The sequence below is a fragment of the Geotrypetes seraphini genome, chromosome 8 (assembly GCF_902459505.1).
Source record: "Geotrypetes seraphini chromosome 8, aGeoSer1.1, whole genome shotgun sequence".
Classification (NCBI taxonomy): Eukaryota; Metazoa; Chordata; class Amphibia; order Gymnophiona; family Dermophiidae; genus Geotrypetes; species Geotrypetes seraphini.
Genome location: NC_047091.1, coordinates 80,907,997 through 81,019,602, shown reverse-complemented (window position 1 = coordinate 81,019,602; position 111,606 = coordinate 80,907,997). Strand labels below are relative to the sequence as shown.

The 111,606-nt window shown below is 44.7% G+C and overlaps 2 protein-coding genes across 5 annotated transcripts; both read right to left on the bottom strand.

Moving 5' to 3' along the window:
• Nucleotides 1-16,155: 16,155 nt before the first annotated feature.
• LOC117364737 (calmodulin-like) lies at nucleotides 16,156-56,044 on the bottom strand. Of its 3 annotated transcripts, none has more exons than XM_033954278.1 (8): nucleotides 55,823-56,044; nucleotides 46,561-46,641; nucleotides 41,847-41,877; nucleotides 33,257-33,400; nucleotides 28,392-28,498; nucleotides 25,304-25,439; nucleotides 21,617-21,659; nucleotides 16,156-16,519 (listed from the first exon to the last, which is right to left on the bottom strand). In XM_033954278.1, exons 2-7 carry the CDS (start codon nucleotides 46,582-46,584, stop codon nucleotides 21,631-21,633), a joined length of 471 nt encoding a protein of 156 aa, XP_033810169.1. In that variant the 5' UTR covers nucleotides 46,585-46,641; nucleotides 55,823-56,044; the 3' UTR covers nucleotides 16,156-16,519; nucleotides 21,617-21,630. The 3 variants fall into 3 exon arrangements, with proteins under 3 accessions (XP_033810169.1, XP_033810170.1, XP_033810168.1); XM_033954279.1 differs by lacking the exon at nucleotides 16,156-16,519 and adding an exon at nucleotides 44,694-44,813 and having other exon boundaries at nucleotides 19,921-21,659; nucleotides 55,823-56,028; XM_033954277.1 differs by lacking the exon at nucleotides 16,156-16,519 and having other exon boundaries at nucleotides 19,921-21,659; nucleotides 55,823-56,025.
• Nucleotides 56,045-67,217: 11,173 nt separating this feature from the next.
• On the bottom strand, nucleotides 67,218-79,083 carry SLC3A2 (solute carrier family 3 member 2). 2 transcript variants are annotated; one of them, XM_033956466.1, is made up of 10 exons: nucleotides 78,929-79,083; nucleotides 77,904-78,358; nucleotides 76,304-76,477; nucleotides 70,803-70,903; nucleotides 70,605-70,673; nucleotides 69,277-69,341; nucleotides 68,997-69,183; nucleotides 68,752-68,895; nucleotides 68,371-68,472; nucleotides 67,218-68,057 (listed from the first exon to the last, which is right to left on the bottom strand). In XM_033956466.1, exons 2-10 carry the CDS (start codon nucleotides 78,313-78,315, stop codon nucleotides 67,713-67,715), a joined length of 1,599 nt encoding a protein of 532 aa, XP_033812357.1. In that variant the 5' UTR covers nucleotides 78,316-78,358; nucleotides 78,929-79,083; the 3' UTR covers nucleotides 67,218-67,712. The 2 variants fall into 2 exon arrangements, with proteins under 2 accessions (XP_033812357.1, XP_033812358.1); XM_033956467.1 differs by having other exon boundaries at nucleotides 78,939-79,019.
• Nucleotides 79,084-111,606: the final 32,523 nt, after the last annotated feature.

Below are 111,606 nucleotides of genomic sequence, written 5' to 3'. Positions count from 1 at the left end.
ACCTGCTGCCACTCAGTTTCAGTCTATGTCCTCTTGTCCTCGTCACATCAGAATATTTCAGTAATGCTTCTTTTTGGTCTATTTTATTAAATCCTTTTAATATTTTAAAAGTCTCTATCAAATCCCCTCTTAGTCTTCTCTTCTCAAGGGTAAACAGCCCCAGCTTCCTGAGTCGATCTTTGTAGGTCAAATTTTCCATTCCTTTGATAAGTTTCGTGGCTCGCCTCTGCACTTTTTCCAGCAGAGTTATATCTTTTTTAAGGTATGGAGACCAGTGTTGGACACATGAGTAAGGCTCTTCAAATTGATCTTCAATCTAAGTCTAAGTATACTCCTGAATATTTGGCTGAGATGGAATTGCCCCATCCGCCAAAGGACACCATGAGACTTCCCATGAACCCTGTTTTGAAACAAACTTTCCTGAGAAATCTTGAGACTCCTTATTCCATTCCGGTTATACCCTCAAAAATGGAATCTCGTTACTGTATGGTTCTTTGTAAAGGGTTTGAGAAGCCGCAATTGTCTCACCAATCGGTGGTAGAATCATCTCTCAAAAAATCTAATCCCATCAAAATCTATGCTGCAGTCCCTCCAGGTAGAGAAGGACGGACAATGGATAAATTTGGATGCCGTCTGTATCAAAATTCCATGATGGCAAACAGGATTTTGAATTACAACTTCATGTTCACATCTTATCTGAAGTACTGCATAAAGATCATGCCCTACTTCTTCTCCGATTTACCTGAGCAGCGGTTGCCTGAGTTTCAACAGCTCCACCAGACTTTATCACAAATACGTCTCTTTATGCTTCAAACGACTTATGATGCATTTGAAATGTCATCTCGAGTCACTGCTTTTTCTGTGGCAATGCGATGTCTGGCTTGGCTACGCATTGTGTACATGGATCCTAAACTTCAAGATCTTCTAGCCAGTATACCATGTCAAGGTAATGAGCTGTTCAACGACTCCATTGAGGCTGCCACCAAGCGTCTGTCAGAGCATGAGCGGTCCTTTGCCTCTTTGATTCGACCTAAACCTAAGCCTCCAGCTTCTAAGCCTTATAGGCCACCTCCATGTCGTTATCCACAGAAATTGACTCCGGCTTTCTCCAGGCCTCCACCCAGGAAACAGCCACAGCAGCAGCATCAACAAAAACCCCAGACTCCTGCTGTAGCTAAGCCTGCACAGTCTTTTTGACAATCTAAATCTGAGCATAACATCCATCTTTATCCATCAATCTTCTGTCCTCCCCATAGGAGGTCGTCTCCATCACTTTTACCAACAGTGGAAGCAGAATACATCAGACCTCTGGGTTCTCACCATCATCAGAGAAGGTTACTCGCTCCAATTTCTTCCAATTCCACAGATCTCCCTCCAAAAGAGTTTCCTTCCAACATGTCGCAACTTCCCCTTCTTCTTCAGGAGGCTCAGGCTCTTCTTCGCCTCTGTGCTGTCAAGGAGGTTTCCTTGACCTAACGGGACACGGGGTTTTATTCCCATTATTTTCTGGTCCTAAAGAAGACGGGTGATTTGCGACCTATCCTGGACCTCAGAGCTCTCAACAAATTTCTTGTCAAAGAGAAGTTTCGGATGCTCTCTCTTCCAACCCTGTATCCCCTAATGGATCAAAGAGATTGGTTATGCTCCCTAGATCTCAAAGAGGTTTACATTCATATTCCAATTCATCCAGCCTCTCGCAGATTCCTAAGATTTTGGGTGAGGAATTTTCATCTTCAGTACCGAGTCCTCCCTTTCAGCCTCACATCATCTCCCAGAGTCTTCACAAAATGCCTGGTGGTGGTGGCTGCAGCCCTCCTGATGCAGGGTCTTCAAGTCTTTCCATATCTGGATGACTGGCTCATCAAAGCCTCATTGCAGGTTATTGTAGCGACCCAACGGACTATAGCGTTTCTCCAAAGTCTTGGGTTCAAAATCAATTTTCCAAAATCCCAGTTACGTCCCTCTCAAACTCTACAGTTTATTGGAGCCATCCTGGACACTGTTCAACTCAGAGCATTCCTGCCTCAACCACATCAAGATGCTCTTATTCACCTTTGTCAACGAGTGTCTTCCCTCACGTAAATCTCAGCAAGACACAAGATGGTTCTTCTCGGTCATATGGCCTCTGTTCACTTGACTCCTTTTGCCAGACTTCACCTCCAAATTCCTCAGTGGACCCTGGCATCCCAGTGGCAGCAAGCTTCCAACCCACTCTCAACACATTACAGTGACTCCTTCATTGAGACAGTCTCTCCACTGGTGGATGCTCTCTTCCAATCTTTCCAGAGGTTTGCTATTTCACACACCCCCTCATCAGAAGATTTTCACGACAGATTCCTCGACATACGCTTGGGGGTGCACCTAGATGTTCTCCATACTCAAGGTCATTGGTCCAGCGTTGATGTCACATCAATCTGTTGGAACTCAGAATGATCTTCTATGCTTTCAAAGCTTTTCAGCATCTTCTCCACAACATGGTAGTCCTCATTCGAATGGGCAATCAGGTCGCTATGTATTATGTGAACAAGCAAGGAGGAACAGGATCTCTCCCTCTTTGCCAAGAAGCTCTAAAGCTTTGGAATTGTGCAATCCTTCACAACACCTTCCTGAGAGCTGTCTACATCCAAGGGCAGCAAAACTGTCTGGTGGACAAATAGAGTCATCTTCTACAACCTCATGAATGGACACTCAATTCCTCGCCTCTATATCACATTTTTGCTCAATGGGGAACTCCTCAGATAGACCTCTTTGCATCTCCCCACAACAACAAACTGCCTCAGTTCTGCTCCAGGATATACTCTCCTCACCGCCTTGAGGAAGATGCTTTTCTTCTGGAATGGGTGAATCAGTTTCTCTATGCATTCCCTCCTTTCCCTCTGATTCTCAAGACTTGTCAAACTCAAGAAGGAGCTTGCCACCATGATTCTGATAGCTCCTTGGTGGCCCAGACAACCATGGTACTCCCTTCTACTTCAACTCAGCAGCAGGAAGCCTCTACTTCTACCAGTATTTCCCTCTCTGCTTACACAGAATCAAGAGTCTCTACTTCATCCCAACCTGCAGTTTTTACACCTAACAGCTTGGTACCTCTCAACCTAACTGCCACTATACAGTTTTCTCATCTGTACAGGACATTCTAGAGGCTTCCAGGAAGCCATCCACTAGGCCTGATTACATCCAGAAATGGACTAGATTCTCTGTTGGTGTACTATTCATCACAAGGAGCCGCAATCTACCTCCTTATCTTCGGTTTTGGATTACCTGCTGCACTTATCTCAATCTGGCCTCAAATCCACATCCATTAGAGTCCACCTCAGTGCAATTGCTGCTTTCCATCAGCCTATCAAAGGGAAACCCCTCTCTGCTCATCCTGTGGTTTCCAAATTTATGAAAGGACTTTTCAATGTCAAACCATCTCTCAAGCCGCTCCAGTGGTTTGGGATCTCAATGTTGTTCTTGCTCAATTGATGAAGCTTCCTTTTGAACCAATAGATTTGGCTCATCTTAAATATCTCACTTGGAAAGTGGTTTTTCTCATTGTGCTCACCTATGCTAGACGTGTCAGTGAGCTATAAGCTCTAGTGGCAGATCCACCTTTCATAGTATTCAATCATACTCATCCTAAATTTTTACCTAAAGTGGTTTTAGAATTTCATCTCAAACAATCCGTTGTTCTTCCAGTGTTTTTTGCAAAGCCTCATTCTAATCCTGGAGAAACAGCTCTTCATACTCTGGACTGTAAACGTGCTTTGGCTTTCTACTTGCAATGCACTCAACTTTTTATCTCTTTCGATCCAAATAAATTGGGGCATCTTGTTTCCAAGCAAACCATCTCCTACTGGATGGCTGCTTGCATCTCTTTCTGCTATGCTCAGGCTGGTCTCCCTCTGCAGGGTAGAGTCACGGGCTATAAAGTTAGAGCTATGGCGACGTCTGTAGCTTTCCTCAGATCAATTCCTATTGAGGAAATCTGCAAGGCTGCCACTTGGTCCTCGGTTCATACATTCACCTTTCATTATTGTCTGGATACTTTCTCCAGACGGGATGGCCATTGTGGCCAGGCAGTTTTACAACATTTATTCTCCTAATTTGCCAACACTCCCACCATCCCATTCTGGTTAGCTTGGAGGTCACCCACATGTTGATAATATGCTGCCTGCTTGTCCTGGGATAAAGCACAATTATTTACCATAACAGTTGTTATCCAGGGACAGCAGGCAGATATTTTCACAACCCACCCACCTCCCCTAGTTGGCTTTTTAGCTAGCTATCTGAACTGAGGTACCTCAGAGGAGACGCACGACCTACGTTCGGTGGGAAGGCACTCACGCATGAAAGTTCTTCAAGCAAGTCTGCTTGCGAGGCTGTCCACTACGGGGCTCCATGGATGACGTCACCCACATGTTGAGAATATCTATCTGCTGTCCCTGGATAACAACTGTTACGGTAAGTAACGGTGCTTTCTTTCTTCTTTCTCCCTCCCCCCCCCCATGTGCAGCATCTTTCCTCCCCTCCCATCTCCTGAGCAGCCACTTTCCTGCTCTCCCACTCGACAGCACTCCATCAATCCTCCTACTGTGAAACCTAACATACCTCCGAGGCCTCCTAAAGCAGTGGCAGTTCTCTGAACGGGCTACTTCGCAACCTGCCCCACTAGGGCTTCCCTCTGCCATGTCACCAATCAGTGATGCAGCAGAAGGAAGGCCCCGGCAGGGAAGGTTGCAAAGCAGCCCATTCAGAGAGCTGCTACTGCTGCTGTTTTAGGAGGCCTTGAAGGTATGTCAGGTCTCACCAGGGTGGGGGCTGCTGAATCGGTGAGTCTAATTTTCTCAGACAATGAATCGATTTGAATCCATTCACCGACATGAATCGGCGAATCAGGCAGCACTAGTGTGCGCTGTATGAAAGAGGGTGCACTATTTCAAAAAGAAGGCACACTCTTTTCCTGCTAAGACACACATATGTATAGTATATTAATGTGTGCATGCACACTACTTTATACTTAGGTGGTGGTTCCAGTGTTGGAAAAAAGTGTGTCCTCTTTCCACATAGTGTGCCTTATTTCCAAAGAGCACTATATTGTCAATTTACTTATGGCAGCACCTTTAGATATATGAAGAAAAAAAATACTATGCAATCTTATATCATTCACACTTGATATTATATCTAAATTCTTGAGAGCTGGATCTTCAGAAGTGCATCCAATTGGTTCATTTACTACATTTGGAATTACAGCACTTGATAAAGTAACAAGAATTCAAGATGGGGGGACAGGGCGAAAACAGGGGACAGTCTTGATACAGCCGGTTGGCGAAACATGTTGAATAGAGTCCCCAGCTGACAGTGAAATCAGCAGATAAAGTTTTTGATTTTTAATGATAAAATGTGAAAATGAAAAAGCATGAGCAAAGTTTTGAATAATGTTGAAAGTTTAAAATGATAGTTGAACTCAGTGGATCAATGATGAATTTAATGCTGTAATTCAAAGTGTGGGATGCATTTCTGAAGATCCAGATCTCATAGGAATTTAGGTATAATATCAAGTGTGAATGATTTAAGGTTGCACAGTATTTTTTTCTTCCTATTTCTAAAGATTGCATACTATTAATGGTAAACGACAAAACATTTAATATCATAGGTTTTTTTCTGCTCATTTATTTTTGGTAATAGCATGTACTGACATCTAATCTCTAGAAATCAATGGGAAAAATCAGAAGTGGATCAGCTTGGTCAACGTAGGGTGAGTTGACAATCATATCCTCCCACCCCACACAATCCAATCCTTCCAGTGGCCCTCGAGCCACTGTCTCCAGTAGTCATTAAATTTAATTTAATCTAGTCAGTAAAACTACCATTATAATTATTTCATAGCAACAGATATATCTGCGTGAGAGTAATATCTGGTCTCTGTTCAGGATGGGACAGCTCTCAAAAAACCCCTGAACCTCCAGTTCTTTAACACATACTCCACATTACCCAGCAATGGAGGTAGGATACATAGTAACATAGTAACATAGTAGATGACGGCAGATAAAGACCCGAATGGTCCATCCAGTCTGCCCAACCTGATTCAATTTAAATTTTTTTATTTTATTTTATTTTTTTTTTCTTCTTAGCTATTTCTGGGCGAGAATCCAAAGCTTTACCCGGTACTGTGCTTGAGTTCCAACTGCCAAAATCTCTGTTAAGACTTACTCCAGCCCATCTACACCCTCCCAGCCATTGAAGCCCTCCCCAGCCCATCCTCCACCAAACGGCCATATACAGACACAGACCGTGCAAGTCTGCCCAGTAACTGGCCTAGTTCAATATTTAATATTATTTTCTGATTCTAAATCTTCTGTGTTCATCCCACGCTTCTTTGAACTCAGTCACAGTTTTACTCTCCACCACCTCTCTCGGGAGCGCATTCCAGGCATCCACCACCCTCTCCGTAAAGTAGAATTTCCTAACATTGCCCCTGAATCTACCACCCCTCAACCTCAAATTATGTCCTCTGGTTTTACCATTTTCCTTTCTCTGGAAAAGATTTTGTTCTACGTTAATACCCTTTAAGTATTTGAACGTCTGAATCATATCTCCCCTGTCTCTCCTTTCCTCTAGGGTATACATATTCAGGTCTTCCAGTCTCTCCTCATACGTCTTCTGGCGCAAGCCTCCTATCATTTTCGTCGCCCTCCTCTGGACCGCCTCAAGTCTTCTTATGTCTTTCGCCAGATACGGTCTCCAAAACTGAACACAATACTCCAAGTGGGGCCTCACCAATGACCTGTACAGGGGCATCAACACCTTCTTCCTTCTACTGACTACGCCTCTCTTTATACAGCCCAGAATCCTTCTGGCAGCAGCCACTGCCTTATCACACTGTTTTTTCGCCTTTAGATCTTCGGACACTATCACCCCAAGGTCCCTCTCTCCGTCCGTGCATATCAGCTGCTCTCCTCCCAGCATATACGGTTCCTTCCTATTATTAATCCCCAAATGCATTACTCTGCATTTCTTTGCATTGAATTTTAGTTGCCAGGCATTAGACCATTCCTCTAACTTTTGCAGATCCTTTTTCATATTTTCCACTCCCTCTTCGGTGTCTACTCTTTTACAAATCTTGGTATCATCTGCAAAAAGGCACACTTTTCCTTCTAGCCCTTCAGCAATGTCACTTACATACATATTGAACAGGATTGGCCCCAGCACCGAACCCTGAGGGACTCCACTAGTCACCTTTCCATCCTTCGAGCGACTTCCATTAACCACCACCCTCTGGCGTCTGTCCGATAGCCAGTTTCTGACCCAGTTCACCACTTTGGGTCCTAACTTCAGCCCTTCAAGTTTGTTCAACAGCCTCCTATGAGGAACTGTATCAAAGGCTTTGCTGAAATCCAAGTAAATTACATCTAGCATATGTCCTTGATCCAGCTCTCTGGTCACCCAATCAAAAAATTCAATCAGGTTCGTTTGGCACGATTTACCTTTTGTAAAGCCATGTTGCCTCGGATCCTGTAACCCATTAGATTCAAGGAAATACACTATCCTTTCTTTCAGCAACACTTCCATTATTTTTCCAACAACTGAAGTGAAGCTCACCGGCCTGTAGTTTCCTGCTTCATCCCTGTGACCACTTTTATGAATAGGGACCACATCCGCTCTCCTCCAATCCCCAGGAATCACTCCCGTCTCCAGAGATTTGTTGAACAAGTCTTTAATAGGACTCGCCAGAACCTCTCTGAGTTCCCTTAGTATCCTGGGATGGATCCCGTCTGGTCCCATCGCTTTGTCCACCTTCAGTTTTTCAAGTTGCTCATAAACACCCTCCTCCGTGAACGGCGCAGAATCTACTCCATTTTCTCGTGTAACTTTGCCGGACAATCTCGGTCCTTCTCCAGGATTTTCTTCTGTGAACACAGAACAGAAGTATTTGTTTAGCACATTTGCTTTCTCCTCATCACTCTCCACATATTTGTTCCCAGCATCTTTTAGCCTAGCAATTCCATTTTTTATCTTCCTCCTTTCACTAATATATCTGAAAAAATTTTTATCTCCCTTTTTTACATTTTTAGCCATTTGTTCTTCCGCCTGTGCCTTCGCTAAACGTATCTCTCTCTTGGCTTCTTTCAGTTTCACCCTGTAGTCCTTTCTGCTCTCCTCTTCTTGGGTTTTTTTATATTTCATGAACGCCAACTCTTTCGCCTTTATTTTCTCAGCCACTAGGTTGGAGAACCATATCGGCTTCCTTTTTCTCTTGTTTTTATTGATTTTCTTCACATAAAGGTCCGTAGCCATTTTTATCGCTCCTTTCAGCTTAGACCACTGTCTTTCCACTTCTCTTATGTCCTCCCATCCTAACAGCTCTTTCTTCAGGTACTTTCCCATTGCATTAAAGTCCGTACGTTTGAAATCTAGGACTTTAAGTATCGTGCGGCCGCTCTCCACTTTAGCCGTTATATCAAACCAAACCGTTTGATGATCGCTACTACCCAGGTGAGCACCCACTCGAACATTAGAGATACTCTCTCCATTTGTGAGGACCAGATCCAATATCGCTTTTTCCCTTGTGGGTTCCGTCACCATTTGTCTGAGCAGAGCCTCTTGAAAGGCATCCACAATCTCCCTACTTCTTTCCGATTCCGCAGTCGGAACATTCCAGTCCGCATCCGGCAGGTTGAAATCTCCCAACAGCAGAACCTCCTCTTTCCTTCCAAACTTTTGGATATCCACAATCAGATCCTTATCAATTTGCTGCGTTTACAACTTATCATAGAAAAAATATATAAATATTCATATTCAAATTGTGGTTTTCGGGACAACAGCATATTCAAGTTTCACTGTCAGATAAATTCCACTGCAAAAAACAACCCCCCAAACAACAACAACAACAAAAAACCACCAACAACAACAAAGAATCGGAATCAACATTATTTTTTCATTGCTCCTTTTTCCCTTGGTGTGAATGTTAGAATATTATCTGATCATATAAAACAAGACTAAATGATGTATGAGGCAGTTCCTATTTAGACTTATGTCTGGTGCTAGTCACCTATGAGTTATTGCCTGAGCCCACAATCCCTCATAAGAACATAAGAATTGCCACTGCTGAGTCAGACCAGTGGTCCATCATGCCCAGCAGTTCGCTCACGCGCCGGCCCTCTGGTCCAAGACCAGCACCCTAACTGAGACTAGCCCCACCAGTGCACGTTCCTGTTCAGCAGAAACTTTTCTAACTTTGTCTTGAATCCTTGGAGGGTGTTTTCCCCTATAACAGCCTCTGGAAGAGCGTTCCAGCTTTCTACCACTCTCTGGGTGAAGAAGAACTTCCTTACGTTTGTACGGAATCTATCCCCTTTCAACTTTAGAGAGTGCCCTCTTGTTCTCCCTACCTTGGAGAGGGTGAACAACCTGTCCTTATCTACTAAGTCTATCCCCTTCAGTACCTTGAATGTTTCGATCATGTCTCCTCTCAGTCTCCTCTGTTTGAGGGAGAAGAGGTCCAGTTTCTCTAATCTTATGAGGTATGGCAGCTCCTCCAGCCCCTTAACCATCTTAGTCGCTCTTCTCTGGACTCTTTAGAGTAGTACCGTGTCCTTCTTCATGTACGGAGACCAGTGCTGGACGCAGTACTCCAGGTGAGGGCGTACCATGGCCCGGTACAGCGGCATGATAACCTTCTCTGATCTGTTCGTGATCCCCTTCTCTATCATTCCTAGCATTCTGTTTGCACTTTTTGCTGCCGCTGCACATTGTGTGGACGGCTTCATCGACTTGTCGATCAGAACTCCCAAGTCCCTTTCCTGGGAGGTCTCTCCAAGTACCGCCCTGGACATCCTGTATTTGTGCATGAGATTTTTGTTACCGACATGCATCACTTTACACTTATCTACGTTGAACTTCATTTGCCATGTCGATACCCATTCCTCGAGCTTGATTTTGTCACGTTGCAGATCTTCGCAATCCCCCTGCGTCTTTACTACTCTGAATAACTTTGTATCATTCGCAAATTTAATCACCTCGCTTGTCATACCTATGTCCAGATCATTTATAAAGATGTTAAAGAGCACCGAGCCCTGCGGCACCCCACTGGTGACGCTCTTCCAGTCCGAGTATTGTCCATTTACCTTGTGTTCAATTTGAAGGGCTCATACTGATGTCCATTATTTAAAGCATTTCTTATTTCAAACATTCCCCCCAAGAGAATAAGAATGTTAGCCAATTCCTATTTGGATTATGAGCTGTATCTCTCACCATAACCCCCTTATAATTTAAGGTGAGCCTCAAAACCACTAAACCCTCCTGTGTACCACCCCAATAGCACTTATGTCTTGCAGGTGGCAGTATAGTAGGTTTTGGGTGGGCTCACACGTTCCACCACAAATGTAGTGGTTAGAGTGGCTTATGGACTTGGGTACTCTTCTCTATAATTCTCTAGCCTTCCCACCAGGCTACTTAAGACAGTGTGCAGCTCTACTAGGCTTCCCCATACCAGATGCTTCCGTTGTAGAGATAGGTATGTACCTTTTTGTTCTCATTTTTATGTGGTGGAAGGGGGTCAGTGAGCATTGGGGGAGTGTGGGGGCATCTTTCCTTGATATCTACAGTGGTCATCTGGTCAATTTGGGCATCTTTGTGGCACTTAGACCCTTCTAAAACAGGTCTAGTTACAAACAAATAAGTTCCATCCACGATGTCTTGAAAAATGTTTGATTATTGCTGCAAGACGTCCATATCTAACCCACCCTTGGGAATGCCCAAAGCATGCCTCCACCATGCACATCTTGTGCTCTGGACACACAGAGGCTGGAACACCTCGCTAGACATACAGAAAGGAGAAATTAGGTTCTTACCTGCTAATTTACTTTCTTTTAGCCTCTCCAGACCAGCATAGGGTTAATCTTAGAAGCGGGTATATACTCATCATGAACAGCAGGTGGAGACCGAGACATAACTTTGGAACTGTACATATCATGTGACCCCTCCCTAATTACCTCAGTCTGCCAAATAGCCAAGCAGAACTAAGAGCTATATACAGAAAACAAACAGGACTCCGAACAGGAGTATCAACAAATAAAAACAGGAACGCTGTTGGAAAATGCAAAGGAACAAATGCTAATAGCAAAGGTCCCTACAGCTTGCCAGCTATGCCAGCCAAGCCACAGCCGCTGTTCTTAATCTCCCTGGCCCTAGAAAAATACTAGAAACCAACCGAAAAATGAAAATCTGCATGCAAGAACACAACAATAGACAGGGTGGGGTCCTATGCTGGTCTGGAAAGGCTAAAAGAAAGTAAATTAGCAGGTAAGAACCTAATTTCTCCTTCTTTAGCAACTCTCCAGACCAATATAGGGTTAATCTTTTCAAGTGGGACATACCAAAGCAGTCCCCATCATGGGTGGGACCCCCGAAGGGCCGACACTAGAACACGGTCACCGAACACCGCGCGCCTGAACGTCCATACGGTAGTGTCTGACAAAAGAATGTAGAGAAGACCAGACCGCTGCCTTACAAATATCCACAGGAGGCACCAGCGAAGACTCAGCCCAAGAAGCTGCCTGACCCGAGAAGAATGAGCCTTGAGAAATTCCGGAACAGTCTTTTTCTGAAGAAGATAAACGGAAGCAATAGTCTCCTTGATCCAGTGTGCAATGGTAGCCTTGGAAGCGCCATCCCCCCTATGAGGACCCGCTAGAAGGACAAAAAGATGATCTGATTTCCTGATCTCCTGGGTCCTCTGCAAGTAGGCACAAAGGACCCGACCAAATTCCAATATGCACAACTGTTTCTGCTCAGAAGAACCTGCCCGACTACCCAGGACCAGGAGGACCACTGACTGATTGACATGAAAAGGAGAAACATCCTTTGGCCTGAACACTACCCGCTCCCTAGAAAACTCGAGGAAGAAGACCGACAAGAGAGAGCCTGCAGTTCCGAAACACGTCTAGCAGAAGTAATAGCCACCAAGAAGACTGCCTTAAGAGTAAGGACCTTCAACATGCAGGCACCAAAAGGCTCAAATTGGGGGTGCACGAGCCCAAACAGGACTAGATTCAAATCCCAACAGGGAACAGACGGTCGCACGGGAGGCTTGAGCAACTTGGCCACCCGCAAGAAGTGAACGACATCAGGAATGGCAGTCAGACACTGACCCCGTAATAATCCACGAAAGGCTGAAAGGGCCACAAGCTGAACCCGGAGAGAAGACCAAGCCAGGCCCCTGTCCAGGTTATCCTGCAAGAACTAGGCAGGGAAGCATAAAAAGCAACCACTCCTCACACCATACCACTCCTCAAATATACGCCAAACTCGCACATAAGCCCGAGAAGTGGGACCCCAAGAGAGTGGAGATCACTTTGTCTGAATACCCCTTCTTACCTAGGCGAGTCCTTTCAAGAGCCAAGCTATAAGACAAAAGGGACTTGGATCGAACATGGGAATGGGGCACAGTCAAAAGATCGTGCGAAAGAGGAAGAGGATCCGACACCAGATGCCTCACCAGATCCGCAAGGTCACCTGGGCCACCAGAACCACAAGGTCCGGATGTCAAACTATGCGAAGAAAAACTCTGCCCACTAATGGCCATGGAGGGAACACATACAACAGCTCCTCCGTTGGTCATGGTTGAACCAGAGCATCCAGACCCTCGGCCTGACCGTCTCTGCATGACTGAAGAAGGGGGGAGTTTTGGCATTGACTCCTGTGGCCATCATATCCATTAGCAGCTGACCCCAAGACTGCACTATCAACTGAAAGGCCATGTGGCTTAGACACCACTCTCCTGGATCTAACATGTGACGACTGAGGAAATTCGCTTGAACATTCTCCACTCCAGCTATGTGAGAGGCCGAGATGTCCTGAAGATGCGACTCTGCCCAGAGCATGAGCAGAGCCGCCTCCTGCACCACCTGAGTGCTCTTGGTGCCTCCCTGATGATTGATATAGGCCACCACCGTGGCATTGTCTGACAGAACTCAGACCAATTTGCCCATCAAGAAGGAGTGGAAGGATAACAGTGCCAGATGGATGGCTCTGGTCTCCAGAACATTGATCAACCAGGTCGCCTCCTCCGTGGACCAGGTGCCCTAAGCTGAGTGACCTAGACACTGAGCTCCCCAACTGAGAAGCACCGTCTACTGTGGCTGATCCAGACTTGTCCCTTGAACAAGATGGGAAGTCTGGAGCCACCAATGAAGACTGGAGCAAGCCAAGCCCCTCAGAGGAACAGGGTGATCTAGACTGAGGGTATGGGGTGACTACCTCTGAAGCAGGGCATACTAAAGATCATGCATGTGGGCCCGAGCCCACATCACCACGCTGAGGGAAGCCGCCATTTACCCCAAGACTTGGAGGAAATCCTGTGCCTGAGGACACCGAGACACCATAAGCAGGTGAATTTGAGAGTGATTTGCTTACCCGGGCCTCTGGGAGGAAGACCTTCCCAAGGAGGTGTTGGAACACCACCCCAAAATACTCCAGATGCTGTGAGGGGGCCAACTGGCTCTTGGCAAGGTTGACAACCCATCCCAGTGACTGCAGGAACTTCACCACCCAAGCCATGACCCAGTTGCTCTCCTGGAAGGATTTTGCGTGAATCAACCAGTCGTCCAGGTAAAGATGCATCAGAATGCCCTCTGTCTGCAAGGCCACTGCGACAACCACCATAACCTTTGTGAACATCCGGGGAGCTGTGGCCAGACCAAAAGGGAGCGCACAGAACTGAAAGAGCTGGCACAAGATCGCAAAATGAAGGAAGCGCTGATGGTAGGACCAGATTGGAACATACAAGTAAATACTCCCCTGGGAGAACCGCCATAATCACATATTGCAGTGTCTCCAAGTGAGAAGACAGAACTCTGAGAGCCCTGTAGACTCCTTTCAAATCTAAGATGGGCTGAAAGGATCCCTCTTTCTTGGGCACCACAAAGTAAATCGAGTACCTGCCAGTGCAACATGCCTGAGGGGGAACCGAAACAACAGCTTAGAGATCTAGCAATCTTTTAAGGATCTGGCGAAAAACCTGCTTCTTCCAACACTGCCTGACAAGGAGAAGCTAGAAAATGATCTGGCAGGGAATGGGTAAACTGCAGAGCAGAACCGTCCCAAGGCACCTCCAGCCGAGCACCCACTGGAACCAGAGGGGGCGCGGGCACAGAGTCAATGGGCAGGACAGACAGCAGGGGAACGGGACTGCATTCGCTGAAAGATCCCGGGCAAAATCAAAGGTCAGGTAGTGAGCAGTCCCATGCTCAGGGCGGTATCTGTGGAAATCTCGCAGACTCCCCCAAGCAGTGCCACCTCGAACAGCCTGGCAAGCATTGTCTTCAGGCAGGCAGGGCACTTTAGAGTCCGTCAGAGTTTGAACTAACTAGTCCAAAACTTCTGGAAAACAACAAGGACCCCCAAAAAAGAAAATTTAGAGAGTTTAGTGATGGACACCACATCCATCAACCAAGCCCAAAGCCAGCTATGGATTTGGCAGACATCCGCAAGAAGTCATAGAGGGCGTCTAAGAGGAAAGAGGCAGCCATCTGAATCTTCGCCACCTCCTGACCATCAGACTCACTGTCAAGGACCCGATCGGCACACAGAAACATGGCCCAAGCCACCAGTCCCGCACAAATAGCTGCCTGGACCCCCAAGGAAGACACATCAAAATTCTGTTTAAGAAAGGTCTCCAACTTACGCTCCTCAGAGTCTGTTAAGACAGAACTGCCCTCGAAGGGCACAGTATGCCGCGTAGCAATAGCTGAGACTACCACGTCCATTACTGGTGACTTTAAGGTAGTCCTGTCCCTCACTAGGACGGGATACAAACAAGCCAAGGAGCGCGCAAACCGAAAAGACGCCTCTGGTGAAGTCCACTGCACCAGGATAATATCTAGAAAAAAAACCGGATGTATTGAACAAGAGTGGGAAGCAGAGGAAATCCCCCAAAGAAGAGGGTCTTCCACACTCAGTGTCGCAGATGGCGCCTCCTCAAAGCGCAATACCGAGGAGATCTGCTGAATCAGATCTGAGAGCTTGTCTCTCTGAAAAAGGTGCACCTCAAACGCCTCCTCGCTGGTAGATGGAAAAAAAACAAATCCCCGGTACCAGTGGCCGTCCCCTCAAAAGGATCCTGGAGATGTCCCCAAGGGTCCAGGTCCTCATACATTAGTTAAAACTCTCCTTAGACAACAAGTCCTTGTTCAAAGTGGTACGCGGGCGCCTGGATGAGGGAGGAGGAGGGGGAACGCAAAAAGAATTAAGGGGTCAAAACATCAGGGAGAGCAGAGGGAACAAACCCCCGAGACCCCTGGACACAAGTAGGATCCCTGCCGCCAGAAAATATGCTTTACACAAAGCAAAAAGAAAATGAGGGGGGGAAAACCTCCTGGCTGCCCCTTGGGACTCCCTGCCCCAGCAGGGGACCTTGCTGTAACCTGTCCCTGTTATGTCAAAACAGGGAGAAGGCACCTGAGGCTAAATACAAGATGGAGGAGCTATCTGAGGAAAAATGGCAAAAAACGCGCCAAAAATAGCCCCTCCAGGGCATGTAGCGGCTGAGAAGACTGAACTGTCCCAGCCACTAAAGCAGGCAAAAGCCAGCATCAACTGAGAGAAAAAACAGCTGACAGGAAATCCCCAGCAACACCGGCGGCGGCTGAGGAAATCCCTCCGTAGGTGGCAGGTAAAAACCGGGCTTCCCTGCAACGCTGTGCCAGCTCGCGAGGCACTAGCAGCGGGGAGCCCTGGACACCGGCAACTGCTGTCGATGAGACTCTTCAAGTTTATTTTCAAGTTTATTTAGATTTTTATATACCGCCCATCAAAGTTATCTAAGCGGTTTTTACAATCAGGTACTCAAGCATTTTCCCTATCTGTCCCGGTGGGCTCACAATCTATCTAAATCACAATCTATCTAAATCACAATCTCTTCCACTACATCGGCCTGAACAGCTGTTTTCAGGCCGGCCGCAAGTGCCTTGCGTCTAGACCAAATTGTGCACCTCTCGTTCTGAGAAGTGCTCAATTGCTCCATACGCGACCTAGCTGAAATAAAAGTTCCGTTTAGTTGAAAAATACATTAATTTATAGCATATTTTTTTTCCAATTCTTTATTCATTTTTAATATACTTACAATAAGTGTAACAAAATTTATAGCATTTTAAACACAGATACAACACTTAATATTCCATTAAAACTCTACATCAGAATTTATCCCCCCTCCCTCTACTTAATTACATTCTTTCAATTCAAGAAAAACCTATCATAAACCTTATTCCTATATACTTTATATAATGTTCAAATTTAAAAAAAAACCTTCCTCCCTCCCCCCATCTTGGCTGTGCATTTTTTAAGGGGAAAATAAATATTCAATCATTACAATATTTTGTTAATGGCTCCCAAATCACCTGAAATTTCCTAAAAATCCCCTTCTGTACAGCTATTGTCCTTTCCATTGTATAAATGTGACATAATGAGTTCCACCAAAAACTGTAATTAAGTCTCTTCCAGTTTTTCCAGTTACTTGTGATCTGTTGTATGGCAGCCCCTGTCAAAATAAGTAGAAGCCTATTAATCCAAGCTTATATTTGGCTCTTAGCCCTCATTGACATGCCAAACAACACAGTATCATAGGACAATGCCACTGGATTTTCCAGCATACAATTTATTTGACCCCCATATTGATTTCCAAAAAGCAAGAATCAATGGACAATAGAATAATAAATGATCTGATTATTTATTTATTCATTTTCAAGATTACATTAAGTGTTAAAATATATTCAATCACATAAATAATGAATACATCACTTAGAAATAATCATTGGCACATCTCACATATTCTTATACCCACCCCAATCCCCTCCCTCCCCTTCATATATTTAATTATCATAAAAACATGTGATAATAAAATACCCCCCTCCCTACACTTTAAATTAACAATTAATATAAGGGAATCAGTTTTTAAATTATTCTTTACAATATTTCATTAATGGTTTCCACACATCCTGAAACTTTTTAAGATAACCCCGCTGTACTGCAATAAACCTTTCCATTTTATATATATGGCATAAAGAGTTCCACCAGAAATTGTAGTTTAATCTCTTCCAATCTTTCCAGTTAAATGTGATTTGTTGAATGGCAACTCCAGTCATTATTAGTAATAATTTGTTGTTATTTGGCGAAATTTGACTTTTGGTTCTCATTTCCATACCAAATATTACAGTATCATAAGTCAATGCCACTGGGTTTTCTAATAAATTATTAATTTGGTCCCAAATTGATTTCCAAAAATTCATAATGTATGGGCAATGAAACAATAAATGATCTAAAGTTCCTACTTCTAAATGACAATGCCAGCATCTATTAGACAAAGAACTATCTAGTTTTTGTAATCTAACAGGGGTCCATAACGTTCTATGCAACAGAAAAAACCAAGTTTGTTTCATAGATGCTGAAACCGTACATTTCATCCTCCAAGACCAAATTCGTGGCCATTGAGATGCAGTAATTTCATGCTTAATCTCAATGCTCCAAATATCTCTTAAACCAGTTTTTAATTTCTTCTTAGTAAATCCATTTAATAATTTATACCACTGGGAGGCCTGGTGACCCAGGAAGTCTGTCTGAAAACAAAGGAATTCCATACTATAATGATTATTAAGATTTTTCCAGTCAGGGAACCCCGCCTGAATGGCATGCTTCAGTTGCATCCATCTAAAATTTTCTGATTTATTCAGTCCAAATTTATGTTGCAACTGTGAAAATTCAAGCATAGTACCATTAGAAATGATATCATCTAATATACGTATTCCTGCTATCATCCAATGCTTCCAGAGTAGTCTTTCTCCTCCAATTTGAATCCTGGAGTTTACCCATATAGATTGATTTGTAGATTTGTAAATTGGAATAGTTGTTAAATTGCTTATATATCTTAGAGTTTTCCATGTATCTGCTAGTATTTTATTATCTTTACTATAACTAGGCATTTTGATACTGAGAACATGTGACAATCGAATTGGAGACATGAGTTGCCATTCTATATATAACCAATCTGGGAGTTTTTCCATGAGTTCTGGGAGGATCCAATACATACCATGACGCAAAATATAGGCTTGATGGTACCTATAAAAGTTTGGAAAATTTACCCCTCCCTCTGAAATTGATCTTTGTAAAGATACCAAAGCTATTCTAGGAGTTTTCCCCAGCCAAATAAATTTTAATAGAATGCTATTTAACTTTTTATAAAAGGACCCTTGAAAAAATACAGTTAGCATGCCCAACTGATAACAAACTACAGGCAAAATCATCATCTTAATAGTTTGAACTCTCCCCCACCATGAAAGGTGTAAAGGATTCCATTGCTCACACATTTCCGTGACCTTTTGCAATAATAATTTTTCATTTATTTTTATTGTTTCTTCCAATGTGTTTTTAATAAAAATGCCTAAATATTTTATTCCATCTTCCTTCCAGAGAAAAGGAAATGAATCGAATAAGCCTTTTGTACAATGTACATTGAGTGGAAGAACTTCTGATTTGGACCAATTTATCTTATATCCTGAATATTTCCCAAAATTCTCAATTAACTTAAGTAAGCAAGGAATGGTTGTCTCAGGATTTCTCAAATAGAGCAATATATCATCTGCATAAGCTGAAATCTTATATTCTCGATCTTTATGCGGAATACCTTCTATCTCCTCTGTCTGTTGAATAGTTAATAATAAGGGTTCCAATACAATATCAAAAAGCAGAGGAGATAAAGGACAGCCTTGTCTAACTCCCCTTTGCAATTTGAAAACTTCTGAAAAATTATTATTAATATATAATTTAGCAACAGGAGAACTATATAAAGTTTGAACCATTTGAACGAATCCTGATCCAATTCCAAACCATTCCATCACTTGATACATAAAGGTCCTTTCAACACGATCAAAAGCTTTCTCTGCATCAAGAGATACAGAGAAAACTGGATCTTTTAAGGTTTTGGACAAAGTCAACATATGTAATGCCATTCTAGTGTTGTTAGAAGAATGTCTTTGAGCAATGAATCCTGTTTGGTGTATTCCAATAATAAAAGGGAGAGCTTTAGCTAAACGAATAGCCAAAATCTTAGCCAATATTTTTCCATCAATATTAATTAAAGATCTAATGTCCCAGCTTCGAGATGACAGTGCCAACATCTATTAGATTTAGAGCCATCTAACTTCTGTAAACGTACTGGGGTCCAAAGAGTTTTTGCTAAAATTTCTTGCACATAAACACTGGCTTTTACAAAGCTGCTATAAAGATTTCTACCATGGGCTAGCAAATTAAATGCTCCGATGCTCATAAATTTCCTATGCGTGTCAGAGCATTTACCTCGCTGGACCGCAGTAGAAACCTCTAACACTGTTTAGCAAAAGGAGCCCAAAATTTTTGTGAGGCTTATATTTAGGTCAGAACAGCATTCTTGCCACCTGAAGCTAACCGCCTCCTTATAGAATTATCCAAGGAGGTAATTTTATGAAGGATTTTTAACCTTTAAAACCCAGTTTTATGTAAAGTGCTAACTATATTTTGTATCAATTCCTCGCAATTAGAGTATATCTTGGAATCTCTATGCGCCACTAGACACCAGGGATTTAGATGCCGGTCCCAGATGCTGTGTAGTGGCACCTTTTTTTTGCAATTACTTTTAATTGGTTTTAAATTATGCAGTCAATTACTGCATCAATTAGCACCAATTAAAACAACAATTTAGTTAGGCAGCAGTAGGAAGCATACTGCTGCCTAACTTTCGGTGTCCTGACGAGAATTCAGGCCTAAATTCTTTTTAACCTTTCAGTGTTTATATTACATGGTATACTCTCTATTTGCCACCACCATTGCTCTGTCATGCAAACACTGAAGGTTTCAGAGCTGCAAGATACCCTTAAAGGGGTGAATCACAATGAACTACTTTCATTCTCAGTCTCTATCCCACAAGTTCTGGGCTGATCAGTTAGGACTTCAGGAAAGAAAATGATCAAGTAGGAAACACATTTTCCTTCCTCTAGCACTCATACACAAGGTTCAGTTTCTTTAACTATAAAATAAACACAGAAGCAAAACAGCTGTACAAAATAGGTAGTTTTACCACCAGAAACAGAATTACAAAGCATAACAAGACTTTACAATCATTTAGTGTGTTTTTTGTGAAGGAAGGGAAAAATGAGTTCAGTGCTCTAGACCAGTGTTCTTCAACCTTTTTGCGCCTATGGACCGGCGGAAATGGAGGAATTATTTTGTGGACCAGCGGTTGAGGAGCGCTGATGTGGACTCGGGTGCCACTACTGGACTGCCAAGGGAGACCGTGTGTGTGTGTGTGTGTGACTTTTCCTATTAGGGAGGCTACAAATGTGTTTTTTTTAAAAGCAGTTTTCCAGGCACGCCATGGGTGGCATGGAGTTCAGCAGATTTTGAGAGGAATCTGGGTGCTGATTGATCACAAAACGATTGAATATTGTTTTGGTCAGATGTCGATCGTTTTGGGATTGTTAGAGGGGTGCAGGTTTTCCACTTTTTTAAAGACCTTTTTACATTGGTCTTTCATTGCTGGAGTAGTGGTCCTGGGACTCACTGAGGGCTTGGCGGACCTCAGTAAGAACCATCAAGGATGTTTTTTGAGAGATGGAAGAGCAGAGAGAGGTAGGGCCCCTGTCCTTCTCACCTCGAGTGCTAGGTGCAATGTATAACTTTGGGAGAGCATAGTCCTGTCTGTCTGCTTGGCTGTTGATCAGTGCTGCCGCTAGACCAGTCCGTTCACTGGTCCGGGGAATCTATGATCTCCAGCCCGCCCAGTAAGGGCCCTGCCTTCCTGAGAGGTGCAGTTGGGTGGCGGGGACCTGCTTCTCCTCTTCAGCCTACCTGGGGGCTCGGGAGGTCGTGTCTCACGATCTCAATCTTGTTGATTCGGTTCCATGCTGCATGTTGCAGCAGCGGGACCTACATTACTTTTGTCCAAGTCTGGGAGTGGGGGGGGGACCTTCCACTCTTTCCGGGGAGGACCGAAAGGAGAGCGCAGGCCAGGGCAGCGATGGCTTTCTGTGCATTCACAGCGGCTGCCTTTGGGCAGCGCGGTCGGCAAACTCACACGCCTCCAGCTCTCTAGTTGCCTTTGACCCAGAGTTGCCCATCAGCCACCGTGCTGGGTTCGCGCAAGCTCCCCTTTGGTGGCCCCGGTGCTGCCTGGAGGTTTTGGCAGACAGATGCATTGGTGTTTTTGCCTGGGTGGTCCACGAGGCGTTTGCAGTGAGCCACCTTTTTTCCTCGATGCTTGTGGGGGACGATGGTCCTTCGCGGACCGGTGGGAGATTTTGGCAGACCGGCACCGGTCTGTGGACCAGCGGTTGAAGAACACTGCTCTAGACTCATCATGGGACTGGGCTAGTGAGGTGTGGGATCTGATTTTGTTTTTTTTTAACTACTTGATAATACAGTGTAGTAATAAGACAGCAAGACAGGTCTATCCATTGTTAACATATTTTGGAGAGTCCTAAGGAAATCACAACCACATGTAGCTGCTCTGAAGTTACACCCAAGAGTCATGGTGAGTGTCCAAATGAGAAGCAGGGGGAGGATGAAAGAGAGACAGTCCACCCAGCTCTGTATAAAGAGAGATTGGCACCTGTGCTCCACCTTCTATTTGGCAGTCATCATCTGTACAAATTCTGTAAGAGAGAGAAATCTTCAAAAGTAAACCAGCCATTTTAAGAGAGAGATCACAATTCTCTGCACTGTCTGTTGGTGAGATAGGGGGCTTAACTAGGCATTTCTAGGATTAGAATTTTGATTATACTACTACTACTACTACTACTTATCACTTATATAGCGCTGAAAGGCGTACGCAGCGCTGTACGTTTTGACAGTTATAGAAGGTTTCTGCTCAGATGAGCTTACAATCTAACTTGGACAGACAGACATGACATATAGGGTTGGGGATGCAGAACCCAAGGTGAGAGGAGTTAGGAGTCGAAAGCATTCTCAAAGAAGTGGGCATTTCACTGGGCCTTGAACACTGCCAGAGACGGAGCCCGCTGTAGGGATTCAGGCAGCTTGTTCCAAGCATACGGCACAGCAAGGCAGAAGGGACAGAGTCTGGAGTTGGCAGTTGAAGAGGACATAGATAGGAGGGACTTACCAGCTGAGCGGAGCTCACGGAGGGGGGATCATAGGGGGAGATATGTGAAGAGAGATAGTGAGGGGCAGCTGAGTGAGTAAATTTGTAGGTCAGTAAGAGGCGTTTGAATTGTATTCGGAAACGAATGGGAAGCCAATGAAGTGACTTTAGGAGAGGGGTAACGTGAGTTATTTTTTAAAGGGTTCATTATTGGTCATATGACATTATGGCATGTCAAACAATAGCATTACTACTGTATATAAAATACAGAGCAAAACAAAAACTACAAATGCACAATATGACCATTGTATTGTTTATTATTAAGTATTTATGTGTTGATTTATGTATTGTTGAAGTGTAATGCTGCTTATATTTTGCTTTGCTGTAAATGCTTAGATTTATTGTATCTCATTGGGTGGAGTTTTGAAGTATCAGAAAGATGATATACAAATTCCAGATTAGATTAAACAGAGCAAGACTATCACTATCTTGGGTCTCCATTCCTCAACACACTGCTGCTGTCTAATTTGGGACTACCTCTTGCGCATTGAGGGCCCGATTCTCTAAAGGATGACGATCTCAGCGGCCACCTAAGAAGCAGCTGCTGATCGCGTGTCAATCACACATCGGTGTCCTTTAGTTTTTATTTATTTATTTATTCAATTTTTTTGCCCGTCCTCCCAAAGGATCCCAGAACGGGTTACAGAGTACATCCATAATAATCGAGACAGGACAGAGATGACATAATTTACATAAATTACAATATAGACATGACAATAATTTACAATATAGACATAACAATAAAACATATGCACTAAGTAGCATCTGGTGAGATTAGGTGGCGTAGGTGCGTTGACTGAGTGGTATTTCTGGGTGAATGACTTTAAGGCGCTGGGTTTGTAAAGAGGAAGTGAATTGCGTATGTTTTTTTTCTAATGGACACCTTAAAATGTAGGCCAACATTTTACACGCTTACATTTAAGGCATCTTTATTGCTCCTACAGAGACGCTTAGGGACACTTATCGACGCCTAAGGCCACTTCAAGTGGAAACCACACCTGCGCCGGCCATGGGCATAGTTAAGCGTGCTTAGAGGGCTCCTTAGGCATAAGTCAGATGCTTATATTGTAGGCATGAATTTAAAAAAAAAAGGTGTGTCCTTATTGGCTGCTGAGATGGCAGCAGGACATCTACCACCATCTACAATCGGGAAGCCATTTGGAGAATCAGCCCCTGAGTCTTTTTCCCTTCCTGCCAGACCCATTCTCCCTGTTCTGAATCCTTTCCTCTATCCCTCAGTCAGACTATTCCCCCGAATCGTAAGCATTGCCATATTGGGACAGACCAAAGGTCCATCAAGTCCATCAATAGTGACCAATCCAGATCAGAAGTATCTGGAATGATCTCAAATTCAGTTTCATGCAGCTTATCCCAGAAATAAGCAGTGGATTTAACCAAATCTGTCTTAATACATTTTTTGAATTTTTCTTTTAGGAACTTGGTCAGACCTTTAAGGTTTGATGTTAACTTCTTTTATCACATTCTCTGGTAACATTGAAGAAATATTTTCTCTGATTTGTTCTAAATGTACTACTTAGTAGCTTCATTACAGAACTAATCATTGTTTTTATGGGAAACTGTAAACAAGCAATTTGCGCCTACTCATTTCACTCCAATCATGATTTTGTAGATCTCCATCATATCTTCTAATCTAATCTTTCCTCTTATATACCGCATCATCCCCATTTATGATGACACTTGACACAGTTTACAATAAGATATAGATTAGCCTTTGAACAGATAAGTTTAATTATTTACGAAATATTGAATAAGAATTACATTTTCTTAACTGAAATGGTAAGCCGTTCGAAAGGGCGGTCAATATAAAAGAGGAAGAACATGCAACCTGCCCCATAGATTGGACTCCTTTAACAGAAGGAAATATTAACAAGAATAATGAAGCAGATCTATGGCATCTTAGTCCTGATAAATGAAATATCAAAGGTACAATCTGATGATCTAATTGACCATACACAAGCACACTTAAAGTTCACCCTAGATTCTACCAGTAGCCAATATAATGTTTTTAGCAAAGGAGTGGAGTGACATGCTCAAATTTATTTTTATTAAATATCACTCTAATAGGTGCATTTTGTAACAACTGTAATCTTTTAAAATCTTTAAAATTGGCCACCGTGAGAACGGGCTACTGGGCTTGATGGACCATTGGTCTGACCCAGTAAGGCTAGTCTTATGTTCTTATGTTCTAACTCCATGGTAAACTGAGTTCAATAATCCAGTTGAGCTAATATAATCGAGCGAACAAGAGCAGCGAAATGACTTTGATAAAATAGTGAACATACAGAGTTTAGTCTCCATAAGCTTTTTCTTCTCCAACCTGAAAAGCCCTAACCTCTTTAGCCTTCCTTCAAAGGGAAGTCATTCTATCCTCTTTATCACTGTGGTTACCATTCTCCTAAACCTGCTTTCTATTTTTTAGAGATGCACTGACCAAAATTGCGCATAATGTTCAACATGTGTTCACATTAGTGGCAATATAAAGGCATTATTATAATATTCTCCATTCCTTTCCTAATAATTCCTATCCTATTTACTTTCTTTGCTGCTGCTGCACACTGAGTAGAGGATCTCAACATCTCTCTTTTGTGACTTAGACTCCCCATGCTCACATATATTGCTGCCCTCTATCCCAGGCAGTGGCGCAGTAAAGGAGGGCGGGGGGTCCACCCCGGGTGCTGTCTTGGTGGGGGTGCCGGCACCAATCCTCCTCTCTGCCCTCCCTACTCCTTCCCCACCCCCCACTACCACGCACGCACCCCTTCCCTTCCCTCGTACCTCTTTAACATTCATGGCGCAAGCAGCAACCCCATCCTGCTGCTCGCGCCAGCGTTGGCTCATTCTCTGCCGTCATTCCTGGATCCGCACCTAGGAAGTGATGTCAGAGGAAGAGTCGACGTTGGCGCGAGCAGCAGGTTGGGATTGCTGCTCACTCCAGGAATGCTCCAGAGGTACAGGGAAAAGGAAGGGACACACACACGTGGCAGGAGGAGGTAGGGGTGGAGAAAGGAGCAGGGGAGGGGTGCCACCGCCCTGGGCGCCTCTCACCCTTGCTATGCCACTGATCCCAGGTCTCCTTCCTGTGACCTAAGTCCTTCCCATTCCAAAGATCCTAACCTTCATAGTTGAGCTGTCCATTATGGTCCACATCTGCCTCATGGATCATCTCATCCACCTCCTCATCTGTCAGCTTCTCGCCAAGGTTGGTCATGATATGACGCAGTTCAGCTGCACTGATGAAACCATTATTATCCTGAGAAAGAAGTATACAGGGAATTATTGGCCTTCAGTACATATAAAGGAGATAAAAGGAAATGGGTTTAGCTTGTGCCTCTCTCAACTGTTCAAAGCAAGTTACAATGATGTAAAAAAAGCCCCCTCCCCCTTTCTGATTTTCTCTACTATTGCATATCTGCCACACTGAATGGTTTCTGATCTTTAAACAAAATCTAATACAGTAAATGCCAATTATCCAGACTAACTTTGACAGAGAGCAGTTCAGATAATTGAAAATCCGGATGTCTGGATATTTTTGAAAAGAGCACATACTTTGAGCATTACATGCTGAGCGTTATTTTTTGTTTCAATAATAAATGGGAAAAAATACCAAACTAGTTGTGATGTTGTAACATTTTTTTTTTTTTTTAACAAACACAACACTTATATCCTCCAGTTCAAAGGCTGAAGCTAAAGCTCAAGGCTTAACTATTGTATACTTAAAGCATACAGTTGAAGTACATATGTAGGGGAATTTGCCTCAGAAGCTACCGGGCAGTCATTGCTCCAGAGCTAGGAAGGAGAACCCAAATTCCTCATTGGTTAACCTTCAATATTCTATCATAGGCAACCCCACTGTGCCACCTATAATGGTAAGGTGATTAAATATTAATCTAACAAAGTGCAAGTCACACTTATCTGTTGCTTCATGGCAGACAGGCTTGATAATGTGGTACAGGCACTAGTGAAAACTTCCTCTCCAAACAGCCGACGAAGGCCTACGTTTCATGATTGCAAAATCATTTCTTCAGGGCTCTGCAGTTTACTCATATGTGAGACTCTCAGCATTAGTAAACTGCAGAGCCCTGAAGAAATGATTTTGCAGTCATGAAATGTAGGCCTTTGTCGGTTGTTTGGAGAGGAAGTTTTCACTAGTACCTGTACCACATTATCAAGCCTGTCTGCCATGAAGCAACAGATAAGTGTGGCTTACACTTTGTTAGATTAATATTTAATCACCTTACCGTTATAGTTGGCACATGGGGCTGCCTATGATGTGAATACAAATAAAATGAAGTAGAAAAAGACCAATTTGACATTCGTAGCTGATCAATGATGACTGCAGTGCATTGTTCCAAATGGTGCATGAATAGCCATATTGGAGGCACACCTGAAGATTCAGCATTGTTGATAAAACTGATATGATTGTATATTGAACTTAAGTAAGAAGATATATTGAGAGGTGCACTTTTTAAATATTTTGTGTAAATTTATATTAACCCTTTATTTGGCATTGTTGCTCAGAAGGAACATGTTTCTTCTATGGCTCTTATGGGAGATCTGCATCTCCACATGCTTGTTATTTGGCATTGTTGCATCCCGTTCAGCATCAAGTTACGTAAAGCAGCTGTTTCATCATCTGCCAATTAAAGAGTTAAGTGGTACCAGAGAATAGAGCTGATTTTGAGACTTTACAACTTTAAGCATGAGCACTTTAGCTAACTCAATGGCTGGTGTAAATGGCCATGCTTAACTATATAGGCAGTTAAGACATGTAAATGTTAGTATACTATAACCCACACATGTAACTGCCTGTCATGCCCCGTCCCAGGGCCACACCCCCTTGAAGTTGTGCACATAAGTTAAAAACACTGACTAAGGGCAGTTAACATGTATAATTGCTAATTGGTGTGTCAGCACCAATTAAGGCCAAATATGATCTATTATTGCTTGCTAACACCAAATATTGAATAAAGGGCTAGATTCACAAAGCAAACCGATTGTGTACCGATCGGTTTGCGACCCCTTAACGAGCAAATTTCCCTCTGGCCTGATTCACTTACCTCTCCTGCGATCCGCTTAGAATCCGTGCATGCAAATGAGGAGAAACGCATGAAAGTAGGCAGGGACATATTTCACAACACAATCAATCCGATCCAACTGGGCTGACTGATCAACTGAAGAAGCGACTGCTGAGGACCAGTCGAAAACATCTTTCCGACTGGAAGCCCTGTTCTCTGCCCTGCTCGCCACGAATGCTGCCCTGCTCTGCCCCGCATCTTCTCTCCTGCTGCTCGTCCCGCATGCCACCCTGCTCTGTCCCGATCTTCCCTCCGAATGCCGCCCTGCTCTGCCTTGGTCTTCCCCGAATCTCTCTTGCCGCATTGCTGTTCTCCTGCCCTTCCCTGCCCTACAAGCCTGTGGTTTTAACCCGCGGGTTTAAAGCGGGTTAAAACCACGGGCTCGCAGGGCTAACAACTAGAAAGTTTAAAGGTAAAAAAAAAAAAGGTTCACGTCTCGGACGGGCATGCGCAGACCATCTACAGATGGTCTGCGCATGCGCATGGATCGCACAACAGCGATCCATGCCTGCAGATGGGGGCGTTCCTCCGATCGCTCCCATCTGTATATTAAGTTATTCAGAATTCATCAGACCTGCCCAGAACGGGCCCAATCGGGCAGCTTAGTGAATCTGGCCCAAAGTCAGTTGTAACATAATTTAATAATGAGCCAATAACTCTGACAAGCAAATTTGCATGCTATTTGGTAATCTGGGCTCAAAACCACTTTCCCTGAGTATGCGTCCAGAACAAATACTCCCTGAAAACACACATGATTGCACACATTTCCTAAGTACATATCCATCATAAATGTTCCCTGAGTACATAGGAGCCACCACTGTGCTTGAGCATCCCTATAATGAGCAAACTCCTTGACTGTATCTAGGGAGGAATAGTTTCCGCTGGGTTTAGCGCCTCCAATCATTTTGAGAGAATGGGATGGCTCCTATCCCTGAGCGCACACACATACACCTATGCATATAGCTACTTTAGCTACAAATACACACAGATGCACACTTTCATATGTATGACTGAGGGTATATTTCGACATTGTTGCTCCATGTTCACATGTACCCTCAGTCATACATATACACAAGTTGGCAGGCAGAAAATCTACTAGTACCCTCCAGTCCCCACCACCACCTCACTTTGTCAAACACTCGGAAGGCTTCACGGATCTCCTGCTCGCTGTCTGTGTCCTTCATCTTACTTGCCATTAGGGTAAGGAACTCAGGGAAGCAGATGGTGTCTTTGCCTGCAGCACAAGGGAGATAAGAGTATTAAAGCTAGGTTAAAAATGTCCCCCTTCTCCTCCCCCAGGCAGAAATCAAAAACAGCACAAGGGCTTTGCCTCTGTTGCAAATGAGTGGGCTAGTAGGCAACACATAGGTGCTTCGTAGAAGTAAAATAATCAAATATTTTTAATGCAAACCTTTAAGTAAATTTACAAAGAGAAGTTGCCAGAGTATTTCGTATTGCTCTTTCTATAGATGGAGTTAGGCATATTTGGATATTTATGTATGTTTTCTCCCTAACCATGTTACATCCCTGGAAACAACTACATCTAGAGCAGCGGTCTCAAACTCAAACCCTTTGCAGGGCCACATTTTGGATTTGTAGGTACTTGAAGGGCCGCAGAAAAAAAAATAGTTAATGTCTTATTAAAGAAATGACAACGTTGCATGAGGTAAAACTCTTTATAGTTTATAAATCTTTCCTCAATTGCTTATGATAATTTCAACTATACACAGCTGAAAGCAATGCAACATGCAGAAAGTGAAGTTTAGATAGTTTTTCACTTTCTGCATGTTGCACTGCTTTCAACTGTGTATAGATTAAATTATCAGAAGCAATTAAGGAAAGATTTATAAACTATAAAGAGTTTTACCTCATGCAAAATTGTGATTTAGATTCTAAAGTATCAACTGAAAGAGACAAGATTTTGATGTAGTCCTCTAGGCTTTTTTGTAGAGGGGAAGAATAAATACCTGGCTTGTGCCTAGAAAACTTGTGCGTCCGCAACCACCTTCAGCTCTCACCTTCTCCAGCGCCGGATACAACCGCCATCTTACATCAAGCAGTCACCTCCAGGAGAGGTGCCGAATTTCGCGAGAGTTCACAAGATTACATATACACTGTGACAGGGAAGCTCCTGTCCCAGCCAAAAGAACCACGAAACCCAGCATGCACTCTGCCCTGGTCCCCGGAAAACCCGGCATGGAGCTGGGACAGCCGGCACCGCCCGGAAGGGTAGAGAAAAGACAGGAAATAGCTCAGCCTAAGGATCAGAGGGTGAGGGCACTAGAACCTAATTATTCCCCCTATTACTCCTTTCCTCCCTCTCTGAAACCAAAAACCAAGCCAGGAGGGGGTGGGGTTAGTCCCCAGGGTGTGCCGGGGAAAAAGCCTCAAATACAAACTAGAGGGAGACAGCAGGGAGGCTCAGCTGTGGCTAATCCCAATCAACCTTCAGCCAGGAAGGATTGCAGCTACGATGGCGTGTCTGAACCCCAGCCTAGAACCTTGTCCCAGAGGCAGCCCAGCAGGAGGGAAATTGGAAATCCTGGGAGTATCTCGCTGGGCCGGACAAACCCTGGGAGGGTGATCCAAGAGATGTGCAAGGAAGAAGTCAAGTTAGCCAGGAGCTATCCCACAGGCAAGGAGGGAGCTGGGAGGAACAACCTGAGGTTACCGGGTGGAGAGACAGCCGGTGCTACGGGGCTAATGACTGGGAAATGAACAGTCTTACTGGAGAGAGTGAACCTGGGGAGGATATGGATGTAGGAGAGAGTGGGATATAGTAGGGCTTGCTGACTCTCCCAGAAATCCAGACCAGGTTAATTAAAACCCTGAACACAAGCAGGCCTTGAAGCAGGGCCGAGGCAGTCCTGTCCAATTCTGAGAAGTCACTATAAGAAACTTTAAGTTGCCTTACCTCCAGAGGACTTGTAAAAGGAAGGTAATTGATTTTGTTTTTCTCTGGGGACGACTTCCAGTGACTGAAGCATATGACAGGGAGCGGGGCATTCCCAAACCTTTTTGTTTTCCTCTTTTTGGTTTTGTGTGAGCTTGCTTTGTTTATTGGACCTGGAAGCTCCAGGCAGGACAAGGACTTGAGCATATATTTGGCTCTGGAGAGTGTGCAAAAGTAAGTACATGTTCTCAGTTGTTGTTTTTTTCTTTTGAAAACTTTAATAAAGCTGAATCCAGTTTCTAGACAATCCGTCTTCCAGGTCTGTCATTTCTCCAGCCACATAAAAGGCGCTACAATAAATCTGCCTGTGGTCCGAGCTTGGTCTCCCACCTACTCGGGGACAGGCCCAGCCACAACACGCACAAGCTGTACTGCCTCCAAAAGTTACCTTACGTTCTCGAACGTTGCCCACCTCACTGCTGTAACCTCACACAAGCACTTTCCTGCGTCTGTACGCGATTGTCCTCTTCACCTCACAATCGTGTACAGACGCAGGAAAGCGCTTGCGTGAGGTTACAGCAGTGAGGCGGGCAACATTCCAGAACACAGGTAACATACCGAGGGCCTCAAAATAGTACCTGGCGGGCCGCATGTGGCCCCTGGGGCTGCGAATTTGAGATCACTGATCTAGAGTGAAACTAAAAGGCTAGATTTAGCCACTCTGTGTGGTCAGTTTCAAATAAGATATCTAGCTTCCTAGCTCCGGGACTGATGCAGAAAGCTATCGTGGGCAGCAGTGCCCGATACAAAAGTAAAAAAAAAGTTTTGCGCTGAAGCAAAACCTTGCATTAGGCTCCAGTGCACCATCCATCTAAACAGATATTAAAGATGCGATTATTTACTCTGCCTCAATGCAGAGAATTTTGAAGGAAGCACAGCAAACACAATGAGAAAAAATGACTGCCATATCTGAAGTGGTGTAAAATAGTTAGCTCATCTTCTGCATTAGGGCAGGGAAGCTAACAAGCACCCCTTTCCCCAACCTCTGAGTTGTAACCCCTCCCTCCCACTGATCCGACTCCACACCAATGTCCCTAAATTTAAGAAAAAATCCCTGGTGGCAGGTCCTGTTCCCTCTCTCTCCCAACCTGACACCACTGCCCCTAAATTTTTTTTTAAAATCCAACCCCCCCCCCCAACTTTCTGCTGGCATATGGAGGAGCATAGGGACACAGAAGGGGGAAAATAGGGACCCAGAGATGGGAGATACTCAAAATGGCAAGAGGTTTGGGTACTCAGAGAAAAGAAGTGCCAACTGGACAAGGAGACTCTGGCAAGACAGTTTAGAGAAGAAAGAGGAAAGCAGAAACTAGAGACTGGGACAGATACAATAGGAAACATATACTGGTAATGACCAAAAAACAAAGGTAACAAAGAAAATATTTTATTTTCCATTTATTGATTAGAATATGTTTTTAGAAAGTGCATCTGCCAGAACTGTTTTTTTTTGCAGAAGCCCATGAGAAAAACTGCAATCATTAGCCTTCAATCTCTAGCTTAGTGATGGTAACTATTGATTTGGGATGGGTCACCCTTATCCCCTCTTCTACTAAACCGCGCTAGTGGTTTTAGCACGGGGTGCCACGCTGAATGGCTTGCGCTGCTCCTGATGCTCGTAGAGTTCTTATGAGTGTCAGGAGCAGTGCAGGTCATTCAGCGTGGCTCCCAGCGCTAAAGCTACTAGCACGGTTTAGTAGAAGAGGCCCTTGAGTGTCTCTGAGTTAGTAGTGATGCTAGACACCAGGAATATATACATACATGGCTCCTTTGACAAAGCTGCGATAGTGGTTTTGGCGCAGAATTGCCATGCGCGCTAGACGCTAACACCAGCATTGAGCTGGCGTTATTTCTAGCCGTGTAGCGCAGGTTTAGCGTGCGCTAAAATGCTGCTTGTGTTAAAAACGCTATCGCAGCTTAGTATAAGGAGCTCTAAATATTGGGGAAGGAGGCCACTAGATTATGAGGGATTTTTTAAAATGTAGGGGGCAGTGGTGCCTGGTTAGAAAGGAAGAGGTACACTAGACTACTGGGAATTTTAAAATTTTATTTAGGGACAGTGGTTTTGGGTCCCATCAGATTGGGTGGGGAGGAGAGAGTGAGATCAGGGCTGATGCAGATCTCTGGTGACTTAAAAATATATATATCACCCTTCTAGTGCATGATCCAATCATCACTCAGGCATTGATAGTGTCAACCCCCTAGGTGAAAGATGGTACTACAGTTGGTGCATTCAAAATTAATTTTTGTCATGAGTTTTAGGGTTTCCCAGTTAAAATTTCACTAGCCATCGTGTTGCACAAGAAAAAGATATTTATTTTTACTAGTTAGAATTTCAAAATAACACACAAAAAATAATTATCATATAAAACAAATTCTATTAAAATAAGCTTGCATTTCTCTAACAGAAACTCATTTTACATATTAGATGAGAACACCAACAGATTTCAAAGAACAAGTCAGAAATTATTCTCTCTAAATTTCTTCAAACCCAGATTATTTTTAAAAGAATCTGTGACCTGGGTCAGTTTGCACACTTTAAAAAACAATTGATTTCAGCAGTGGCGTACCAAGGGGAGGGGGAGGGGCAGTCCGCCCCGGTTGCACGCTCTAAGGGGGTGCACAGCCGGCCGGGTCTGGAACTTCCCGTGCTGCTCTAAATGGCACTTCAGCTTAGCTGCCGAAGCAGAGTCAGCAGCCGCGCTGAAGTGCAGTAAGTTACCGCAGTGAAAGCGTCTACCACCTCTGCTCCGGAAGAGGTAAGTGACGTCGGACGGGGGTGGACAGGCAGCCGATTTCCTGTTTCCTGCAGCAGCAAGAGGAAGGGAGAGGCTCAGCAGTGAATTTATTTGGCTGATGGGACTTCGGCATCCCCTCCAGCCATTTAACGGGTGCTGAAGGATTGGAGGGGCCCAGGCCCCCCTGTGGCTATGCCACTGCCTAGAACTGGGTAATTTGGAAGCTCTAGAATGGCCTGCAAAATAATAAGAGTTAATACTACATTCCCTCTTCCTTCTCCACCCTCCAGATCTTTTTGCTAACCTTCAGCTTGAGCCAAGTTAATCAGATCCTGCACCTCTGCCTCAGTGGGGTTCTGGCCCAGTGATCGCATTACAGTCCCCACCTCCTTGATGCTGACGGTGCCATCACCCTTATTATCAAACAGTGAGAATGCTTCTTTAAACTCTGAGAAAAATGGAAAACAAAGGATTGGATTGAATTTATTATTTTTGACCAACTGCTATTGACAATCGTATTAAGCAAAGTACAATAATATACTGTATAAAGTTTCTTACCCTGAACCAAGACAGGGAATACAGGAGGACATTTTCAAATGTTCTGAGCCAAAGCAGAAGCAAAAAACTTCCTGACCCCAAACAAAGATAGGAATAATTTGAGAAAGCTGAATATCCTCAAAACAGCAAACACATATTTGGTTTTAACTGCAGGAAAGGGACTGAAGAAGGTTCTTACAGATCAGCTTGTGACACAGGGAAGTGACAGATATGTCAAATCTTACTTATTTAAGAGTGTGTCACACTCATTTGAAGGTTCTCCCGTTCTCTGAGCTCCTTCTCTCACTCATTAGCTTTGTGTCACACTCAGGTGAAGGCTCTCACTCAGGCTCTTTTGTACTCATTAACAGTGTGTCACTCAATTGAAAGCTATCATTCTCACACAGTTTAGTCCCTTCTCTCACTCATTAAGAACATGTCACAATCGGTTGAAGGCCTTCTCACTCACGTACTTTCAGGGCAGGATGCACAAAGCTCCGACACCACGGTTAAAAATACCATGATGGGAATGATTTCCCAGACTAGGTGATTCTGAACATGTACTGCATACCAATTATATGCATCCTAATCGTGCGGAACAGCCCCGGTAAAAGGGGGAGGAACAGTACTTGGCGCCTGCTCAAAGATTAAACCCACTGAAATTAGACTAATGTTACTCAACTCCTGTACTTAATTTTCTCTCTAAGAAAATGCCTCAGAAATGAAGCTCAGCACCAGCTGGTGTCAAAGTGTGGTATAAGTATCACCTCGCTCCTAATCAAATCATTAGCATAAAAAACCACCTTCCTCACCCTCAACTTTAAACTAAAAACTTTTTGTTGTTGTTATTTTCTTCTTTTTCAAATATTCATTATTTACTTCTTTTAATCCTGTCATGCAATAGCACCATGCAATAGCAAGTCGTATTAATTCATGCCTTAATCAGTTTCATTCATAGAGCTCAGTCACAGTTAGTCCTGAGAAACAGCAATAAAAATAGCAAAGAGCTCGGCTTGGCTCACTTATCTTAAATTTCTTCTCGTTATCCTTTGTACAGAGCAGTCCGTCCAGCCTTAGCGTGGCGTCGTAAATTCAAATAAATATTCTCTCCTGCCGTTTTCACTTTCCAGCTGCGGCATGAATTAATAATAACTTGCATGACGTGGTGCTATTGCAATGATAGGATTAAAAGAAATAAATAACGAACATTTGAAAAAGAAGAAAATAACAACAACAAAAAGTTTTTAGTTTAAAGTTGAGGGTGAGGAAGGTGTTTTTTTTATGCCAATGATTTGATTAGGAGCAAGGTGGTTATACCACACTTTGACACCAGCTGGTGCCGAGCTCCATTTCTGAGGCATTTTCCACTTCTAAGAGAGAAAATTAAGTACAGGGGTTGAGTAACACTGGTCTAATTTCAGTGGGTTTAATATAATAGTAAAATCTTAAATTCTTCAGTTTGATTTATCTAAGACACTAGGATATTTGGGCTGCAAGTTAGGTTTTTTGTAACAATATAGTCATATAGAAAAAAGAAAAACAAAAGAAAAAATTTTATGTATATTAATTATAGTATTTATAGGAAGTTAGCCCATTGGGTGTGCAAGGTGATGTAAGTGGGTAACGTCTGCCGGGCACTTCTGTGCTACTGGTGATATTGAACCCAGGTGAACTCGCTTTAAAAGTTGTTCTTAGCGAGTTCCCACCTATTAATTGACACCCTACAGCGGGGCTTTATTAGTCACAATGAGCCTGATAGGCCCGTAACCCGTGTGGCGCTTGAAGAGTAAGAGAGCAGGTCTTTATGCAGAGTTTTAATATAATAGTAAACATTTAGGGGTCCTTTTTATTAAGGTGCGCTAACCGATTTTGTGTCCTCTAAATGCTAAGACATCCATTATATTCCTATGGGCACCGTAGCATTTAGTGTGCACTAAATCAGTTCGCGCACCTTAATGAAAGGACCCCTTGGTTATTGGACCACTTGGTTAAAGTACTGGTAGTTTTGCTGCCTGCTCAGAAGAGCAATCACTAGGCACAGCTCCTCCCCTCCCCCCATCCTTCCTGACTAAATAAAACTTTTTTTTTTTCTTCTGCCACTCCGCTGCTGCTCTCCCTGCCGGCTGAGCTGATCATGGCCAGGGAAACCCTGATCAACTGAGCCGGCAGGTTTCTATAGAAGAATTGAAAGTAAAGATTGTATGATTGTCACTACATAGGGTATACTGTAAAGCTAGCTGAGACATGTTCCCTGATTAGGCTTTCTGCTCTGTATAAAAAAATCTTTTTAAATTTTCTTTTACTTTTTCCTTCTTTTGGTCTCAATTTCCTTTGATATGTGGATGAAAGTAAATATTATTTTTCCTTTGCTGGATTATTGTTACCATGTTTCTGTATTTCTAAGAATTACTTTACAATGTGATTGTAAAAATTTAATACTTGAAAATAAAAAGTAAAAAATAAATAAATCAATAAAATGACAGAGCATATACATAAGCATGGATTAATGAAACAGAGCCAACACAGATTTAGGGCTAGATTCACTAACTTCCGATCCGTCTCTGATCCATGTTCGTTTGCATGCAGGCCAATAAATTCACTAGAGGCCTGCATGCAAATTGGGATGATCGTTGGCACGCCCCAACCGACTGCACAGATCGCTAGAGCCTTGACAATAGTGACAGGAGAAGCAGCCTCCTGTCACTGCTGTCAGGGCTTCTGCCAGCTTTAAATTTATTTATTTTTAATCGTGCAGATATTTTACATGTTTTACACACGCAAGATATCAGCCCGATTTAAAAAAAAAAATAAAATTAAACCCTCCCTCCCTCTCCTGACAAGTGCCCCATCCCCCCTCCCTCCCTGACCCTTCCCAAATGTGCCCTGCCACTGCTGGAGCCCTTTAAAATTATAGCTGGAGGATTCCTACTCCCTCCTGCCATCAGGCCCACTCCCGACTTCATCACCCACTCACCAACCAAAAAACAAACAGCAGGAGGGATGCCAACTCCCTTCTGCCACCCACCGGATGCCCCCTCCCCATTCCCGGTCCCCTCCCCACCCCGTACCTTTAACGGAGCAGGAGGGGTGCTCAATCCCTCCTGCTCCAATGCCTCGCACCATAAGTCTGAGGCCTTAGGCCCTGCCCCAGTGCATCATGTGATGCATGAGGTGGGGCCTAAGGCCCTGATTGTCTCAGGTGCCTCGGGCTCCTCCCTTAGTCAGTACCTCAGGAAGTCCCTGATTGGCCAATCAGGGACTTCCTTAGTAAGTACTCACTAAAGAAGTCCCTGATTGGCCAATCAGGGACTTCCTGAGATACTCAGTAAGGAAGTCCCTGATTGGCAGAGGCGCCTCAGGCTCCTCTCAAGGGAGGAGCCCAAGGAGCCTGAGCCAATCAGGGCCTTAGGCCCCGCCCCGAGCATGACATGATGCACCAGGGCAGGGCCTAAGGCCTCAGATTCGTCGTGGGAGGCATTGGAGCAGGAGGGATTGAAAATCCCTCCTGCTCCGTTAAAGGTACGGGGAGGGGGAAAGGGAATTGGGAGGGGGCATCTGGTGTGTTGCAGGAGGGAGTTGGCATCCCTCCTGCCGTTTGTTTTTTTTTTTGTTGGTGGGTGGGGAAGCATTGGAGCAAGAGGGATTGAGAACCCCTCCTGCTCCATTAAAAGTATGGGGAGGGGAACGGGGAGGGGGCATCTGGTGGGTGGCAGGAGGGAGTTGGCAGCTCTCCTGCCATTTGTTTTTTGGTTGGTAGGTGGGTGGGGAGTCAGGAGGCATTGGAGCAGGAAGGATTAAGCACACTTCATGCTCCGCTGGGAAGGGCAGGAGATTGGGGCAGAGAGCATGAGATGGGGAGGAGAGCAGGAGATGGGGGCAGAGAGCAGGAGATGGGGGAAGAGAGCAGGAGATCGGGGCAGAGAGCAGGATTTTTGCACAAGCGATTGGTCCTCACCAGTTGCTTGTGTTTGGATCAGCCAGCCAGTCAGTGTGTCAGGAAAAAATTAGTGAATCGCGTCCTTCCTGTTTTGCATGCCGTTTCTCATTTGCATGCAAGGATCAGAATCAGATCGGAGGAGAGGTTAGTGAATCGGATCGGAGGGAAATTGGGTCGCAAAGGGCTCTCAAATCGATCGGTACACGATTGGTTTACTTAGTGAATCTAGCCCTTAGTCAAGGGAAATCTTGCCTCACTAATCTACTACATTTCTTTGAAGGGGTGAATGAACATGTAGATAAAGGTGAGCTGGTTGATATTGTGTATCTGGATTTTCAAAATGCATTTGACAAAGTACCTCATGAAAGACTTCTGAGGAAATTAGAAAGTCATAGGATAGGAGGTAATATCCTATTATGGATTAAAGACTGGTAGAAAAATAGAAAACAAGAAAGCAGGGTTAAATGTTCAATATTCTCAATGGAGAAGGGTCTATGCTGGGACTGCAGCTTTTTAACATATTTATTAATGATCTAGAGTTAGGAATAACTAGTGAGATAATTAAATTTGCTGATAACATAAAGTCGCTACATCGCAAGAAGATTGTGAAAAATTGCAAGAGGACACTGGATGTCAAAATTGCAGATGAAATTTAATGTGACCAAGTGCAAAGTGATGCATAAGGGAAAGAGGAAACCAAACTATAGCTATGTGATGTAGGGTTCCACATTAGGAGTCACTGCCCAGGAAAAGGATCTAGGTGTCATTGTTGAGGATATGTTGAAACTCTCAGCTCAGTGTGCAGTGGCAGCTAAGAAAACAAGTAGAATATTAGAAATTATCAGGAACGGAATGGAAAACAAAGATGAAAATGTTATCATGCTTTTGGATTTCTCTATTGTGCAGCTTTACCTTGAATACTGTATATAGTTCTGGTCGCTGCATCTCAAAAAAGATAAACTGAAATTAGAAAAGGTACAGAGAAGGGCAATGAAAATGATAGGATAGGGATAGGATGACTTCCCTATGAGGAAAAGCGAAAGTGGCTAGGGCTCTTCATCCTGGAAAAGAGATGGTTCAGGGAAGATATGATAGAGGTCTATAAAATACTGAGAGGAGTGGAATGAGTAGATGTGAATTGATTGTTTACTCTTTCCAAGAAAACTAGGATGAAACTACTAAGTAGTAGATTTAAAACAAACTAGAGAAAATATTACTTCACTCGGTGGATAATTAAACTCTGTAATTTGTTGCCGGAGAATATAGTGGTTAGCTTAGCAAGGTTGAGAAAAGGTTTGGATAATTTCCTAAAAGAGAAGTCCATAAGCCATTATTGAGTTGGCTTGGGAAAATCAGAAGAACATAAGAACTGCCATCTCCGGATCAGACCTTCGGTCCATCAAGTCCGGTGATCCGCACACGCAGAGGCCCAGCCAGGTGTACACTTGGCGTAATTTTAGTCACCCATATCCCTCTATGCCTCTCGTAAGGAGATGTGCATCTAGTGTGCTTTTAAATCCTAGAACGGTGGATTCTGCAATAACCTCCTCTGGGAGAGCATTCCAGGTGTCCACCACTCGTTGCGTGAAGCATAACTTCCTGATATTTGTCCTTATTCCTAGGATGAGCAGCAGAAAATCTGGTTTTCTCCTTGGAATCTTGCCAGGTACTTGTGACATGGGTGGCCGCTGTTGGAAACAGGATACTGGCTCAATGGGCCTTCCCAGAATGGCAACTCTTATTTTCCTATCATACCTCTACATCAATATCCTGGAGCATTAGAGCTGGATGCACTAAAAATGGTTGTTAAGACTGTGAGTCACTGTGGGCTGATTTTTTTTGTTCTGATTTCCAAACAGCGATCGATGTTCAAACAGCTTTTCATGCAAATGAGTTGTGCCTTAGTTGCCTTAGCCAATCAGGGCTTTAGGCTCCTTCCAGTGTATCCCAGAATGCACTGGGAAGGAGCCTATAGCCTTGATTGGCTCAGGTGCCTATAGTTCCTCCCCTGTGGTGCTTGAACCAATCAGGGCCTTAGGCCCCTTCCAGTGCATTCCAGGATACACGGGAAGGGGAAGGCCTGCCATTATGGAGAGGTGGGCCTGATGCATCCCTCCTGCTCTCTTTGTCCAAATAACGTACAGGGTTGGAGCGGGGTGTATGGGGAGAGCTGAGTGGCAGAGGCAGGAGGGAGTGGGCATCCCTCCTGCCAAGGATCTTTGTGGCAGAAGGGGTGTGTCATGGAGCCATGATGTTCACAGGAGAGTGGGAGGGCGTCTGGATGGTTGTGATGTTCACGAAGAGGAGGGAGTGTGTGTGTGTGTAGAGGGGGGGGGGGGGTCCAGGTGGCACTAACTGCTTGGATATTGAGAGATTGAATCTAGCATTGAGCAGGTACAGCTAGTCACCTAGAGACCATCAACAAGAAGAGCATACTCATTCAAATGGAAACGGTTCCAGATCTAATGCTTATCCAACCAGCTCAACCCTTACTCATGCCTCATATCAGCCATTCTTCAATACCCACTCCACCTATCCAAGGAAGGACTCAAACCAGCTTCCATCAAGCTTTACCTAAGCATTTTATCACAGCCTACCATGACCACCTGGACAACAAACCGATCTTAGCTCATCCACTCGTATCCTGATTCATGAGGGGGCCTATCCAACCTCAATCCACAGGACAGGTTGCCTCTGCCTGCCTAGGACCTCAACACCGAGCTGCAACAGTTCACTCAACCTTCCTTCAAACGACTGGCAAACACTACCCCCATGTTCCTCACCTGGATAATGCTATTACTCACTGCCCTCACCTCTGCCAGATACAGCAGCGAGCTACAGGTGCTAATAGACTACACACCATACATTCTCAAAGACTGTGAGCAAATACAAAAAGGAGAGACAGGGAAGGTGGGGATTATTTGGGAAAGCAGGTTCTTCGTAGAGAATGACACGGGGGAAAAATCTGTCCCCGTTACTGCCCCGTCCCCGGCCTACCGTCCCCTTCACCGCCCCGTCACTGTCATTCCCTTCACTGTCCTGTCACTATCACCACCACCGCCATTCCCCTTCACCGCCCTGTCACTTTCACTGCCATCCCATTCACCGCCCCGTCCCCGCAGCATCCATACAAGCCTCAGTACTGCAATATTTAGCTTATTCCTTCCTTATAAATCAAAGTTCTGGCTGCTGAACTGGAGAAAGAGATGTTCAGCTGGCAGGGCTTTGTTTATAAATTTTTATCAACACAACTAATATACTACTTTATCCTAAAGCAAAAAAAAAAAAAAAAAGAAATATAATTTTTTTTTCTACCTTTGTTGTCTGTTTTCTACTTTCCTCATCTCATTCAATTCCTTCCATCCACTGTCTCTCTTCTCTCTGTGTCTTCCATTTGCTCTGTTACTGTGCCTCTCCCTTTCTCTCCCCTCCAAATCGGTCTGGCACCCATCTTCTTCCCTCCGCTCCCCCCATAGTCTGGCATCTCTGTCTTCTTCCCTGCCAGCATCTTCTCCCCACTCTCTCTTCCCAATTTCCCTTCAGCGTCTTCTCCTAATCTCTCTTCCCCATGTCCCTTCAGTATCTCCCCACTCTGTCTTCCACATGTCCTTTCAGTGTCTTCTCCCCATGTCCTCTCCCCACTCTGTCTTCCCTGTGTCCTTTCAGCATCTTCTCCCCACTCTGTCTTCCCCCATGTCCTTTCAGCGTCTTCTCCCCACTCTTTCTTCCCCATGTCCCTTCAGCGTTTTCTCCCCACTCTGTTTTACCCATTTCCCTTCAGCGTCTGTTCCTCTCCATTCCACCTTTCTTCCCTTTCTCCCTCCCTGCCCCTTATCTTCGTGGCGCTTCTTCCTCCCCCCTCCCGCAGCGAGAACACCTCTTAGCCCTTCCGCCGTGCACCCACGCCCCCCCCCCCCCCCGGACAACAGGCCCGGTCCAACAACTGTGCCGACAAACCTCCCGCCTTTTACCTTCGTGGCCGGCGATTTCTAAACTGCCTTCTTACAGCAGCCGGAGCGTTGAAGTTGCATATGGCTGCTGGAACGGTCGTCTCTGATGCAACTTCCGGTTGCATCAGAGATGACCTTTACGGCAGCCACATGCAGCTTCAACGCTCTGGCTGCTGTAAGAACGTAGTTTAGAAATTGCGGCCACGAAGGTAAGGGGCGGGGAGGGAGTAGGGAGATGTTTAGACTTGGTGGCAGTAAGAAGGACAGCAGTAAGGCGGGAGGGAGCGCGATAGGTGACCGTGCGTTCCCTCTCTTAACTGCGGGGACAAGGCCATTCACCGCTCCATGGGGCGGTGAATGGCCTTGTCCCCATAGCCATGGTGAACACAGTTTTTTCCCCACCATTTTGGCGGGTTACCCGCGGCTAGCCGCGAGTAACAGCCACCGTGTCATTCTCTAGTTCTGCTCACCTGTGATCTGCTCCTCTGTCAGTTGATCAACCTGCAAACAGAAAGGGCCATCATTAGCCACCATCAGGGAGCAAGGCATAATACATTCCTATAATTAGACATACCCAGGATCGTACCGAGCTATAATTAGATCCTGTGTGGCTCGCCCACTGGCTCCTCCACCCTGCCCGCTTTGCAACTGCTAATGAAAACAAATGGTGAGCTGGGAACAATGTTTGCACTCCCTTCATTTTTGTGTCCTGTGCAGCCCTTGGCACAATGCTAAACACATTTAAGAGCAAGGGTCTCCAAAGTCCCTCCTCGAGGGCTGAATCCAGTCAGGTTTCCAGGATTTCCCCAATGAATATGCATTGAAAGCAGTACATGCACATATATCTCATGCATATTCATTGGGGAAATCCCGAAAACCTGACTGGATTCAGCCCTCGAGGAGGGACTTTGGAGACCCCTGCTTAAGAGCCTGGCCATAGAAAATTTACATCTCTTTATGTTGGATTATAACCTGGAAGTAAAATGCACTACACTAGCAGAAACTGAAGACAAGAGAGGAGCAAGACAAGATAGCTGCTTTGGCTGAACAGTGAGGAGAGCTCTCGCATTTTCCCTAATATGGCTATTTATCTTGGGCATGGAGAAGAGGAAAGAGAGAGTGAAGACTCCTTCCATTAGACCAGTGGTCTCAAACTTAAACCCTTTGAAGGGCCACATTTTGGATTTGTAGGTATTTGGAAGGCCACAGAAAAAATAGTTAATGTCTTATTAAAGCAATGACAATTTTGCATAAGGTAAGTTTTACCTCATGCAAATTTGTTATTTCTTTAATAAGACATTAACTATTTTTTCTGCGGCCCTCCAAGTACCCTATTTTTCTGCAGCCATCACAGTTTAAGTTTAACATCTTTCCTGTCTCAAAACTGACACATTTCAATCACTATATTGAAAATAAAATCATTTCCCCTACCTATGTTGTCTGGTGACTTTATTTTTCTGTGCTTTTAACTATGTTTCCAGGGCCTTCCTGTCCTTTGACTGTTTTTCTCTCCGTCTTCACTTTCTGCCTTGCATCCATCTTTGATCCAAACAGACCAGGGATTTTAAATTACAGTCCATTTGAGGGGGCAATACTTTCAAAATAGAACAAAACACAAAAAAACCCCTCTCATCAATACTGGGCAAGTTTCTCAAATAATATCATCATATAACATTTAAAGGCTTTTAAATATTTAAATGTGCTCATAAGCTCATAAGATTTTATTTGCAGTGTGCAGTGCCTGAGTCCTTTGGTCTACACACTTGATGTAAGGCGTCTTTTTTCAACATCAAGTGTGTAGACCAAAGGATTCAGGCACTGCACACTGCAAATAAAATCAATATAAAAAGCTCATCTTTCCATCTTCCTGATGTAGCGTAGCGAAACACAGACTGTGTTGGAGCCGTGAACTGACCTTTTCAGATAAGTGGTCTACTGTTAAAACAACTTTTGTAGAGCCATAACATTTGCCACTCCAGTAGAAGCGAGAATCCTTGCTCCATGCAATGTGTTATGATTAAAATTCAAGTACCTTTCCAGCGACATTGTACCGCTGCTGTGGCGCCTAGCTGAAGAGCTTATGAGCACATTTAAATATTTAAAAGCCTTTAAATGTTATATGATGATATTATTTGAGAAACTTGCCCAGTATTGATGAGAAGATTTTTTTGTGTTTTGTTCTATTTTGCATCCATCTTTGGCATTAACTTAATATTCAATTTTTCCATTTTTCTGCTTTCTTCTCAAAATCTACTTTTCCATGTCTTCCCTTCCCATCTCTCTCCTTCCCTCCCTATTTCCATGGTCTGACATCTCTCTCCTTCCTTCCTTTCCCCTGGTCTGGCATCTGTCTCCTTCACTCCCCCCCCCCCATGCCCTGGCATCTCTCACTCCTCCTCCATGGTCTGGTATCTTCTTTCCTTTCCCTCCCTCTCATGGGCTTGGCATCTCTCGTTTCTCTCCTCTCCCTTGTCTTCCTTCTCCCTCCTTCCCTCTCTCTCCCCAATTGGGTGCATCAGCAGCAGCATTTCTCTTCCCCTTCCCTCCCCCCTCCCCTGTGCAGCATTTCTCTTCCCCCTTCTCTCCCCCTCCTCCCCTGTGCAGCAGCAGCAGCAGCAGCAGCAATATTTCAGTACTGTTTAGTTTCTGGCCCGCTCCCTTGATGCACTAGTTTTTCTTTCAAAACCGCAGGCGGTTGTGACATCTCTGTGTCCTATTTTATAATTCCAGCATTGGCAGAGACACTGAAAGCTGCTTTGGGGGGCTGCCATTGGCAGTGGAATGGGATGGACCACTGGGGCCATAGCCCCACCAATATTTTTTCCAGTACAGCATCAGCAAGTATAGAATTTGGAAGTCAAGCCTTAAATTGGTTTGCTTGGCTTTTCCCACCAAGGTTTGCCTAGCTCTTCCACACAAGGTTCTGCTGACTTTGTGTGGTACTTAAGGCCGCCGCTTAGGGCACATGAAGGTTATAAGCCACGGATTGAAGTGCAATTTGGCAGGTCATAATCAACTCTTCCCTTTTACAGCTCTCTCACTGATCCCTGGCACATTTGAACAGTACTCAGTTTGGAAGAGTTAAAACAGTCCACAGCCCTTTGCACAGTTTTAGCAAAAAAAAAAAATAATAATAATAAGTTTTTAAAGCAGGCAGTGCCAGATGTTTCTTTTCTCTATCACATTAATGCAGCCTTTTGCTTAACAGCCCTTTCAGCATAGACCACAATCAGGTTACAGTTCCCACCATATTAAAGAAAAATCAAGACTTTTCCTGCTTCTCCAGCTTGCTTGACTGGCTGCTGCCCCTTGCTCACCTCTGCTCAAACAAGACAGTTTTTGGAGCATTGCTTCTGGAACCCTCTCACACCTTCCGTGGCATGCAAAAATAAAACACAAACTCAACATGTTGCTCCATTTCTCGATGCAGAAAAAGCCTTCAAAAGAATTGAACAACCATATTTGTTTTAGGTTCTGAAGTGGTTCGAAATTTTTAGGAATTCACTGACTGTATCCATATTCTCTATCTCCACCCACATTCTAGAATGCTTATTAACAACAAATTAGCCCAACCCCTGAGGAACCAGACCAGGATGCCCCTTGTCTCCCATCCTGTTTAATTTAGCCTTAGAGCTCCTACTTCTAGCAATTCGGCAAAACCAATAAATAAAAAGGAATCGCAAAAGTAGCAGTATATCCTGACATTTATTACTCAATTACTCAATGCTCATGTATGGATAGCCATCACAGAAATGCCCTAACTCTGTACTAAAACTCATATATCATAGCTCATGTATTATAACATCATTACTGAAGCTCATTATAAGCATCATTATAAAAGCTCTTAAATTGTAGCGCATATATTGTAACACCATTACTGAAGCTCATGTATTGTAACACCATTATAGAAGCTCATAAACTGTACCTCAGGTATATTAACACCATTACTGAAGCTCATGTAAACTGCTCTGAATTGACTACCCAGTCATTAGTAGCGATATAGAAGCTTTCAATAAACAATTACTATTTTTATCAGATCCTTCCCCTTCCATTGAACATCTAATCACTACCGTAGACACTTTTTCTGATTTTTCAAGTTATAACATTAACTGGGATAAATTTGAAATCATGCCTTTAAATAACACCTTTCAATCATCCATTAATATTAACAAATTTATGGTCACTATTGCAGTTGAAAAACCAATGAGTATTGTTAAATAAAGATCCTGAACAAACTATCGCTGGGTTTTACTAAATGGAGCTAGAGGTTTTTAGTGCAAGCTGGTGAGGTAAATGCTCCGAATTTTTATGGAATAACAAATTTCTACGCATTGCACTAAAAACCTAATAAAGGCACACAGAGCAGATGGGCGTCAACTTTTCTGATTTTCAATCTTATCATTCTGCATCTCATTGGTTAGCCTATGATACTCTCAACTCTTATTCTCCTCCATGGTTAGAAATTGAAAAAGATCTTCTTGCATCGATACCTTTGTATATGCTATTAACTTCACACCTCCCCCCAAAATTAAAAGATTACAAACTATTGCAAGATATTCAAGATATATGTTACATTGGACAATACTTTCTAAATTAGAAAGATGGATTTGTTTAGATATAGCAATTTGGAACAATCCAATATTCAAATTGATAAATCTTGCATAAAGTGGCATACGAGTTGGTAATCTCTAGGAATTTGGTCTTTAAGCATTTACCTTGCCGACCCACAGTAGAAACCTCTATCGTGGCTTTGTAAAAGGATCCCTTAATCTTTCACTGCCCCTGGTACAAAATAAGTACTTGTACTGATGTAAACTGCTTTGAATGTGTAACCATACAAGGGCAGTATACAAGTCCCATTCCCTTCCCCTTTCTTGGAGTATGCACGAGTCTTACTTTTTATATGCTGCTTTGAACCCAAACATTGCAAATTAGGCAAGTAATAATTACATAGAATAGAATATTCACTTAGGGAGTGGAGACTTACTCAACTGCTGCATTTTAGTTTGTTTTTTAGGGGTGGGGGATACAGGGTCCCCCCTCCTCTGAAATGTATGGAGTATGGGGGATTCATTATACAAATTCATACAAGACTAACACAATATACTATGAAAAACTTTCAAGCAGATGTAGGCTTTCTGCAGTTCTGCCTGATACACATGCACTGTAAATGATGGGGTTCACCTGATTATGATGTGACTTGTCCATCTCTCCTCTCCTCTTCACCTGTAACACAGCACAGCACCACTGAACCTTGAATTCTGCCTATAGAAAAAAATCAAACATTGCTAAGTGTAAACATTTGAATTGAATCCCATAGCTTTTCCTGCTTTAAAAGAGACCTGCCACTTCCTGAGATAAGGATTAGGAAGGCAGAGATCTTCTTCTACTGGCATCACCTTGCACGGTGGTCAAGGATTTGTCTTATCTTCAGAGTGTAGCCATAGGTGGGCCTCGGCTCACCCAATTTGGGCTCAGGCCCACTCAGTAGCAGTGTGCCTTGATAATGCGGCGTTCCTGCCTCATTTCTTTGATGGTAGGGATTAGGTGAGAGAGGACTGTGAAGGAAGGGAAAGATGCTGTATGGATAGGGAGAGAGGAAAAATTTCTGGCATGGAGTAGAGAGGATTGGGAAGGAAGGGAGAGATGTAACAACGGGGTAGAGGGGAGGGAGAGATGCTTTGTGGGTGGGAAAAGAAAGAATTGCTGGATATGAGATGGAGGGGACTGGGGAGGATGGGAGAAATGCAGCAGTGGGGTGGGGTAGGTGGATGGGAGGAGTTAGGGGCAAGAAAGGGAGAAAATATTGGATGTGGAGGAGAGGGAGAGTTGGTGCTTGGGGGAGTGGAGGAGAAATGCTGGATATGATGGTAAAGGGGAGGAAGGGAGATATGTAGCATGGGGAGTGGAAACAGACGTTGTACCCAGGGCATAAGGAATGGAGAGAGAGAGGGAGAGATGTTGAAGATGGGAGTGGATGAGAGGAAGAGGGAGATGTCAGATCCAGAAACCGAAAGAAGTGATGGACAAATGCTAGACAATGGGAGTGAGGGAAGAGAGGGAAAATGTTGGACAATGGAGGAGAGAGCAGAAGAGAAGATACAAGGACAGGGAGATGAGAGGCTATGAGGATGGGGAGGGGAAAAAGAGGGAGCAGATACTGAGCTAGAAGGGTGGAAGAAGGAAGACTTGGGAATGGTGAAACTATGTGGGAGAGGTCAGAAGGGGGAGGAGGGAGTGGTAAGGAAATGAATGAGAAGGTAGAAATATGGTAATGGGAAGTAGATCAAAGATGAGAGAAAATTGATGACTGGAAAGGAGTGAGATGGGGAATAGGAGATCGAATGCATGAGAGAAGAAAATGTAAATTTGATAGATAGGTAAAGTATTTGTATTTTGAGGCTGGTTGCTCGCCTACCTTGGCCTCAGGCCCACCCAGTATTGGCTGTCTGGCTACACCACTAGTCTTAATGCTGAAATCAGTTTGTAAAGGAGACCTACTCTCTCCTTACATTTAATTCAGTGGGTCTATAGCAGTGTATCACAAACTGTATGCAGCAGCACACTAGTGTGCCCTGGAAGATTCCAGGTCTGCTGCAAGATGCCGGCGAGGAGGAGAGGTACTGATGCCGGCTGACTGCTTACATGATATGCCTCTCGTGGTGAGAGGCACGTCCTGTAAACAGACAGCCTTCGCCTCTCCTCCCTCCGCTCCTTCTCCAGCACTCCCTCACCGGAGGTAATAGGAGGCTCAGGGCTGCGGCTGGAGGACATCCACACATTTCTATGTGCCCTCAAGCTGCAGCCACAAGATTAGTGTGCCGCACCTTAAAAAGTTTGTGAACACTGGTCTTTAGTGGAAACAAGAAGTAGTATATAAAGGAGACCTTCCCTCTCCTTACATTTAATTCTATGTCTGTGAAAGGAGACTTTCCTTTTAACTAGATTTAGTGTAAAAAGGAATGGAGGAGTAGCCTAATGGTTAGAGCAATGGGTTGAGAACCTGGGGGCAACTGGGTTGAATTCCCAATGTAGCTCCTTGTGACCAGAGCAAGTCAGCTGTGGCTCAGGTACAAAAACTTAGATTGTGAGCCCACTAGGAAGAGAGAAAGTACCTGCATATAATAAATGTAAACAACTTTGGCAGTTTTCCTCAGGCTGAAAATGGTGTCTAGAGACCCTCCAAGAATATACCATGAGCAGGAAAAATCCTCAATATGGACTTAAATGTGAAAGTGAACATATTCTTTTTCTCAGGGATTAATATAAGTTTAGAATTAAGAAATTAATTACATTAATGGTTGCTGTTGAAAATGGATCTAAATAGATGATATCTTTGTACATTACAGCTAGAAGATTAGTGATGATAGGACTGTCCCGAACCAGAAACGCACCCTGTGTGACACATCCCCTAGAGCTCCTATCCACCTACTGCATCAAAACCAAGCAGGATAGGGCTCAATTTTGGAGCCCCCACCTCCCTTGTGCCCTATGTGGTTGTATTGTTTACACATAGCTCGCTACAGTCCTGAGTGGTGAGAGAGAGATACGAGTCCGAGTCTTGCTGTAGGAATGACATGGTGACAAAATTTGTCACCATCTCTGTCCTCGCCATCCAGTATCATTCTTTAGTGTCTGTCTCAAACCTCAGTCCTTCTACACTACCATTCTTCAATGCAAGGCTTGAAAGTCAGTGATTGTGGCCATTCATACTCTGATTCTTCCCTCTCTCCTTAAAGAATGACATGGGGATGGTTTCCCATTTTCCCATTACCCCTCTCCTCAAGTCGCTTCATTGGCTCCCCGAATACAGTTTAAACTCCTCTTGCTGACCTACAAGTGCATTCGCTCTGAAGCCCTCCAATATCTCTCCTTGCTCATCTCCCCCTATGCTCCCCCCCCCCCCCCGTGATCTCTGCTCGTCGGGCAAGCCCCTCTTATCTGTACTCTTCTCTTCCACTGCCAACTCCAGACTCCATCCCTTCTTTCTTGTGGTGCCGTATGCCTGGAACAGGTTGCCTGAATCAATACGTCGTGCTCCGTCCCTGGCAGTGTTCAAATCCCAGCTAAAGGCCCACTTTTTTGAAACTGCTTTCAACTCTTAACTCCCCCCTCACTGCTGTCAGATACCTATACCCACTATAACCTCCCCAACCCTGAAATGTCCTGCCTAAATTAGATTGTAAGCTCTTCTGAGCAGGGACTGTCTATTGTATGTTAAAATGTACAGTGCTGTGTACGCCTTTCAGCCCTATAGAAATAATAAATAGTAGTAGTAGTAAGGATGGAGACGGTGACAAATTCTGTAACCGGGTCATTGTCTAAGGTCAGTCAGACAATTCATTTCAAATGTGGTGACTATGGCCAAAGACACCTAAGTTCTGGAAATTACTTTTCTTGGAGCGCCTGTAAAGCACACACATTGTTCAGAAGGATATATTTTGGTCACAAGAGTACATGCACAGAACGGCATTTTCAAATCTGCATCCATACTTCCTTCCTACTTCCTCTGCCTGCAGAAAAAACAGAAGCGCAATAGTCACAGGGCAGAGCAGGGGTTGGACATGCTGGATTTCAGGGCAGATATTTGGGAAGGAGCCGAAAGCCTGTCAGCTTGGCTTTGGGCAGTTGCCCTCGTTGTATTTTATTTATTTTGTTATGATTTGCCATAATTAAGTGCAAGTTTTACGATACAAGTTTTTATCCTAACTCGACACATACTAGGGGTCTAATAGCAATATACATAATATACAGTTTACAAGTTAAATTTGCTATAGTTACAATGCAAAATTTTTAATACAAATTTTTATCCTAACAAGACACCAATATCCATTTGTTTTTGATCCATCTGTCATGGGCAGGGGAGTTAGGTGAAGAGGTATGTTTTTATTGCTTTCCTAAAGCTGAGGAGTCCTTCAAGGGATCTGATCTGCAGGGGCAGTTGCTTCAAGTGGTTTGGTATGAAATGGGAGTAGGAATATGGATACGGTCACCGAGGCACAAAATCTTTATACACCGCGTATCAACAAGGGATAAAAAAGAACAAAGAACCGGCGTGGCTCACTGTAGAGGTAAAGGAAGCGAGCAGAGACAAGAAGACTTTGTTTAAGGAATGGAAAAGGTAAAAAATGGATGAAAACTGGAATAAGCACAAACAATATCAATGCAGGTGCCACAAGGTGGTAAAAGGGGCCAAAAGAGACTAAGAGGAGAAAATAGCCAAGGAGGCGAAAAACTTCAAGCCGTTCTTTCAATATATTAAGGGGAAATGGCCTGAGAAGGAAGCGATGGGACCACTGGATGACCAAGGAATAAAGGGAGCGCTAAAGGAAGACAAAGCAATCGCCGACAAACTGAACACATTTTTTGCATCTGTATTTACCAAAGAGGATTTACACAGCATACCGGAACCCTTCAGGCTATATGCTGGAAGCGAAAAAGGGAAACTGACAGGGTTAACGGTCAATCTAGAAGAGGTGTGCAGGCAGATAGATAGCCTTAAGAGCGATAAATCCCAGGGACCGGATGGTATCTCTCCAAGGGTCATCAAGGAACTGAAAGGGACTATAGCTGAACTGCTTCAGCTAATAGTCAATCTGTCGATCAAATAGGGAAATATTCCAGAGGACTGGAAGGTGGCAAATGTTACGCCGATCTTCAAAAAAGGTTCGAGGGGAGACCCGGGAAACTACAGACCGGTGAGTCTGACATCGGTACCGGGAAAAATGGTAGAGACGCTGATAAAAGACCGCATCATTGATCACCTTGATGGACACGGTCTGACGAGGGCCAGCCAGCACGGTTTTAGCAAAGGAAGATCTTGTTTGACAACTTGCTGCACTTCTTCGAGGGAGTAAACAAGCAGATAGACAAGAGCGACCCGGTCGACATTGTATATCTGGATTTCCAGAAGGCGTTTGACAAGGTTCCGCATGAACGACTACTTTGGAAAATTGTGAGTCATGGAATCGAGGATGAAATACTCACGTGGATAAAAAAACTGGCTGAAGCATAAGAAACAGAGAATGGGGATAAATGGACATTTCTCGGACTGGAAGAGCGACACCAGTGGGGTGCCGCAGGGCTCAGTGCTTGGACACATGCTCTTCAACATCTTTATAAACGATCTGGACATAGGTACGACGAGCGAGGTGATTAAATTTGCAGACGATATGAAGTTATTCAGAGTAGTGAAGACGCAGGGGGATTGCGAAGATCTGCAACGTGACATAATCAGGCTTGAGGAATGGGCATCGACATGGCAGATGAGGTTCAACGTGGATAAGTGTAAAGTGATGCATGTTGGTAACAAAAATCTCATGCACGAATACAGGATGTCCGGGGCGGTACTTGGAGAGAACTCCCAGGAAAGATACTTGGGAGTTCTGATCGATAAGTTGATGAAGCCGTCCACGCAATGTGCGGCAGCGGTGAAAAGGTTGAACAGAATGCTAGGAATGATAAAGAAGGGGATCACAAACAGATCGGAGAAGGTTATCATGCCGCTGTACTGGGCCATGATGCGTCCTCACCTGGAGTACTGCATCCAGCACTGGTCACCGTACACGGTACATGGTACTACTCGAAAGGGCAACTAAGATGGTTAAGGGGCTGGAGGAGCTGCCGTACAGCGAAAGATTAGAGAAACTGTGCCTCTTCTCCCTCAAGCAGAGGAGATTGAGAGGGGGCATGATCGAAACATTCAAGGTACTGAAGGGTATAGACTTAGTAGATAAGGACAGGTTGTTCACCCTCTCCAAGGTGGAGAGAATAAGGGGGCACTCTTTAAAGTTGAAAGGGGATAGATTCCGTACAAATGTAAGGAAGTTCTTTTTCACCCAAAGAGTAGTGGAAAACTGGAACGCTCTTCCATGGTCTGTCATAGGGGAAAAAATCCTCCAGGGATTCAAGACAAAGTTAGACAAGTTCCTGCTGAACCGGAATGTACGCAAGTAGGGGTAGTCTCAGTTAGGATGCTAGTCTTTGACCAGAGGGCCGCCATGTGAGCGGACTACTGGGCACGATGGACCACTGGTCTGACCCAGCAGTGGCAATTCATATGTTCGACAGTTTGCAGTTGAAGGGCACAACCAGAGGGGTGTTTTGAGGTGTATTTCATCCTGAGAGCAGAGGGACCTGTTCAGCACATATGGCACCCCCCCCCCCCCTAATGCCAGTCCTGCCACAGGGGCTCATGGACCTATATTAGCATATTCACAAACAGAAACCCTGCACACAGATTTTGGCCCCAGATGGGTTGTTGATAATGGAGATTTTTTTAATGCTGTCAAACTAAGTGTGAATACTGAATGCAAATTTCAATGGTGCTCATGCTAGAGAAATTTTGTGCAACCAGCTTTTGAAAACAGCCCAAATGGGTAGCATGGAATGTTGCTATTATTTGGATTTCTGCCAGGTACTTGTAACCTTGACTGGTCACTGTTGGAAGCAGGATACTGAGCTATATGGACTATTGGTCTGACCCAGTATGGCTATTTTTATGTTCAAAGCAAAGAGAAAGCATGCTATGGGTGAAAAAATAGGTAACACCTTTCTACATCCCATCAGTAGCAAGATTGTCTCATCACCTGGTTTCATCTGTCCCAGCTGGCACAGCTCCCCCTCCCCTACCTAGTAAACCCTAAGATAATACAAGCAGTGTGGCTTGGCTGTGATCCTTTCCCTTGATGTGAATGTAATGTCCGACACCTGGGTTTTGACAAATTATGCTATTTCCTAGATACCAGATTTGGTTTCTGGGGTGAGGAAAAGGAGGAAGGTTAGCCAATTCATGTACCAGATGCTGCTCTCCTGCTCAAGAAACTCATCTGGCTCATTTTCTTCTTATACCCAATGCAAACAATGCCAGGCATGGCAAGACAGACATGGATCCATCAAAACGGTCATTTGGAATTTTAGAACCCATAAATGCAAAATGAGAAAAGGGTAAACTGATTATGGCTGCTAATTTTCTGGCATAATCCTTTGCAGATCTTGGAAAGTTATCCACAGAATCAGTTATAGGACACCATCTAATATATTTAGACATCAAAACAGCAGACTTTGTAAGATGGTGAGGGAGTAGAAAATGCTAGAGCAAGGAAACAGATATATGTAGCTTTTCTTTGGCCTAGATCAGTTTCCCCCAACTTCAAACTCCCCACCATGTTCTTGCAGTATTCAAATACTGCCTGCTCCTACCAGCAAGTTATGCAGGAGGCGGTGTGGAATCTTCCTGCTGCCTATTCTTATCTGTAGGAAACCCAGGCGGTATGATACTTGCTGCCTGTCAGTATCAGCAAATTACCCAGGAAATTGTGTGATACTTGTAAGGGCCCAGGGTGGCCCTCATGTGCCACAAAGGGGTCCCGAGACCAACCTGTCCCTCACACCTACCTCAGCTCTTTCCACAGTGTCCCAAGAGTGTTCTCATGCATACCAACATCTGTGCACAGACAAAAACCCAAATACATTTTCTCTCCAAAATATTTTTATTTTCGGAAGCACAAAGATCTCACATACATACAAAGAAACTCTTATATATGGTAGGATAATAAGATACATGCAAAGAAACTCTTATAACCATAGATCATAGACAGGCTATAAACTTGCACACAGGTGAGAGATAAAACTGGGCCTAAAGAAAAATATATATGTATCAGAGAATTCCTATGGCAAACCAAAGTTATCTAATCTAATCTTTGGTTTATATACCGGGTCATCTCCCAGTGGAGCTCGACTTGGTTCACATATAATTAAGACTAGAGTATATAGCAGAAAACATAGGAGAAGGAAGAACTAATTAAAAACTAAAGTACATAAGAAAAATAACTATAATATCATTTCGTTGAGGCTGTAGTTAAACCATTAAAAAATTGCGAGAACAACAAAGTTTTCAGGAATTTACGAAATAATTGCAGCTGGCCTAAAAGCCTAATGGAGTCAGGAAGTTCATTCCAGATCTCTACAAACTTGAAAACAAAAGATTGACTGAGCTTCCCAGCATATTTAATTCCCTTAAAAGAAGGGAAGGCTAACATATCTTTGTGTGTTTCTCAAATGGCAAAGTCTAAGGGTATTCCAACATAAGGGGACAAAAGGATCAAATATTCCATAGAGAAGCTTGAAGATTATGTATGCGCATTTAAACTGGATCCTAAAGCGAACTGGGAGCCAATGAAGCTTTATCAACAAAGGGGAAACATAATCATACTTTCATTTCCCAAAAATGAGCTTAGCTGCAATATTCTGTATTAACTGAAGTCGTTTTAGACTGTGCTGTTTAATGCCCAGATAAACTGAGTTACAATAATCTAGCTGAGAAAGCACAGTTGATTGTACCAATACTGAGAAATGTTATTGATGGAATAGTGATCTGACCTTCCTCAACATGCGCAGACTAAAAAAACACTTTTTTGTCAAGGAATTTTTTCTGTTCATGAAATGTAAGTGATGAGTCCAAGATGGCACCCAGGACTCTAGATGAAAAATCTATATGTAATGCGATACCTGTTTTTAATGTAACAGAGGAAGGGAGGTTTTCTAATTTGGGCCCAATCCAAAGCAATTTGGTTTTGGCAGGGTTCAGTTTCATTTGAATAGACAAAGCCCACAGTTGAAGTTTAGAAATGCAGCAATCTATACTAGGGACCAGGTTGTTAAGATCAGGATCAACTTCTAATAAAATGAAAATATCGTTTGCATAGGAATATATATATATGATGACTTCTAGCTCACAGCAAGGCACTATCATGCTGTGCATACTTTGGTACAGGGAAAGAAAGAGAAAATATGACAGGAACAGGAAATCAGTCTTGGAGAAAACAGGTAGAGGTATACACATTGCCCTACAGAAGGAATAGCAGACCAAAAATCAGATTAGGTCCAGAACCTATACACTCAGACGGGAAAATTTCTCCTCATTCATTCAAGAGCATTCGCTGGGGAGATCAGTTAGCTTCACTAGGAGACTAGGTCCCTGCTGAAACCAACTGACACTCCCCATTAGCCTGGGCCCTGGCTTAAATTTGTATACATGTTCTTCTCCTATAGAGGATTGTACTTTTTAGTTACAGGAAAGATCAAAGCACAAGAAAATTCAGGCCTGCTGTAAAACTTAGTATCTTTGTCTTAGAAACCAGGCAGAATGTAATGTGTAGAAGTCTAGAGAATATTCGCCATACAATTCCCTTATGGTTAACCCTTTATGCTCTTCAGCTGAATGCACGAGCCGAAATGAAATTATAGGCATAAAACTGTTGATATTGCTTATGCACTGACATATCTCTCTTCTGCCTCCTCTAGTTGTAGATTACCCAGGAAGTGATGAAGTACCTCACTGCTGCCTACTCCCGTCATCTGTTACCTAGGAGGTGTTGCAATACCTCTTTTTCTGCCTACTCCTAGCTTTAGATTATCCAGGAGATGTCCTCCCCCACCAAGTTACCTGGATGGTAATGTGGTACCGCTTTGCTGCCTTTTTCTAGCTGTAAGTTATCGGGAATGTGGTACAATATCTCGCTGCTGCTCACTGAATATCTGCAATAGCTGCATGGAAAGGTTCACCTACAGCTTCTTGGGATGGGAAAGGTGGAGCCTGCCAAGGAAATCTGTTGCTTTCATCAGACCCTCCCTCTCCATCCTTGCAGAACTGGTTATCCTGGCCCATCCCAAGCCTGGATTGTGAATCCTCCCAGCTGAGGGAGAGAGTAGAAACAATTAGGAAGGGCGGAGGTGTCAACCGAGATATTTCTAGGTGATATCCTGCCAATAGTTTCATATTCTTTCATTGTGGAAGGGAAGTGGTAGAGGAGATTTACCTGATATAGAAGTGATAGAAGTGATTTACCTGATGAACAGAGATCCTTGGGAGAGAATGGGAGGTGTAGAGAGAGTTATGAGAGGAGAGATACTGAGGAGCTGCAGAATGAATGCACTTGTAAGTCAATAAGAGGAATTTAAACTATACAGTATACAGAAATGGATAGGGAGGCAACAAAATCACTTGAGAGGGGTGAGTGAGCATAGCAACACTGGCAGAAGATAAATTGTACAGCAAAATTTAGAACAAGCTTCAGGCCAAACAGATGAACAAAAGCCCCAAGTAATAAAAAATCCTACAGGTAGATAAAACACTGAATACCTCTATAGAAATGGGGGAAAAAAGGCAATATCTGGAAAGCTGTGAATAAAAATGCTTGTAGTTTAGGAAATAGGGTTCTGGATCTAGAGGCTATGATGGATGAGGCTGAAGGATTTAGTGGCAGTCAGATGTGGTTCACAGTAACCTCCTAGAGTTTTATGCGGTTTCCTCAGCAACTGCTTGGAATTTCATTGTGAAATTTTACAGCTTTGTGTTACTATCTACAATTATGTACCAAGTAGAATGAGATTATCTTTAAACACGGCAAAGTTACAGACGTTTTTAGCATGACCACCCAGCAATTTCCACATGTTCAAAAATGTTTGCACTGTAGAACTACCATTATTTGAAGAACCCCACCACCACCGTATTCAATTTTTCTATTCTGTTCTCCCAGGGGAGCTCAGAATGGTTTACATGAATTTATTCAGGTACTCATGCATTTTTCCCTGTCTGTCCTGGTGGGCAATGGGGCAATGGGGGGATTAAGTGACTTGCCAAGGGTCACAAGGAGCAGCGTGAGTTTGAACCCACACCCCCAGGGAGCTGAGGCTGGAGCTTTAACCACTGCGCCACACACCACCCAAAGTATCAACTTATTGCTAATGACCTTACAGTAATGTAAAGTAGACTTTTGTCTGGGAAGCAATAATGGAGGCTTATCTCAAACTCCATCCTAAGCCACAATCACCAAACTCAAGGATGGGCTGCAGATGCTCTGGACCAACCTGCCACAGAGACGGATCTACAAGTTATTAAAAGCTTCCCAAAATGATTGAAAGCCTGTGTTAAAGCTGGGGTGGACATTTGCATTCACAGTGATTGAAATTTCAACACAATAGGGTCCTTTTACTTAGGGTTACTAGACGTCTGGGCATCCGGACGGCTTTTCAAAACCCGGTATAAAATCTGGTAACCCTACTTTTACTAAGCTGTGGTGGAGGAATAGCCTAATGGTTAGTGCAGTGATTTTGAGCAGGGTTTGTCTCTTCTGTATTTTGACATATAGCGCTGTGCATGTCTAGTAGCACAATAGAAATGATAAGTAGTAGCAGTAGTAGGGTTACCATTTTTCAAGTCACAAAAATCCATGGCCCACCCCCTCCCTGTTCTGTTCTGGCCCCGCCCTATTCCACCTTCAGCCCCACCCCATTCTGCTCCAGCCCCGAACCAACAAACCTCTTCTTCCCCGATAAGCTCCGGCCGTGTGTGGAGGGCCTGAAGCATGTGCGGATGTGTGTGACATCATCCATGAATGCTCAGATCCCTGATGAGCTCCGGCCGCATCTGGAGGGCATTTCTAAAACTTGGACAAAATATGTACCTGTATATAGTATGTAAACAAAACCAGCAATATTGGTCGCCGTACCTTAAGAAGGATAAGGCGATACTCGAGAGGGTTCCGAAAAGAGCGACACAATTGATAAAAGATATGGAAAACCTTTCATATGTTGAAAGATTAGAGAAACTGGGGCTCTTTTCCCTAGAAAAGCAGAGACTTAGAGGGGACATGATAGAGACTTACAAGATCATGAAGGGCATAGAGAAAGTGGAGAGGGACAGACTCTTCAAACTTTCGAAAACTACAAAAACGAGAGGGCATTCGGAAAAATTAAGAGGGGACAGATTCAGAACCAATGCTAGGAAGTTCTTCTTTACCCAGAGGGTGGTGGACACCTGGAATGCGCTTCCAGAGGGTGTGATAGGACAGAGTACGGTATTGGGGTTCAGGAAGAGAATAGACAATTTCCTGAAGGAAAAGGGGATAGAAGGGTATAGATAGAGGATTACTATACAGGTCCTGGACCTGATGGGCCGCTGCATAAGCGGACTGCTGGGCATGATGGACCTCTAGTCTGAACCAGCAGAGACACATGTTCTTATGTTCTTAAAAATTTGACCCAAAGATTTCACAGAGAAAAAAGGTTATTATTTAGCCTTTCCACATATCTTTCACCCTAGGACTAGCAGGGACCTCTGAGGAAGGCTCATTTGTCGAAACTAAGACCATGTTGGGTCCAGTGCTCCCAGCAGACTAGGAGGCCCTTAAGGTGTTTATGTGGATTGCTACATATTTATGCATTTTTAATAAAGTCCATTTCAGGAACATCTTCTCTCCACAGTGTTTCTTTGGTTTCTCTATAGTATGTAAACTTCTTTGATTGTAATCCCAGAAAAGCAATATATCAAGTCCCATCCTCTTTCCCTTTAAAAGGAGTTACTGCAGGATATAAAGAGGCATCCCACAGTAAACTTGTGTACACTGGAAAAAAAAAATCATTTTTATCTTCTGGGAAGCGGGCATGTTTGGGGATGGTGAATGGGCATGACAGTGCTAATCTCAAGTTAGTCACATAGTTGCTGAAGTATTCCTAATTATTCAACAATGGATGACTGAATTTAAATTGAAACTTAATTCGGAAAAAAACAAAATTTTTCTAAGCATCTCCATGCCAAAATTGTTCCGAGACATCACTTTCCTCTTTCCTCGGTGGCAGCCAGTCTAGCAAAGGTCCCAAGACTGCTTGATATAATCGCTCTCCAGGCCCAAACTCTTTAATCTCCCTCCTAACCCCACAATCTCTCCCGGGCTTACCAAGGTACCTGGTGGTCCAACGGGAATCTTTGTGGCAGGAACACAGTCCTCCTGCTCCTGCTTAAAAATAGCTGCTGTGATCTCTCGCAGCTATTCGTGACATTTCCTGTAGTAGTTGAGCTGCCGCAAAAGGTCGTGGCAGCCATTTTAGAAAGCAGCCATAAGGAGGCAGGAGCAAGAGGGCGGCTCTCCTGCCACAAAGATTCCTGCTGGACCACCAGGAACCTTGGTAGGCCCGGGGGTGGGGGTTGGAACTGTGGGGTTGGAAGGAAGATTAAAAGGTCAGGGCCTGAAGAGGGGAGAGAACCATGACTCTGGGTTGGGGATGGGGTGGAGAGGAAGGGAGGGATGAGAGGTGTAGACACTTGCGAGGGGTTGGAAAGGAGAGAGATGTCAGATTAGTGGAAGAGGAAGGGAAGGAGAGAGAGATGCCAGACCAAGAAATGGAAGGGAAGTAGGGGAGAGATGCCATATTGCAGGAAGGAGAGGAGAGAGATACCAGACTGTGGGAAGGGGTGTGTGATAGAGTGGGGCACCTTGCCCAGACAGACCACACTCTGGGCATTCAAGAAAAAAAATTATATTATTCAACAGTAGTGCAGAGCCTATTTCTTCACAGGCTCCTATAAGTTTGTGTTCTTCAAATAAAACAGGCTTTTCTTCAGTCTTTCTCAAACACAAGTCCCCTTCTACATAGGGCGTGTCATGCCACAAACAGTCTTTATTCCATGTGCAGGGAAAAGTTAGGCAGCATTATGTCCTAGGTCTTAGTAGGCACTAGAACAAAGGCAGGGTTAAATGCCATAGAGTCTTACCTCCTACAAACTCTGTCAGTGCCAGGCCCTTCAACCAGCTTCTCCAGCTCCTAGGTTCCCTCTAGTACACACCCTCTCCTCATTGGTTTGGCTCGGCCTTTTAAGTTCCCCTGAGTCACTTCCTGGTTTCCTATTTTTTTCCTCCCCATCCTCCTCCCTGCCCTGGGAGAAACTCTTTCTCAGTGCTGCTGTGGTTGTGAGATAAATTAGCCAGGAGGGGGAGTGCTGGGTTTTCCTGAGGTTTATTCTGAGTCTGAGCAGCAGTGTCACACAGGGGAAGTGGCAGGGTTTCATACACTCTGTCACATACCCTCCCCCTCAGCTCAGCCATGTCTGGGTGAGCGTCTGCTCCCTGGGTCTCCACCGCTTGAGACAAAAAAATCTGCATTTATGTGTTCTCGGCCTGCCCAATGTCTTATGTCAAAGTTAAAGGCTTGTAGCTGTAGAAACCATCTCATTATCCTGGCATTGGAGTCTTTATGGCAGGCTAGCCATTGAAGAGGTGCATTGTCGGTGACCAACAGGAAATGCCTTCCCAGGAGATAGTATTGTAATGTCTCTAAGGCACATTTAACGGCCAAAGCTTCTTTCTCAATAGTGGCATAGTTCTTCTCCCTCGGAAAGAGTTTTCGGCTGATGAAGGCAACTGGATGCTCTTCCCCATTTATTTCTTGCGAGAGAACTGCCCCAGGCCAACTTCGGAAGCATCTGTTTGGACTACAAAGGGCCGGTTAAAGTCAGGGTTGATGAGGACGGGTTCTGAGCAAATATTCACCTTAAGTATCTGGAATGATGTTTCTAGCTCAGGGTCCACTGGACAGCATCAGGAGTTTTTTTTCTGTAGCAACCTAGTCAGGGGTTCAGCCTTTTCCACAAAGTCAGGTATAAATCTCTGGTAGTACCCAACTAAGCCTAAAAAGACACGGATCTGTTTCTTTGTTTGAGGTCTTGGAGTATAGTTGATGGCCTTCTAGGAAACACTTTTTGGGGTTGGCGGTTAGACCAGCTTTCCTTAAGTTGTTCAGCACAGCTTCAACTAGAAATCAAGTGCGACTTCCAGTTGTCTAGATGGAGCTTGTCATCAGTGACATGCCAGAGGGAATCACTGGCAGGATAAAGCCACGAAGCAGCCTGCTTAGAGTGCTGCGGTGCTGTTTAGAGTCTCACGATGGGAGGGAGGGAAAGATAGGAGGGTCGGGTCAGGTCGGGGAGGGGGGGGGGGGTGCTCGGGACGATAACAATGCTGCTGCTGCCCGATTCAAGAAAAAACATTTTTGATTCAATTCAGCCTATTGAATCGATTTTTTGATTCAATTTGATTTTCCTGCCCAGTTGAGTGGTTTTTTTTCAAACATCCTGGTGGGTTTATTTTATAGCCTCTTCACCCCCTTTGCCCTCTCCTACCCACACTGGTCCTGTGGTGTAAACAAAATAAACAAACAAAAAATACTTTTCCTCTCTCTGTTAAATCCTAGCTCACGTTCGTGGTCTAACACCAGCTCTGGAAGGATACACATTTCAAATCTGACATATTGTAATCACAAAACAGAAAATAAAATTATTTTTCCTACCTTTTGTTGTCTGGTCATTTTTCATATCATGTTGGTCCCAGGCTCTGGTTGTCTTCTGATCAGGCTCTCCTTTCTTCTTTCTCTGTGTCAACCATTCATCTTCCATCTTTGTTCTCCCCTTCTGTTTCCCTTTCCTTCCCCGGAGGTCTGGCATCTATCCTTTTTTTTAAAATCTCCATCTCCTCCCCCCCTCCCCCGCAGCTGCAGCAATGGACCCCACCATCCACAGATCCACCATCTCTCTTTTTCTCAACTATCCTTTCATCCAGCATCTCTCTTCTGTGTCCCTATCCCTATTCTCCTCTCCAGAAGTGTCCCCCCTTGTATCCCTGTTCCTATGCACCCTCCATGCCCAGCATCTTATCTGTTTCATGTCTCTCCCCATATCCAGCTTCTTTCTCTCTTCCTTACATCCTGTATCCTCTTCCCCAGGTACAGGCTTTCTCCTACTATCTCTCCTGCCATCCTGCACCCTGCCCACCTACTTTGGAGCAGTATCTGTCCCTCTTATACCCTTCCCCTTGTGGTCTTGCATTTCTCTCTCCATTAGTCCAGCACCTCTCCTCTGCTTTCCTCCCCCTCTTTTTGGTTTGGTCTCTCTCTTCCCTTCACTTCACCCTTCTCTTACTCCTTCCTCCTCCTCCCTTTGCAGGCCTGCCTCCCCGCTGCGAAGGCACTCTTCCTCCTCCACCCTCTGCACAGGCCTGCCTCCCCACCGCGAAGGCCTGTTCCCCCTGCAAGCCTGCATGTTCCCCCAGCATCCCTACTTTTACCTTAAGCTAATACAGCAGCCTGCAGGATCGCTGGTGCTATAGCGATCCATGCAGCTGCTGTCGTCCTCTATTTGCTGTCCGATAACCAATAGCTAATCCACAGCTGGGCATGCCTCCTATCCCATGACTAATTTTTTCAGGAGCCTCTCATGAGGAACGCTGTCAATTTTCTGTAAATGTAGATACACTAGATCAACCAACTCACCTTTATCTATATGTTTATCCACACCTTTAAAGAAGCAAATTGGTGAGGCAAGACCTCCCCCTTAGCTAAACCCATGCTGACTCTGTCCCATTAAATACAGATGATTTTAGCAACAGGTTACAGATCACTAACAACAGATCAATAATTTCAAGTTTGAGTTCTTTCAGTACTCTGGAATGTATACCATCCAGTCCAGGTGATTTATCACTCTTTAACTTGTCAATTTGGCTTAGTACATCTTCCAGGTTCACCGAGATTTCTTTCAGTTCCTCTGCATTATCACCATTGAAATCACTTCTGTAAAGACACAAGCAAATAATTCATTCAGTTTCTCCCTGAGAGCCCCTTTTGCTTGTTGATCATCCAACGGTCCCACGGATTCCCTAACAGCTTTTCTACTTCTAATGTACCTAAAAATAATTGTTACTATGAGTTTTTACCTCATTAGCAAGATTCTCTTCATATTCTTTTTTGCTTTGTATCTAACTTGTAAGTGTTTATGTCTCTTCTTATTTTTTTCATTTTCTATTCTTTAAAATAAATAAATGCTTTTTTTTTTTTTGCTCTGATAGCTTCACCTTTAGCCATGTTGTCTCTTGTTTCCACCTTTGTTACTATGTAGTATACATCTGGTCTGGACTTCCACAATGGTATTTTTAAATAGCATCCATGCCTGTAGTCCTAACCTTGCCACCAGTCCTTATAGCTTATTTTTAACCATTTTCCTCATTTTATCATTATTGCTTTTTTGAAAATGAAGTGCTGCTACAGAAGATTTCTTTAGTGATGTCACTCTAAATATCATCTTAAATTTGATCATATTATGATCACTGTTTCCCTGTGGGCCCAACACAGTTATCTCCCATATTATACCTTGCATCCCACTAAGGACCAAATATAAAATAGCTCCCCCCTTGTCAGTTCCTGGAACAGTTGTTCCAAGAAGCAGTCATTTATGACATCTAGGAATTTTTCCTCCCAAGCACTCCTTAATCTTCCTTTGTTCTTACTGAAGAAGATTTTGTCATAAGAAGATAATAGCCTTACTGGGTAAGACCAATGGTCCATCAAGCCCGTCCATTCTCATGCTGACCAAAACCCAAGGAGTAGCAACATTCCATGCTACCGATCCAGGGCAAGCAGTGGGTTCCCCCATGTCTTTCTCAATAAGAGAGAGAGAGAAAACAGAAATCTTCTCTGATACTGCAAAGTAACCAATGACTTTTCTCTTTCAGATGATTGGTTTGTCTTAACCAATGCTACTAAGCTGGACAAGCCAGCATCTAAGGTGACCATTTCCAGATGGATTTGTATGGAGATTTCATCAGTGTACACTGGCTTTGGGAAATAACCACCAATTTCCTTGAACATACTGCACTAGGAGTGTGATGTTATTGTGGGCAATTCCTCTTGAAGAAATTTATATAGCAGCCACACGGTTCAATCTCCATACATTTTCAAAGTTTTATAGTGTGGATGTGACAGCAAAAGAGAATTTCGTTTTTGAGTCCTCAGTTTTAAGGCAGGCTCATCTGTCCAACCCTAGTTTCAGGAGACTGCTTTGGTACGTCATTTATAGTCAGGACTCTTAAGGATAAATTCACTAAGCCCACCAATCAAGTTCCGACCACTTAGCGACTCCTTTGTGACCTGATTTCCCTCTGACCTAATTCACTAACCTCTGTCACGATCATCCTCTGATCCGTGCATTCAAATGAGGGGGAACAGCCTTCATATGTAGGCAGGCAGCAATTCACTAAAATAAAAAAGCAACACTGACTGGGCTGGCTGATCAGCACACAAGCGACTGCTGGGGACCAATAGTTCAGTGGTTTCCAACTGCATTTCCTGGTCTCTTCCCCAACTGAAGCCGCAGTTCTCCTGCGCCCTGCTCTTCCCCACTGTGCAAGCCAGTGGTTTTAACCTGCGGGTTTAAAGCAGGTTAAAACCACGGGCTTGCAAAAAAGTAAAATTTAGCTCTGCTGGGCACGGAGGGCCAGCACATGTGTTGGAATCACTATAGAGCGATCGGAGCAGGAATCAGCCCCCTGGACATGGATCGGATCGGATCCCTCACAGATCAGATCTGATCCGATCCATGTCCTTAATGAATCTAGGCCTTAAGACACATTGTATCAGAACGGAAGGTTAGGTTGTTTTCTGGATAATCTTCATTCTGGTAGAAGAATCTAGGAGTCCTGACACCCCACCCTGTCAGTTGGAATTTGCCTGCTTATTGTAGATAGAGTGTATGTTCACAACATGAGATTGTCTCCTGCCAGTCTGGTATGAAGAGCAAAATATTGAACATAAAAAAGTATAATGAGTCTTAGAGTTCCATAAGTGTTAGTGTTGGTTTGTTCCATCTGGAGTTACATTATGTGTTGATTAACTTGTTCCAATTTTTACAGAGCAGAACAGAAATGTGTTATTGGGGATGTTCCCTATACCCTTCCTTTTTATTTCTTATGGAGTGATGATTGATTGCTTTGGTACAAACTGAAGGGGGCACTACAACCATTGGAGGAGGCAGAGCTAAGGAATGTAAATTTGATCCTTCTGCAATCAACTCATGAGTATAGGAAATCATCTATAGTCAGGACTTCTAGACACATCTACCAGGAAGATTATCGAGGTAAGAACCTAATCTTCTGAAGATTCCCCCCCCCCCCCAAGTCCTGCTCTTTGATGTGCAAAGTACTTCACCCCTATATTGTATTGCTTCCTCAGATTTTAAAACTCAAATAGCATGACCTTGCATTTTTTTTACATTAATTGGCTACTCTTCAAGCTTTCTTAGATCCCTCTATCCACTCTCAATCTCAAGGTTTCTCAACCTGCAGTCTGCGTACCCTAGGGGATATGCAGCTCAGTGCCCACCCGCTCCATTTAATTATACCCATCCCCCACTGCTGCAAGGAAGAGAAGGGCCAGGTGTGTGCACCTTTTCATTATTATTAGTTTTGGGATTTTTTAACTTTTTTGATTATTTGAGATTTTGAATTAGGTTTTTTTTTCAAACACCTTTATATATTCTTCTTTGTTCCCCACAGCCTTTGTTAGCATGACATCTCTTGATGGTGGCAAATAAAAACCTAATTTACTTGAGGTCAAGGCTTGTAGTATAATAAATGGCCACATGGGGCTAGGTTTGAGGTGCTTCAACTCTCTTCAGCTGGATTTTTTGGCCCCAAAAGATAAGGGATACATAAATACAAAGAATCACAACTTATAACTGTAAACAAATAATGGTCACGTGGAGGGGTGTAATAAAACATACCCAAGTCCGAGGTTGGATGTTTTGTTCAAGTCATCCACAAACTCAGCAGGAAATATGTCAAATTTTCAAAGCTGCAAACATCTTTTATTTTTGAAAATGAGCTAGGTATAAGTTTCATTCCTTAGGATGTCTACCTTTTTTTGCCCATTTTCATAAATAAAAACATCCACATGAAAAACATACAAAAGCAAGTTTTGTAGATATACCCACCAACTACCTTGTCCGATTGCAGCAGAAGGAATCCCTATCAGCTGAGCCAGTCTTGGGATTCCCCCTACCAGGATCAGTTGAGCTGCAGAGCCAACATCCCCCACATTCCCAGAACACCCTTGTACCTTTGGAAGATCAAACAGCAGAAAGGAAGCTTACTCCTTCCTGCCTACAGGGTCATGTGCTGCAAATGACAGGGCTTCCCCTTCCCAATGCATCTTGAGATGCAATGGGGAGGGGCTGAAGGCCCCAATTGGTTCCTCCCACTGCATACCAAAATTCATTGGGAGGAAGGAAGCCCAGTCATTTATAGCACATGGGCCTGTAGGCAGGAGGGAATGAGCTTTCCTTCTGCTGTTTGCTCTTCCAAAGGTACAGGGATGGGTTCCAGGGATGTGGGAGGGGGCCCCCAGGAATGTTGGGAGCAGAGATGTCAAGGCATGTCAGCAGGAGATCCGGTATAGGGGGGATGTTAGGGGGAGGGGGTATAGGGTTCTGCAGCTCAGCTGATCCTGGCAGAATACCCAAATGTGGCTCAACTAATGGGAAGCCTATAGGTTTCTTTTTTTGCTCTTTGGGTGGTGGGAGGGGGTCATGCCTTAAATCCTCCAGTAGTCTTCTTGTCAGTTTGAGCACCTTTGTGGAACTTAGACACAACTCAAACAGGTCTAACTACCAGCATCTAAAGTCGCTCTAGGAAAGCTTTGATTATGGATGGGGTATATCCAGGTTGAATCCCACCTAATTCCTGCCCATAACACACCGCTCCTCTCTGGCCACACAGCAGCTTAGAAGTGCTACTGCACAACCGGAAAGTTGGTTTTGATTTATTGGTACTTGGATGGCCCTATTATGTATTTTTATTTTATTTGTATTCAACATATCCTACAATTCTATGCAATTACAAATTCAGGTACTCAAGCATTTTTCCCTATCTGTGCCGGCAACTTAGGCTGGATTCTGGACATTTTAAAGTTTTGATTATGAGCCCCAAACTGTATAACTACAGATGGTGTTCAAGCCATATACAGGCCCTACACTACAACTCTAGGTGGAAGAGTAGACCACTCCCAGGATCAACAGCAGCTTTTCCTATCACTCAACAAGTGAAATATGAGCAGCTGCAAAGGAATCCAAACCATGAGACAAACAGGTTTGAAAGGACACAGCCATCCCCCTCCAGGGGCTAGCGGAGTACATATGAGCAGACTATTTCCACAACCTAGTAGAAAGACCACATTTCAGACCATTCCACTGCACAAAGTCTTTTTATTAAAATTACTACACTCAGTGCTCCCTGCAGTATAGTTCTAAAGCAAAGATGCTCACCCAGTAAGAGGGACAGGGAGAGACAGCTGTTCTCCACTGGTAAAAATCAAGCCTCTACTTTTATTAGAGTTAGCTGCTATTATACTCCTTCAGTTTGTGTAGTCTATCAGCACCTTGCCCCCTAACCCCTATCAGTCTTCCTGCATTTAAGGCATTTTTTCTGATAACTATTGGCTCTCCCTTATAAAATAGTAGGACATAGCTTAGCCTTCATGGACAATGGGGAAGATTAAATGGAACATTATTGCAAATTAAAAACCAGCCAGAGCATGGGGCCTAAAAGGTGGCTGGTGGTACTGCCAGTACTGCTCCCCTCCCTCCTTACAGAAGGGTGGTCCAGAGTTGAGCCACTTTGCTATAGATTACTGCTTCCATGGAATGTGAAGAGGTTGGACAAGCTCAGCCTTAACACCACTCATGAGGGGGTGTAGGGGAATTGAAGCAATAGCCCTTCTGTTGGTGCCAGCTGTAGATTGTTAAGTTGGACCTGGCCCTCTTTTCGCTGTGGGTTTGAGCTTAGTACTACCGTCGCTTCTGCAGGTAATAATGTATGAGTCAGGCTGATGCTGCTCTGTGTATCAGCAAAGTTCAAGACACTGAGGAAACGTTCATTCTGGTCCCAACTGCGGAGGAATGCGTAGATATTTGCATCGCTGGTGATGGGCACCAATTCACCATGCAGCAGAGAACGCTCTTTGACTTTCAGCTCACTCAAGTGCTTGTACAGATTGATTAGTGATTGACTGTCTGCATTCTGGGCCTGAAAGAGCATAAGCAAATAGGTCAGACTCCATTACCCCCCATTTATACTACATGAAATAACTGCAGTCTACATCTAACATCTGCCCTTTGCAAAAGTTATACGAGGCTCCTACCTTACTCCTCATGAGCACCATTATTTAAAGAAAAAAGGTTGAACCAGAACCTTTCATTTAATGTAAGGACAAAGCTTATTAAAAGCATAAATTTTTGCTCTGAGCATGGATCCCTTATGGCCTTGGCTAGCTCTATGCACCAAAAATCAGGCAACAAGGCATGCACAGCTCTATGCCCAAGTGCAGATTACAACTTACCTTCACTGATGTGTTGGCATTAACACCAGACACGTCTGTCTTCAGGGAAGAAAAGCCAAAGGAGTCATCCCAGTGCATCACAGGATCTGTAGATATTGCAGGCTGAAGGATGAAGCATAGTTAGATAAACTACAGGCTTGCAGACACAGGGGCAGAACCAAGAACTAGAGCAGTATATGCAGTGGCTAGAGCACAATCCTTTCTAATCACTGATGTCATCTCACTGTGTTCAGTGTATAAGAGCTATGAAAATTTAGAAGAATCTGTAAGAGTTAAGAAGCTGGGAATTCTAGCAATTTCCATGTATCCTATACATGTGGAACCCAACATCTGTTATTTCTGAACTAGCAGAGGTTTATGCTGTAATAAAGGAACCTTTACCTGTCCTGGTAGGTCCTGCAGCCCAATCTCATCGCCATAGTTTGTGAAGGGGGTCCCAGGGAGGGTGAAGAGCATGATGTGGTACAAACGCAACAGCCTCTCTTGCACCAGTGAGGCCATGTGACCCACCATCCTGCCACCAACCTGCAGCAGAGATCAAAGTCATTTTCTAGCATAACTGGCTTTACCTAACAGCCCCAGGTAGGAATGGGAGTCAACTTCCATCCCCCACAGGCAACACTTACACTCCAGCTTATCCACTGCTCGCCTGCAGCAGTGATGTAGCTCTGAATCCTGTCTGCAATTTCACTGGCACTCAGAGTGCGCGATGGATCCAGGAGATAGTTGCTGGCCACAACAACATCACCTGTCTCATTCACAAATTTCAGTATCCTATCGAGGTTCTTTTCATCAGTGGAAGCAATGAACACCCTGCAAAACAGAAGCAAGGAGAAACCAATATCAGACTTTCCACAGTTCTGCCTGGGATCACCCCCTCATCTTCAATATCTGTTCTCTGCTCACCTGGTCTTGCCTTCACTGCTGTAGTTACTGGTTAGGTTCCTCCAATCCTCTAGCAACACTGGTGCCTGATGGACAAAGTTGAGTACAAAGTTAGGATGAACAAAGTTCCTATATAGCCTATTGCTGATGACTTAACTATTAGTACCACTATTTTGTATCTGTACAACATAAGATGACTTGAAGTGGTCAAGAGGGCAACGAAAATGGTAGGTTTATGCCAAAAGTCATATGAGGAGAAACTGGAAGCCCTAAATATATGTACCCTAAAGCAGTATTTCTCAACTCTGTCTTGGAGTATCCCCTTGCCAGTCAGGTTTTCAGGATATCCACAATGAATATGCATGAAATAAATTTGCATATAATGGAGGCAGTGTATGCAAATCAAGTTCATGCATATTCATTGTGGATATCCTGAAAACCTGACTGGCAAGGGGGTACTCCAGGACTGAGTTGAGAAACACTGCCCTAGACGACAGGAGGGATAGAGAAGATACGATTCAGATGTTCAAATGCTTACAAGGTATTAACGTAGAACAAAAATCTTTTCCAGAGAAAGGAAAATAGTAAAACCAGAGGACAAGATTTAAGGTTGAGTAATTACGGAAATTCTTTACGGAGAGGGTGGTTGATGCCTGGAATGTGCTCCCGAGGGAAGTGGTGGAGAGGAAAACGATGAGAATTCAAAAAAGCATGGGATGAACACAGAGGACCTTGAATCAGAAAATAGTAGCAGACTGCTGGGCACTATGGATCTCTGGTCTGACCAAGCAGAGGCACTTCTTATGTTCTTATATTGAAGAACTAAGGCCAGTACTGAGCAGACTTGCACGGTCTGTGTCCATATATGGCCATTTGGTTGAGGATGGGTTGGGAAGGGCTTGGACGGCTGGGATGGTTTAGATGGGCTGGAGTGAGCTTTAACAGAGAATTCAGTAGATGGAATCTAAGAACAGTACCAGGCAGAGCTTTGGGTTCTGGCCCAGAAATAGCTAAGAAGGAAAATTTTAAATTAAATCAGTTGTTTAAAGAGAGGGTAAGGTTGGGCAGACTGGATAGACCATTCGGTTTTTATCTGCTATCATCTACTATGTTTTATGTTACTATGGCACAGACAGTAGTAAGGGGAGGTAATGTCTCCTTTCTGCCCTATCTAAAAACAATGGTTCAAGAATCCTCTGCCTGCTGAGAGCAACTGGCAGAAAGTCTCCATCCATTTTTTAGTCCTTTCACCATCCCCTGCTCTTCCAGGTCTCTAGCACAGCCGCCAGCCTGCTCCCAACCCCCCTTTTCCCTTCCTGAGAAAAACAGGCCTGTGGCTTCCTACTCACATTCAGGAGTTCGATTCCTCCCAGCTGGATTCCTGCTACACCTTGCTCCAGCCAGTAGCTCAGCGCTGCCTGTTTCAAGAGAACACAGAGTCAGTAGGATATGGGGATGTATGGAAGGGGTATGCCAGGCTGAGCAGAGCAGCGCCAGATCTGCTGCTGATTGGTGGTGAGGTGGAACAGGAGACACAATGAGCTTACCGTCATCTGGCTCTGGAACTCACTGCTAGCCACCACACTTGCATTGAACCACACATTCTCGCCTTTGTAGTTTGGAGTGAGGTCCAGGATAATCTTGATACCTGCAAGTCAGAAACAAGGAAGAAGGATGAGAAGCTGAAACATTCGGGCACAGCTTGAGTTCTTTAAACCTAGACGGTTTACAAAATATTACATATCCCTCACTTTCCAAGATACTACACCTGGGGGGGAGGGGGGACTGTGGCACCCTGAGCCAACTTTTGCATTAGCATGCCTGTCCTCCCACCTCCAGGGGAAGACTAGGTACTTGCCTCAATCTTTCTAGTAGACAGGCACATCATTCCTGAATCTTTGCGTAGTCAATCTATTCCTGTGAGAATTTGTGTGGAGCGCCTCATTAGAATTTTTTGCTCCATTTCCTATCTCTCTGGGCTGTGCTCCAATTCCTCAGTTAATGTCTTATTAAAGAAATGACAACTTTGAATGAGGTAAAACTCGTTATCTATATATATAAAATCGGAGGTATGTATGTGTGTATGTATGTGTGTGTGTATGTGCCGCGATCACGCAAAAACGGCTTGACCGATTTGAACGAAACTTGGTATGCAGATCCCTCACTACCTGGGATGATATGTTCTGGGGGTCTCGCGGCCCACCTGCACACGTGGGCGGAGCTACAAACATAAAATCAGATTTCACCCATTCATGTCAATGGAAAAAATGTAAAAAGCTGCCATTCTCACAGTAATTCAAAAACGGCTTGACCGATTTGAACGAAACTTGGTATGCAGATCCCTCACTACCTGGGGTGATATGTTCTGGGGGTCTCGCGGCCCACCTGCACACGTGGGCGGAGCTACAAACAGAAAATCAGATTTCACCCATTCATGTCAATGGAAAAAATGTAAAAAGCTGCCATTCTCACAGTAATTCAAAAACGGCTTGACAGATTTGAACGAAACTTGGTATGCAGATCCCTCACTACCTGGGGTGATATGTTCTGGGGGTCTCTCAGCCCACAACTCTATGTTGCTTGCTCAAGGGTGGGTTCACCCAACAATTTATATGTTCTTGCTCCTGGAGGTGAAACTAAAAATGTTGTTTATAATCACGTTTTGCGTTAGTTGTATTGTATTCATTTTGTCAAATATTTCACATTATAATTTGAATATTGTACTTTTTATTAAGCTGTAAAAAAATAATTTCATTTACCACTATAAAGTATCTTTATTTGAATCCATTTACAGTGTTATTGCTATAATTAAATACCCGTGCAACGCCGGGGCATCAGCTAGTAAACTATAATGAGTTTTACCTCATGCACAATTGTGATTTACCTCATGCAAAATTGTGATCTAATCTAAAGTATCAATTGCAAGAGACAAGATTTTGGTGTAGTCCTCTACGCTTTTTTGTAGAGAGGAGAATCAATATCCAACTTGTGCCTTAAGTGTCCGGTGGTCGCATCTGCAACCGTCTTCAACTCTCATCTCCTCCAGCACCGGACAAAACCGCCATCTTACATCAAGCAGTCATTGCCAGGAGAGGTTTTGAATTTCGTAAGAGTTCATGATATGACGTACACATGCACAAGCTGCACTGCCTCCAATGATTATATTACATTCTGGAACATTGCCTGCCTCATTGCAAACGCTTTTCTGCGTCTGTATGCAATTGTCCTCTCCACTCCACCTCACAATCGCATACAGATACAGGAAAGCGCTTGCATGAGGTTACAGAAGTGAGGCAGGCAACGTTCCAGAACAATGGTAACATATCGAGGGCTTCAAAATAGTCCCTAATGGGCCATGAGTTTGAGACCACTGATGTGAAAGGATGAGACTTTAGGTAAGAAACATGGTACTGTAAGAAATACTACTCCAGACTCCACAATTCTGAGAAAAAGTTCTCTGCATAATGCCTGTAGTTCAGACACATCGAGCTGAAATGATTGCAACTAAAAACATTGTCTTGACTGAGGTCTATCAATGAAGCCTGCTCTAGAGGCTCATATGGAGCTGTGGTTAGCACCCGCAGGACCAGACTCCATGTAAGAAAAAGCCGTCTTACTGGTAAACGCAGGCATAATTCTCCTTTCAGGAACCTAGCTACATCTGGATGTACAGCCAGGGCAATTTTGTTAACCTTGTGTCAGAAACATAAAATACCTTCTAGAGACAACCACCAGGCCTTTTAGATCTTCTTGCAGGAATGCTAGCACTATGGAAATTGGGGAGGGGTGCTGTGACCAGGTCTGTTAAACACTTCCTGGCCTTTGCATAGGTGGCTAAGGTTGACTGTTTCTTGAATCTTAAAAGGGCGGCAATCACTACATCCGAATAGCCTTTGAAAAAAAGAAATACACAAGAGCTACGCCATAATACCAAAGCAGTCTGGATCCTCCAGGGCGATCAGGTTCTGCATGAGCAACCTCGGGAGACTCAGAAGTCTGAGGTCAGTCCTTCTGTAGATGAACGAGATCTGTTTACCATGGACATCTCGGCCAGTCTAGTGTGACTAGGAACTACCAGTCCTGGGTGCAACATTATTCTCCTTAGGATCCTGCCTTTCATGGACCACGGAGGGAACACATTAGTTCTTCTGACTGAGAAAGTCACTTGTACATTGTCCACTCCTGCTATATGTGATGCAGAGCGTGCCCCGAGTGGCAATTCTTTGTCCAGTATGCTAGATCTAGTAGCCTCTGCACAGCCACTAACTGCTTTCCCTGGTCTTCCTGCTGGAGAATCCACAAAAAGGTCTGGAAGGGGACAAATGAATTTGAGCTTGTACCTCTCCTGAATAATCTCCAGTACCCAGCAGTCAGAAGTAATCCCCGCCCACCTCCCTCCATTTCTTGGATGTCCGGCTTCTGTCTTGGTATCAAGCTGCTTCTTGGGAGCAATTGCGGTGTGGGAACCTGAAGAATGGGGGTGCCTGGCCCTGCCAAATCTCTATCTAGATGAGCCTTGAAATGATCTCTGGACCAATGCCCCCCCCCATCTTGAGTACTGGTGAAACCACCTGGAGCTATTAAATTTACCTTGGGGGTCCTTGGCCTGCTGTTGGCAAAGACTTTGGTCATGAGATCATCCAAAAATCAATTGTCCTTTAAATGGTAGTTTGCTCAACTTCGCCTTGGACACCCACAACATCCTGCAGGCAGAAACAGTATATGCAGAAACCTAGGTCAGTACTCTGAACAGATCATAAAGATCACCTGCTACATAGAAATTGGTGATCCTGTCCAGCAGCTGCCTCCAGATCACGGCACAACTTGAGTAGCAAGAACATGCAATGTAGGATGCCGCCATCTTTGCCTTTAACCCCCCAAGGCTGCAGCTTCAAATTGTCTCCTGAAAATAAAATCCAGCTTGTGGTCCTGGGTTTCTTTTAATACTAATATGCTTTCATTGGGGAGAGAGGTACACTTGGTAACCTGTGCCACCAGGGAATTTAATCCACCTTTGAAGGAGTAAATAGATGGTTAAAGGCTGCATCCGTTGAATAAAGCTTTGCCATGGCCTTGACCACTCAAAGAGACTCTTCCATGACATCCCAGCGGTCTGTTAACATTTTAGTAATGTCCTGATGAGAGGGAAAGCATTTGGTCTTAGTGCTGCTCATGAGCAAGCACTGGGTAGCTGAGGTTTCCAAAGTCTATCTTTAATTCCCAGACAGACTCCATAATTATCTCCAAAAGCACTGAGGGCTTAAACAGCCTGTGCACCATCAGGTCCTCTCCAAGATCCAGATCCTCTACCTGATCAGGATCATCCCTGCCACCCCCCAGCCATGATGCAGAATCACTTGCTATAGAGGACCCAGGCTGGGTGAGTAAAGACATTTACTGAATCTTCCTCATCTGACTGAACCCCCCTCCCCACATAGCTTTGTTGTGGTGGACTTGCGCTCGTAGGGGAAAGACCCCTAGCACTAGAATTACCACGACTCCCAAGGGTTCCATGTGGCCACTGTTAAATATGATTCATTCGTCATATTAATGAATTCTGAAGGAAAACCCTGTCCAGGATGCCCAGAGGGCCCCTGCAGTTGCTCCCATGTCCCTTTCTGGGGTTTGTGGCAGGTTTGCAGCCGTGCTTCGCCGGGATCACACTATTGCTTTTTCCCTGCTGCAACCAGGCTTTTTAACCTGGAACTCAAGTCATCTTGGAACCAACACCCACAGGGAAACTAGAGGGGGCCAAGCCAGCAGATCCTGCCCTCCCTCCCCCTAAATGTGGAACACAGATAATCCTCAGGCCAACATCCAGTGCAAATCTGGCATGAATCTGAAGCATGCTGGAAGCATCGCACCTGATTTTGAGCTAAATAGAGGTGTTTTGAGGCAGATAGAGGCTTATTTCCCCAAATCAGGAAATCCAAAATGGCCAACAGCAGCGATTTTAGTGCAAAAACAGCCCCTAGGAGATACACCAAGGGTCAGATTTTAGCAATTTTAGAAGTAGGGGTCCCTGGCTCTTGCCCCAGAACTCAACCCCCCCCCACCCCCAACACAGACAAACACTTTTACAGGGGGGAGGAAGGAACGCATTAGGCCCCAATTCTGGAGAAAACTGCCAAGGAGCAACTCTGCCTACACTCAAGCCTTCTGCAGACAAAACCTGGGGTGAGCCTTGCTCCCAAGGGAACAGTCCCTGAGCTCCCGAACTATTAGTGCAGGCCAGCCAAGTAGGTGCCCTGACAAGCAGGCTGCACTTTAGCTACAGACGTCTAACCTAGAGTCTGACCTCTCCCACAGCCAGAGATGCCCCAGAACTGGGAGCCTCTGCAACACCAAAAAGCCTCAAAATTGGATAGAAAAAACAGAAAATAAAGAAAAAATAAACAAGCCGAACATACAGGCTCCTACCATGTAGAGAGAAACTGATGAATTATAGCACAGCCCAGAGAGATAGGAGAAGCAAAAAATTCTAATGAAGTTCTCTAGATAAATTCTCATGGGAATAGATTGGACTACCTGAAGGTAGAGAATGACATGGGGGCAAATTTATGTTTGAGGCCTGTGCAGCTGAGGGTAGAGCTTACAGGGATTGGGCAGGAACAGGGATAGAACTCACAGGGATGGGACGAGCCTGTAGGGGCAGGGACAAATTTGTCCCCCGTGTTATTCTCAACCCATAGGGCCAAGAATATGCTTGTTAAACTATAATACTAGTGATGAAGGGCACCAAAATCAAGAATCTTAATTCAGCATCTCTCCTACCCCACCCTCAGAGGGGAAGGAAGAGATGCCAGATTGGGATTTTGGCACTCACTGGTACCTTGAGCTAGAGTCTCACCTGGTTCATAGGTTGAACCGACCCTAGCTACACTAATTAAATCATATGTACTCATAACTTATATCATACATGATTTTAGAAGGTTAAAGCAACTTGATCACATGGTTAACTGGTGTCAGCAGTGAGATAAATACTAAGGCACTCAAGACTAAAATGCCAGTCAAATGCATCTGTATAGTGATCTCCCACCCCTCTTACTTTTCTTTCTGGCTGTTTCAAGGAGCCGGGTGAAGTTCTCCAGTTTGCCAAATTGGGGATCAATCTTCATAAGGTCGGTTTGCTCCGGGTTATCTGCCTCCGTCACGTGGATAGGTCCAATTACCAGTCCCTTCACCTTGAGTGCACTGAGGGCATCCATGCGCTGCTGGATTCCTAGAACAGAGATCGCCGCACAGATCAGAGTTTGCAGGCAGATTACCCATCCCCCACCACAGTGCTCCTTGGAGCAAAAGCCTGGTGGAGTGAAGAATGGGAAGTATAGCAATCTTGCCAGCTCACAAACTAGACTTGTAACTAGAATTAGCCTCACTCATATTGTAATGCTATTGTCAAGTCTTAAGGCATCAGGGTTAGGTTATTTTTCCTTCCTGTCCACTATCTGCAGCCGATGGGCCTGACTGTAGCAACATAAGTTGCAAGAAGATTTATGTGGGAATTCATCCAGCCATCTCCTCCTCTTAGCCTCCATTTCTGTATGGGTCTCAAATGCATGCTGGAGGTTCAACTTAAGAAAGTGTATATTGTAAACCCAAAATCCAAATTAAGCTGCTGACCCCGCAACCACTGCAAAGGTTTTAGAAAAGAATCCATCGAGGAGCTGCAGGTATGCAAAGGACACCAATTTAAAAGATATGGTGGCTAAAGTGGGTTAACGGGGCAAGGGGAGCAGGAACAAATGTGCAAAAAAAAAAAAAAAAAAAAAGCAGCGCTTCTCTAGGGATTCTGGGGTGGGGGGGAATGGGACAAGGGCCAAAAAATAAAACACTTTTTAAATCACAGGCACTATTGCCTAGAATCTCTTCCAACCGTATACATTTGTGCCACTAGGTTTCATCAGCATAGAAAAGACAAAACTTGAGTGCAGGACATAAAACAGGCTAGAGAGAAGTGAATGCTGGGGGGTTGGGAGTGGTGTTTTTCCAAGTTATCTAATCAATAAGGCTTCTATGCAAAGTTTGTTAAAACTTAAGATCAGAAGCCTCTAATTAGATTTATAAAACAGTAATTCACCATGCTATCTCATGAAGTTCCGGTTATGGAAGGGAGAATACCCTGCCACCTTTAACCTAAACTGATGCAACCAACTGATGCAACAAAACCCAGTGTTGCTCAGAAACCGGCTTCAGCCGGCTTTTTCTCCTTCCTCTGCATTGAGGAAGGCGGAGGGCGGATGACGTCAATTCCTAGTCTAGTAGTCACGCGTCCCTGTGACATGCTCACTTCGCACCTTCAAATGGTGCCTCAAACGTAGAATGTCATCTTAAACCTCCATTACCTCAGGTACACTAAGACTTAAGCTCTCCTGGGATAGAAATCCTAACGCCTAAACTGAAAATAAAAACCCTGAGCTAAATCCATAAACTTTTCCCTGCTAGACGTCTTGCTGAGGTTGCTCACAATGGAGCTTCTGCATATCAAATAGAAATACTTTTACTCATAGGGTGATCAGGGACATTTAATACCCAATTGTCTGAATTCATTTTTATGCATTCTTATTTTTAATGCGTCTCCCATCGGCCTATTTTTAAAGAGCCCCATTCATCACAATCTATCCCTCCAACCCAATGCCCTCCCTTACCTGTTAGATCGCCAATCGAATCCTGGTTCGAGTCCTGGAATGACTGGACAGCTCCAATCTGATACAGCGCTCCCTTCTGCCACCAGTCCTGAGTGGGCAGGTCCTTGCAGCGCGGTGCCTGGACAATGATGACCACGGCTCCTGCCAGCATGCCCAGCCAACCCAACCAGAATAGGATGAGTAGGGCCCAGCGGATGCGCACCCAGCCCGGGGTGCCCGCCACTTTCAGCAGCTCCTCTTTAGACAGCCCGGTGAATTTCGTTTCCTCTTCATCCTCGGCCACCTTGACCTTCAGGGCACCATTCTTCTCCACGCCATCCAGAACCACAGGAGCCGTCATTGGTTGTTTCTCCTGGTCCACCTCGTTCAGCTCTACGTCCTTCATGTCCACCCTTGTCTCCTCTTTACTCATGGTTGTGGGCTCTTAAAGGAGGTGCCGACACCAGTACAAACAGCTATTAGGGGGTGAAAAAAACACAGAAAAGAAAAGAAAAAACCCCCACCCAGGGTGAAACTCCAATACTGTATAGGGGAAGAGAAATCCAAGAAATCATGCGTGGGGGGGGGGGGGGAGGGGGGAATAGATGAGGCAGAGGTAGAGATCAGAAACCATAATTTGTAAGAGCAGAGGGGAAGGATTTCAGCCTTATTTCAGCTGCAATCCCAACATGTAAGCCCTCGGGAACAGGAACTCTCTACTGTAGCCACGTGTATCGGGACTGGAAAGTAGAGAAATTAAAAATTGAACCATTGCAAAAAAAGATTTGGGGGATGTGGAGGAAAAAAAAAAAGATTGAATGACACTTAAGAAGCGATCTGACTGCTATGGATTCGCTGTTTCTCCCAATCTTTGGTGAGGAAGTGAAATTAGAAAACAATGTTATTTTTAGGTATAGAGAGTTTGCTATCACTTTGTAATTGATTGGAAGGGGCAAGGGCTGAAACTAGAGGTTTCTCCATAGTTAGGGTGAAGGAAGAGTTTGCGATCACGCTGGAGGAGGGGGGAGGGCGTTGCACTTTGTTACCTGGAAGTACCTGGCACTGGAACCCGACCGTCTCAAATTTCGTCTATCTCCGACTCTCAGAAACACACTTGTCTCGCTCTAAAACTAGGCGTTTCAGACCGCCATTATATATAGAGTTCGAGGTCCCGCCCCCTTCCTAGCGCTTAAGGTGGATTGCCGGAGATGGCCAGGGAAAGCTACAGTGAGGGGCGTCGGAAAAATAGAAAAGCAGGTCCACGTCAGGTCAAATGAGGAGGGCGGGGCTCTTCAGGTACCTTTGATCACTGGCGATTTATCCACCATCCCACTTGGATAGAAAGGCGCCAGCTCTATAGCTGTTTCAGACATTGAGCAAATACACGCCTTCACTATGTTCAAAGAGGAGTAATTAGTTTTAAAAAATTCCTTTTTTTTTTTTTTTTTTTTTTTGGGGGGGGGGTCCCATACCAGGACCCGAGTCAGAAATTTGGGAAGGGACCCACAAATCTAGTCAGAAAATTGAGCTTTGGGCAAGCATGGTGCCCCTCTGACTACTCCCCTTCTCTCAAGGGTATGTAATTCCAGTCCTCCAGAGCCGGAGCCAGGTCAGGTTTCTCCTAGGACAAGCAGGATGAGTCAGCCACATATGGGTGTTGTCCCAACAGCTCCCAATTTGCGGATAAGCTCTCCAATAGCTCAGAGAGACTTTATTTTTTTTTTTCTTCTCTGAGCACGTGCAGTGTCCGGGCCCCACTGGGCATGCCCGAGCCCTACCCATTTCCCCCTGCTTCCCCCTAATCCCCAGTCTTTAGTTTCCGCCCATTCCCATCGGTCGGATTTTCTACAGCTCTCCATTACAACTTTTCTACTCATCACCTTGAAGATGCCTGAATCATCTAAAGAAACGACTGAGATGCAGGAGAAGGATGAATACACTGGATCCTCATGAATTGTGCGCCCACTGATTGGATCCGGCGCTCGAGGTTTCCGTGTTGCTTGCATTGTGCGCACATGTCACCACGTGCATGCAAGCTAAGGAAGAGGGCACTGAGAGACTTCATGAAGAGAAGTGAGGCCTGAGAATCTTCCTCCAGCAGCCATCCTCATCGGACTGCAGCAGCGGGGGATCCACAAGCTACAGCGGCAAGGAGCCTCCAGGATGCCCTGGCTCAGCTAATCCCCCCACCTGCACTCGGCCCGGTAGAGAAATATCTCCTGGAGTCCCTGCATGTTGCCGCTTACAGCCAGCCTCTACAGGGCAGCCGATAGGAGTCTCACCAGACCGAGATATCTCTCCAGGAGTCCCTGCATGTTGCCGCTTACAGCCAGCCTCTGCAGGGCAGCCGATAGGAGCCTCACCAGACCGAGAGATCTCTCCAGGAGTCACTGCATGCTGCCGCGTAAAGCCAGCCTCTGCGGACAGCAGATCGGGGTTTTCGTCCTCCAGACTGAGAGATCTCCCCCGAAGTTTTTGCATGCTGCCGCGTAAAGCCAGCCTCTGCAATCAGCAGATTGGGGTTTTCGCCCTCCAGCCTGCATGCTGCCATGTACAGCCAGCCTCTGCAGGGAGACGATCGGGGTTCCTCCTCCAGCCCCAAAGGTAAGTCCTATCTGCTTGTTTTTGGGAAAACCTCTGATAATCTTTTGCAGCCCCGAGGGCTTTTCCCCACCCTCCTCCCAATCTGAATCTAAGGAGAAAGAAACTCCCATGCTTCTTTCCCTCGGAGGGGACCTGCAGACCTCAGCTTGTAAAAGACATGCTGAAAACAAAAAAACAACAACAAAAAACCAACAAAAAAACAAAACCAACTGCTTCTTTCCCTCCTGGGGTCTTGCAGAGTCTGCAGTTTACATCTTTCCCACCCCTCCCCCTCTCTCTCTCATGTCGGGAACGAGGAGTCTGCCTTTCAAAGCAGGGTGCTGATATCATCAGTGATGCGGCATGTTAGACCATGCCTCTCCAAAGGTGGGGGTTTGAAACTCCTCAGCCTAAAGAGCAGTTCACTGCACTTCAGATGCTTTTCCAGCCAGCATGAGGGACTCTGCTACTATTTATGATTTCGATAGCACTGAAAGGCATATGCAGCGCTTTACTGTTTAATATACAATAGGCAGTACAGCAGGAGAAGCCCACTGAAGAGGCAGTATCACTCCTCTTTCTCTGTCTCTAGGCACAGTGGGAAACGCAACCAGGAGCACTGGCACAGATGAAGGGGTGCATCCTGCCCCCTCTCTGCAGGCTCTCTCCCCTCTCAAGAATGACAGAGAATGTCAGTGGGGTACATGGAGTCACCCAACCAGTTAAGTGAGCAGCACATGAACCTGCGAACCACCAGGGGTGGGACCAGCAGCAACAGTTAATCCTCCTGCTGACCCACTCCTCTCTCAGCGGGCAACACTCCCCAAAATGCCCCCCTTTAGAGGGAGCCACGCACAACAACATGGCACGTTCCAGCGGCATGCTATGCACCCAAGCAACGGAGGAACAAGCAACACACCAGCCTCCAGCCACGCCCCGAGTCACCACCCACAAAAATAAATAAATAATTTATTAAAAAAAAGAAAACCCACAAACGAGGACTCACCCCAAGTCCCTCCAGAAACTCACAGCCTTTCTCAAGATCCACGTGGGTGGATAACAAGTACCCAAGACAGAGCACTACAAGGCCTGAACTACCTGTACCAGTACTTCACGCAGACAGTGGCGATTCCAGTCCATAAGAACCTCCTGGACTGCAGAGACGAGATTTGGCTGACTCCCTCTTCAGGGCAACAACATCAAGGAGACTGGGATTGAAGTACCAGATCTTTCCAGCCCAGAGATTCGACAACCCGCAGCAGACATACAGGGACATTGCGTTAGCCTTGGCGCTTAAGAGAAACAGGGCAGCATGACCCCCCCTCCAACGCCCCGTCAGGGAAGGACCTGAAAAACCCTGGATTCCACGGGGAAAAAGACCTTCGAGGGCGCAATGCTGAGCGCAAGAATTGCTGCGCTCCAGTTCCAGATGCGGCTTTATCAGGAGGCCAGTGAGAGAAATTAAATAAAATAAGATAGGGACTCCAGCTCACTACCGAGCCAGTCCACACTGGCAGCAGTCTGTGCCCCAGCGCTCGCAACAGTAACATAACTGCTACGCAAACAAGCACTACCCGAGGGGCAGGGGCATCCAAGGGCAGCCCTCTCCCCAAGACAAAAACAGAACCTTGACCACCCTCCGGCCCAGCAGGATCAGATTGTCTGCGAAGGCTTGGCCCAGGATCACCATCGACCAGTGGGCCCTCAGCATCATCAAGCAGGGATTCCGAATTCGTCTCCACTCCCGCCCCCCCCCCCCAAGTGGGCGGGGCACCCTCCATCTGACGACCCAATTTTCCTGCAGCAAGAAGAGGACCTGCTTCAGCAGAATCAATAGAGGCGGTGACGAACAGAGGAGATCACCAAGGGGTTTCTACTCCAGGAACCCCCGCGTCACCATGGACAAGGACAACGCTTGTTCCTGGATCTCTGCAAGCTCAACAGGTGCATACAACAAGGTCCAGATGCACTCTCTGGGTACAGTCTTGGCCCTGTTTCAGCCTGAATATTGGCTAGTATTCCATGCACCCAGCCCACAGGAGGCATCGTTGCTTCTAAAGCCAAGACAGACACCTCCAGTACAAGGTCCTGCCCCTTGGACTCTCAACGGCTTCAAGAGCGTTCACAAAGTGTGTGGCAGTGGCACATCCTCGCCTTCAAGGGGTGCCTGTCCTATCTTATCTCGACAGCTGGCAGCCCCGACAACCACCATAACCTTCCTCCAAGAACTGGAGTTCCTCATCAACTACATGAAATCCCACCTGTTACCCACCCAGGGGATATCGTTCATCTGGGCAGTCAGCGACACCACACAGACCAAGGCCGTCCTACGGGACTACCAGATCGATGCCATGACATCCCTAGCCCAGTGCATCCCTGCCAGCAGCTCATCGTCAGCACGCTCCCTCCTGTGTCTCGGCTGCGGTCTTTGTTGTGCAACACACCAGACTATACATGAGATCCCTGAAAGGGCACCTCAGACGTCACTGGGACCAGTGTACCCAACCTCTGACCACCCAGATACCCATTCGCCAGCCCATACACAAGACGCCTCACTGGTGAACGGACCAAGATAACTTAGCGAAAGGGAAACCAGACCACCACCTCACCAGCTGGTGGCCACCATGGATGCCTCCAAACATGGAGGGGGGACACACCTTCTTGATCCTCGCACAGGCGTCTTCACTCCATATATACCTACAGGAGCTCAGGGCCATAGAGAATGCCCTCGAAACCATCAAACAGGCAGGACAGTCCTCACCCCAACAGAAAACCAGGTGGCCATGCACTACATCAACAAGCAGGGAGGGACAGGGTCAACCTCGCTATGTAAGGAAGCTTGCCACATGTGGAAGTTCACCAACTCCATTCAATGCCCCATCCAGGCAACTTACCTCCCGGGGGAGCAGAACGACCTGGCAGAAAGACTCAGCCACCAGCTGGATCCCGATGAGTGGTGTCTCAACCCAGCGGCGATGAAGAAGATCTTCAGCACCTGGGGCACACCGAGCATTGACCTGTTTGCAACCGAACCGAACTCAAAATACTCGACCTTCTGCGCAAAGAGATCAACCCATCGCCGTCTCAGCCCCGACGGTCTGTCTGTGAGTTGGAACCACGGACTCTTATACGCCTACCCGCCATACCCTAAGTCCTGCAGAAGATCCTTCAGGACAGAACAACGGTGATCATGATTGCCCTGTCCGGGCCCCTGCAACCATGGTTCCCGTTCCGGCAAGGGATAGCGGTTCTCCCACCTCTCCTCCCTCCCGATCAGTGCAGTTCTCATAACACAACGCGGGAACCTTACCCTCCACCACGACCTGCGTTCCTTAGCCCTGACCGCATGAATGATGAGAGGATGAACCTACCTCAAGACGTGGAGCACACACTTATGGCAACCAGAAGACCTTCAACCAGAAAATGCTATGGGATTGAAATGGAGAAGGTTCCACTACCGGTGCACAGACACACAGCGAGACCCCTACAACTCCCCCATACCAGACATCCTGCAGTACATATTGAGCTTATCTCAGTGGGACCTAAAACCCACTTACATCAAGGTCCACCTAAGTGCAATCGCGGCATACCACGCTGGCCTAGACAACAAACCAGTGTCGAGGCATCCAGTAATCACAAAATTTCATGAAGGGACTGTCCAATCTGCACCCTCCGTCAGACCACCACCGCCCGAATGGGACCTCAACTTGGTGCCACATCAGCTCACCTCAACCCCTTCAAACCTTTGGGGGAGGCAGATCCCGTATTCCTGGCCGGGAAAACCCTGACCATCGTGTCGGCTGACACACTCCTCCATGAGAACAGGGTGGTACCCAGAACCCACCCCCGATTCTTGCTGAAGGTGGCTTCAGCATGCCTCCCGGCACTCTACATCTCCCCACAGGTAGGCACACTGCCACCTCAGCAACACCTCCTGGACTGTGTGCGGGCCCTGACTATTCAGCAGATTAGACAAGCCTCAATTGTTCGTCTCCTACGACCAAAACAGACCAGGACTTTCGGCCACCAAACGCAAGCGCTCACGCTGGATATAAAAGTGCATCCTCTTCACCTATAGAAAAGCGCAGCGTCAACCACAGGTGGGAGCCAACGCCCACCAGCGCAGAGCCATAGCCACCACAACAGCTCTTCTGCACCACACACCAATAGGGGACATCTGCGATGCAGCCACTTGGTCCTCCATGCACACCTTCACCAAGCACTACTGCCTCGACATAGCATTCCACGCTCCAAATGCATTCGGCTGAGCAATCTTGGAAGTGGCTCTTCTCTCCCGGGAGGGACAGCAACCACTAGCACAGCTTTGACGAACACTGATCAAGTAGGGTGTTATAAATATCGACAAACACTGATCAAGTAGGGTGTTATAGATATTGATTAAGTAGGTCTTCCAGCACTCCTGCCTAGACTGAATGTGGAATAGGCAAGTATGAATTCTCACATGCAAGTACGAATTGTCACTGTTGACCAGTTGGTTTCTCACTGTTCATTGATTTTCATTGACCAGTTTCGCTGTTCTGTGAGTTAAGTAGGTCTTCCAGCACTCCTGTCTAGACTGAATGTGGAATAGGCAAGTATGAATTCTCACATGCAAGTACGAATTGTCACTGTTGACCAGTTGGTTTCTCACTGTTTATTGATTGTCATTGACAAGGTCACTGTTCTGTGAGTATTATTGCTCAGTTAACACAGCACTTTATCTAAAACCTTGATTCCACAACTTCACCTGCTTTGCCTGATTACCCTGCCCGGCTCGGCCTCCACAACCAGGCGAGGGATGCACAAAGCGCTAAGGCACAGGTCCAGTCGGTACATCCCTCAGCTAGGGAATCACCCATATGTGGCTGACTCATCCTGCTTGTCCTAGGAGAAAGTGTAGTTACTTACCTGTAACGTAGGTTCTCCGTGGACAGCAGGATAGTCAGCCACACAACCCACCCGCCTCCCCATACGGCCGACCCGGCCACAGCTAGGGGATTAGGGGGAAGCAGGGGGAAATGGGTAGGGCTCGGGCATGCCCAGTGGGGCCCGGGCACTGCACGTACTCAGAGAAAAAAAAAAAAAAAATCTCTCTGAGCTATTGGAGAGCTTATCCGCAAATTGGGAGCTGTTGGGACAACACCCATATGTGGCTGACTATCCTGCTGTCCACGGAGAACCTACGTTACAGGTAAGTAACTACACTTTTCAGGATATCCACAATAAATATGCATGAGATAGATTTGCATCTCAAGGAAGCATGGAATTGCCTACTCCTGCCTTATCCCCTCCCCTCTTAACGTGGGTCCAACACTCAGGGATAGAAGCAAATTTCACTGATGATAACTTTGAAGATGCAGGGTAAGGAAAAAGGAAATGTCTAATTCCCCAGAAGCTCTTAAACACAGGATGGGATCTACTCCTATCCTCCTCCACTCTTATCTCTCACAAACAACTAAACACCTGTCTCCCCAGCTCCAAAGTATGATACTTCCTCTCTAAACTCACGCCCATAAGAAGATCTAGAGACAGAAAAATACTCTTGCAGCTCAGAATAGAAAAGGCCGATAATCACATCTTTAAAAAGAAATGCAAAACATAAACTTCCACTTCAGAACTCGAAAATTAGATACTGTACCCATAAGGAAGGTTCCCCAGAAACCCCCCCTCCCCCCCCAAAATGGAGAAAAGATAAAGGTTGAGGACAGGGATGTTGACAGTGGCATTTTACAAATAAACAGGAGGATCCCATGGTCTTCCCTTCTCCATCTGTGCTGCAGGGCTTTTATCCAACCTGTGCTCAGGCAAGTCCCAGGCTGGAGTAGTGCCATGGAAAGTTACTGTGCAGGAATAGATTAAGGTAACCTTCTCCTCCCCCCCCCCCCCTTCCCTTCCTCTCTCCCATGTTAACCAGGAGAAAGAGCACAGACCACCCACTGGCCAGTACAATGGAGCAGGATGTCCTAGTGCCCACTCCTCTCTAAAGTTCAATCTAGATATTGTTCCTTGTGGAGTGGTTCCCGTTGCTATCCTGATCATATTACAGGCCAAGAAGCCAAATAAACTCTTTAAAAAAACATATTTAAAAATAGTTCAAAAGCTGAGTGGCTAGCGCAGGGGTAGGGAACTCCGGTCCTCGAGAGCCTTATTCCAGTCGGGTTTTCAGGATTTCCCCAATGAATATGCATTGAAAGCAGTGCATGCAAATAGATCTCATGCATATTCATTGGGGAAATCCTGAAAACCTGACAAATACGGCTCTCGAGGACCGGAGTTCCCTACCCCTAGGGTGAGGGAGCATGCAGCCACCAGAGCTACTGTAAGTTTGAGTGTCATGGTAAATCAATGAAAACAAAAAATAAAGGATTCCTTTCCCCTACTCAGGGGTAGGGAACTCCAGTCCTCGAGAGCTGTATTCCAGTCAGGTTTTCAGGATTTCCCCAAAGAATATGCATGAGACCTATTTGCATGCACTGCTTTCAATGCATAGTCATTGGGGAAATCCTGAAAACCCGACTGGAATACAGCTCTCGAGGACCAGAGTTCCCTATCCCTGCCCTACTTCCTGGCTACTCTACCTCAGCCCTCAAGAATAAGCATTGTGGGATGTAATCAGATCTCCAGTGGACAAAGGAAAGGATCCATAGGTCTTCCACAGTTCAAATATGGACCATGGCTAATAAGTGGACTTTGGTTCTTGAAAGCTCATGCCTCAGTAAATTGGTTGGTCTTAAGTTGCCACCTGCCTCTGAATTTAGCTAACAGGAATTTGGCCCCAAGACTGGCAAAGAAAGGGTGAGCCTCAAGTTCTGGTCACTCTGACAGGCTGGTTTTATTTTTGAAAAATGAAAATTCAATTCAGAGTAAGAAAAATTGAATGAAAAATGATAAATAGGCAAAATAATACAAGTAGTAGTGACAGCCCACAATAAAACAAGGGGAGAAACCAGATTAAAAAAATAAGACAAAACACATTATGCTGCATACTCAGAGCCAGAGTTGTAATAAATAACTATATACAACTTCCCTTCCACAAAGTTCTTGTCAAAAAGTCTCAGTAATCCTGTCAATGGAAGAACTGCCCCAGGGGCTGCTATCACTTATAAAAGATGTTAAATAAATTAGGTCATATTCCAATTACTTTATCAATACAACACAACAGGAGTCCTCCTCTCCCCCACCAAAACTATGCCTATAACACACCCTCTTCATAACTATGTATACTGCACATCTACATCTGCAAATAGCAGCTTTTCTAAAGTTGTTGTGACTTAGGTTGGATAAAAGCCCTGCAGCACAAATTGAGAAGGGGAGACCATGGGATCCTCCTGTTTATTTGTAAAATGGCACTGTCAACATCCATCCCTGACCTCAACCTATTAACTAGCAAGCCTTCTAAAATGGCCACCTTAACTTCCCTGAATGTAGTCAAGAAAAGTCCTTGCCCTCTTCAGTGGTTCTACTAATATTAAAAAAAATTTGGACTTTTGATCATAATATTAAAGTTCCAAAAACATTTCCAGTGCTGGTCAGATTCAAGTGTGGGAATGGCATCTGCTGGAGGAATCTGGTCTTTGTAGAAGGTCCAGAGACAGGTAAGTGAGGGAGTCTAGAAATGGCTCCAATCTTCTCCCTTCCCCCCCCCTCATGAGACTGTGGCACATCCCATATCCCCAGCCTCTTCTACAATGTGAGCACAAATGTAGCCACCTGATCTTCAACAAGGGCAGGGGTGTCCAATGTCGGTCCTCGAGGGCTGCAATCCAGTCGGGTTTTCAGGATTTTCCCAATGAATATGCATTGAAAGCAGTGCATGCAAATAGATCTCATGCATATTCATTGGGGAAATCCTGAAAACCCGACTGGATTGCGGCCCTCGAGGACCGACATTGGACACCCCTGAACAAGGGCATGAGCCCAGCCATGACTGCATTCCAACTATAGGGTGCAACTATGCCCGTTCTTCTATCCCAAACCTAGGGGGGGGGGCCCAGTACCTGTCAGCCTTTTTCAGTACTGCCCTTTCCTATGGAATTCCTTCCTCCTACAGTACTTTACAAGCAGAATACTCCTATCTTCAGTTTAGGTCTACTCAAAAAAACCCCAAAACATCTTTTTACCTTAGCATTTCCTGACACTGCAGTGGGCAGGGGATAACAGAGGACGGGATTAGAGACAGGACTGGGGCCTAATGAGGCATGGATGGGTGGGCCTAGGAGCGGGTCTAGGGGGGTCCAGATTTTATAAATGTAAAATCTGGCAACCCTAGCTTAGGGGCCCATGCCCCTTAATGCCCAGGAGCCCAGATCACTGTCAGTTCTCCCCTGGCAGTGTATATAGTATTTAATCAAAATAAACATCCACAGACAGCCTGGGTCCAGGCGCTGGTGGTAGGTATTGGGTGGTAGACTAAATGACTCCTTCAGCTTCTCTCTGGCCCCCAATTTCCATGGAAGTTCTTGGAGGGAATATCTGACCAGGTCAGAGAACATTGTATGAATACAGCTCTGGTACAGGAGGATCTAGGGACATGGGAGGGGGAAGAGGTGGATTTCTTAACAGACGTGTTTACAAAGAAATGGTTACCCTGAGCTGAAAATATGAACCCAGGGAATAAAGGCCGGCAGTCAGGAGGCTTGTGAAGGGAGATGCAGCTGCTAGCTGTAAACAGGGCTTAGTTTTGGCTGGGAGCAGCTGGCGCTGAGCCCAGCCCTTTGCCTTTTAGTTTTCTGTTGCCTGGAGGAGCTGCTGAGTCAGCAGCAGCCCCTGACCCCAAGTTATATTGCATAAGGAGGAAAGGGGGAGTGTGAAAGCAGCTGCTGTAAACAAGAATATATGTAGGACCAGGCAGGAAGCCAGGGTGAAATCTGAGGAAAAGTGCAGGACAACTTTGCTCTAAGGCAGGGGTAGGAACTCCGGTCCTCGAGAGCTGTATTCCAGTTGGGTTTTCAGGATTTCCCCAATAAATATGCATTGAAAGCAGTGCATGCAAATAGATCTCATGCATATTCATTGGGGAAATCCTGAAAACCCGACTGGAATATGGCTCTCGAGGTCCGGAGTTCCCTACCCCTGCTCTAAGGACTCATGTATGTTGACTGTACCAACTTTTCAGAATACTCGATTGGCCTATAGTAGGGGTAGGGAACTCCGGTCCTCGAGAGCCGTATTCCAGTCGGGTTTTCAGGATTTCTGTAATGAAAGGATAGATTTTCTGTCTCTGTCTATGAAAGGACACATTTTAAGTTTTCTGTCTCTGTCCATGCTGGAAGTAATCAAATGTAGAATGTTGGGTGTTTACTTTCTTAATGGTTTGGGAAGAGGTCATTTAATTTATGTTAACTAGGTTAGTTGTCTGAGACAGGAAGGCTCAACCCCCCACAGCTCTTAATACCTTTAAGATTTAAACAATGAAGTACATATCCTGCTCACGCACCCCCTCCCCTCTCTTGTCCATCCCCCTTTTCTTGTGATGGTTACCACTGATATGTAACAGATATATAAATGTTTTGCAGACTCATAATAAACCAGGCAAAAATCTCTTTAGAATACTGGCTATCTATCTTTCTTTCTAAGGGGAATTGCCTCCAGATGACAGAATGTTATTTCGGGGCCTAGAAACGGATCCTGTTCGTTTCAATTTGGGGGCTACGTCCGGGATGGACTTGACATTACCAATATTTTGTGAGTATTTCTGAATTTTGAATTCTGTTCTTTAATACTCACAGGTATTGGCATCATGTTCCAACCCTTTATTTAAATTGTAGGGTTTTCGGTAAACCCGCCGCGGTTACTGTCCTTTTGGCAAGGACACTGTCCTTTTGGTAAGGACAAATATTAATGTGGAGTTTTCGGTAAATTCCCGCCGTGAAAATCCATTCTTTCGGGAAGAATGAAATTAAGTGAAGACTTTTGGAAAGTCTCTATTGTGGATTTATAGAAACGTCTGCGCATTCTGTCATCTGTGCTATTCTTTGCATGCGCTTTCTCGTCTATTGCTTAGATAAGATTTTATAGAGTATAAGATTATATTGTATATTATTAATGTACCTCGCTTATAAGGTAAGGTAAGCGAAAATTTCTGCATTGTTACATTGTTTTTTTTTATTGAAAAAATTCCTGCATTGTGATATTGTTTTTCTAATGGGTCATAAAGACACTTAGGATTTTCCACCTCCTAGACAGATGAGACTTTGTTCGCTCCAGTAATAATAATAATAATAATGGTAATGGCTTTGTTCTTCTATACCGCCACAATCTTGCGACTCTGGGCGGTTTGCATTTAAGAGAGCTGAACATTCAGCGATTTACAATATGTAGAGGGAGTACAGAGTACACAGACTATTGGGAATCAAAATTACAAAATATAATGTTTGCTAAGAATTTCGGAGCTGACCTGTAAAAAAAAAAAAAAAAAAAAAGAGTACTTGGTGAGGTTCTGTTTAGGTGACCTATCTGTCCAATAGGGTAGTTTTTATGAGTTTTCTAAAGGCATTGTAGGTCAGTTCGGCTTTATTAATGTGACTGTCTAGCCAATGTTGTGGTTTATTTGCTTGGAGCATGAAGGTTCTGTCCAGAAAGGTTTTGTATTTACAATTGGTTATGCTTGGGTTTGTAGAAACATATGCAGGAGAACTTGAATAATATTCTTGCCTCGACTGACAGCCAGTGCAGTGGTTTGTGGTGGGGATGACATGGTCATTCTTTTTTTGGGGCTTGCAAGGAAGATTTTTGTTTTTTCTGTGTTAAGTTTCAGTTTGAAGTTGCTTGTCCAATGTTCTATTTCAGTCATTATATGAGTAATGTATTTTGAGATTTCATTTGTTATGCTGTGAGGATGGAGATGTCGTCTGCATATATTGTGGCGGGGCCGGGGTTAAGCCTAGCGCTGGCAACCCAGCTCCCGCCCCAGGCGTGGGGACCAGGCGCTCCCAGGAGGATTCCCACTGGGAAACAGTGAAATAATTAGTGGAGGCTGCGTTAGTGGTAAAGTTCAGCTTTTCTTTATTTCCCTCAGTTTGCAGCACTGGGGTTCCAGCAGTCCCTCTGTGTTGAGGAGACTTGGACAAAAGCATACTTTCATACAGTCCAGCCTGCTGTCCAGGCAGAAAAGCCAAAAAAAAAAAAATAAAACCAAAAACGTTTTCTCCTGATTTTGCTTTTTCTGTTTGAGAAATCTTTAGGAGGCTTTAGCACTGTCCCACCTGAGGCCCAGTGCCCCCACTGCCCCGGACTCCTAGGGTAGGGTTGGGGAACTTTATTACCCAACCATTTCAGACTGCTCTTAAGGGTTAAGAATTCTCGGGACTCTAAGTTCCGTGCAAGCTTTCGGGAGAGGTTAATTACAGGTTCTCACCTCCTTCTTCCTCTCAGGCTCTAAGTAATTTATTCATACTAGTTCACAGTTAGACTAAGGGAGAAAGAACGCTATGGTTTCTGTCCTTGCCTCTCTGCCTTGCCCTACCTGTTGGCTCTTGGTGATGGGCACAGGGTTGCTGGGCAGTTTCCTGGGCTTAGGAATAGGGACAGCCCTTTGCAAGGCAGGGTTTAAAACCGGGTTTAAACTGCTGACAGGCACTTCCCTGTCACAATATGTATTGGATCAGGTTTGGTTTTTGCAGTGGGTGTCCTAGAGCTGATTCTGTGGCAGTCTTTGTCCTTTGTTGTAGTGACAAGCAGGCTGACTAGTTTTCAGCACTGTTTGTAGGCCAGTAGGTTTCAGGTTTGTTTGGGGGAACTTACAGAAACAAAATGAAAAAGGGTAGAAATACATTTGTGTAATTATTAAAACAGACAGTCAGAAAGGCATATATTTAAAAACAAAGCAAAACAAATTATAATGAAAAAGAAAGAGAGAAGGATGAAAACAAAAGGGAGGAAACAAAAAATAATAATCTAGCACTTTGTAGAAAAGATTAAAATGAATAAGAAAAGCAAGGAGCAAAGTCCCATTACAGTCCTTAAAAGGACTATTATACTCCAAATGCGTCTTTAAAAAGAAAGGCCTTCAAAGCTAGTTTTAAATTTATCAAGTGATGAACTTTATTAGTATGCACGGTGCCAAGGTGTTTTAAAGAGGGAATGGATAACAGGTTTTGATAAGAAGAATGTAATGTGCGATGCAGGTTGTGGGAGATTAATAACCTGTTGATGAAATCAGGTAGACCGGAAGCTATGGTTTGATGTATCAAGTTTCAAGTTTCAAGTTTATTAGGTGACATGATCAAATTTTTGAGCTTTTAAGGTGAAATGATTTTAATGGCAGTATTTTGAATAATTTGGAGGCAATTGTCTTAAAGAGGGTCAGGATAAATTAACTTTAATTAATACAGGTGCCAGAATTAGTTTTACAGATAGAGCAAGAAAGATATGGAAATTTGTGAGATTCAAGTTTCAAGTTTATTTTTAACTTATTGAATAGCTTAATTTAATTTGCTAAGCAATTTACAAATCAAGTTTCAAGTTTCAGGTTTATTATTTTTCTTGATTAATCGCTTAATCAAATTCTAAGCGATGAACATATTAAAATATAGTCAAATAAGGACAATACAATACAAAAACAAACTTTAAATAATAACATTGGGTAAAATAAATTTTCCTAAATCCTGCTCATTCCGCAGATAAATGGGAAGATCGTTCCAAGTTTGAGGAGCAGTTACAGAAAAAAAAAATAAATTGACGTCTAGTGTTAATAATTTTAAGTGATAGAATGGTTAATAAGTTTTGCCCATTAGACCTCAGGGTTCTGTTTGAATGATAAGGAATTAAATGTTTAAATATGAATGCTGGGGTCTTATGAAGAAGAGATTTAAAAAAACAAACAGACAGAGTTTGTACGTTATCCGAAATTAACTGGAAGCCAATGTGCATCTATCAAAAGGGGTGTAACATGGTCATATTTTCTAGACTTAGTGATGAGTTTAATGGATATGTTCTGACATAGGAATTTTGCAATAGATCGTATCCTACGTAATCTGTAAAATGTAGATTTAATTATAATGCTAATATGATCATAAAAAAACAAAAGGTGTACACATATGCTTATTTATAGTAAATTACATGAGCCTGACATATTGACATACAAACTAACAGATGCATAAGGAAGAAAGGGCAGAACTACAATTGTATTAATAGAGCACAAGGGAAGACGTGAATGGTGAGGGCAATAGGAATAGGGAATAAATAAATTAAAGGCGTCTTTAAAAAGGAAGCTCTTCAGATTGCTTTTAAAATGGTTTAGGTCATTTTCTTCTTCAATAATTTTTTATAATTGTTTCTAATCCTACAAGTTTATATCTTGGTGAGAAAAGTGGCACACTCACCCCTGAGATAGAAGGGAAGTCCAGAAACTAAACAGAAATTTTCCTACAGACCAAAGTGCCAGGTGCCAAGAGCTAATTCAGTGGGAGAACTAATTCAGAATGAATTTACCTACCTCTTTTACTTTCAGTGATGGAATTGTTAAGAGTTTTTGATTAATGGATCTTAAAGAAAGTGATATACTATGGGGAGTAAATAGTTATTAATGAATTGGGGTTCGTTCAAAGACAGTGTTTTAAAAACTAAAAGTAGGATTTTAAAGGTAATGCGATGAGTAACAGGAATCCAATGTGATTCGATTAGGATTGCAGACAGAGCTTGATAGGTGTGGAAGAGGCTTAATGAGTCTTAGTGCCCATGCAAATATGGATTCCCTACTTATTCAGACTTTCCTTTCTAACCTCCGTTCTCCTTTGCAGATTCTGGTCAAACAAATGATTTCAGAATGGCCCACTAGTTCTCGTGCATAATTTCAGATTGAAAAAAGGAGCAGTGCGGGGTTTGAACCCCCAAGCCTCAGGTTCCTTAGGCTGTAGCGCTAACCACTACGCAACACTCTCCTACACTTTGAGATCTCTAAGCCTTGGGAAATCCTGCATTATTAGGGCCAGCTACCTACCTGGGGACCGCGCCTGTCCGCTCCTCGCGGAAGAAGGGGTCACGGGTTTCGTAATGGGCGGGCCCCTGTCTCCTATTGAGATGGTAATAATCCATCTAGAAGTACTGGATGTTTTAATTGCAGAGACCCTGGTCACTGGCTTAATCAATGCCCATCTGGCCGGTGCCCAAAGCCGCCCTTCGGACGGACTTTGGTGCAAAGAGGGGAAACCCTGTATACCAGCTGCCCTTGTTATTGTTGACATGTTCTCCCGATAACCTGAAGTTTTTTCCCACTACAAATGAAACTGCTCAGACTATGGTGAACATTTTACTTCGCGAAATCATCCCTAGGTGGGGATGTCCCACACACATCAACAGATAATGGTCCTGCTTTCACTGCCAGAGTATGCAAAGATTTAGCTATCGCATTCCGCATTGAGTGGAAATTTCATCTCCCATATCACCCACAGAGTTTCGGTATTGTCGAACGCATGAACAGGACTATTAAAGATAAAATCTGGAAAGCCACAGCTGGCACATTTGTGAATGGAAAAAATTCCTTCCTATTGTTTTAGCTGAATTTAGGATGTTGCAAAATTAAAATGTGTTTTTCTTTTCTTTTTCTTAGCAGCGGTTCGGATATATGCATGCCCATCCCAGTTTTGGCACTAGGATATTTCTGGTGTTTTCCAGGGATCCTCTTTGTCACTGCAGAGATAAAGACGATCCAAAGAGACATTAGCTTTTCTAAATATGAGATGGTTATGCTATGCGTTATTTGTCCATACACTTTAGTCATGTGTTCATCTCTGTTTTGTTTTTCTATAACAATGTGTTTATTTCCAGAGATAAGTTCAGCCCTGAACACTTGACAGATGGAAGAAAAATTAGTGTTTTGTGTTTTGTCTATGCCATGTGGTCTGTGTTTTGTCTACTTGTTTTGGTTTGAGGGGTACCCCAGGATACATAATATTGGCCATTTCTAGAGCAAGCTCTTTTCCCACTTTTTACTAGCCCAAATGCGCAATGTTCCTTTTTTTCCCTATAACTTGCATATACTAGTTAGGGGTTATATTTTTAAGAAAAGGTTTTATTCTATATCTATATTCTATGGTGCTCACTTGATATGAACCATTCAGTACACATTTCTGACATAATTTTTTAATACATTCAGTACAGAATTATGGTCTCTCTGAATTGCCATAATAGTTATATGCAGCACACAAAAAACATATCTTTTTGAAATGTCTGATTAAGAACCTTAAGTACCTGATTATTGTCTGTCTTTTGCCATAACTATAAATGCATTAATATTGTTACATGTTGCCACATTCAGTACAGGCAACTAGTCTCTCTCTCTCTCTCTCTATGCATTCAGTACAGGCAACCTGGTTTCTCTCTCTCTACATTCAGTACAGGCAACATGGTTTCTCCTCCATTTTCTATCACACTGGAGTACAGCTGCTGAATGATATCGGGACTCTTTTCAAATCCCTCCCTGTATGCACAGACATCATTTCATCTCAAGGGTGAACACCACTAATTTCCAGTGATCCTGTGCAAACAACAGATCCTGTGCAAACATCATTTCATCCCAAGTGTGCATCTCACCAGTTTAAAGAGACTGCCGGTTCCTGCTAGACTGTAATTCATCTTCCTGCACCCTGACTGCAAAGACTTTTCCACACATGCTGTACACAATGTTTCCTGTTCATCGGAGAAAGCCACCTTCCTAAGAACGCTTTGCTGTACAATTCCTCCTATTTAACCTATTCTATGGACATTTCAGACTTTATTTCATATGCTGTACATCCACTGCCTCTTGGAATGGGGAATGAGACATTCCAAAAGCTGCTGAACTTTACTGAACTCCATACTTACATTGAACAACTTAAGAAAACCTCCAAAGAAGTGAATCATACTATCACTTTTGAAAATGGACAGATTGCACAAAATTTGCTCCAAGATGCTCATGTCTCAAGCTTTGGAACTTTTCTTTGAGTATTCGCCCACTGCAAACCATGTATTTAATGTTTTAATTCATCCTATCTTAACTATTCTACAAATTTTGCTATGTATTGTTATGATTCTCCTTTGCTGTAGAGTGAAACACGTGTACATTTCTTTTCTCACAAAGTTCCCTCTAGCTTTTAAGGCAGTTATACATGAATTTCCAGTATCTTCTCTGACAACTTGCTAATTTGGTTCTAATTTGGTTTTAATTTGGCATGGCCTATTGCATTACCATTACCAGGGTCAGAGATAATATTATCCCATACTTACATACTCTCTTATGACATCTTTGTATCTTTTTGCCTGGGCCTCCTGAGAAAGTTTCCTACAACCCTTATGCACGTTCACTCGCTCAACGACGGGTAAGATATGGGCATACTGGGATCCCCGCCCAGATTATGGCCTATACGACCTAAGACAGAGGTTTGAACTCATAATGGGAACTGTTCATCTTCATAGCTTGGAGGACAGCTATGATATACTGTTAGAGATTGGCAAGGCATAAGCGAGGCAAGCTGGCTAAGGGTACCACAAGTTTGCTTTCATTTCAAAGAATATGAAAGATGTCAGCATAGCCGTTGCAGGCGTTCAGCATTTTCGGTTGGCATAGCTGGTGTCACCAAAAGCCTATGGGAAATTGTATCAATCTGACTCTGGCATGGGGATGCAGATAGACCCTGAGGGCAGGAAGACGGTTTCAAGTAGTCCTGATTAAATCATGATTAGCTAAAATGTGTTAATGTATTAATCAGAAACTATTGTCCGAGGCATACTGGAAATTTAACTACAGCCTAGTATTTTTTTTTGGGAAATTATAGATATGCTTCACTGTTGCAGCATTAGATTTTTCTTTAGGTGATATTTACTGGCTCTGTGGAGACCTCCGGCTCCGTGTTAAACTACTCAGCCAGTAGACAGGCCAGTGCACTTTAGCTACATAGATGAGATAGGGGTCCCAGATGAATTCAAGGCCCGAGACCAGGTTAAGGCTAGGTTTGAGTCCCTTATTACTATCAATAAGAATGTTGAACTTAGACCTTCTTATTGTTATAATCTTTATTATTATCTGCACTCTTGTTGCTTATGTAATTTTTAGACTGTTCCTGTGCTGTTTGACTCATTGCAGCCCCTAAAACCCCTCCTCAAGAGACATATCTAGAATATCTCTCCCTCCACGCTCATGCTGTGCATTTATGACGTCATTTTCATGACGTAAGAGGGGATTGTAATGAAAGGATAGATTTTCTGTCTCTGTCTATGAAAGGACACATTTTAAGTTTTCTGTCTCTGTCCATGCTGGAAGTAATCAAATGTAGAATGTTGGGTGTTTACTTTCTTAATGGTTTGGGAAGAGGTCATTTAATTTATGTTAACTAGGTTAGTTGTCTGAGACAGGAAGGCTCAACCCCCCACAGCTCTTAATACCTTTAAGATTTAAACAATGAAGTACATATCCTGCTCACGCACCCCCTCCCCTCTCTTGTCCATCCCCCTTTTCTTGTGATGGTTACCACTGATATGTAACAGATATATAAATGTTTTGCAGACTCATAATAAACCAGGCAAAAATCTCTTTAGAATACTGGCTATCTATCTTTCTTTCTAGGGGGAATTGCCTCCAGATGACAGAATGTTATTTCGGGGCCTAGAAACGGATCCTGTTCGTTTCAATTTCCTCAATGAATATGCATGAGATCTATTTGCATGCACTGCTTTCAATGCATATTCATTGGGGAAATGCTGAAAACCCAACTGGAATACGGCTCTCGAGGCTGGAGTTCCCTACCCCTGGCCTATAGGCAGAAGGAGCTATACTATAGTACAGGGGTCTCAAAGTCCCTCCTTGAGGGCCGCAATCCAATCGGGTTTTCAGGATTTCCCCAATGAATATGCATGAGATCTATGTGCATGCACTGCTTCAATGCATATTCATTGAGGAAATCCAGAAAACCCGATTGGATTACGGCTCTCAAGGAGGGACTTTGAGATCCCTGCTATAGTAGGACCAATTGAGTGAAATAAGCTGCCTGTAGGACACATAGGGCAGAAGAATTTATCAGTATTTAAGCGTTTGCTGAAGCCGCATTTCTTTCTGCAGTCAAGTTCCTTGGCATAATAAGTGGCAATAGTCTGGACTCTTCTGACGTCGTTTAATGAAACAAACAGAGCAGTGTACACAGGTCTAAGGCCAGTTCATATTAACCTGCTGCTTTATTCAGCCCCCAGCACAGCCAAGGAATCAAGAAAGCTGCCATCCCCCAACCTGACCCCTGCTCCAATTAATGGATCCAGAGCAAGCTTTGATTTATCCATTCTACCCCTCCCCCCCCCCTCCAGTGAAGGGATCCAGAGAGGATGCTTTAATCCAGTGTTTTCTAACTTCTTCAAGTCAAGTACCCCCTAGATTGAAAAATTTTCAGTTGAGTACCCCCGAACTCTGAGCAGCTCAGAAACTCACATCCCACCAGCCCTCAGCCACTCTGCCCCCCTCTCTCTCACACATTCACATCCCACCAACCCTCAGCCCTTCTCATTCTCTCTTTCATTCACATTCCGCCTGCCCTCAGCCATTCTGCACTTTTCTCTCTCTCATACACTCATATCCCACCAGCCCTCAGCCACTCTATCCTTCTCAATCTCTTTCTCTCTCACACTCACATCCCACCTGCCCTCAGCCACTCACTCTCTCTCTCTCTCTCTCTCTCTCACACCCACCTCCCAACTGCCCTCAGCCACTCTGCCCTTCTCTCTCTCACACATTCCACCTGCCCTCAGCCATTCTGCACTTTTCTTTCACACACACTCACCTCTCAACAACCCACCGCAACCACTCTGCCTCTCTTTCACACACTCACATCGCACCTGCCCTCAGCCACTCTACCTCTCTCCTCATAATCACACCCCACCATCCTCAGCCAATCTGTCCTTCTCTCTCTCTCTCTCACGCACACACACACTCACATCCCACCTGCCCTCAGCTACTCTGCCTCTCTTTCTCACATACTCATACCCACCTGCCCTCAACCATTCTACTCTTATCTCTCTCACATTCACATCCCACCTGCCCTCAGCCACTCTGCCTTTTTCTCTCTTACACACACATACATCCCACTCAGCCAAACTCACACACACATACATCCCACTCTGCCTTTCTTTCTCACACACACACTCACATCCCTGTTGCCCTCTGCCCTTATCTCTCTCTCTCTCTCACACACACACACACATATTCCTGTCGCCCTCTACCGTTAGCTCTCTCTCACACACACACTCAGCCACTCTTCCTTCCTTACCATATCATAGCAGCTACCAAAACTCAACGAGCAACAACCTTATGTGTGAAAAAATGCACTGTAAATATTACAACAAGCAAAAAACAAAAGGAATTGACCCCAAAATATCCACAAAGAAGAAAATCCAGAGAAAACAAAAAAAACTCTGTGGAGTGACGATGTTCCCAAATAGACTTTATTTGAAAGTATCAAAGTTCCAAAGGTACACTAAAATCATCCACATAAAATAATTCCATCCACATAAAAATAAATCATCCACATAGAGCCTTAAAGGACCTAGTCCGCTAGGGATACAGGACCCAACACGGTCCGCGTTTTGACAAAAAGTCTTCTTCAGGGGTCCCTGGGGGTCCTATAAAGGTGAGTACGTGGGAAACAATTGTGTGGTGAACTGAAAGTGAGACACTACTTGCATTTGCAAATGCAAGCAGTGTCTCACTTCCGGTTCACCACACGGACCGTGTTGGGTCCTGTATCCCTAGCGGACTAGGTCCTTTAAGACTCTTATGTGGATGATTTACTTTTATGTGGATGGAATTATTTTATGTGGATGATTTTAGTGTACCTTTGGAACTTTGATACTGCAAATATTACACCTGATCCTATAACACTAATAGAACACCTAGTGAGAAAACAGAATAATAGGAATGGTGCAAGATTTCTACACAGAAGCATTCCACTTAATAAGTTCAGAATGGAATACTTTTATTTTCTACCTTTGTCATCTGATTATTTTATTTTTCCATTTGCTTTGGTCACATTGTCTCTCTAATTTTTCTCTATTTTTCTTTCTTCTATCTATGAAGGATGTCTTGTCCATTTGACATATCTTTCTTTTCCTCCATGTCCATCTTCTGTCTTCCCTCTGCATCCCTATCTATCCTGTCCAGCATCTATCGTCTATGTCCTTGTCCCTTTGTCCCCCTGTGATCAGTATTTTATTTATTTAACAATTTTTATACTGCGTAAAACTATGCGGTTTACACATTAGTTACATACATATTCTCATGGTCACCCTTTAGTTGCTAAACATATGATACAGACGATGGACAAACATAAATTTCCCATCCCCCCTGGGAAAAATAATACAATATCAAAAACAAACATTATCAAATCATAATATCAATACAAGCATTTTCAAATCATAATTTCAACAATTAAAATGCAGAAAAGCGTTGAATACTAAGCTCCTTTTACTAAGGTGTGTTAGCATTTTAAGCGCACACACAAAATTACCGCACGCTAAACCACATGGTACGCTTCTAGAATAACGCCAGCTCAATGCTGGCATTAAGGTCTAGCGGGCGTGGCAATTTAGTGCGCGCTATTCCGCGCGTTAAGGCCCTAACGCACCTTAGTACAAGGAGCCCTATATCATAAAACTGAAGAGACTCCTAAAACATTAGCATAGGAAGGCATTGACAAAAAGCTGTGTTTTTAACATTTTCTTAAAATTGATCTTCCCCGCACAAAATCGCAGAATACCAGGCAGGGCATTCCATAGTTTCACACTGGTCACAGACATCATTGATGCTCCAACCCTGATATGCAAAATAGACATCTGGCCCTTAATACTCAATTTCATTGTATTTTCAGTCTTAAATTTCTTCTAGGTTGATAAATTTCAAACATCTCTTGTAATACCCTTGGGAGAGACATGGTACAGTATCTGATGAATAATTGCAAGAATCTTAAAATGCAACCTTTGCTGCATAGGCAACCAATGCAACTGTTTCAGTACAGGAGATATATGAGCATTCTTTGGAACTCCCATAATTAATCGAGCAGCAGAATTAATTAAAATCTGAAATGCCCATGTTTAGCAACACCTCTCCCTCTTACTTCCCCCCACCCAGGTCCCGAAGCACCTTTCCCTCTCACCCCCCCCCCTCCCATCCAGGTCCAGCAGCACCTCTCCCCTTTCCCCTCCCTCTCCCACCCAGGTCCAAAAGCATCTCTACCTTCCCTCTCCACCCACCCAGGTCCAACAGCACCTTTTCCTCCCCTCCATTCTTCCCCACTCAGGTTCAGCAGCACTTCTCCATCCACCCACCCATTCAGGTCCAGCAGCACCTCACCCTCTCACCTCCCATCCAGATTCATCAGCACCTCTGTCCATTTTCAATTATCTGCACAGCATTAGCTTAGCAATTTCCTCCAGCAATCTTGGGGCCTTTGCTAGGTTAGGCCCGTCTCTGAGGAAAGAGGAAGTTGCATCATCAGAGGTGAGCCCAGCCTAGCAGAGGCCCTGAGGCTGCAGGATGGAATCACTAAGCAAAGCTGCATCTGCAAGTTGGGAGCGTAGAGGAGGCAAAAGGACGGCAGCAGTGGTAGTTGTGGTGGTGGCGGCAGCAGGAGGACGGGAGACATATGGGTGCTGTGTACCCCCTGGGGTACTTGTACCATGTGTTGGGAACCTACTACTACAGTAATCACTTATACAGTGCTGAAAGGCATATGCAGCGCTGTACATTTTGACATTTATAGATGGTCCTTGCTCGGAAGAGCTTACCAATCTAACTTAGGCAGACAGACATGACATATAGGGTTAGGGATGCAGAATCCCCTTCCAGCTACGAGGTAAGTTTGACCTTTTCTACTCCTCCCCCCAATCACCACCTCACCTAAGGAATCCAGAGAGCAGGTTCTAACTTATACCATCCTCTCACTACCACATACAGCTAAAGGATTCAGAGTTGTTATGTTATATGTGGTCTTATATCCTGCCAATTCCTCCAAAGTGGAGTTCGAGGAGGATTACAACAGTAATCAATGTATCAAGAAAACAATAAAGTAATGGTTATTATAGAATAAGCAAAAGTAATCAGTGCAGTATGAGCATTTCAGATGCAATTAATTCAATACAAGTAGAAGATACGCAGTTATTACAGTATACGCAAAAGTAATCAGTGAGTATGAGCAATTTAAAATGCAATTAATTCAATGAAAGTAGAAGATAATCAAATGTGGAGACAGTTCAGGTTTTGTTCCTGGTATAGAGTTCTGATCCTACGAGTTCATAAAGTGGTATGTTTATATTGCAGTTTCACGTGTGTGGTAGAGAGTGATACTGTAATCATTACAGCTGTAATTACCGTGGTAATGGGGAGGCCCAAAGACATCTGCCATTACGGCGGTAGACCATTTCACAGTAGTGCCACAGGAATGGGAACCGCTGGCACAGTAAAACTACAGTATTGGCAACACTTACCGCCCTTACCGCCCCCTATCTTAATAGACCTGGTGGACTAGTAGTCTCTTTGGGGACAGGAAAGAACCCAACTCTTTCCTTCTCCTGCCACTGTAGCTGAAGCCCCATTAAGAAGGTTTTCAAGATGGCTGCTGAGACTTCATGCAGCAGCCTCGCAAAGCTTCTAATGAGGTCGCTGCAAGAAGTCTTGAAAAATCTTCTTATCGGCAGCGGCGGCGGCTAAAGCAGCAGGGGCAGGAAAGAGCTGGGTTCTTTCCTGCCCCTGAAGAGACCACTAGACTACCAGGTCTATTAAGGTAGGGCTTAGGGTAGGGTTGTGCAATGGTAGTGTGGGAGGGGATGGAGAAAGATGGCAGAGCATGAGGGAGGGATGTCATCCAACCAGCCACCTAGGGGAGGGAGGGAGGGAGGGAGGGAGGGATGCCAGAGCATGGAGGGAGAAAGGGATGCCAATCAGCTAGGGAATAAAGGAAGAGATGCCAGAGCATTGAGGGAAGGATGCCAGCCAACCAGGGGATTGAAGGAGGGAAGTAGAGCATTGAGGGAGGAATGCCAGCCAACCAGAGGATAGAGGGAGGGATGCCATCCAACCATCCAGTCAGCCAGGAGATAGAGGGAGGAATGCCAGAGCATGGAAAGAGGGAGGGATGCCATCCAGCCAAGGGATAGAGGGAGAGATACCAGAGCATGGAGGGAGGGAGGGATGCTAGCAAGGGGCTAGAGGGATGGATGCCTGCCTGCCAGCCAGCGGAGGGAGAGAGCATGAAGGGAGGGAGGCTAGCCAGACAGACAGGGGTAGAGGGAGGGATGCTAGAGCATGGAAGAAGGGAGGGAGGGATGCCAGCAAGTCAGCCTTCTTTCCTGCCAGCCAGTCAGCCAGTGGAGGGAGGGATGCCAGAGCATGGAAGGAGAGAGGGAGAAATTCAGCCTGCCTGCCTGCCAGATCATGCAGGGGGAGAGGTGCAAGAGCATTGAGGGGAAGAGGAGAGAGATACCATGGGGAGGGAAGAGAAGGAGACAGAGATGCTGGGGGAGGAGAGAAGGAAGGAAATGAAAGAAGAGAACAATGCCAGAGGGGGAGGGGTGGAGACAGAGGAGGGAGAAAAATGGAGAGGGCTGAGGCTGAAATGAATCATGTATAAAGGAGAGAAGGGGCACAGACTGGATGGAAGGGGAAGAGGGTAGACAGTTTATGGAAGGGGCATAGAAAGTGAAGATGCCATATGGAAGGAGGAGAGAGGGACAGACAGTGGATGGAAGGGGCAGAGAGGGCAGACATGAAGAGAGGGGGCAGACAGTGGATGGACAGGGCAGAGAGAGAGAGGGGATGGATACTGGATGAAGAGAGTTAAGAGAAGATGATGAAAGCAGAAACCAGAGATGACAAAAAAAAAAATGTTTTTGTTGCTTTAGAATAAAGAAGTATTGTAGCTATATTGATAACTGTTTATAAATAGAAAATGGAATAAGGTAATCTTTCTATCAGACTAATTTTAATTTATTTTGACTAACATTTGGAGATCAAAACCCCCTTCCTCAGGTCAGGGCAGGATACAGTAACAGCAGTATACTATATTGACCTGAGGAAGGAGGTTTGGGCTTCTAAAATCTTATTGAAAAATGTATTAGTACAATACAATAGTATTATCATAATTTTCATTTTTTTGTTTTATTTCTATTTGTTAATTTGTAAAGTAGTGATTGTCATTTGTCAGTCTCTTCAAAATTTACATCTACTATTTTTTTATGTTTTGCATCATTGTTTCTGCTTCTGTGGTGTTGCAGAGTCTGGCTTCTTGGCGGTTCAGTTTAACTTTTGTCTACATATTTCTATATTTAGTTTGTAGATACTTATCCCATGCTTGGTGAGGGTCTGTCTGTGTGAAAGAGGCTAGTTATTCTGATAGCATTGAAAGTCTATGTAGAATCAATCTATACTAATCCAGTTTGTTTAGTAGTTTGGAAGCAAGAGCATTCCTAAAACTTAATGCTAAACTTGAACAGTTATAGTGGATATTGATATTCTTTTGTCTGTTTAGTTTCTCACGGAAAAGGCAATAAGCCATGTGCTATGGGTTAATGTTAAGGATAATTATTATTAGTAGTAGTTATTTATATACTGCCTGTCAATGGAGGTTCTAAGCAGTTTACCTTAATTGTAAACTGGCAGGCTCACAATCTATCTAATATATCTGGGGCAATGAAGGATTCAGGCCTAGATTCTCAAAAAAACATGTTAAAAAATGATGGGCTGGCATCGCAGCCATTCTGGTAGCAATTTTTAAAAAGCGAGTCATTCTCCAAAAAACGCTCATGGCGGAGAGTAGCGAAGACTTGCTAAATTTGCATGTGCCCATCGCTGGTGATAGTGATGGGCACATGTGTAGAATAAATGTAAAAATACCTCCCCCCCAAAAAACCCCCCCCCCACAACAGTGAGAGAGTTGCCCAATCTTTCCCGCCACCAAATAACCTCCCCCAGCAGTGGGAGAGATGCCTATTCCCTCCCACCACAAACAACCCTGCCCCCCGCCCCGCAGCGGGTTAGATGCACACTCTCTTCCGCCGCCATGCAACCTCTCCCCAGCAGCGGGAGAGATGCCCATTTTCTCCTGCTACCACACAATATCCCCCCTGCCTCCGACCCCTCTCCCCCTTACTTTGAATTAGTTAGCTGACCGGAGGGATGCCTACTCCCTCCGGCCAGCTGGCCCTCCTCTTCAAAATGGGCCTTCCCCTTCCCGGTGCATCCTGGGATGCACCGGAGGGGCCTGAAGCTCCGATTGGCCCAAGTTGTTTAAAGTCCCTCCTATGTGATGGGCCTTATGCATATATGGGCCAATCAGAGCCTCAGGCCCCTCCCCGGATGCACTGGGAAGGGGCCTAAGGCTCAGATTGGCTGAAACGCCTAAGGCCGTTCCCATAGGAGGGGCCTTAAACAACCTGGGCCTATCAGAGCCTTAAGCCCCTCACTGGTGCATCCCAGGATGCACCCTGAGGTTGTGAGGTCAATTCTCACTGCAGCTCCTTGTGACTCTGGGCAAGTTACTTAACACTTCATTGCCCCAGGTACAAAATAAGTACCTGTCTAAAATATGTAAAACTGCTTTGATTATGTAAAACACGCAGAAAAAGCAGTATACAAGTCCCATCCCCCTTTACCTTTTGATTCAGGCAAACTCAAAAAGGGAGGGGGCTCCAAGAGCAATCTTTGCCCAGGATACTCTTGATTTGGCAACCATTATGCCACTAACCAGACTGTCTTCCAGCACTCAGCTGTTTAGCTGTTTCCTGTTGCAAAATTGGGAGGGGGAGAGAGAAAGAATGGGATACTTAATTTGTCCATAAACATATTAGCAACTCCTCCATTCCAAAACAGGGACTTAAGAAGGAATCCTTTCATGAGGTATTATGGGCATTCTGAAGAAGGAATCTTTCCTCCCACAAACTGCCTTTAACAGCTCATCCTGTTCCAGGATTATTACCGTAATCTCCCTTCTGTCCTCTGCACCTCCTGACTGGAATGTTGCCCCCCTCTTTTTAAGAAAGGGACATCTTTGTAACCATACACTGCATTTATAACCTTGAGTCAACCAAGTTAAGGGCCCTCCTGATGTTTTTATCCTTCCTGGAAAAGGGGTTCCTGATTTTAAAAAAAATTATGTTGTAAAAATAACCCAGCTTGGCACCATACAGCAGGGACTAGACAAAATCACTGTTTTATTCTGTCTGTCCCACTTTAAAACCAGGAGTCTCTGAGAGCTAGATCAGACCAGGATACACAGGGCTGCCCCCTGTGGTTCTTATTTTTTAAATAAGAGGTCTTGTGACTAGGTCTGCTTGTTTGTTCCAGAGAATCTCTGCAGTTCCTGGAAATAGAATCCGAAGCAACTACAGAGCCAAAGAAAGGATTATATTAGAAACACACATAGATCAAGATCTTAAAGAGACACTCTTCTACGGTTTCACAGTTAGTGGGAATCAACAACTAAAGTATGGACTCTTGTATATAGAATTCAGGAGCGTAGCTAAAGCGAGCCTGCCGCTAAACCACTAAGCGAGCCTGCAGCTAAACTATCCTTTCCTTCTTTCTGCCCGGCCTGGGCTGGCACCTCTGCCCCTCTCAACCCTATGACCAGCTGCTAACCCACCCGCCAGGACCTCCAAATTCTACAGCAGCAATATTCCACCACTCTGATGCAACTTCCTGTGGCTGGGATGCAGCAGACGAAAGGCCCTGCTAGCCAGAAAGGCAACCTTCCTTTAGCACAGTCTCTGCTACTGTAGTATTTGGAGGACCAGATGGGCAGGTAAGCAGCTGGGCATGAATAGGGTTACCAGACATTTGGAAAAACCTGAGGATGTCCTCTTTTTAGAGGACTGACCTGGTGCCCAGATGGACATTCCAAAACCTGGCAGTTTGGATTTTGGAAAGTCCCAAGCTCCAGCTGCGGCAGACATTGCACGCGTCTGTGAATGCTTGGAGTCCAATACTTTTTGCCTCCTGCACACTTTCTCTCTTTCTCCTTGCCTCTTCACTCAAATGATATCATTCCTTCCCATCCTCCAATCCATGCTCTCTCCCCATGCACCATTTCTTCCTCTCCTTCACCCCATGTCCATTTCTCCCTCTCTCATCACTCAGCACTCCTCCTGCAACAATTTTCCTTCGTTCCTTCCCTCCCCCTACAACCCCACTCACAACTAATATGCTCTCCCCCATGCACCATCTCACCCTCCCCTCCAGTGTGTAGCACCTTTCCTTTCCCTCCCCTTCTGCCAGGATCAGCAGCACCTCTTCTCCCTTCCCTTTCTTCCTGCTCCCTGTCCAGCAATACCTCTCCTCCCTTCCCTTTCCCTCCTCCCCTGTCCAGCAGTACCCCTCCTCTCTCTAGCGGCAACTCACTGTATGCATTTAACTTCCCAACACAGCTGCCGCTAGCATTAATTTAGACACGGTTTCATCAGGCAGCCTCAGGACCTTTGCTAGGCTGGCCTACCTCTGACGAAAGAAGTTGCATCATCGAAGCGGGCTGGCCTAGTAAAGGCCCCGAGGCTGCCTGATGAAACAGCGGCTGAACTAATGCTAGTGGCAGCTGTGTGGCGAAGTTAAAAGCACACAGAGCTGCCACTGCTCTTCCAGGGATGGGGAGAGAAGACGAGGAAGGCAGGAGTCCCGGGAGATATGTGACGGCAGCAGTGACAGCACTGTACCACGTATTGAGAACCTCTGGCCCACAGGACGTGCCTCACGGTGAAATGCGCGTCCTTTAGGCAAGTCAGCTGGCCGGCACCTCTCTTCCTCTTTGACAAGGTTGGTACCCCATGAATGCCTACTACGGAAACTGAAGAACCATGGGGTGGAAGGAGACGTACATAGATGGATCAAAAATTGGTTGGCGGGTAGGAAGCAAAGGGTAGGCATAAAGGGCCACTACTCTGACTGGAGGAGGGTCAAGAGTGGTGTTCCATACTGGGGCCGCTGTTCAATGTATTTATAAATGATCTAGAATCAGGGACGAAGTGCGAAGTAATAAAATTTGCAGACGACACCAAACTATTTAGTGGAGTTGGGACTAAAGAGTACTGTGAGGAACTACAAAGGGACCTAAACAAGCTAGAAGAGTGGGCAATGAGATGGCAGATGAAGTTTAATGTAGAGAAATGTAAAGTCTTGCATGTAGGGAACAGAAACCCGAAGTACAGTTATACGATGGGAGGGCTGTTAATGGGTGAAAGAATCCAAGAAAAGGACTTGGGGGTAAGAGTGGACAACACAATGAAGCCGTCGGCACAGTGCGCAGCAGCCTCTAAGAAGGCGAATAGAATGCTAGGTATTATCAAGAAAGGCATTACAACCAGGTCAAAAGAGGTCATCCTGCCGTTGTACCGGACCCGCACCTGGAGTACTGCGTCCAATATTGGTCACCTTACCTTAAGAAGAATATGGCGATATTCGAGAGGGTTCAGAAAAGAGCGACGCGACTGATAAAAGGTATGGAAAACCTTTCATATGATGAAAGATTAGAGAAACTGGGGCTATTTTCCCTGGAAAAACGGAGGCTTAGAGGGGACATGATAGAGACTTACAAGATCATGAATGTCATAGAGAAAGTGGAGAGGGACAGGTTCTTCAAACATTCGAAAACTACAAGAACGAGAGGGCATTCAGAAAAATTAAGAGGGGACAGATTCAGAACCAATGCTAGGAAGTTCTTCTTCACCCAAAGGGTGGTGGATGCCAGGAATGCGCTTCCAGAGGGTGTGATAGAACAGGGTTCGGTATCGGGGTTCAAGAAGGGATTGGATTAATTCCTGAAGAAAAAAGGGATAGAAGGGTATAGATAGAGGATCACTAAACAGGTCCTGGACCTGATGGGCCGCCGCATGAGCGGACTGCTGGGCAAGATGGACCCTGGTCTGACCCAGCAGAGGCACTGCTTATGTTCTTATGTTCCTCATTAGGAGGCATGCTAATGTGCCGCGGCACACAGTTTGCGATATACTGCTATAGAAAATCGTCTCCTAAATGTCTCATCACAGCAACAAGTAGGGAGACAAGAGTAAGTTAAAGTCCAGGCAGTCACAGCACAAAATGGCACCCAAGAGGAGTTACATACAGCATCTCCTTTTCTCTCAGGCTTGCCTATCTGCAGACTCACAGATTTCAAAGGGCAGTGTTGCACCCATCCAGTCTTGGCAGCTAGTGAACATCGAAACAACTATGGATACAATGCAATTCAAGAAACTTAAAGAGCTGTTTGTCAGAGCCTCTGGACACTACACCGTAGGCATGAATATGAAGGTAACTACATGGAAGATGGCAATACAAATATGGTTGGGTTTTTTTTGGGGGGAGGGGGGATTGTTGAGAGTCAAAGCAGGAATAGGTAGAAGATTATGGTGGGTAGTATCAATGGTTGTTTTATTTGTTTCCTGTATGTGATAATTTGCGTTTGATTAAATATTTTATTGACATGTTTTTAGTTATTGTGAGTTTTACATTTATGTATGTTATTTTGTACTCCGCTTTGGTATAAACGTAATAATAAGCCTAAACCTAGTGTGGTTGCCCTTTGTGCCCATCCCTTGTGACAGCCCTGGCTAAACTGATATCTCAGCAAGAACCAATCGATAAGAGATTACAAGTAGTGAAATCAAATTCATCAGGAGCTGGCTCATCATAATCAAGAAGGACTTTGGCCCTTGTTTCCTGGTTTAAATCCACTCTCTATGCACTAGAAGTGTGAATTCAAGGCCTGGTGCTCTAGGGTGGGGGTGCAAGGGCTGGATATATGAACCCTTGAACAAGAATTCTAGGGTTTGTCAGTCTAAGTGTGTGAATCTGGGCACAAAGGTGTGAGATGTGTACTACAAGCTGCTTTCTGAGGCTGGGCACCCTGTCACTAGAGTGTACAAGGATTACACCAAGCTCTGTGACTGAATCCTGGCATTAATGTGCTATGCTGTATACAAAGATTGTACTGTACATCGCCCACTTGGCATGCAAATCCTGGGGTATGTGTAAGATAGAACCCAACTGAAACCAGGATCTTCGGTTTTGACCAAGATCAAATCTGTGACTGAAATTGGCTGCTCAGTTTCAGTCAAAAATAAAACTGGCCCTTTTTCCTGAACAGTCCCCACTCCCTCTACTGACTAAAAACAGCCCTTCTCAGACCTACCTGCCAGCAGTAGCCCCCCCTCCATAACTCCATAGCTCCAGTGGCAGCTACTCTTGGGCTTACTATGTCATTGATGGCTAGTGAGGACAGGAGCGATCCCCACTTGCTCCTGCCCACAGTTGGCTTCTGCTCAAAATGCCTGCCCCGACCTCCAGCAGCAGTATATCCTATATAATAAAACCCTAAGTGCGCATGCGCACTTAGGGTTTTGTGATCCCTGCCGCCGTGATTTCTGATCCGTGGCCGAATTCTATTTTAGAACATGGCGGCAGGGAACAGCATGTTGAAGGAGAAGGGCAGGCAGAGGAACGCCGTGAGCAGGTCGGAGAGCGACAGCGACAGGATGAAGGCATTGGTGACAGTGCGCAGCTGCCGGTGCTTGACAATCACCAGGATGATGGCGCAGTTACCCAGGCTGGAGAGCAGGAAGATGACAAGCAGCACGAGCGCCTGAGCCGCCACAGCCAGCCCTTGCAGGAGGAGGCCCCCGCCGCCAACCGCCAACGCCTTCCCAGTCTCCTGAGCCACGTACTCACTGCCCTGATTGCTGGCCACTGCTGTGCTCAGGGTGAAACCGCCCAGTACTGCGTGGATCAAGGCTGGGCTCGGGGTCAGCTCTAGCGCGTGCTACGTCAGGTTGGGCGGCGAGGCGAGGTGCACCTGCAACTTCATCGGGTGCGGTGACGGCAGGACGCGGGCGCAGGGAGGCGGCATCACTTGGTGGTGCGGAAAAATTCCACATCACACCCGCCGTGGCGGCTGCCTGCTTGCTGTATTTTCTAACCCCTCCCCCTCTCTTCCAGGTGGTTTGGACGGCTGGCAACATAGACAGCTGTTGCCAATGCAAACGAAGCTTCTACTACCGCAGAGAATTAGGGCTGGGGTGGGAAGGAAATTGGACCTAGATAGGAGAAGGCTGGAACTCGGTTCAGGTAGAAACATAGAAACATAGAAATTAACGGCAGAAAAGGGCCACGGCCCATCAAGTCTGCCCATACCAATGACCCATTCCCTGACTT

Bases quoted from the DNA above. Each gene is read 5' to 3' on its own strand.
- LOC117364737 (XM_033954278.1), bottom strand. From the start codon at position 46,584: ATGGACAAGTCACATCATAATCAG. The intron at 41,878-46,560 runs GTGAACCCCATC...TTCTGTTTGCAG, and splicing joins ACAAGTCACATCATAATCAG to GTTGATCAACTGACAGAGGA. The intron at 28,499-33,256 runs GTTAGCAAAAAG...CTTGTGCTGCAG, and splicing joins TAACTTGGCTCAAGCTGAAG to GCAAAGACACCATCTGCTTC.
- SLC3A2 (XM_033956466.1), bottom strand. From the start codon at position 78,315: ATGAGTAAAGAGGAGACAAGGGTGGACATGAAGGACGTAGAGCTGAAC. The intron at 68,896-68,996 runs GTAAGTGTTGCC...TCTCTGCTGCAG, and splicing joins AGCAGTGGATAAGCTGGAGT to GTTGGTGGCAGGATGGTGGG. The intron at 68,058-68,370 runs GTAAGTTGTAAT...ATGCTCTTTCAG, and splicing joins ATGCCAACACATCAGTGAAG to GCCCAGAATGCAGACAGTCA.